At 46.7% G+C, this 137,000-nt stretch overlaps 1 protein-coding gene across 4 annotated transcripts; it reads right to left on the bottom strand.

The window, feature by feature from the left end:
* Positions 1-22,024: 22,024 nt before the first annotated feature.
* TJP2 (tight junction protein 2) lies at positions 22,025-101,723 on the bottom strand. 4 transcript variants are annotated; one of them, XM_004600119.2, is made up of 23 exons: positions 101,525-101,723; positions 60,364-60,417; positions 58,851-58,975; positions 55,916-56,018; positions 53,767-54,361; positions 51,929-52,032; positions 50,851-51,004; positions 49,518-49,626; positions 49,280-49,413; positions 47,493-47,559; positions 45,878-46,028; positions 40,236-40,344; positions 39,319-39,529; positions 37,679-37,866; positions 36,505-36,600; positions 35,846-35,925; positions 34,372-34,582; positions 32,272-32,372; positions 30,799-31,011; positions 29,431-29,541; positions 27,841-28,170; positions 25,962-26,047; positions 22,025-22,533 (listed from the first exon to the last, which is right to left on the bottom strand). In XM_004600119.2, the coding sequence occupies exons 1-23, from the start codon at positions 101,582-101,584 to the stop codon at positions 22,368-22,370; spliced, it is 3,558 nt and encodes a 1,185-aa protein (XP_004600176.2). In that variant the 5' UTR covers positions 101,585-101,723; the 3' UTR covers positions 22,025-22,367. The 4 variants fall into 4 exon arrangements, with proteins under 4 accessions (XP_004600176.2, XP_055002336.1, XP_055002353.1 ...); XM_055146361.1 differs by lacking the exon at positions 101,525-101,723 and adding an exon at positions 70,013-70,118; XM_055146378.1 differs by lacking the exon at positions 29,431-29,541 and having other exon boundaries at positions 101,525-101,722.
* Between the last annotated feature and the right edge of the window lie 35,277 nt (positions 101,724-137,000).

Here is a 137,000-nt window from a genome sequence, read left to right as displayed (position 1 = left end):
TGTTCAGGACCCCCAGGGACACAACACCACAGTCAGGTGTAGACAGACACTGCAGCTGAAGTGGGTGACACCCCCTGCCCCCAGCCCGGAAAGCCTGACAACTGTAATGAGCAGGAACACCACAGCTGAGAGGACACACATTCCCACCCCTTCCAATTCCACTTCCCATACCCAGGGTAGCAAAAACAGCCAAAAGGGGTGGATGGAGGGAAGGGGTTAAAACACAAAATGCTGAAACTGCCCCAGGCTGCAGAGAGAGATGGAGGTACCTCTTCCACTCCACAAAGCACCTAGTGTCCCAAGAAGGCCAAGAGTTCCAATGGTTTCTCTCAGAAGGCTCTCTCAGAAACGGCACACGTATCCTTTGACCTCGACTCCAAATGCCTAAGAAAAGAATCCCCCAAAGAACAATGGCGCATTGTCCTGGAGCCTCAGACCTCCGGGAGGCCTGGCTCTGAAAAGCCGCATGCATTCTCCAGGGGGCCACTGAACCGGCTCTCCTCGGTACAGATCATTTGTGCAGTTATGCAGCCAACCAGCTCTCACATTAACAGAAGGAACAGGCCAGCCTCGGCGCCAAGAGCAAAACTATGGTTGCGGTCTTGTGGAAATGCCCTCACAGAGTGTGCTCCTCTGGTCCCGCTGCTGTCGTCTTCCTTCATCAGTCAGAGACCTATTCTTAGTTTGAGGTATCTCAGTTGTCACCGTACAGAGCGCTCAACCGGCTGAATAATTGCAGAGGCTCAGAATAGCACTTGGGGTGGGGGCTGGGGGCCCAGTTGGCAGGCACTGCTAAATTAAGTGAAACTGGGAGTGCAGGAAGGAGACTCTGTGAATACCAAGGATCGGGAGAGCCTGCCTGTAACTGGGCCTTTTTTTTTTTTTTTTAATTTAGGGAAAAGGTCAGAATAGCAGGTTTTGTTACAAGAATAATGCTGCTGAGGAGAGAAGAAGCAATTCAAAGAAAAAAGCTATTACGCACAGGGCTAAAAAAAAAAGTCTATTCATTTCTTTCTTTCTATTCATTTCACCAGATTTAAAAAATAGAAAGTGGTTGTAGTTTAAAATTAATATGTTTTCTCTATTTTAAAAAAGTCAGGGGCTGGAGTGATAGCACAGCGGGTAGGGCATTTGCCTTGCACGCGGCCGACCCGGGTTCGATCCCCGGCATCCCATATGGTACCCCAAGCACCGCCAGGAGTAATTCCTCAGTGCAAAGCCAGGAGTAACTCCTGAGCATTGCTGGGTGTGACCCAAAAAGAAAAAAAAAAGTCAGACAGGGGCTGGAGTGATAGCACAGCGGGTAGGGCATTTGCCTTGCACGTGGCCAACCTGGGTTCGGTTCCCAGCATCCCATATGGTCCCCCAGCATCGCCAGGAGTAATTCCTGAGTGTAGAGCCAGGAGTAACCCCTGTGCATCGATGGGTGTAACCCAAAAAGAAAAAAAAAAATGAGACATACACAAAAGAAAATGAAAGTCACCAGTTACTCCATTATCCAAAGCTCAAAGATACAAAGACTGTTTACTCTGTGGTGTTTTTTCTATGCTCAGTAATACCTGCCACCCAGAACTGTCTTTGAAAGATTCTGCCTAATTTCCTTTAGGGCAGATTCTCTCCCCCTGTTATTCAGCCAGTAGTTGAGGGACTGTCTCACTCTGCTCCACTGTTGCTATTTGACTTCCCCAACCACAGAGAGCCCAGAGTTTAAGGAATTTGGTCTAGGACAAGGCATGTGACCAGAGCCACCAATCAGAGTAAAGTTGGAGACCTTTTCTGGGAAATTTATGAAATCAAGTTGCTGTGTACTTCTTACCTGACTTGAAGGAGGAAGTGAGAAGCCCTGGGGACTATTGGCTGTCTTGCGGAATTGTGAAAACAATGCAACTCCATCCTCTGCAGAAGAAGGGGCAGAGAGGAATCAGGCCCCCTGGGGTGTTATTAAGTCCCAAGAAACTGCCTTTTCTGTCACAGGAATCAATAAATTTTCTAGCGATTCAGATTTGAGTCAGATGTTCATTTACTAACAGCTGGGACAATATTCTAATTAAGAACAGAGATTTCAAGCTTCTTTCTAATATATTCTCCCTGTTCCTCTGCACCTATGATTTTATGAACAAATAAGTTTCGTAATATCTGTTCATGTCAAAACGTACAGCCCTAGGGCCAGGGTGTTAGTAGAGCAGGTAGGACATTTTGCCTTGCACACAGCCGGCCCAGGTTTGGTCCTCGGTGTCCTAGGTCCCCAGGCACCATCAGGCGTGACCCCTGAGCCAAAGCCAGGAGTAAACCCTAAGTACAGTCTATTTTATAAACGTCTATGTAATAAGCATTTATATTATAATAAGTTTTATGTTCATCTTGACATTTAAGTCTCAACTCAAATATCAGCTTCTTTGCTAGATTTTCCTGATATATAGTAATATGTATTAATATATTAGTATATATTAATATATTTTTACAGTTGAATCACTGTTAGATACAGTTACAAGGTTGTTCATGATTAGGTTTCAGTCATACAATATCCCAATACCCATCCCTTCCCCACTGTACATTTCCCACCACCAATGTCCCCAGCTGCCCTCCAGTCCTCTTCCCTATCTTTCCCCTCCACCCCCACCCCCACCCCCACTCCCCAGCCCCAGACCCTCTCTACGGCAGGCACTTTTCTTATTTTTCTCTCACTCTCTTTCCTGCTGGGCATTATGGTTTGCAATGGTCCCCTGGGTACTGCTGGATATAGACACTGAGAGATTATCATGTATCTCTTTACCTCCTTCCAGCACTCAGTGCTTGTCCAGAGTGATCATTTCCAACTATCGTTGTCTTACTGATCCCTTATCTATCATATCTGCCCTTCCTGTTTGCCACTTGTAGCAAGCTTCCATCTGTGGACCAGTCTTCCAGTCCTTGTTTTTACTGTCTGTAGGATTTAGTCTCATATTATGCTTTTTTATATTCTACAAGTAGGTGCAATCATTCTGTCTATTTCTCTCCTTTTGGTTCATTTCACTCAACATGATGCCCTCCACATCAATTCATTTATAAGCAAATTTCATGACTTCATTTTTCCTGGTGGACACACAGTATTCCATTGTGTAGATGTGATGTCGGTGGGCCTCACGGGTGACTTATGTGAAGTGGAGAGGAGAAAGACAGTCACTTTCTCCCTATCCACCTCTGCCACCCGGGACCCAAGGTTACTGTGTTATTGTCTCACCTCACAGAAAAGAATTTCAGGAGTAGACAAACAGTGAAGTAAACAGATTTTATTTGGAGGTTTTGAAGGAGAGATAGAAGAGGAAGTGAGAGAGAATGGAGAGTATCTTGCTCGAGAGAGAACCCAGGCTTCTTCAAGGGTGGAGAGAGCCCCTATACACACCCCAGCATGAAAGCATGAAAGTACACAACTCAAGAGGAGAGATGCGGGCAACACATGTGCTCAGGTACTGCATATGCTTGCCTGCATGGGTGCAAGCAGCACATGGGCTCGGGCAGCATATGCGCCCCTTCCTTGCTTTGTTCAAGATGGCCTTTGTAGGGTTCTTCCAACCTGCCCCCAAGTGGAGTTTCTACATAGGTCAAACTCTGTTGCTTAGGAGGTTACCAAGGGAGTAGGAAGTGGTAATGGTCTTCTCTGAAATTCCTTTTCTGGCCTTTTGTTTCTGCTGGAGCTTCTTTGGGTCTGTTGCTAGAGATAGGTGAGGGTCTTATCAGGCCTTAGTTCCTGTTTTCTGCAAGGTTAGGCTTCTCAACTTCAAAGCTCTTACTTCCCAGGAAATTTACTACCATTGCCTTGGGAGGAAGCCTTCCCTATCTGTCTGCCGGCCTATATAAAATGTACCATAGTTTCTTAATTCATGTCTATTCTTGGGCACTCATGTTGTATCCAGATTCTGGCTGTTGCAAATAGTGCTCAATAAACATAGAAGTGTAGCTGTGCTTTTGGGTACCCAAGATATATTCCCAGAAGTGGTACTGTTGGGTCATATGGAAGCTCAATTTCTAGTTTTTGAGAAATGCCCATATTGTTTTCCAAAAAGGATGGACCAATCAGCATTCCCACCAACAATGAATGAGAGTCACTTTCTACCCATATCCGCGCCAGCACTGGTTGTTCTTGTTCTTTTTGATGTGTGCCAGTCTCTGTTGTGTGAGATGATATCTCATTGTTGTTTTGATCTGCACCTCCCTGATGATTAACAAGTGATGAAGAATACCTTTTCATGTCCCTTTTGGCCATTTGTACTTCTGCTCATTTCTTCTCCCCATTTTTGATGGAGTTGCAATTTTTTTGTGACATTCTACCAGTGCCTTGTATATCTTTGATATTAGCCACTTATCAAATGAATATTGGGTAAATAATTTTTCCCATTTCGTGGACTCTCTTTGCATCTTAGTCACCATTTCTTTTGAAGTGCAGAAGCTTCTTAGTTTAACATAGTTCCAATGGTTTATATTTGCCTCCACCTGCTATCAAACACCTAATGGTGTTTCATAGGAAATAATATATATATGCATATATATATAAAATATGTGTGTGAAGATGTCTTTAGCATCAATGTCATGGAGGGTTCTGCCTATGCTTTCCTCTATGTTCCTTATGATTTCTTTCCTGATGTATTTTATCTTTAGTTACCACGGACCTCTAGTCACTCTTTGTTTTTTTAGGGAGGGGAGCATGGAGGAGGGTGACAGAGGAAGGGGCATACCAGCAAATGCTCAAAACTTATTCCTTACCTATATAAAGCACTGGTTGAACTCTACAAGAAGAAAACATCCAACCCCATCAAAAAATGGGGCGAAGAAATGAACAGAAACTTTACCAAAGAAGAAATACGAATGGCCAAAAGGCACATGAAAAAGTGCTCTACATCACTAATCATCAGAGAGATGCAGATCAAAACAACCACAAGATAACACCTCACACCACAGAGACTAGCGCACATCCAAAAGAACAAAAGCAACCGCTGTTGGAGAGGATGTGGCGAGAAAGGGACCCTTCTACACTGCTGGTGGGAATGCCGACTGGTTCAGCCCTTCTGGAAAACAATATGGATGATTCTCAAAAAATTAGAAATTGAGCTCCCATTTGACCCAGCAATATCACTGCTGGGAATATATCCCAGAGAGGCAAAAAAGTATAATCGAAATGGCATATGCACATGTATGTTCATCACAGCACTGTTTACAATAGCCAGAATCTGGAAAAAACCCGAATGCCCTAGAACGGATGACTGGTTGAGGAAACTTTGGTACATCTATACAATGGAATACTATGCAGCTGTTAGAAAAAAGGAGGTCACAAATTTTTTATTTAAGTGGATCGGCATGAAAAGTTTCATGCTAAGTGAAATGAGTCAGAAAGAGAGAGACAGACATAGAAAGATTGCACTCATCTATGACATATAGAATAACAGAGTGGGAGACTAACACCCAAGAATTGTAGAAACAACTACCAGGAGGTTGACTCCATGGCTAGGAGGCTGGCCTCACATTCTGGGGAAAGGGCAACTCAGAGAAGGGATCACCAACTATAATGTAGTCGAAGGCCATGCGGGGCCTGAATGAAGGCTTGAGACTGAGCACAGTGGCCACTCAACACCTTTATTGCAAACCACAATAGCTAATTAGAGGGAGAGAACAGAAGGGAATGCCCTGCCACAGTGACAGGGTGGGGTGGGGGGAGATGGGATTGGGGAGGATGGGAGGGATGCTGGGTTTACTGGTGGTGGAGTATGGGCACTGGTGAAGGGATGGGTTCCCGAACTTTGTATGGGGGAAGCATAAGCACAGATGTGTATAAATCCGTAACTGTACCCTCATGGTGATTCATTAATTAAAAACAAATAAATTTATTAAAAAAAAAAAAACTTATTCCTTACCCTATTCTCTGTGATCACATTGACAGTGCTTGAGGAAAAATGCAAGTACCAGGAGCAAATCAGCATTGACTGAGTGCAAAGTCAGCTTGCTGTGCATTTCTCTAGCCTTCTAGTCACTATCATTCTGCCCTTTTCATTTTCATTACAGCATTACATGACCCAGCTTTTATATATCACTGTCACTGTCACTGTCATCCCCTTGCTCATCAATTTACTCAAGTGGGCACCAGTAACATCTCCATTGTGATACTTGTTACTGTTTTGGCATATTGGATATGCGACAGGTAGCTTGCCAGGCTCTGTCATGTAGGCGGTATACTCTTGATAGCTTGCCGGGCTCTCCGAGAGGGACGGAGGAATCGAACCTGGGTTGGCCGAGTGGAAGGCAAATGCCCTACCCATGTGCTATCGCTCCAGTACACACACACACATATATATGATGTGTGTACTTATATATAAATACACACACATTTTTTTTCTTATGTCACTAATATCTAACTGATAAACTCCCTTTTCAAAAAAGAGAAAAAGAAAGAGGGGCTGGAAAAATAGTACAATGTGTATCAATCTGCTTTGATCCTCGATATCCCATTCCCAAGCACCAACAGAAGTCCTGAATGTTGAGACAGGAACAAGCCATGAGTCTCATGGGGTGTGGCCTCAAAACAAATAATAAGAAAATAAAACAAGTAAAAAAAGAGTGAGTCCCTATCGGCTCCAAATCCCTCTGCCGTTTCCTCAGCTCCTGAACATCTCCTGAACCTTGATTGCTTTTCTGACCCTATAAGGTAAGTTTAAGCATTCAACTGACATCCCAGGGCCTTTTTTCAATCCAGAAGTGGACTATAACATCCCATAATAAGCCATGAATATCAGAGTCATATACCAAACTACAGGGACTTTATATTTGGAATTGGGATATTTGTTGTTTTATATATGTAGTTTGTATGTTAAGCTTTGTAGCTCCTTCAGGATATGTTATTATCTAATAAAATTTCCTCAGCACTATCTTCAGATCAAAAAAAAGAAGTGGACTATAACATCCCCTATAGTCCCCAAGCACCTCCAGAACCAATTCTTAAGTGTAGTACCAGGAGTAACTCTGAACATGATTGGGTGTAGCCCCCAAAACAAAAATAAGTGAGCAAAAATAAAAAACCTGAAGAATGCAAAGGTGAATTTAATGAAGAATCAATAGCTAAGGAAATAATAGTCAAGAATTTTCCAGACTTGAGGAGTGCACGCATCAAGAAAGATCCCAGTGAAAATAGACTCAAATAGAAAATAATCCTAGACACACTATAATCAGATAATCAGAATGATAAAAGCCAAAGAATACTGAAAATCTACAGATCTTTCGAAATGGACCCCTACTGGCCTTTCTCTCAAAGTAAGTAGACAGGTGGGGAATTCCCATGACAATAAGTTTCAGGAATAAAACCAAATTGTGATCTAAAAAGGAATCAGTGTCCAGGGCTGGAGGATAGTATGCGGGTAGGGCGTTTGCCTTGAATGTGCCGGGTTTGATTCCCAGCATCCCATATGGTCCCACAAGCACTGTCAGGAGTAATTCCTGAGTGCAGATCCAGGAGTCAGCCCTGAGCATCGCGGAGTGTGACCCAAAAAGCCAAAAATAAATAAAATTAATAAAAAAATTTAAAAAAAATAAAAAGGAATCAGTGTGTATCAGCATCAAAGCATAAGACAGGACCTCTCAGATAAGGAGATGCTGGAGTGGGAGGGGGGTGAATGACTGAGATAAAAGGAAAAAGCACCCCTCAAAGTTCAGTTTCTTTCTCTTGCCAAGGCCCTAGCAAGAGACTCTTTTCTGCACAGATAACCCCACGCTCGGCAGTTTGGAAAAGGCCTATGGGGCCAAAGAAATAGTATAGCATGTAAGAAACTTGCCTTCCACATGACCGACCAAGTTCAATCTTTGCATCACATATGGTCCCCCAAGCCCAACCAGAGTGATCCCTGAGCACACAGCCAGTAGTAAGGCCTGAGTACTGCTATGTGACCCAAACACCCGCCTTCCAAAACAAAAATACAAAAGAAAAAACAAAACTGGAAGAGGCCTATATAAAACAATCTTCGTAAATGAAAGAGGTGTTCTAGACTCACTCAAAACCCTACATGGGGGTTACATTCCTTTCTGTTATTTTATGGGACTCTCTCCTCTTGCTGGAGAAGCCTACAGTCTCTCCTTCACACACACACACACACACACACACACACACACACACACACACACACACACACACACACACCTTTTAATCTCCCAAACACCAGGGGTGGGGACAGGGATGGCCCCCGTTCCCAGGCTATGAAGTTCAAGTGAGCCTCATTGGGACTGGGCCAAAGATCAATATCAGACCAGGACAACTGTCTTTGCCCAGAGTTTGTTCTCAGTTTTCCCTTTCTTCAAGTAATGGTAAAGGATACCAACTAAAGGCAATTAAAGGATAAAGACATTTGCCTCAGGGGCTGGAGCGATAGCACAGCGAGTAGGGCGTTTGCCTTACACTCGACCAACCTGGGTTTGATTCCCAGCATCCCATATGGTCCCCTGAGCACCGCCAGGGGTAATTCCTGAGTGCAGAGCCAGGAGTAACTCCTGTGCATCGCCAGGTGTGACACCCTCCTCCCGAAAAAAAGACATTTACCTCAGTCTGCCAATTCCCCCTGACTTTGTTTTGGTTTGTAGATAAAATAGCTGGAGTCTCCTTACCACATAACCCTGTACCAGGTAATGTGCCCAGGAAGGGACCCTCCTGATAACGTCCCTCCCTGTTCTCTTGCTTGCTAAAACACCCTTTTTGTGCCCAAGCAGACAAAGTCCATCCTGGTTTGAGCTGCCAGTGTGCTGTCCATAAAGCGCTTTGTCGACCCGTATCTGTGTGTGTTTCTCTGGCTTTCAAGAGCCAGTGGAAGGTTCTGCCAACTCTCCTTACTAGCTTCCTCCCTCGAAGGGGCTCTGGGCTTTCATTCCTGGTTTTTCTCCTCCTCCAGGCCTGCCAGGAGGCTTCTTGACCCTTCTGTGCCTGTTACTGCACCAAGAACCTACCTGAGAGCCAGTTGCGTGGACACAGTTCTTCAAATTGTTGGTATTTGCTCCCAGCAAACAAAAGCTTGTGGGTAAGAAATGACCGGGCCCTGACCCTCGCTCAGCCTTCCTACCTCAAGGCAGGTACACCAGGGCCTTTCCTGGGGCCACTATGGGGCTACAGCGACCCGAGTCTCCTGCTTACCCCCAAATCTAGCTCCTAATCATGCAGAGAAGGGACCTTCAGTGGCAATGGAAGAGCGTTTAGACCATTGACTTGGTTTAGATTCCGAAAAAAGAATTCTCATAATTCTGGAATGTTAACCAGACAACCCCAGAGAGGAGTGATAAATAAAATAACAGCTTTGGGGGCTAGAGAGATAGCAGAGGGGTTAAAGTACTCACTTGCCTTGTACTTTGCAGATCCCGGTTCAAATTCTCAGCATAAAATTTTGCCTTAGCACTACATTTGATCTCCTTACACCACCTGAGCACAGAACAGGAAGAGCCCCTTAGCTCTGCTGTAGTCCAGACCCTCCAATAGCTTTTTGGGGGGACCTCAGCTGGGGACATCACACACAGTGCTTGGGGACTGCTTCCAGCTATCTGTTCTGGAGTATTTCCAGAGATGCTCAGGGGACCATATGGTGCCATGAATGGAACCTGGGCTTTACACACACAAAGCATGCATTCAGCCCACGTAGCTGACTTTCCAGCCCAAAACAATGGCTTCTTGAAAATTAGATGTCAAGTGAATGGTGGCCAGTTAACTAATGTCGTTTGTGTAAAATATCTAGAAAAGGAAAATCTATAGAACCAGAAAGCAGACTAGTGGCTTCCAGGGCCCGGAGGAGGAGTAGTTACCTGATGGCTCTAGGGTTTCTGTGGGGTGATAAAAAAAAAAAAAGCCTTGGAACTAGACAACATTGTAAACACATTAACTGCCATGAAATTGTACACTTAAAGGGTTACTTTAGTTATGTATATTTTTATTTATTTATTTTTGTTTAGGAGCCATATCCAGTTAAGCTCAGTGCTTACTCCAGGTTCTATGCTCAGGGATTACTTCTAGTAGGACTCAGGGAATACTATGCAGTGCTGAAGATTAAACCCTGGTCTGTTGCATGCAAGGCCAGAGCCTTACCCCTGTATTATCTTTCTGGCCCCATACTTCTATTTTTATGCTACTTTGTTTTGGGATATTTTGTAGGGGGAGTGGCATGGGGGGAGTGAAATTTGGGTGGCAGTACTCAGGGCTTCTTCTGGTGATATGCTCGGGAATTACCCCTAGCAGGGCTCAGGAGACCATATGGAGTGCCAGGGATTAAACCCAACTTGGAAGCATGCAAGGCAAGTGCCGTACCATACCTGTTGTACTATCTCATTGACCTCTACAACACTATTTTAAAAAGAGCATTGACATATACGGTTGTTTTCTCCCACCCACATCCAGCTGTGTTCAGGGATTACTTCTGGCTCTACATTCAGGGCTCACTCCTGGCGGGGATCCAACCAGGGGCAGCCATGTGCAAGGCAAGTGTCCTGCTCGTGTACTGGCCCCAGGCACATCTAGTTTTTTTTAAGAGGCTTACTTTTTTTTATTTTTTGAATGCCTACTCTGTGCCAGGCCTGTTTTCAGTGCTTACATAGCCCTATCAATGTGTGTAATTTAGTTTTCTGCTTTGTGGATGGATCTGGACAGTATCATGTTAAGTAAAGTTAGTCAGAAGGAGAGGGAACACAGAATGATCTCTCTCATATGTGGGATATATATATGTATCCCATATATATATATATATATATATATATATATATATATATATATATTAGGGGTATAGCATATGCCCAAAGACAACAGAAACTGAGAACTGGTCTTTAGTAGGACACTTACCACAAAGGGATGAGGGGTGGGGCTGCAGCACTGGACAGGGGTGGAGGGAAGCAGACTGTCTGGTGGGATGATTTATGCATGAACCCCACCATTAACAGTTTCATAAACCACATGATGCAAACAAACAAACAAATAAAAACCATGGAGTCCTCACTATCAACCTCTAAGATAAGTGCTGTATCACTGTATCACTGTCATCCCGTTGTTCATCAATTTACTCAAGCGGCCAATTATACTCAGCCCTGAGATTTTAGCAGCCTTTCCTTACTCGTCTTTCCCAAAGATTGGAGGCTCTTACAAGGTCAGGGGAATGAGACCTATTGTTACTGGTTTATTTTTGGTTGTTTTTTTTTTTTTGCTTTTTGGGTTACTGTTTTTGGCATATCAAATACACCACTAGGCTCTGCCAGTGCAATCTATTTTATTTCTTTATCTACTTTTTAGTTTTGGGGTCAGACACAGCGGTGCTCAAGGTTCAATCCTGGTGGTGCTAAAGGATGAAATGGCAGGCCAGGGATCGAGCCAGGGTCAGATGTGAACAAAGCAACACCTTATCTGTTGTCCGAATAGTTGCAATTTTTATACTTTTCTTACAGCTGAGGACACAGAATCTAATGATATTATATAGCTGGCCCCAAAACATTCTTTTCTGATAAAAGACAAGCATTGTATTTCTCCATTCACTCATTCCATTTTCCCAACAAACATTTTTGGAATATGTGCAGGGGCACATAAGATAATACAAAGATGGAGTAACATTCATTCACCAGTACCTTTCAGAGGGAACTCAAACACTGGTGGTTTGCTCAGGGCCCACATTCCTTAACCTTCTTTGAGGAGTTCTATTCCCTAAGCTTTGTTCAAGAAAGCAAGACTATGTATGTCCATTGGTGTTTGGGATGGGCTAGAGTTTCTTATAGCACATACACAGGTCAGATACTAGATTTTTATGGATTGCTCATTTTCTTCCCACACTGCACTTCGCAGAAGGAACTACAGCTATTGACATTTTTCAGATAAGTGTCTGAGGTTCTGGAAGGTCAGGCTCCTTACTCCAGGTCACAGAGCAGAGAGTGATCACAGGCCAAGCAGCTGAGATGCTGGTGCGGACTCTAAGACAAAGGATGGAGGAGAATGGCCCTGTCGCCACTAACTCCCAACACTCTTTCCTCCCTCAGCTCAGGTCTCTACAGCAGGACAAAGAAGGTCTTGATCAGGGAGCAGGGTGAGGACAGGCTGCATGCTGGAAGGCTGAAGGAACTGTTCCATTCAGGCACTGTGTGGTCCCCAAATGAGCATAGAGCAGAGAGTAGCCCCTGAGCACCAGTAGGTATGGCCAAAGGTTCCCCCCTCACAAATTAAAATTTAAATCCTTGCTGCATTCATTTTATATTTCATTTAGATTATTTTACTCTTTTGAAACTTTGAGGTTGGCTCTTTTTCTTAGCCAAACTCAGTTCCTAGACAAACTGCTTGTCTTAACTTCTCTCACAACTTGTTCTTCAGCTTCTGTCAATGGTATCTGTGTTGAAGTTTAAACTAGGCACAATATCAGAAAATCATTACATCACTGACATTCTTTTCTGATAAAAGACAAGCATTGTATTTCTCCACTCATTCATTCCATTTTCCCAGCAAACATTTTTGGAATATGTGCAGAGGCATGTACGATAATACAAAGATGAGTAACATTCATTCACAGACACACCCACACCCACAATCCCCAGGTCCATACACTAAGGCTCTAGTTGCTTATTTAAAGAGTTAGTGATAAGTTGGGGGAATTCTTCTTTACCAGAAGGCTAGAAAGGGGCTGGAGAGGTAGTACAGTGGGTATGGCATTTACCTTGCATGCAGCTGACCTGGGCTTAATCCCTGGCATCCCATATAGTCCCTGAGCACTTCCAAAAGTAATTCCTGAGTGCAGAGCCAGGATTTACCCCTGAGCATTGCTAGGAGTGACCCCAACTACCCCCCCCCGAAAAAAAAAATTTTTAAGGCCAAAGAACCTCCCCCACACCCCACTATTTGTGGGACATCTAAGGATGAATAGGTTTTTCAAAGATGAGGAAGAAAAAGGGTGAGAGAGAAAATAGAGAAAAATAAGGCACTTGCCTTGTGCATGGTCAACCCACGTTCAATCTCTGGCATTCCTTGAGTCTGGCAAGGACTGATCCCTGAGTATAGTAAGCTCCAAGTATAGCCGGGTATGGCCCAAACCCAATCCCCACGAAAAAAGATGATGAAGAAAAAGGAAAGGTATTTCACAAAGGAAACAGCAAATTTTAAAGAAGGAATTAGGGCTTGGGGTGGGTTGGGGTGGGTGGGGAGATCTCTGAAAGGACTGGATGGTTGCCTGACACAAAAGGCCTGGAGTTTGATGCATGACTCCACAGGTCCTCCCCAGCAGCCCTGAGGTCCCTAACATCCCAAGAATGGTCCCTGGCCCTGGAGCACTGCTGGGGACATAAAAATGTACAAAGGACAACACCTTCCGTGAAATTAGAATATAGACGGGTATGGCAAGAGAAAGTGACTTGAAAAAAGAAGTTTAGGATCTACTGTTTAGCAAACTATCCCCAAACCAAATAGTCAAAAGCACTTATTATTTCTCATACATCCCAGGACCCGCTGATTTAGGGAGAGCTCAGTTAGGGTGTTTGGTCCCCATGTCCCTCTCCTGCTTCAGAAACAGCAGATGGTCTGAGGAGTTTCCTCTCACGGGATGGCTGGGGCAAAAGAGCAAGTCACATGTCAGTCTAAAGCCAAGTGGTGAGGAAATAGATTCTGACCTTTCAGCTTGAGGTACTGTAAAGCCATACAGCAAGGGACATTGTACAGAGCAGGACAAAGACTGGAACCAAGGTGCAATAGACAGACAGTAGAAAATCTTGAAAGCCATGATAGAATAAAACTTGGTCTCTAGGAAACAAGGTCTAATTTGTCTTAAAAGGAAATTATAAGATGTGGTAGATCTATTAGCTAGTTTCAAGCTGGTAATCATTTTGCAACTTACAAATGTATGAAATCAACAGGTCATATACCTTAAAGTTACACAGTGTTATGTGTCTATTATGCCTCAATAGAAAAAGAAAAAGAAATGTTCCCAGTAAAGGGAACTTGTCACAGATTTTAAAGTAGAAACCAGACTTTCTCAGATCTATGTTAGAAAGATGATTCAGCCTGCTGCCTGGCTGGACAATTAGTGTGCTTACAACCAAGCTAGAATAGTGGTTGTGGGGAAAGGGAGAGGGACATGTTAAAAATAGATGTTAAGTAGAATAAAGTAGGTCAACATTTGAAAGAAGAGTAAGAACATCAGCGACACCACTCAGGTTTCTAAATGGGCATGGTGAAATCATTGACAGTGATAATAATACCAGCTCCTTTGATTCAGCTGTTAATTTGCACCAGCCGTTATTGTAAAAATCGTATGCCTATCATGCTAGTTCCACTGGGAAAAAAAATCAAGAGCTGGTTCCCTTGTTATCACTTTTCTGATAAGACAACACAAAGAGATGGTGGAATCAGATTCTGGAATCAAAATGATATACATCCAAACCTAAGTCTGTTTAGAACTTTTTAGAACTTCAGGAAAGTGACAACTGCTTTAAGTATTCCTACTCTCCTCCCTCCTCCCTCCTGCCCTCTCCCTCCCCCCACCACTCATAAAATAGGGTTAAAACAGTAACCTAAGACTGCCCTTGATTTTTCATGGCATGTTAATAGCCGCAAGGTTTCAGCTATATCCTCAATCCGGCAGGATCTCCTTTTCAGATCATATCTTGGTTTTATGGCTTCTCAAAAACTATTGCCCAGTCCTCTTGCTGGTCCCCTCCCTGCTTCCCTCCCCTCCCCCTCCGTGACCTGCCTGCTTGCCTCAAAACCCTTCTGAGGAGCTGGAGAGAGCATAGAGGTTAAGGCACTTATCTTGCATATGTCTGACCCTGGTTTGATTAATGGTGCCACATCTGGTCCCACAAGCACTATCAGGGTGATCCCTCAGCATGGAGCGGGGTTATGCCCTGAGCACTGCTAGGTAAGGCCCCAACCTTCCCCAACCCATGTCAAAAAACCCTTCTCAAGGTACCTTGCTAATGCATTCCTATTTCCTGCTTGCCATTTAGTTTTTGGGTCAAAGCAATGCTCAGGGCTTATTCCTCGCTCTGTGCTCAGAATCACTCCTAGCAAGGTTCAGAGTGATGGTGATTGAATGTGGATCGGCTACATGCAAGGCAAGTGCCCTGCTATCTGTACTATCTCTATGGCCCCAACTGCTATTTCCTGGACAGCTAACAAAGTACGGTTAATTCATCATTCGTTTCCTACAGGTCCTTTGAACCCTTCAGTACTTCCTGTTGTTCCTAATGAAGCAGATTTAGAATGGCAGATGGTGAAGAAAAGAGAGCTCCTGGCTCAGGATGGGGAGGTAGGGGGATTTGGCCTCAGTCCTGGGTTTCCCCACAGCTGCTGGAGAATGAGGATCTCTCCGATTACAAATAAGGGAAGTAGGCCCTCCAATGGCATCTTTTGTTGAACACAGTTCAGGACTTTTTCTCCTTCTTTTCTTCTTTTGTAACTGATGTATCACGGTTTAAAATAGTAGTATTTTAAAGATTATTTTATTTAGGCCCCATGATTTACAAAGTTACTCACAGTTGGGTTTCACTTTTTCAACATCTATCCCACCACCAGCATCAACTTCCCCCCACTAATGTTCCCATCTGCCCTCCCAACCCCCAGCCTCCCTCTTTGCCAGGCACATTTTTAAGCTTAGTTATTGTCGTTTTGATCTCCTGCTTTCAGTTTTGTTGGTTCTATGGTTCAGATAGTTAAATATAAGAATAGTACTAACTACAGTGGTACCATACCAGCACCAGTGTCAACATCCTTCCATCCCTGTCCTCAAACTCCTCACCCACCTCTCAACCCAGCCAATGCCAGCTCTGAGTGTGTGTGTGTGTGTGTGTGTGTGTGTGTGCGCGCGCGCACGTGCGTGTGCACGCATATGGGTGTGGGTGTGGGTGTGGGTGTGGATGTGTCAGTGCTCAGGGCTTAGTCCTGGCTCTGTGCTCAGGGATCACTCCTGGTGGGTTTGGGGGACCATATGGGGTGCTGAGGATCGAAATTGGGTCAGCAGCATGCAAGGCAAATGCCCTATCTCTAGCCATTGTATTAGGTCCTCAGTTCTCAGTTCTGCTGGCAAGACCTCAGGATGTATTTCCACCGGGCATTGTCTGTTCCCTTGCTTTGTTTCTTTATACTCCACACACAAGTCAGAACATTTATTTCTCGCTCTTCTGCCTCATTTCACTTTGCATGCCACTCTCCAGATCCATCCAAATTGAAGTGAAATGCAAGATTTGACCTTTCCTCATAGATGATCAGTATTCCATTGTGTTGACATACTCCAGTTTCTTTTTGCACTCATTTGTGGTTGGGCACTTGGGTTGTCTCCAAGATCTTGGCGACTGTAAATAAAGCTGCAGTAAAAATAGGCATAGACAAGTCCTTTCAGGTGAATGTATTTGTGTTCTTGGGATACATGCCCAAGAGTGGGATCACTCAGTCATAAGAAAATTCTATATTAATTTTTTGGAGAAGTCTCCATACCATTTTCCATAGAGACTAAACTAGGCGACAGTCCTTTTGACAGTGAATGAGTTTCCTCTCCCACCGCAGCTCTGCCAGCACTGGTTGTGCCCCTGAATTTGCCATTCTCAAAGTGGTAAAGTGATAGCTCAGCATCATTTTGATTTGCATTTCCCAGAAAACCTGTGACAATGAGGACTTTTTCATATGCCTGTGGATCACAGGATTTTTCTATTCAAATTATAACAAAATTATCCTAGGACCTGCTATGTTTTTCTGTAAGAATATATCTACAGGCCCGGAATGACAGTAAAGGCATTTGCCTTGCATGCAGCCAAGCCAGATTCGATTCCTGCCACCACATACAGTCCCCGGAGCCTGCCAGAGGTGAGCTCTGAACACCACTGTGTCCCCCAAATATCTGCTCGCCCCCCCTGCCCCCGCCAAGAGCAAACAAAATAAGCACACATACCAAATCTGGAGAGATAGTTTAAGGACTAGGGCACTTATCATGAACATGGCCAACCCTGATTCTATCCTTGGCACCACATGGTCCCCAAGCATTACTGAGGACAGTCCCAGAGGCCCGAGCACCACCAGGGCTGGGAGGTGCGGGTGAGGAATTCTTAGAACCGCATCTCAGAACTTGAACTTGAACACCTCAGCCTTGAACTACTGATCAGATAGGTCAAGAATCGTTGAGAGTACTGCTTGGGAGATTCCCCCCAACCTACATACTTTCAATTGCCATTCTGCTTTCTATGTAAAATCTTATTTAATTGACTTTATTAACAGTTTATTTTGCATGCATTGGTCTTCAATTCTATTACTTGAAACACCTTGACTTTCAACTTAGTAAAGTTAAATTCATTCTATTTAAGACAAATACATGTAATATATACATGTTAAGTATACAAATATATAAAATCTAGTCATATGTGTAAGTATACATGATTGTCTCTTTTTCTGGTTTACTCAGAGAACAAAGCTGAGGTTTGTTCTTTCTGGCCCCTGTACTTGAAACACATGAGCAGGTAGAGGGTGTGGTTCAGTGTGTAGAGCACTTGCCTTGCATATGTGAGGCCCTGGGTTCTATTTCTGCAAAGAAAAAAACAAAAACAAAACACATGAGCAAAATGTCATCCTATAGTTAACCTGACTCGCGCCCTCTCCCTCTCTCCACAAAGTGCCTCTTATTTATGGACTATGCAGGTTTGAGTTAGCATCTGAAGGAATTTCAGGGTGGTACATAAAATTATTTATGAATTACAGCACCCAAGTTGTAGAGGCCCAAGGGCATAATATAATTGGGGTTAGGGAGGGAAGTGCCAGAGAGACAGTATAGTGGTTAAGGCACTTGTCTTGCATGTGGATGACCTGAATTCAATTCTCATCACCACATATGTCCCCTGAGCCCACCAGGTATAAAATCCCTGATTGCAGAGCCTGGAGTAATTCCTGAGCACTGCTGGGTATGAGACCCAAAAACCAAACAAAAAAAACATATGATTGTGTACATATATGTATATATGTACACAGTCATATGTTTTATATATATATGTAGTATTCAGGTAGTTGGAGACATAACACTGAGGGTAGGGTACTTACCCTGCACACAGCTGAGCCAGGTTCAATCCTAGGCACTACATATGGTTCTTCAATCATTGCCAGAAGTAATCCCTGAATAGTCAGGAGTATGCCTGGAACACCATTGGCTGTAGCCCCAAAACCAACTAATCATATAAATAAATAAATTCAATTATGGGTAAGTTGAACTTAACTAAAACACAAGAAACTTAATACCTTTCTATTAATGCTCACCAAAAAAGAACCATAAATAGTTCCAAGACTCTTTTTTTCTTTTCTATTTCTAAATTAATGTCCTTTTAATTCCTACAAGCCTAAATATCTCAAGTGTCTAGTTTAATTCGTTTAATTGTTATTATTATTTTGCTTTAGTTTTAGAACCCTCCCCCTTTTTTTTTTTGCTTTTTTGGGTCACACCCAGCATTGCTCAGGGGTTACTCCTGGCTCTGCACTCAGGAATTACTCCTGGCAGTGCTTGGGGGACTATATGGGATGCTGGGGATTGAACCTAGGTCGGCCACATGCAAGGCAAACGCCCTAACCATTGTGCTATCATCCCAGCCCCTATTTTTAGCCTTTAAAGAATGTGTTTAAGGGCTGGAGTTGGTAGAGTGCTTGCTTTGCACATAAACCACGCAGATTAGATCCCCAACACCGCATATGGTTCCTGAGCCCCACCAAGAATGATCCTTGAGAGCAGAGCCAGGAGTAAGCCTTGAGCACTGCTGGTTATAGCCAAATAAACAGTGAACGGTGAATCAATGCAACTTTTCTTGACAGTAATTTGGCAGTTAAAAATCACAAGCCCCTCCGCCCATTCCTCCTGGAGGCTCAGTGGCCACCATCTTCCAGAGACCAACAGACAGTCAGGTATGGGTCAGCAGTGACAGACCTCATGGTATGGGGATGGAACCGACCCTTTCCTCCCCCCCCCCCCATGAGACCTCTAGTCACCGCCCACGAATAGCCACTCTGTCTACTGATCAAGCTGCTTAACGGCCATGATCCCAGAGACTCAGAAACAAATCTCGGAACCCAGCGGCTTTTGGCAGAAATCCCTCCAGATTTAATTATTAAAATTTCAAAATTCCCAAATCATGACATCATGTGCTATTCATAATCAGCAATAGAAAACAAATAGTCTAATGTTGCCTTTTCAGCAGATCTGAGTGTTGGGGTAAAATCTCAAATAATAACGGTGGGTCTGGTGTCAAAATATTAAATGTAATCAAAGTAGAGAGAAAGTAATGTGGAAATCATCTGCCACACAGGTAGGGGGAGGGTGTGGGATGGAGTTTGGGAGACAGAAAATGTGCACTGGTGAAGGGACTGGTGTTTCATTATTGTATGACCAAGACTTAAACCCAAAAGCTTTGTAACTGTTCTCACGATGATTCAATAAATAAATTTACTTTAAAAAAAAATCACAAGCCCTTAAATTCCATGTTTCTTAACTCAGTGATTTAACATCTGATAACTTGCCTGCAGAAAAGAACGGAAAAGCTGATCACTGATAATTTAAAAAACAGATAATATACAAAACCTCCTGCTGGCACCAGATAATCTCCTCATCGGCCACCCTCCAGAACTCACAGCTGCTTCTCCCGGAAGGGAGAATAAAAATGAGGCTCCCATAACCATGCCACTGGACTCCACACTAGGCTGTCTACACTCGGGGTGCCCGAGAGGGGGATGGGTGAGAGCCCTCCCAGCCCCAAGGGACCCAGCCCGGAAAGCCAAGCTCTACTACCCAATTGCTGCCATGCTCCAGGCTGCATGCTCAGGCCGAGCCTCACTCATGAGTGAACATATTCCTGGACCGCTTTGTGGCCGTGCTGCTCATCATAAGACACTCCCTACCCAGTTTCCATAAAATCATAGAGGGAAATTATACATATATATGTTTCCCTCTATAAGTTTATATATATATATATATATATATATATATATCTCGGAGAGCCCGGCAAGCTACCTAGAATATCCCACCCGTACGGCAGAGCCTGGCAAGCTCCCCATGGCGTATTCGATGTCAAAAACAGTAACAATAACAGGTCTCATTCCCCTGACCCTGAAAGAGCCTCCAAGGGTTGGGAAGACGAGTAAGGAGAGGCTGCTAAAATCTCAGGGTTGGGACGAATAGAGACATTACTGGCTCCTGATCGAATAAATCAATGAACAATGGGATGACTATGATACAGTGATACAAAATAAGGTATAAGTCAAAAAGTGAAAACTATCCAAGTAGATAACAGCAGAATTGTATCTTAGGAAGCAGTAACAGAATTTATTATCCTGCAGTTATGAGCAATTGTGAGCATGCGTGCTTTACTTAAGAGAAATGCTCATTAATAGTTCATTAATACAAAATGTAAAAAATAGAGATGGGGCCAGGAAATGGTTCAGAGGAATAGAGAACAATCCTTGTATTTAAGAGGCCTGTGGGGCTGGAGCAATAGCACAGCGGGTAGGGCGTTTGCCTTGCACTCGACCAACCTGGGTTTGATTCCCAGCATCCCATATGGTCCCCTGAGCACCGCCAGGGGTAATTCCTGAGTACAGAGCCAGGAGTAACCCCTTTGCATCGCCGGGTGTGACCCAAAAAAAAAAAAAATAAAAGATGCCTGGGTTTAATCACCTCTTCCCCAGGAATGACCCCTCGTGTTGAGAATCACCCCTTGTGCTTGATCGTTGCGTGATTGTAACCCAAACATTAAAGTTTGTAACTATCTCACAGTGATTCAAAAAAAAAAGAATCACCCCTCAAAACTGTTGGGTGTGGTCCCAAAGTAAAAAGATTTTTAAAGTGGGAGACAGAACCGTGAATACAACACATAGCTCCCTAAGTAGTACACATAACTGGAAATATACAACTGGAGGAAATACACCAAAATCATCCACTAGGTGGTATCATGGGAACTCATCTTTTATTGCTTTTCAATGATGTCTTCATGTTTAATATTCAGCAGAAAGCATTTTCCAACTTTCATAATCTGTAATTGAAATAAAAGTTCCATTTAAAAATAGGGAATGCAGACTTTTAACAACATGTTAGAAATCTCTTATACAAGAGCTTACTTGCTCCAGGGTGAAATACAACAATCTTCACACAGTTTCCTCTAAAGGAAAATTTGGGGGTCATTTTTAGTAGTTTATTTATGACAAACAATATGAAATAGGTCCTGCTTTATGGGCAGGGTTTGGGGGTCGAAGTGGAAATATTCGAAAGATGGAGGTGGGTAGGTGTAATGGTGGTGGGATTGGTGTTGGAATAGTAAATGTAACAAATTATTGTCAACAACTTTATAGAAATAAAATTTAAAAGAAAAAAGGGAATGTAGGTCAGAGTTATAGTCCAGTGGGAAGGGCATTTGTCTTGTACATGGCCGACCTGAGCTCGATCCCCAGCATCACACATGGTCCCCAGCACCACCTAAGTGCAGAGCTAAGAGTAACACTGAGCACTACTGGTATGTCCTCAACACCAAGAAGAAAAACAAAGGTAGTACACAAATGAACAAAACAAACTGTTGATTGTAATATCCTCTTTATTAAATTACAAAACAGTGATCAATAACATACACTTTAGGAAATAAAATGTGTGGTTTCTTTTTTCCCCCCGAGTATTTGTTTTTATGAAATACATGGTTTTAAACAAATAAATTTCAATATCAACTTCTTGATCTTCAAGCTATTTAGCACTGGTAGCCAAGTTACCAGATATAACTATATAAAACTATATATATATACACACTCATATATATATAGTCATATATATAGTTAGAATTTATGGAAAAATATTACAAAGAGAAATATCTTGAAGAGTTGACACAGTGCAAAGGAAACCATAGCTATTAAACTGGTATCAAAATTTAGTCCAAATGGTTTTAGTCCATTATGGCTCTGCATAAAGCTTTGAAGGGAAAAAAACTGAAGACACTTCTTGTGAAAGGCACTTAGAACTGTAATAAAATACTTCCTGGAATTTAGTTGAGTCTGACAGTTATTTTTATCCCTTTTTTCACATTGTGCTTGAAGGCAGCTATTAATGAGGGGAAAAATAGTTATCACTTCTCGATAGACAAGTTAAAAATTCACAAACAGAATAAACACAGATTTTGGTCCACTGAAGCAGGTAACAGTTATCAGGCCACGGAGCGTCTCTCCGTTCTCAGCACAGAACCATCCCCTCCCGCACCCAGGACCCCCACCGCTCAGTCCTTCATAAGCACGGGCTGGCCCTGAACCCCGCGGGACCAGGCAGGAGATCCGGGCCCTCTGCAGTGCCCGGAAGAACCAGCCCAGGGCTCAGCAGCAGCGCGGTTCCGAGGTGGCCACAGCAGGACACCAGAAGTCACTCCCGAGACAGCTATAACTCAGTGTCCCGGTAGCGGGCCGCCTGGCCGTAGTAGCCGCGCTTGGAGTGCTCCGACAGCTGCTGGCGGTACTCCTCCTCCTCCGCGTCACTGCCGTAACTGCCCCGGGGCTCCTGGTACAGTCGGGAAGGAACTTTCTGTGGCTCTGGAGCTCTGGAACTAACAAAGTGAGAGCAGTAAGGGCCACTGCAAGGCACATCCTGGCCGCTGACCACCAGGAAGTGAGCTGTCCAAGTCAGACTACACCCCACTAGGCACCTCTAAGCCGGGCCACGCCTCTATGGGCACCTCAGAAAAAGGCCATGCCCCTATGGGTATCTTGAAGCCACACCAAGCCCTCTGGGTACCTCTAAGCCAGACCACACCCCTCTGGATGGCTTTGAACCAGACAACCCCATTCTGGACACATCTAAGCCAGACCACCCCACTTCTCGACATCTCTAAGCCAGATCAGAGTCTCTCTGGGCACCTTTATGCCAGACCATGCTCCTCTGGGCACCTCAAAGTCAGACCATGCTCCACTTAGCATCTCTAAGCCAGAGATGGATGGCTCAGAGGTACTAAGCCAGCTGTCTTTGGGCACTCGCTGCTCCTTTGGGCACTCAAAGTTTGACCATGCCCCTATGGGTATCTTGAAGCCACACCATGCCCTTCTGGGTACCTCTAATCCAGACCGTACACCTCTAAACCAGACCACCCCATTCTGGGCTCCTCTAAGCTAGACCACCTTACTTTGGACATCTAAGCCAGACCACCCCACTTCTGGACACCTCTAAGTCAGATCAGATTCCCTCTGGGCACCTTTAACCCAGACCACCGCACTCTGGGCACCTTTAAGCCAGCCCAGAGCCCCTTTGAGCTACACCATGTGCCGCCCAGCTCCAGGCTCCACTCCAGGTTCTGAGTCCCAAAGTGGAGACATGAGTAATATCTGCCACTTGGACAGAGAGGGAGAAAGCGCACCCAGTACTCCATGAACTAAGGATTTCCCAGCCGGGATGGAGAGAGCTCCAAGTGCTGAGAGCAGGCTTTGCATGCGGGAGGCCCTGGTCCTATCTCTAACTCCTGAGCACAGAGAAGAGGGACTCATTCAGATTTACCAGCAGGTGCGGGCCCCAAACAAACACAAATAAAATCTTCCTGCTCCAGTAACAATTAAAACAGCATGGTACTGGAACAAAGGCGGAGCAGTAGACCAATGGAACAGGGTGGAATATCCCTACACACAACCCCAAATGTATGATCATCTAATCTTTGATAAGGGAGCAAGAGATGTGAAGTGGAGCAAGGAAAGCCTCTTTAACAAATGGTGCTGGCACAACTGGACAACCACATGCAAAAAAATGGGCGTAGACCTAGACCTGACACCATGCACAAAAGTCAGATCAAAATGGATTAAAGACCTCAACATTAGACCACAAACCATAAGGTACATTGAAGACAAGGTCGGCAAAACCCTCCACGATATTGAAGATAAAGGTATCTTCAAAGGTGACACAGAACTAAGCAATCTAGTAAAAACAGAGATCAACAAATGGGACTACATTAAATTAAAAAGCTTCTGCACCGCAAAAGATACAGTGACCAGAATCCAAAGACTATCCACAGAATGGGAAAGGATATTTACACAATACCCATCAGATAAGGGGTTAATATCAATGGTATATAAAGCACTGGTTGAACTCTACAAGAAGAAAACATCCAACCCCATCAAAAAATGGGGCGAAGAAATGAACAGAAACTTTACCAAAGAAGAAATACGAATGGCCAAAAGGCACATGAAAAAGTGCTCTACATCACTAATCATCAGAGAGATGCAGATCAAAACAACCACAAGATACCACCTCACACCACAGAGACTAGCGCACATCCAAAAGAACAAAAGCAACCGCTGTTGGAGAGGATGTGGGGAGAAAGGGACCCTTCTACACTGCTGGTGGGAATGCCGACTGGTTCAGCCCTTCTGGAAAACAATATGGACGATTCTCAAAAAATTAGAAATTGAACTCCCATTTGACCCAGCAATACCACTGCTGGGAATATATCCCAGAGAGGCAAAAAAGTATAATCGAAATGGCATATGCACATGTATGTTCATCGCAGCACTGTTTACAATAGCCAGAATCTGGAAAAAACCCGAATGCCCTAGAACGAATGACTGGTTGAGGAAACTTTGGTACATCTATACAATGGAATACTAAGCAGCTGTTAGAAAAAAGGAGGTCACAAATTTTTTATTTAAGTGGATCGGCATGAAAAGTTTCATGCTAAGTGAAATGAGTCAGAAAGAGAGAGACAGACATAGAAAGATTGCACTCATCTATGACATATAGAATAACAGAGTGGGAGACTAACACCCAAGAACTGTAGAAACAACTACCAGGAGGTTGACTCCATGGCTAGGAGGCTGGCCTCACATTCTGGGGAAAGGGCAACTCAGAGAAGGGATCACCAACTATAATGTAGTCGAAGGCCATGTGGGAGAAGGGAGTTTCGGGCTGAATGAGGGCTAGAGACTGAGCACAGTGGCCACTCAACACCTTTATTGCAAACCACAATAGCTAATTAGAGGGAGAGAACAGAAGGGAATGCCCTGCCACAGTGACAGGGTGGGGTGGGGGGAGATGGGATTGGGGAGGATGGGAGGGATGCTGGGTTTACTGGTGGTGGAGTATGGGCACTGGTGAAGGGATGGATTCCCGAACTTTGTATGGGGGAAGCATAAGCACAGATGTGTATAAATCCGTAACTGTACCCTCATGGTGATTCATTAATTTAAAATAAATAAATTTATTTAAAAAAAAAATCTTCCTGCTCCAGCTAAGTCAGGGACTGCCTTCCCTAACACCCACCCCAAAGCTTCCCAGTCATGGCCTTACCCGGGAGGGAGTTTGCTGTCAGTTTTGATCAATTACACCAAAGCTTCCTTGTTACCAAGGATGACTTAGCTGATTGTGCCACCATTCAACTGGCAAAGCAAACATTTGCCTTTAATTTTCCATGGCAATAGAACTAACTAAACTCGAGCTTCCAGTCATAATGGCTGTCACAGAAGCTGAGTGTGTGTGAGTATGTGTGGTAAATGTGTGGGGGGTATATATGTGTATCCTCCAAAGCAGGAAGTATTCCTGTATAAAAACCTCGACAATAAGACACTGTGGTTGTGTAGCATTTTAAATACAGGCCATCTTCCCCACACTGATCAACTGTGATAGTGACTCTCCTTCAGACCACAGTTCGGTCCCTGTGGCCTGATCTGGCTATACGGTATAAAGTAATTAGCAGTTTGGCTAAAAGCCATAAAATGTTATCAACAAGGTCCCAGGGATACAACATGGGTTCTGTCCACACACACACTAACCTAACAATTCTCCAATATATCTAAGAGGCAGACTTGAAATATCACTGATCACACTTGTTTCTGCTTGCAAAAGGGCCCTGTAATTTTTACTATGAGATTTAAATGAATGAGGACAGTAAATTGCTGTGTAAAGGAGAAAATCTTGTTAGTTTGAAATGTAGGGATCCTCCCTTATCGTCCGAATCCCAGACAAATCCTCTTTTAACACTCATGTCAAAGCTCTTACCTTGTGTACTGCGGAGAGCCAGGGTCTGGTTTGTGGGTTTTGATTGGAACTGCATAGATATCAGGATGCTTCTGAGCAATTTCCAACTGTGGTGATTAAGCACACATGTGTGCACACACACAGAGAAGAAGAAGAAGAAGGAAAGAATAAATTAGAATACAACAGTTGATTCCAGGCTTTGGCTGGCCCCATCTTTCCCATTCCAGAGTCAATGAGGCTGGAGAGAGGGCCCAGGGCTGGTGCCCATGCTCATGATGCAGGAGGCTTATTCAACAAACTTGACTTTTTAAAATTTCTCAGTGCACATGGCACAATAATTCAAACAGACTGGGGCCAGAGGAATAGCATAGTGGGTAGAGGCTTGCTTTGCTCACAGCTGACCTGGGTTCAATCCCTGGCATCCCGAATAATTCCTTGAGCCCTCCAAGAGTGACCCCTAGCACAGAGCCAGGACTAAGCTCTGAGCACCACCAGATGTGGTCCAAAACAAACAAACAAACAAAAATTTTAAATAAATGAAATAAAGAATCAAGTACAATTCATGGATTTTTCCATTTTAAAATCCACATTTTGGTTGGTTTTTGTGACAGATCTGGAAGAAATTTTAAACCATGTTACCAAACATTTCAAATAAAATAGAATTCATTAGGCTGGAAAGATCGTACAGAGGGTAGGGTGTTTGCCTGGCACATGGCCAACCAATGTTCGATACCCAGTATTACACATGGTCCCTCCAGGAGTGATCCCTGAGCACAGAGCCAAGGGTAAGCCCTGAGCATAGGGGGGTGTATCCCCAAAGCCCCACCTCCAATAAAGCTAAAAATAATTAAATAAATCGTGGACAATACTAATTCTCTTGTCACACTTGCCACTTCAGCCCCTGAGTCAAAGCCCTAAAATATGGAGAGTAGAATTTTTCCCCTATACTGTTCCGCTTTCTTGACCAGAAGAAAAAGGGAGCAGAGAGCTGATGACCAAGAAGAAATGACACTCAGCATGCCTTTGGTGTCATGTGTGAGAATATCCTGCCTATTATGTAGCAGCAGGAGAAAAAAAAAAACTGTGAGTCATTATACTGAAGTAAAAATCACTTAAATTTGTATTACTGAGAGCAGGAAATGTGGGTCAATTGTAAGACAACAGGCCTCACTTGGGTGAGACCAAGTTCAACTTCTGGCACACACACATACACAAATAAATAAAATTAACTGAAATAAAGTTCTTATTGTTGACACAATACAGCCTAGGGCCAGAGTTATAGTACCATGGGCTGGGCATTTGCCTTACATAGGACAAGCCAAGGTTTGAGCCCTGGTATCCCATATGGTTCCCAGAGCCTGCCAGGAATGATTCACACAGAGCCAGGAGTAAGTCCTGAGCACCACCAGGTGTAAAGACAAAACAAAACAACACATTAAACAGAGTAGTGGTTTAAAAACAATTACCCTGGGGGCTGGAGTGATAGCACAGCAGATAGGGCTTTTGCCTTGCATGTGGCCGACCCAGGTTCAATTCCTCCGCCCCTCTCTGAAAGCCTGGCAAGCTACCAAGAGTCCCTTGCCCGCACGGCAGAGCCTGGCAAGCTCCCCGTGGCATATTCGATATGCCAAAAACAGTAACAAGTCTCACAATGGAGATGTTACTGGTGCCTGCTTGAGCAAATTGATGAGCAAAGGGAAAACAGTGACACTGACAGTACCCTGGGGGCTAGAGAGATAGCACGGGGGACTAAGGCCCTTGTTAATTCAGGTTCAAATTCTCCAGGCACTGCAGATGGTCCCTCAAACACCACCAGGAGTCACCCCTGAGCACAGAGCCAGGAATAAAAAGCCCCTCCAGCAGTTGTGGAAGCGGCTCCCAAACCAAATCAACACGTTACCCTTGCATTCTGGGCTTCCTGGAGCTCCTGCATCCTCTGCAAGCGCGCCTTGTGATCCATCTTCTCAAAGATTTTCACTTTGCCCAGGACAGATTTGGGGGTGTTGTCTTGCTCCTCACTGCCCTCTCCCCCCTCCTCACTCTCCGGGGGAGGGACGGGAGTGGACGGCTTCAGAATAGACCGTCCTAAGACAGGCTTCGCTGCCACGGGAGGAGGCTGCCCTTTGGTGGAGGCCCCAGGAATGTCATGCCCAGCAGCAGCGGAGGGCGCCAACTTGTACTCGTGGGGTCTGGAGAGATCAAAGGCGTCTTCTTTGGCTTGCGTTTTGGCCTGCAGGACAAGCACATATTCTTTTTAGCCTGGTCTTGCAGCTTCTTTTCATGTCTGTTAGTGATTTAATACACACAATTTCCTGATCAGTTTCCAAAGGTGCTCGACAAACGCCATGTGGACAAAGAACTGAGATGGACCACCTGCCACGTGGGGGCACCCGGATCCCGACTCTGGCTTCCTACCCGAGGGGAGGCAAGAGCTCCAGGAAACACAGCAGGTGCTGGGCCAGTGCACAGAGGCTGGGGGTGTGGGAAGAAGTCCAGCCCCCGTTTCCTACTACGGAGCCTGAACCTTGAAGAAGATGCCAGGATAAGGCAGATTTCAGGACAATGAAGTAGGATACTGGGTTTCGCCCACACAGAGTGGGCAGCCCCTGGCCTGAGGGTGAGGCCTATGCCCAGCCAGAGGTGGTAGGGGCTAGGGGAAGGTAGGCCACTAGTACAGTCTGACACGCGCCTACTGAATACTTCCTCATACGTGGACTCAATGTGCACTGCCATGTTTCTCATGTCGGCTTGTGACATTTATACAAACTCCTTGTTACTTTCTTCTCAGGAAATACTGAATTAGAGAAATGGGGTGGGGCGAGGAACGACTTCTAAGGAAGTCTGTAGCTTAAGCTTTGATTTAGAGGGTGAAAGAGTCATAACAGCTGAGTCAGGTGTCAGTGTCATGATTTGATTCTGAGTAATACTTTAGCTTGGAAACCTCACAGTGAGAGCACGAATATGGTGATTTCTTCTCCTTCTTTTCTTTTTTACTTTATTGAATCACCAGTAAGGATTTTTCTGGTGTATTTAAATCAGGCAGAAAAGATTCACTGGACAGAAAAGGAAAAAACAGATTCTAAGACTGGTGATTTGGCCATGCAGTATTTGTTCAACATTAATCCTTTTTTAGCCCCCTCTCTCTCAAAAAAGGCCAATTAATAAACACTACCAGTCCTGAAATCTTATATTTTCCTAAAACTGCCTCCTGTTTATGTCTTTTCATCCCTTTCTTACTTCAAATTCAACCAATAAGCCAAAATAGAGGCACGAGTATGGTGCATACAACTCAAATACATAATCCAAAAAGAAAAAGTCAAGAAATAAACAAGCAAAAAAAGAAAAAAGAAAATAAAAAGACCCTGAAAACAAAACAAACAAACAAAAAACCCAACATATAATTCAACATAGTTGTCTCCTCTGGCCTGTAGGGAACTCCAGAAGCTTCTGTGTCCTTTGCCTTCCCATCCTGGTCTCCCCAGCCACGTACCTTCGGTGGATCTGGCTTGAATGCGGGGGGCGGGCTAGTGTCCCTAAGTTGGTCTCTGCTAGCAGCCCTCCTCATCTGAGCTCGTGGCTCTGGGCTGGATTTCTTTATGCTCTACAAGACATAAAGGTTCATTCACAAGAAGAATAGGCCAGCAGAGAAGAGAATCCTCATCTGCTTTGCTGGAGTTCTACCAACTTGAGTACATTCCAGAGCTGAAGTTCTGACCCAGTGCTTCTTTACTGAACAGGCAAATGCCAGGAGGATTCCCATTGAACAGAAATGCTTAAGAGGCGTTGGGGGGAAAGCCCCAAACCGGAAGAAAAAAAAACAAAAACAAACGTGGCTGCATCCACTCCTTAAAATATAACAAAATAAAAAGAACCTCCTGAAATTTCATCTCTCTCTCCATTCTGTTTACAAGAACGTTTTCACCATGAGCTCACCTCTATCTATAGACATTCTGGAATGAGTTAATTTATTCTTTATAACATGTCTGGCAGTGTGTACTAATTTTTTGGAGGGGGTCATGGTGACATTTTCTTGGTACTTATTAGCTTGTTTTCTTGATCCTTCTATTTAAAAAAAGAATATTATCAGTTACTAAGATGAGCGAAATTGCTAAGGGCAATCTACAGAAGTGGACAGTCTTGCCTATGCAGATCACGACCCCAGTGTTCTCCAAGGTGCAACTTTAATTGCTCTGACGCCAGTTTTGTGGCTATTGATGAGACTTCTAGTGGATCCGAGATTTCCATCTATTTTTGCAGTGCTGGGGCTAGATCTAATGCACACCAGCTAAGGGTGCGCCTGCTGAGCTACACCTCTCCCCCAGCCTTCCGTGAGATTTCTGGGATCGAAAACTGTTTCCTGTGGGGTACACGTGATTGGACGCAAAACTAATCACAGTAATTTAATCCAATTAAAAAATGTTTGAAATACAAGAGAGAAGGAAACTGATGGGGAAACACTCGGGAGCTTCAGCAAGATTAGACAGGTTAGAGGTAGAAAAGAACAAGCGAGGAGACTGAGAATCCAGAGACCTAATCAAAGGTTACAAGTGAATCCAGCAGAACTGCATCCAACAGGGACGCCGCACTTGGAATTTGGACAGCTGGCACACACAGCCATCTAGAAGCACGTGTATGGGCCTGGGGTAGGGGGTAGGGGGAGGCACCAGTGCTTCTCCGTCTCCCCCAGCGCTTCATCCATCCCTGACCCACTCCCCCAGGGACAGCAGCTGCCATCGTCGGCACTGACTTGGACGAGAGACTGCCTAGAAGTCATGGGCTCCAACCCGACAACAGCCATCTGGAGGAATTCCAGCAAAGACGGAACCTCCTTTTCCTGCAGGGCCTCGCCTTGCCTCACCTCCTCATGCTGCACCGGCTCCGAGGAACGGGTGATGGAAGACACCATGGGCTCCTCAGCTGGCTCATCCAGCTCATTGTCGGTGTAGGCACCTCCTTCACCATCGGTGTCCTCAAAGTCACTGATGAGGCGGCTGTCGCAACTCAGATAGTCCGCACCCATGGCGGTTAAGTAGGACATTCGGTCTTCAGGGTCATCATCCATCCCTTCCATCTAGAGGAATTTGTTTGGAGGGTCAGTTGAGTTGGCCAGGACCCCAGGGAATGGGGACTGGAGAACTCTCCCAAGGGCACAGCCAAGGTCCCAAGGGACCTTGCTGTGTTCTAGAAAGGGGGTGCACTTTTATTTTCCTGGGAGCGTTTGGCTTTAAATGACTGTTCCTTGGTGTGCAGGGAGCAGTCCTGAAGATCCCCTGTGCCCTGGCAATCCACCTAGGTGCCACCTGGAGCCACACCCGCTCGTAACGTTGCACTTTTATCCAGAATTTAGCTTCTCTCCACCTTTTTCCTCCTCCTCCTAGGAGTAAATGCACATTTATCCCCTGGGATGCTAACTTGCCACAGGATTCCTTAGTCCTTGCAGCAAGGTAGAAACTCTAGTCCTGTTCAACTTGTTCCCCCTTGGAGGCGGGCAAAGTCTGAGACCCTTTGTCTCCTGGGATGCTAACTCGCCACAGGATTCCTCAGTCCTTGCAGCAAGGCAGAAACTACAGTCCTGTTCAGTTTGTTCTCCCTCGGAGGTGGGCAAAGTCTGAGACCCTCAGATGGGAGATGCCCTCATCACTGCTCTACAGAGGAAAAACTAGGATGGAACTGTGAGACTGGCAACTGCATCCCTTCCACAGCAAGATCAGAGGGCTGGTGACTCGCAAGCCATCTCAGTTTCCGTGGGACCAGAGGAGACGAGCAGCAAAGGCTGCAGGAATCACAGGCAATGTTTACTCGCTGCTCTAGAGGGAGGAAGTGCAGCGGAGCTGAGTGTATGTGGCCGGTGGAGACGGGGCCACTGTAGAAGCCCACGTGAGTTTCCCAGTGCTCTCTGGTCACTGAGTCAAATGCCTACAACCGTTCTCTGCAACCGTCTTCCGGTTTGGCTTTTCTTCTATTCCTGTTGACCCCTGCTTCCCATGCTCTTCCAACTGGCCTCGCCCCTCCACTCTGAGTTGGCCACATCTTAGTAGGCTGTGGAGCTCAGCATGAGATCTTGTAAGCTCTGATTAGTGTGGTTGGAGTAAACACTAATTGCTACATCAAGAGGAAAAGGGGGAGTGAATGTAGAGGTGCGCATGGCACACTGCTTTTCTTTCAGTACAGTAGACCCATAAATGGCCAGTGAATTGATCAAATTTCACATTCCATGTGCACATATGTTGGAATCATGTCCAATGGGCCTGGGTTTACTACATTCACTACCCTCTTGAGAGAAGATTCAAAGCACGGACTCTCACCTCTAATAGAGTAACACTCCACATACCTTTCCTTCAGAGACCCATACTGCTTCTCCTTGCTGTTGGTGGATTGTGTCCTTCAAGCTACCAAACCAGCCATCATTGGATGAATTTAGGTTGATTGTAGCTGTGGCAAATAAAAAAGATCTACATTAATCACTTGAGCAAATGCTTGTGTGAAACGCTACTGGGCATCATTTAACTAACTGCTGGCAGAGCTAAAGGAAAACAAGCAAATGTGAGACAAAGTTTGCACACTATTTGAACACTAAAGACCTTTAGTGGAGAACAGTAAAAGCTAGCTGCTGGAGTCCACAAATGAGTGTTTTGGTGCTAAGAAATGACTACATCTGGCTTTCTGCATCCACGGTTCTGTGTTCTTGGATTCAACCACAGCAGAAAGGCACATGCCTGTGATGAGGGGTGAACTGAACATTACAGACTGGATTTTCTTTGTCACTTCTCCCGATACTGGAAGTATAACAGCTATATATAGCATTAGCACTGTATTAGGTATTAAATGTAATCTAGTGTTAAATTAAACAGGAGAACACACATGAGACATTGGTGGTGGAAAAATTACTCTGTTGGAGAGATGGGTGTTCAATCATTGTATGACTGAAATTCAAATATGAAAGCTCTGTAACTGTATCTCACGGTGATTCAATAAAAATTTTAAGAAGAAAGAGAATAAGAATATATATGAATTTCCTATAACCACTAAGACATTTTACAGAATAATCTTGAACATCATTGAATTTTGATAGGTGAGGGACGGTCTTGTAATAAATCCCCTACCTCCACACAAAGTACAACTGTCATTTCTATTGAGAATATATTTTTTCAGAAAAATTACCTTTAAAGATATGTTTTTTACAGGAGGATTGCCCCATAGCTGGAAGACTGCTTCATGAGCAGAGGAGAGAAGGCAGATGGAATAGAGAAAGGATCACTAAGAAAATGATGGCTGGAGGAATCAGTCGGGATGGGAGATGCATGGCAAAAGTAGATAATGGACCCAACATGATGACCTCTCAGTGTCTGTGCTGCAAGCCATAATTCCCAAAAGTAGAGAGAGAGTATGGGGAATGTTGTCTGCCATGGAGGCGGGGGAGGGTGGGAAATGGGGTGTTTACCAAGATACTGGTAGTGGGGTATGTGCATTGGTGGAAGGATGGGTGTTTGATCATTGTGTGATTGTAACCCAAACATGAAAGCTTGTAACTTTGTAACTATCTCACAGTGATTCAATAAATTTTTTTTTTAAATCTGTTTTTTTAAAAAGTGTGCTTTTATGCTAGAGGCTAATGAATAAATAAACGAAAAGCATATTTTTAAAACATAATAAGAAACATAGTATAATATATCCTCAAGATAATCTAATATCCAAAGTAACAAGTATAAATAAATAAATAAATCAACAAACAAACAAATAAAGGGCTCGTGTGCAGTGGGGTTTGGAAAAAAAACCCAACAAAGTGACAAGCACCTAACTTGGACATTCAAATGACAAAACCACTGGAAGTTAGTGCAGGAATCTTCAACATGTTTATGCTTGCAGACTGTGGTTAAAAAACTAGAGTGAGTATATGTGCAAATTCCAGTAAGTAGAGAAGAATAACTCAATTCATACATAGATGTGGGTGCTGGTGGTAGGTAAGGCTTTCCAGTACCATTCCCCCACCCCTCTCTCTCTCTCTCTCTCTCTCTCTTACACACACACACACACACACACACACACACACACACACACACACACACACACCTGACCCTCATCGAAAGGACCAATGTCACAGACATTAACGGTCTTTTCAAACAGTTAAAATAGACACTAAATGGGGCCAGAATGATAGTACAGCATTTGTCTTACACATGGCTAACCCAGGTTCATTCCTGGCATCCCATATGGTTCCCCGAGCACGGTCAGGAGCAGTTCCTTAGTGAGGAGCCAGGTGTAAGCTCCATGTCACCCAACATTCCCACCATTTTTACAGGATTAACTACTTTTCAGAAAGTCATGACTAGGATTTCAGGTTACTATTCTCCGTTCAGATCACCTTTTCATTCCTCCCATTCTCCACTGCTCAAGTTTTGAGAAAAGAGACTACACTTTAAATTTCACTTGCCTGTGAAAAGATGTGCACAAGTTTTCTTAAGCTTATTCGCTTGGTCATATAGCTTTCGAGAGCTTTTGTTGGATGTTGGGTTCAACCTCTGGCGCATGGTCTTGACACCCTGCCTCGAGTCAGGGTTGAAAAAAATCACAATTGGGAACCACTGAGTATAATTCAACAGGTCCACAGCTTTAGGAGTCACATCCAGTAATGCGTGCTTATCCTGCAGAGACAGGGGAAAGGGACATTAGTGCGTGCCCGAAGTCATACAACATAGAAGAATGTTGCCTTGGTTTTGGTTTTGATTCTGGAACCACATGGAATCCCCTAATCTCTAGGAGTGATCTGGGAGCACAGAGCCACGAGTAAGCTCTGAGCACTGCCCCACCACAATTAAATGAGTTAAATGATTCCCATCTTGGGTTTCAATTCCTTTCACCACTGAGCTCCCCCCCCACCCCCCAGCACCAATCAGTGTGGCCCTGAAGCACCCAGACCACAGGGCCTGAGCACCCTAATGTCTCATCCTCATATTGAACCACTGGCCACAACGGCCAAGAATCACTGTAGGGACTCTCCCCTCTCCCCTCAGGCCTCCTAAGCATCACCTAAAAACCCTCCCCAGATTAAATAGGTAAAAATTGAATGGGTGTGAGGGAGTAATGGGAGATTTTGGGGAAAAGTCAGATAAAACTTGTCAATTTAAGTTGGAAACCACAGCAACAAAATGGGTTGAGCAGGATGCTGGGGTGTGATTCCCAGTATCATACTGTTCCCTAAGCATTGCTGGGAGCAATTCCCAAGCACCATCAGGTATGGCCCCAAACCAAAAAGATAAATAGAAAAACAAAACAAAACAGAACACATTTCTCTCCACATCCCATCTACTTTATTATAATCAACCTGTTAGAAATTCTGGAAAATTATTTAACAAGTTTTTGTTTTTGTTTTTGGGGGGGTGTATAATGCTAAGAACCAGTAGCAAATCAATGCATTTATATTTACTTTTCTCATGAACATTTAGTGCCTATTAAAATAAAGATTTTATTCTGAAAGAGATGTCAGCAAATTCTGCTCCAATGCTTCTGATGTGGTCTTGTGGTAAATTTTCTCACATGAGATTGGACAGCTAGCTCAAGGCTGAGCACATGCCTTGTATGTGGAAAACCCAGATTCATTCCCTGGCACCACCACATGGTCTCTGAGCACTGCCTGGAGTGACCTCTATGACACAGAGGCAGAAATGGCTTTCAAGCACTACCAACAGTGGCCCAAACACTCCAACAAAATTTTTTTTTTCTTTTTGGGTCGCACCGGGCAATGCACAGGGGTTACTCCTGGCTCTGCACTCAGGAATTACCCTTGGCAGTGCTCAGGGGACCATATGGGATGCTGGGATTCAAACCCGGGTTGGCCGCGTGCAAGGCAAACGCCCTACCTGCTGTACTATTACTCCAGCCCCTCCAACACAATTTTTTATCCTCACCTGCTCAATAATTTGTCTCACAGTATTTAACCGCACCACGCCACTGGATTTCTCTGATCCTGCATCTTTTGGCTCTGTTTCTGGAAAAGTGAAAGTACATACAAGAGCTAATTAATATTTTGAAAATCAGAGACAACCAAATACTCAGCATGGCATTATTAGCAATGATGGGGCACCTGCCACCAGAGGCTTCCATTGAGAAGCAATGAGGAGAAGCCACACTTCCTGTCGAACCAAAATGTCATCCGGAAGCAATAGGTCAAAACACATCAGTCCAATGGGGAACATGCATGGGACTCCTGTCTTATACTTTACAAAAGGAATGTCGTGGGGCCAGAGAGATAGTTCAAACGGCTGAGCACATGCTTTGTATGCAAGAGCCCAGGAATTAATCCCCAACACCACATGGTCCCCTGAGTACTACCAGGAGTGACACCAGAGCACAGAAACAGGAACAGTCTTAGAGCACCACCAGCGTGTGGACCCAACAACCCCCTAAAAGAGTAAAATATGTATGGATACAGGGGGATGGTAAATATAGCAAAATAATAACAATGATGACAATCGGGTAAAGTTTATGTGACTGTTCATTATTTTTTCAATTCTTCTGTATGAGTCATCTTCCAAAATAAAAATTGGGGAAGGAAAATATTACATACTAGCAGTTTGGAACAGGTCAGGTAACTCGTTTGCCAACTTTTCCAGTGCAATATCTGCGATGGGGCCAAATAAGACCACAGGCCTCTTGAAACCAGCTGAAATGAAAGGAGAAAGGCCATGAAAACAATGTCTACTTCCTGAGCTGGAAACAAACAAAAGCATCTTACAGGTTATTGATCACAAGACCAAATGAAAGAAACCATGTGCTCTGTCATCCCCAACTCTACGGCGTCACTTCCTTGTTCATCACAAATGCCAAATGTCATGACAGATCATGTAGAAGACACTTTGAATAACTACTAAAAAGATAAGAGATGGAGCCATGGTGATAGTGCAGCGGGGAGGGTGCTAGCCTTGCAAGTGGCAGACCCAGGTTTGATCCCCGGCATCCCATGTGCCCCATGCACATCCAGGAGTAATTCCTGAGTGCAGAGTCAGGAGTAACTCCTGAGCACAGCCAGGTGTGGCCCCAAAAGAAAACAAACAAAACAACAACAAAGAAAGAAACAAAGAAAAGGTAAGTGATGGAGCTGAAGCAATAGTAGATAGGTAGGGTGCTTGCCTACTCTCAGATAGCCCGTATGGCCAACAAAGCCCCGCCAGGAGTGATCCCCAAGTACAAGAGCCTGGAATAAGCCCCGTGCATGACTGGGTGTGGCCCCAAAAACAAAACAAACAAAAAGAGTGTGATGGGAGGAAAAAAATCACACGTGCATTGAGAAGTACACATAGCTCACTATGTTCAAATCTCATGATTGGTTACAATTCCCCCCTCTTATACCTGGCTTTGCTCCAGGCAACACTCTCACTCTCACTCACTCTCTCTCTCTCTCTCTCTCTCTCTCTCTCTCTCTCTCTCTCTCTCTCTCTCTCACACACACACACACACACACACACACACACACACACACACACACACGCATTTAACCATTCAGAGCCTGAACCTGGGGAAAAAAAAAAAGATACAGAGCCCTGCCAGATATCTGCTATGGGGCTAAATAAGACCACCGGCCTCTTGAAATCAGCTGAAATGAAAGGAAAGGGCCATGAAAACAATGTCTACTTCCTGAGCTGGAAAAAGACAAGAGAATCTTACAGGTTATTGATCACAAGACTAAAGGAAAGAAACCGTGTGCTCCTCCTACGCGTGCCGCCCACCCAGGGCTTCCTCACCTTCGCGTAGCAAGACCCTCTCATAGGCGGGGAACTTGGTGCTGACCGACACCACAGCAGTGAGATCTTCCCGACTCTTCCGCAAGTTCTTCTTCATGCCTGACCTCTGGCCACGCATTCTCCAGAAGTCCGCCCTGTCCCCAGCGTTGTCCCTCTGAGCGTTCTGAACACTGGCCATCTGCTCGGCTCTGGGAGAAGCAAGCAAGGGAAGCTCTGACCCTCCGGGGTGAGGGAGGGGACACGGGGCCTGTCCTTCCCCATATCACGCCCCTCTGCTGCCGAGCTAGGGCTGGAGAAGTCACAGCTCAGCCCACAAATAGCGTGGAGAACGTGGGGGGCTCTCTTCTCGAGGGTGGCAGAGAAGGGCAGGGGGCACAAAGTCTCCCCAAAGGAGCTCAAAACCTCTAAGCTCAGAGGTTCCAAATAACCTTTCAGCACAAGCTGAGAAGCAGGGCCAATGTACCCCTGCCTTCATCACCTTTCTTAGAGAGACAGTAGCGGAGGTAGGGCATTTGCCTTGCATACAGCAGATCTCGGATCAACCCCCAGTATCCCACACGGTTCCCCACAAACACCCTCAGGAATGAATCATGGCACTGAAACCCTAAAAACAGGAGTAAACCCAAAGAACAGCAGGTGTTCCCCCAGCAAAAATTTTTTTAAAAAGTCACTTTTCTTCCAAAAAGTATAGTCGAAGTGACATATGCACTTATATGTTCACCGCAGCACTGTTTACAATAGCCAGAATCTGGAAAAAACCCGAGTGCCCTAGAACAGATGACTGGTTGAAGAAACTCTGGTACATATATACAATGGAATACTATGCAGCTGTTAGAAAAAATGAGGTCATGACGTTTGCATATAAGTGGATCTACATGGAAAGTATCATGCTAAGTGAAATGAGTCAGAAAGAGAGAGACAGACATAGAAAGATTGCACTCATCTGTGGAATATAGAATAATAGACTATAAGACTAACGCCCAAGAATAGTAGAAATAAGTACCAGGAGGTTGTCACCATGGCTTGGAGGCTGTTCTCTCACTCTGGGCAACTCAGAGAAGGGAACAGCAAGTAAAATGTGGTTGTTGGTCATGTGGGGGAAAGATGATGCGGGCCAAATATAGACTAGAGACTGAACGCAATGGCCACTCAACACCTTTATTGCAAACCACAACACCTAACCAGAGAGAGAGAACAAAAGGGAATTCCCTGCCATAGTGGCAGGGTGGGGTGGGGGGAGACGGGACTGGGAAGGGGGGGTGGGATGTTGGGTTTACTGGTGGTGGAGAATGGGCACTGGTGAAGGGATGGGTTATCAAACTCTGTAAGGGAGAAACATGAGCACAAAAATGTATAAATCTGTAACTGTACCCTCACGTTGACTCACTAATTAAAAATAAACTATAAAAAAAAAAAAAAAGTCACTTTTCTTCCGTAGCCCCATAGTGGGCCAGGGGGGTGGTACATAAGCCTCCCCCCAAAACAAGGGTGGACACTGGCTAGGTTCCTTGTCAACACCCGGGAGAGGAGGAAGGAGGAGGGGGGGATGTGGTGAGTGGGGTGGGGTGCGTGGCTTGGTCTGTGTGTGGGGAGAATGCCGGGGGACAGCGGGGGAGGGGTGCGAACAGCATCTCCGATACCTGCTTTTGTTGGGGATTAAGCCCTTTTCCAGCTCGTTTCCGATCCTCACGGCCAGCCAGTGGCCCAGCTTGCCATCGTACAGTGTGTCCACCACTCGGAAGACCTCCCCTCGCGTGAAGGACAGGCTCTGCGGGGTCTCCTTCTCACATTCAAAGTGGCTCCTGATGAAGAACGAGTCCCCCCGGCCGCAGGCCAGGATGTCTCTGTACACTGGAAGGCAAGGCAGCGTTGGCGCATCAGCTCCGGGCGCCAGCCAGGGGGCGGAGGCACTGCCAGCCTCCTCTCCCTGCTCACCCCCTGCCCTTTGCTCCTGCTGGGAACCACAGCTCACACAGGCCCAAGTGCCTACACTTCTGAGATGGCTTCATTTTTGTTATCAACTTGACTGGGGCTGGGACACCTAGATATTAGGTCCAACATAATCCAAAATGTTTCAGGGAGTGGATTTTGGGTATTTATTTTGTTCCTTTCCTCTGCAGAATTCTAAACCAGTTCACAAAGCAACCCTCTGGGGCACACAGGGGAAGGACTCTCGAGCCCCAGATTTGAAAGAGGCAGGAAAGGTGAGGGGACTTGTCGGTGTCACGGGTCGGGCTGTGGGCTCAGCCCTCTGATCTGTCACTCGGACAGTCCCACTCAGGCAGAGGGATCACTGTTTATGGAAGCAGTTCTACATGCAAACGTAGAAAGAACTGGTATTCTATGAGTGCGCAGAAAACATTTCTCTAGAAAGTTCAATGGAAGCCCAAACATCACCACATACCAGTGAGCCAGACATGAGGGTTCCAGATTCACTTCAACTCTGTAATGCTCAGACGTGCCTCTTCTGGCCCGCAAGCCCTCTCTCGGCTCCCCCTCTTGGCCCGCCTCCCTTCTCCCATCTCTCCCCATACAAATAAGGACCAAACCCACTCACCGTCAGCTCGGCTCTGAGCCAAAATGGTGACAGTTTCACCCTTGGGAATCTCTAGCAGGTAGAGAACAGCATCCTCCCGAACCAGCCCTCGGAAATCCTGCGTGTTCACCTGGAGGAGGGCAAATGGGGTACAGGTGGTTATTCAGACAGAGCCCCCCTGAGCTTCTCTGGGTTGGTTTTTGCGCCACAGCTGGCTGTGCTCAGGGCTTACACCTGGCTGTGCTCAGGACTCACTCCTAGAGGTGCTCAGGGGACCATAAGTGATGCCGGGGATCAAACTGGAGTCAGCTGTGTGCAAGGCAAGTGCCTTCCTTCTGTGCTGACACTCGGGCCGCTTTTCTGTTTTCATCTGGGTTTGCCAGAGCAGCATGCAGACACCTAGAGCACTGGTGTTCCTGAGTGTCCTGGCTTACCTGCCTCCCCACCTTATCGGCCTCCCCTGGGGGCCAGACATAATTCAAGGCTCTGTCACTGGAACAAACTAGACCTTCTTATGCTGATATTGCCCTCTCCTTTGAGTTTCCCACAGAAGTGGCCAGAGAGGCAAAGGACAACTCTGAAGCGAGGCTGTGGGAGGAATGGGAGGAACTATGACACGAATATGCCAGCCCAGCTTCACATACACTGATGCCTTTAATATCCATCCCTCACCAACTGAGTGAAGGACACCGTTGCTTCCAGAAGATGATGGAGAATGCAAATATCAAAATATGGCACCAAGAAAAACTTTGAAGTCTTCTGTACCCTTAAAACCATGGGGACAGGGGCAGAGTGATGGTACAGGAGGGAAGCCACTTGCTTTGAACGTGGCTGCAGCTACAACCCTGGTTCAAATTCCTGGCACCACATACAATCCCCTGAGTTCTAGGGATCATTCCTGAGCAAAAAAACCAGGAAAAGTCCCTGAGCACCACCAGGAGTGGCCCCAAATCTCCTAAGCCCCCAATCTCCTCCCCACACCAACAAATAAAACAAACAAAAAAACCAAAATGATATGCCTGGTATAACAGAACACTTACAAATAAGTTAAAAGTAAGGGGGAAAAAAATCCCCTAAATTTTAGTAATTACAGAAAAAGACAAAGAATTACTGTGAAATATTTTTTTCAAACAAGGAACAAAACACTTTCTCAAATATTAACTGTTGACTGCCACAGCTTTTGCTGATAAAGACTCATCTCTAAGGGTCAGGGAGATTACTAACAGGGGTTAATGCACTTGCCTTGCATATCATCAACCCTGGTTAGATCCCCTGTACCACACAGTCCGCTGGGCTCCACTAGAAGCAACCCTAAGTACAGAGCCAAGGATGGGGGACGAGGAAGGGGAGGAGGGTCTCGAGCACCATCTGGTTGTGGCCCCCAAATCTCAAACTAAATAAGAAATTCCAAAAAGGAAATAAAGGACCTAACTATACTCTTCATCGATTTGCTTAAGCAGGCACCAGTAACATCTCCATTGTGAGACTTGTTACTGTTTTTGGCATATCGAATACGCCATGGGTAGCTTGCCAGGCTCTGCCATGCAGACGGATACTCTCAGTAGCTTGCCAGGCTCTCCAAGAGGGATGGAGGAATCGATCCTGGGTTGGCCGCATGCAAGCAAACGCCCTACCCGCTGTGCTATCACTCCAGCCTGCTATACTCTTATGTCTTATACAAAGTCTCCTCAGTGAATTCATTAGTTTTCTTCATGAATATGCCAAAAAGAAACATTTTTCCTCCCCCATGACAAAGACAAAAACACAAAACCTTTCTATCCTTGAGCCTCCAAAGACACAAAACTATTTCTCTTTGAGTCTCCAAGGGCAAAGATGTCCACATTTCTAGCAGGTGACCCAGAGCCCCACACCGTGGGAGGAAGTATCCTCTTGGCATCAGCCCAGGAGTAAGCTGGTAGGGGATGTTCTCAGCAGCTGCCCAGGCGGTTCCAGGAGTCTCACTCGGGTACACCGAGGCTTCCAGGATCCCGCGCAGAGCCAAAGAGGATCTAGAATGTCACTGGAAAGCTTCAGCAAGGCTCATGAGCAAGCACTGCCCTTCATCTACTCCAGAAATGAAATGCGAGCAGCCGCCACAGAGCGAAGGAGACACGGCCCTAGGAGAAGTGGACAGGTCTCTCTGCACCTGTCTCCAGCATTCGGCCACTTTTCTCTCTCCCCTGTTCTGCACTCAGTGCTCTGACCAGAACCCACACAGATGCAACGGTTCACTCCATATGGATTTTCTACTCTAGCTGAAGCTAGAAAAGAAAAGAAAGGGAGACTACCGTCACTAGTTTACAGCACAGAAGTCCTGCCAGGACAGTTCCCAAGCATTCTGATTTCACAGTCAACACAGTGCTGAGAGGGGCAGAGCACTAACACGGGGGGGACGGGGGGGTGGGGGGGCGGGCAGGGTATTTGCCTTTCACTCAGCAGACTCGAGTTCAATCCCTGGCATCTGATATGGTCCCCCAAACACCGCCAGGAGTAACCCCTGAATATTGCCAGGGATGACCAAAAAAGAAAAAGAAAAAGAAAAAAAAAAAAACAGTGCCAACATTCCCAGCACCACTTCTGAATCAATGCAAAGAATATCGGCTGTATCTCATGTGATAACTGAGCTGGGAGTATTTATTGATCTCTGAAACTAATAGTTGATTTTAAAAAGACATATGGGACTGGAGAGTGAGTTTGGTGTGGTGAGGGCACTTGCCTTGACAAGGTCGACTCCTGTTCAAATACCAAGTGCTGCTCAAGGCTCCCTGAGCAGAGCCAGAAGTGAGCCTTGAGCACTGCTGGGTGTCACCCAAAAGACCTCCCCCCCCCAATAAATTTTAATTTTTTTAAATGTTATAATTTTCAAGTTATACTGTAATCTTTAAATTTTATTTATAAAACTTTTATTTTGGCTTATTGAACCACTCCTGGCTCTGCTATGGGATCACTCCTGACAGTGCTCAGGGAACCACGTGGGATGGCGTGGATCACGCCCCGGTCAGCCACATGCAATGCAAGCGCCTTGCCCTCCGTACTATCGCTCTGGTCACCACTCATGGAATGCTTCTAAAACTAACAGTCAACATTAATAAATAAATTACTTAATAATAAAATTTTTAAATTCTGGGCTGGAGCAATAGCACAGCACGGGGCATTTTGCCTTGCACTCAGCTGACTCGGATTCGATTCCCAGGATCCCATATGGTCCCTCGAGCACCGCCAGGAGTAATTCCTGAGTGCATGACCCAAAAAGCAAAAAAAGAAAAAAGAAAGAACCCCCCCAAAAAAAAACAAACAAACAAACAAAAATAATTCTGTCATTTTAAACATAAAAAAATAAATTTTGAGGGGCCTGAGTGATAGTACAGAGGGTAAGGCCTTTCATGCCGTCAACCCAGGTTCAATACGCAGCACCACTTATGATCCCCTGAGTCTGCCAAGAGTGATCCCGGAGTGCAGAACTGAGTAAGCCCTGAGCACTGCCAGGTGTGGCCCCCAAACCAAAAACAGAAAAAAAAGAAAGAGAAAAATAGAAGGGAGGAAGGGAGAGAGAAAGGGAGAAGGAAGAAAGGAAGGAAGGAAGGAAGGAAGGAAGGAAGGAAGGAAGGAAGGAAGGAAGGAAGGAAGGAAGGAAGGAAGGAAGGAAGGAAGGAAGGAAGGAGGGAGGGAGGGAGGGAGGGAGGGAGGGAGGGAGGGAGGGAGGGAGGGAGGGCTTTGCATACTCTAGGCCCAAGGTTTGGTCGCCAACACTGCCTAGCCCCCATGCACTAACAGGTCTGGCCTGGAAGGTTCAGGTGAGTATCTGAAGTATCTAGGACCCAAGCATCACTGCACCCTCAACCACAGCACTGCACCCTCAGGACCACACACCTCAGTCAAATATTTAGGCCCCTAAGCCCTCCTTGGAGGAGGCATGCACACACAACACACACACACACACACACACACACACACACACACACGGATTAAGAGTACTGATATTTGATTAACCAGGAATTCTCTCCATTGTGGAAAGTTTTAGGTGTAAACAACAATAGAGAGCTGCAACCTGGTCCTACAATGTGGAAAGCAGCGCCTCTGTGGACGAAACAGTGCCTGCTTCGTGCCAGATATTTTGCTGGGTGCCTGGTGAGCGTGATCCGTTCTAATCTTCCCAAGGCGGGTACTATTACCCCCCCACTGAACCGACACAGAAACCTGAGTCCAAGATGAAGCCAGACTCACAGATCCGCTCAAAGGCTGCGAGAGGACTCGGAGCAACCCGATGCCTCGGCCTCCTTTGCTCAGTCACAAGCACTGCCTGGGGCCAGGCCGTCGGAGGCGCTACAAAGACCCGCCCAGTGAGAGCAAGGCCGTTAGTCTGAGCCTCGGTGCCTCCCACATGTGCCAAGGACCATCGCACTGACTCTGCTGTCTGGGCCCCCCAAGACAGGGCAAAGGGGCTCCAACGCACAGCCACATCAGTGCGAGTGCCCCCCTACATAAGTGGACCCCCCCCTGCAAACACCACACCTAAAACACTGTGAGCACTGTGGTAGAACAGAGCCATGCCCCGATGTGAGCACAGCTAAAGGAGCACAAGCAAGCACCTCACTCAAGTGCAGTGCCATGCTGCAGAGTACTGAGGCCACATGTGCGAGCATCACCAATAGGAGCATGATCCTTGGCAAGTACCCCAACTAAACCCAGGTGACTCCAGATCATCATAACAAAGGAAATGGGTGGAGAATGAATAAAAAACCAAGTATTAGCAGGACATTTAAAAGATACTCCTGGGGGCTGGAGCGATAGCACAGCGGGTAGGGCGTTTGCCTTGCATGCGGCGGACCCGGGTTCGATCCCCGGCATCCCATATGGTCCCCCAAGCACTGCCAGGAGTAATTCCTGAATGCAGAGCCAGGAGTAACCCCTGAGCATCGCCGGGTGTGACCCAAAAAGCAAAATAAATAAATAAATAAATAAATAAATAAACGATACTCCTTCTAGGCCTTTAGTTAGGGTTCCATTGATTTTTTTATTTTGGGTTTTCTGGGCCACACCCAGAGGTGCTCAGGAGTTACTCCTGGTTCTGCACTCAGGAATCACTTCTGGTAGCCTCAAGGGACCATATGGGATGTGAAGGATCAAACCTGGGTCAGCCTAGTGAAAGGCAAGCACCTAATCCGCGTACCATCCCTCAAGCCACAGGATTCCATTGTTTTTGTTTGTTTGGCTTTTGGGGTCACACCCAGCGATGCTCAGGGGTTACTCCTGGCTCTGCATTCAGGAATTATACTCCTGGCGGTGCCTGGGGGACCATATGGGGTGCCAGCGATCGAATCTGGGTTGGCCACATGCAAGGCAAACGCCCTACCCGCTGTACTATCACTCCGGCCCGGGTTCCATTGCTTTTTGTTAAGTGAATTTACAGGATTCTTTGCCCAGGTCTTACGTACCACACATTCCCACAGACACTGGGATGGGTTTGAGGTATGTGAGGTACTTCTGTAGGGCAGCTTCGCAGAACTAAGCAATTTCCAGAGATCTCACTACTGGGCATCAATAAATCGGTGGCTAGTCAATTTTCACAAGCTAAACCCCGACCCTCAGCCCTTTTGTAAGAAAATCTAGCAAGCCCCACTCTTTCCCAGCAACTGCTAAGAACAGGGCTGGGCGTCTGTTACCTTCAGAATCTGGTCCCCTTCTTGAAGGCCTTCTTGTTCCGCCGAGGTGCCCTCCTGGATGCCAGCCACAAATATCCCCACATCATTGCCACCGGCCAGCCGGAGGCCCACGCTATCGCCTTTCTTGAACCTCACCATTTTGGTATTGGGGCTGCAATGGGTTCCGTTCCAGAAAAGAAAGAACACAGATTGTTTTGTTTAACAGTAAGGGGAGAACCAAAATGAGCCATTAAAGATCAATTTTCTTCTCTCTAGAGTTTTGTCCTTTACCTTTCTTCTTTTCTTTTCTGCGATGTAAGAACTAGCACTAATTGGCTTTAATTAATCTAAGTTTTGATAACTCTATTCACCTTAGTGTTGTAACAAACACAAGAAGTTAAGTTTTGTGCCCGCTAAGGGGGCAGGCTGGGTGGTGGTAGAAAAAAGGGCACAATGATGGTGGGATTGATGTTAAAACATTTAACACCTGAAACAACTGTACTATGAACAACTCAGTGAATCACGGTGTTATAATAAAAAAAAATATATCTTAAAGAACACCAATCCCATTCATGAGCATTCCACTTTTATTACCCAATAAACTCACAAAGTAGAGTATGGGGGAATAGAACTTAATATAAAGAAATCACTTCATAACATGTTACATGTTAGGATTTGCTAACTTATAAATTATGTAAAGATGAGCAATTAGACCACAATGTCCTAAAGAATGTATGTATGTCTAAAAACAAAGAAGCAGGGACTTACACTCAAAATCAGGGCAATTCATGTTAAAAATAGAATTTTTTAAAATTGAAACGTCTTGAGATACAGTTACAAGGTTTTTCATGATTGGATTTCAGTCATACAATGTTCAAACACCCAACCCTTCACCAGTGTACATTTCCTACCTTCAATGTCCCTAGTTTCCTTCCAGCCACCCCCAACTCTACCCCCCAGCCTAAGATCAATCTTCTTCTCTCTAAAATGATTAGTACTCTAAGAACCTCTTTTGTTTTTCTCAATCTAGATATTTTTATCTTTCTGGAAGCTGGGGCATGAGTGGGAGTTGGTCAACTGTACTGACAAAGGGGAAAAAAACAAAGTATTTCCTCATATAAGGTCACTTGGGATCAGAAAGCAAAGCACAGGGTTAGGTCTCGAATGAAGGCTGCTCCAAGGGAAAAGTGGACCCTGAGCCAGGGGCTGAGGCCCCCAAGGCAGGATCCTGTCATGTGCAAGGCACTATGGCATGCCCCACACTACCTATTGGGGTGCTCACATCACTGCAGTCCTCCAGGCCACAGAGTTAAACGATACTTCACTGATTCCTGAGCTACAGATGCAGCAAGCATTTCAGAGCAAGATTTCAGAGCAAATATGCTAGAACAGCATTCTGGACAAGCAGCAGAGGAGACAAGCAGATGCAGATACAAAGTGCACCCACGCCTACACTCCAAGTTTTCCTACTCATGATTTATTTTTCTCATACACACTAACAACAGGAGCTGGTTAAAAGGTGGCCAACTCTGCATAATTACCCAGGGTAGTTAACAAAAAACACTCTTTAGATTTCAGGAAGGAAAGAGAGCCCTTATGGACGAAGGATGAGTGGGAAAGAGACTTAAATACACACCCATATATGGCTTCATCTTCAGGACTAGGACGAAGAAAACTTCTCGGGGGTGCTTTTGGTTGAGGAGCTAAGGATTCCAGAAAAGAAAAAAAAAATCACAACCATTGGAGTTTATGTCTGAATACTAAGACCAAAATATCAAAATTCCACAGAAAACTCAAATCTTTACCTTACACCACATGTGTCACCAAAGATCAAAAATGAGCCGTTTTAAGAACCTAAAAAAACCTTCCCATCATGCTGGTTTTTCCCAGAAGCAAAAATGCACCTGAAAGTCTGATCAGCACTGGGGGTAATGGACAGAGTTAAGAGGAAGAGGTGGGGTGACAACTGCACCTCAGGGTTCCTGGCACCGGGCCCCTAAATTCTATAAGATTTCAAGAATCCTGCATGGAGGAAGATGGCAGAGGGATGCTGAGGAAGCTTCAGGATGCTATGGGAGGGGATCAGGCTGCCTGAGAACCCGAGCAAAATCAGACAGCTGGAACTGTCAGCCCCACCCAATTCTGGGGGGCAAGGACCGAGTTCAACCTCCAGTGAGCAATGCCTTAATCAAACGTGCCTGCACACTGAAGTTGCCATTAAGCCCCCTTAATTGACAGCTTCTGGGACGTCGAATATATCGGGGTGCTGTTGCACCTTGAGAAGAAAGGCAAGCCCTTTCCTTTCTTTTGGTTGTTTTTAAATTAGGCCCTCTTAAAAAAAAAAAAAGGCAAAGTAAGCAAAGCTCCTTCTTCTCTTACTACTGAGTTCTCCCTCTACCAGCTGTCCCAGTGCTGTCAGACCTGAGCTGGAGGTCAGCGACACTCCTAACCTGAGGCTGGTCCCGAGGGAACTGAGGAGACACTTAGGGCTTATGGCTGCTCCCTGAAGTGGGGGCCCTGAACCCACGGGGTCTCCAGGTCACCAGTGTCAGATCTGAAGTGAAGCACAGAATACCAAGCTAGTCTTTGGACAACCTGAGAAGAGGTTCAAGGGCAGAGGGAAAGGAAAGCCACAGACATCTGTAACAACTGTCGTGAGTGGGAACAGTCCAGGCTAGGTCAAGGGAAGGAACAAAAGGACAAAAGGTCCACAACTGGTCAGAAAGCAGTAAGACGGGGGCCAGAGCGATAGTATAAAGGGTAGCGTGTTTGGCTTGCACAAAATCAACCCGGGTTCAATTTCCAGCACCTGATACTGTCCCGAGTGCAAGGAGTGACCCTAGTGCACAGCCAGGAGTCAGCCCTGAGCACTGAGCATGCTAGGTGTGGCCCCCAAACAAAACAAAACAAAACAAAACAAAAATAACAAGATGGAATCAACCTGGTATGTTCAGAAATGTTTAGAAATTACCGGGGGTCGGGGGTGGGGGATGTCGTGTTTGTTTTGTTAGTTTTTTAAGGAGGAGGAGCCATATCCAGTGGTGCTAATGGGCTATTCCTGGCTCTATGCTCTGGACTGACGCCAACGGTGCTTGGGGGATCATATATGGGGCCAGGACTAAACCAGGATCAGCTGCGAGCAAGGCAAGCGCCCTGCCACCTGTACTATCTCTTGGCCCCTGTTCTTTGGTATGCATTTTTTCAATGTTAGAGAAAAAGAGAGAACTGGGATGGAGCTCCCTGGCAGAGCACATACTTCCCATGGGTGTGTCCCAGGGCTCAATCTCAGGGACTGGGACTGACTCGAGGACACAAACACATGGTGGAGAAGAGGTAAGACTCCCGCTTCTCTTTCTGAGAACGGTTTAAAAACCATTCCTCCCTTTCCTCCGCAGCCAGCCTCAGGAGCCAGCCACACCTCACCTGCGCCTTCCTCATGGTGTCGGGGCTCCCGGCTGCTCTCAGGCCCCACTGCAGCAGCAAGATCTCCAGAGGATTTGAACGGAGTGGGGGTGGCGCCCATCCGGGACCATCTGCTTGGTGTGCCCTCTCTTGAACTTAAACACACACAGTGCATTAATGTCCCAGCAGGTCCCAGATGCACAAACGTGGGCACGTGTGCACACAGCGGGGTGTACAAAGGGGAAGAATACCATCTTACTTTGGTCTTTCCTTCAGCTTCTCATTGGAAGAATGGTGATCATAATCGGAATACTGCTGCCGTCTCTCTTCTGGAGAAAATGATCGGACGGACTCTATTTCGGAGATATCTGGGGGGAAACGTAAGAAAAGACTGCTCTATAAAATATTGAAGGCCGGTGCCTGAGAGGATGCTCTTCTCTGAGGAGGGAAGGTGGGAGATGGAAGAGAGGCAGTCGGGTAATGGACTATCTGTCTGACTGTCTTCCCATGGGGGGTGGGGGGTGGGAGGGAGCGAAGTCAGAGTCTGAAGGGAAAGCATGAATTAATAAAGAGGAAGCCAACTTCAGAATTGGATGTCCCTCTTTTATTACACTTTCCATCAAAACTGCTACGACAGAGTCAAGATGAGCTACCAGATCCTCTATGTACACGCTCACTTTCATCCCCCTGCCCAGCGCCCACTGTTCCTCATACTGGGTGGTGCTTATGAACTGCCTGCAGTTAGAATTTTGATGTGCTGGACAAGGACGAAGATTCTGCAAGTCTACCACGTTTCCAGGCACCATCAGTGTGGAAGAGTACCCCTTGAAAAGCAAGAATATTAACTATGGGCCTGAGAGATAGTACAGCAGGTCGGGCGCTTGCCCTGCATGCAGCCAACCCAGGTTCAATCCTCAGTACCACATATGGGCGCCCTGAGTTCTGCCCGGGGTGATCCCTGAGCACAGAGCTAGGACTAAGTCCCAAGCACCACCAGCTGTGATCCCAATATAAACAAAAACTAAAATGAAAGTTGAAACCGGAGCAAGAGTACAGTAGGTATGGTGCTTGCCTTACAATGTGGCTGACTTGGGTTTGATCCCCAGCACCATACATACTCCCCTGAATACCACCAGGAACGATCCTTGAACATACCCAGGTGTGGCCCCCAAACCCCCCAAAAAAAGAAAAATAGAGTTTAGAGGGCGCTCACAACTGCACCAAAATTTCATGTTGGAAAAACTGCCTTTTGAAATGGCATCTAGATACTTCCCTATTGTTTTTTTTTTTTTCTTTTTGGGTCACATCTGGCGATGCTCAGGGGTTACTCCTGGCTCTGCAGTCAGGAATTACTCCTGGTGGTGCTCAGGGGACCATATGGGATGCTGGGAATCGAACCCGGGTCGGCCACGTGCAAAGCAAACGCCCTACCCACTGTGCTATCACTCCAGCCCCTGATACTTCCCTATTGGAATTCGAGTGTAAGAGAGCAGCTTTTGATGGAAACAACTTCAAGCTATGCTCAACAGAGGGGACAGAGAGTGATGGCCTTCATCACTTCGGCTGAGCCTGCCGCTCCTCTCTCTCCTTACCTTCTATTTCAGAGTCACTGTCATTTAGAGACGGAATGTTGATGAGGGTCTGCCTGCTGTCTCTCAACACCACCAGCTGAAGTTTCCCTCTGGACTTCTCTATCAGTTTCCGAGCATCCGTTAGAGACATGTTCTCAGTTACAGTTCCATTGATCTGTGTTATGGAAAGCAGCAACAGTATTTGTTATAATGTGATTCTATCTTTGAAAACAAGTTTATTCCTCTCCTAAAGCTGAAAGTTTAGCTCCACTATTCAAACAGATAAAGACTCTAGGAATGAATAAAAATGAATTATCCTTTAAATTAAATATAACTTTGGATCCCAAACACCGATGTAAAAGAGCTACGGAGTCTTAAGTTACTCTGATAATTTATTTAAATTCCAAGCTCAAGATGATGCTTTTATTTAATTAAATTAGCTAAACTTTAGATTTGATCTCAAGCCACCAAAAATTAGAGACAGTGAAAAGGGATGTAGGGAGCTGGCCACAGAGCCCCCCAAAAATATGGCATGTGTGTGGGAGATGTTCACTTATTTCTCTCACCAGAGAGGTTTACAAAAATTACTATTAAATAGCATTCATGTGTCACCAACATCACCTTCTACTTTTCCTTAGCCTATAAACTTTAAATAAGCAAGAATGAAAAGAAACACTCATTGAAATTTCTCTTTTAAATAATAAAATTGGGCAGGAGTGATAGTGCAGCAGGTAGGGAGCTTGCCCTGTACATGGCTGACCAGGGTTCAATCCCCCATATTCCATCTGGTCCCTTGAGCACAGCCATAGCCCCCAAGCACTGCTGGTGTGGCCCAAAAGCCAAAAAAATTAATTGAAATTATTAAAAATTTCCAAGTCTAGCTTTTCTCTAAAATTTTCTCACTCAAATTTTTTCTTAGTTTCTGGCTTATGATTAGCAACAAATTTCACTCTGTTGGTATCGGAAGAAGGAAATGCTGACTACAAGACCAACATGTTTTTCTGTTTTGTTTCTTCCTTCTTTCTGTCCACTCTTCGAAGCCCTATAAAGCTCAGCATGAGCTCACAGGCTGGTCGCTGTCCTCTGCCAGGCCTCCTACCTTGAGGATGATGTCTCCTTCGTGCAGGTTGCCATCTTTAGTTGCAAGACCTGTTCTCGTCATTTCTTTGATGAAGATCTGGCTCCCGAGCCGGAGACCATACTCTAGTGAACAAACACATAAACCAACAAATGACCTAAAAGCATGTGGGCTGGTTTTTGTCATTTGAAAAATACATATGAAAAATTAATTTTGCATGTAGGATACTCTGTGACATTTGCATGTAGGATGTTCTGATATGGGCTCACCAAAAATATCAAATCAACAACTTTGTCCTATCCTAAGTTCCTCCCCAGCTACAGAAGATTTTTCTTCTCCTTTTACTTTCCAATAAACATTTCTATTAAAAAAAAAAAATCAAGAGCGGCTGGAGCGATAGCACAGTGGGTAGGGCGTTTGCCTTGCACGAGGTCGACCTGGGTTCGATTCCCAACATCCCATATGGTCCCCTGAGCACCGCCAGGGGTGATTCCTGAGTGCAGAGCCAGGAGTAACCCCTGTGCATCTCCAGTTATGACCCAAAAAGATAAAAAAAAAAATCAAGAATTTGTAGGAGACAGGGCAGCCTGGGCTGGCACCCACTTCATCCAATCCTATCCAAAACCTCACTGCAACTCAGCATCCCACCTGTAAACCAAGAGCCACATTTCCTGTCTCTGGGGTTCCTGGTGAGGACTAAGTAAGAGGAATTTATTCCGTGCAGTCCTGGCAGAGAGCAAGACCTCAATCAAGATTTAGGGTAGCCAGAGCAATAGTACAGCAAGAGGGTAGGGAGCTTGCCTTATACACACCTGACCCATCTTCAATCTTGGTACCCCGTATGGTCCCCCAAGCCCTGCCAGGAGTCATCCCTAAGCACAGAGCCAAGAGTAAGCCCTAAGCCCCACTGGGTATGACCCCCAAAAAACAAAACAAGCAAACAAACCCACGCAAAATGAGCTGCTCTGAGACTACAGATGTAAAGTGGGGACAGAGGGTTAGTATAGGAGGTAGGGAGGTAAATCTTGCACCAGATCAACCCAGTTAGAACCTCTAGCACCATTCATGTGCTCTCCAATCGGAACAACACCAGGAGTGATCCCTGAGCACAGACCAGGGATGATCCCTGAGCACCACTAGGGATGGTCCAACCCTCCCAACGCCTCCCCCCACTTCCACCCCGACAACACACACACACACACACACACACACACACACACACACACACACACACACACACAAAATGTGCTAAAGCTGGCACAGGGGTGAAGGCAGTTGCCTTATATGCATGCAGCCATTCTATTTCTCGCAGCATATATGGTCCCCAGCATCACCAGCAGTGATCCCTGAGTGCAGAGGTAGGAGTAAGCCCTGAGCATTACTGGGAGTGGCCCACCAATCAGAAGGAAAAGGAAAAGAACAAACCACAGGGGGTAGTATCCATTACAGATTCAGTCTCTGGCACTACAAAATGGAACACACTGTAATTACTTGGTGTTTTGTCAAATGCTGGTTATCTTGCAATAAAAGATCTGGGTTCTGTGAGGAGCTTCTGTACTCACAAACATATACAAGTGTATATAACACATGAGTGCAAATATGCATGTATCCATGTATGCTGATGATGTATGTATCATACCACCTCCATAAATAAATAGGTGCCCGCGAGAGCGCAGTGGCGGAGCACCTGCCTGCTGGGTCGTTTTGTCCCCAGCAGCCAGTCACGGCAATCGAGGCTGGACTGCCAGCGCCACTCCCACGAGTGCACGCTCTGGCACACGCACCACAACGGCCCCGGAGGGAAGGGTAGGTAAGAGTAGGCGACAGTCATCGCGGCGCGTTTCAGCAAGCCTCACTACCTTCATTCGCTTTGCTTTTCGTCAGAAGGACCCCAATGGGCCTGTCGGGATCCTGCTGGCCAGCGTGGCCGGGCCGCCCCCTCCGCTCTGCGCTGGGGCTGCGGGAGCGCAGGTGCTCGCGGCTGCGGCTGCGGGACGCCTCATAGCGTGCCTGGGGCTTGGCGCGGCGGCCGTAGTCCCCGTCGGGGCTGTAGGGGCGCTCCCAGGGCTCGTCCAGGCTGCGGCCGCGGCTGCTGTCCCGGGCTCGTCCGTAGCGGTCATCGTGGTCCAAGCCGCGCTCCAGGCTGCGGCCGCGGCTGCTGTCGCGGGCTCGCCCGTAGTGGTCGTCCTGGTCCAGGCCGCGCTCCAGGCTGCGGCCGCGGCTGCGATCCCGCTCCCGGCTGCGTGCGCGGCTGTGGGGCCGACCCCGCTCGGGGCTGTCCTCCCAGCTGTGGCTGCGCCCCCCGCGGCTGCTGCGTGGGCTCTGCTCGCTGTAGCCGCTGCGCACGCTCCGCCCGTCGAACTCCTCCATCACCTCGAAGGTGCGGTCGTCATCGTTTCCCAGAGGGCTGCCCTGCCGGGGGGCCACCTGCACTTTCCGGGGCCGCTTGACCACCTGTCAGCAAACACAAGTCACCAGAAGTGGGACGAGCAATATGGTTCAGCGGGTAGGGTGTTTGCTTTCCACGCGGCAGACCCGTGTTTGATCTCCCCACCACCACCCTGCAGCAACCTCCCCCACTCCGTGTACTGCCAGGAGTGATTTCTGTGCTCAGGAGCACAGAGCGAGGAGTAAATCCTGAGCACCACCAGGTGGGGTGCAGAAAATCCAAAGTGGGGGCAGGGAAGGGCTGTCATCAATGCCCTTGGCCAGCAATCAGTACTGGAATCACACACAAGCATTAAAGAGCAGCTGGGCCTGCATCAGGCCTTCCAGCTCTCAGTGCAATGGGCATGGGTGTGTCTCTGCACAGAGACCAAAGTGGCAGAACAGTAACAGCGCAGACCACGGCGGGGAGTGTATTGCACTTGTACTCGAACTTGATGAAAATGTTCATAATAGAAAGCTGGAAAATAAATACCACACAGCTGGTGCACAGCCCACCCCACCCACCCCAGCACTGCCCTTCACTATCCTGTACTGCAACTTCTGCTTTGTGTGTCCTCTCACATTCCACCCCAGGGCACACTCCTTGCAGCTCTCACTGGCTCTTGGGATAAACAGCGTCTGGCACATCTTCGATTCTCAACCAAGATCTGATGAGTGATGAAGTAAGTCCAAGAAAACTAGACCATCACTGTCTCCTAGGAAAATTTACTACAATGGAGACCTTTACAAAAAGAAAAGGTTTGGGGGTTGGAGGGGGCTCTTGGAGAGATAGTACATCAGGTCTGGCGCTTGCACTGCATGGGGTCAACCCTTCTACCCCAGATATCCCCAATCCCTCTCCCACCCCTCACTCCAAGCACTGCCAGGCATGATTCCTGAGCACAGAGCCAAAAGTAACCCCTGAGTACTGCCTAGTATGGCTCAAAAAAAAAAAAAAAAAACCCTTAAAAAAATAAATAAATAATAGAGAGAATCACTGCCTTACACAGTTCAAAGGGACCCAGGGATGGGTCAGTGGCCAAAGCATCCGCTATGCCAGCATGAGTCTGAGAGCTCCACACCTGGTATCACCCACACACCCTAGGTTTGGTTCTGACACCTCCACTGTCTGGGGGCCCAGGAACCGAGTTTAAAAACTTCCCAGGATGCCTCAGCGAATACATGCTGAAGTAGCACCATGGAAGTGCACTACCCCAAGGGCAGCACAGTGGAGTGTGGAAGTCCTGAAACCCCATGTGGGACCTGGGTGAGAACTAATACAAATGGATGTTCCCCTCTCCCCACCTCAACTCCCATCACAACAGCAACAAAGATGGGAAAGGGGAGGGCAATCAGTAGGACCAGAAAGGCACTGGGACGGGGGTGTTAGTTCCTCGCAGGCATCTTGACGTCCTGTCAAGACACCTCCAATAACACTGGGAGGGAGAAGTAGCCTCTCGACTGTGTCAGTCAAGACAGGACAGGACGGTATCACATGCTCATCAAAGCATGTTATGGCTTTCATCCGGGCATAGAAGCACGTGGTGCCAGAAGATAGAAGCTGAGCCGTCAAGCACTTACGATGGCAGCGATCTTCCCACTGTTTCTCAGCTGCTGGACGGCGAACGAATGCAGCACATCCTCCATGGGGGTGCCGTTAACCATGACCACCCTGTCATTTTCCCTGCAAACAATGAAAGGAGGGAGACATGAGGCACTGCCATCTCCTTGCTGGAAACTGTGTCTTGGGGAAGAAAAAGAAGAAGCAAAATGAACTGAGACATTTGATATTGGAAGCCTCTAAGGCTTAATCAGCTGAGCTGACCTGAACTCTGCCAAGGAAGGAGTATGGGAGCCCTGGGTGGACCTATGACTGTTACAGGTGGACTTTTGACAGCTTACAGGAAACTACCAGGGGAAACCGCCAGAGTACAGGGGTCCCCAGGTGGCCTGCCACAGCCAAGGACTAGGCACCAGAGCAACTTCCATCCTCTTCACACAAGGCATGTGGCAGGAAGCACACAAATACCCACCGCATGCCTGGATATTTGTACGTTTACAGGAGAAGCAATCACATGTTTGCCTCAGGTTCTCAATGCACTTTGTTTTGTGTTGTTTTATATTATTTGTGCTGCCAAGGATTGAACCCAAGAAAAGTACAGAGCAAAAAGCTACATATCTGGCCTTCATCTAAGATTCTGAAAGAAATCTGAACGCAGAAGAGAAGAGTCACAGAACCTAACTCTTACTTTATCTGATTGCAAAATTAGATTATTATTTGGGTTTCTGTTTTGTGTTGTTTTTGGGCCACACCCAGCAGTGCTCAAGGCTTACTCCTGGCTCTGCAATCAGGACTCATTCCTGGTGGACTCAGGGGACCATATGGGGTGCTGAAGATTGACTAGCCAGGTTCAAGGCAAACACAAAAAGATTATGTTAAGGGGCTAGAGAGATAGAAGAGTGGGAGGGTACTTGACTTGCATGCAGCCAACCTGGGCGATCCCTGCCATTCATTATGGTCCCCAAGCACTGCCAGAAGTGATTCCTGAGTACAGAGCCAGGAGTAAGCCCTGAGCATTGCTGGGTGTGCCCCCCTCCCCAAGAAATCAATCAAAAAATCATTTTGTAATTCTATATTGCTTTCCTCTGTCGAAAAGATCAGTGACTTTCACAAAAGAGCAGAGAGGACCCAAACCCTGACCAAGGCAACTCATAATAATTAACATTAGATTCTGCTCTGAGAAAGTAAGTTGAAAGGAGGCAGACATGGATCTTTTCAAGGGTAGGGGGGCAAAACCCAGCATGCTCAGGACTTACTCCTGGCTCTGTGCTCAGGGATTGTTCCTGGCAGTGCTCAGGGAACCACATACAATGCTGGGGGTTGAACCTGGTGGCCTTCGAACAAGGCAAGTGCCCAACCCACTGTACTATCTCCCCAGGGGGTATCTTTAAAAATGTTAGTATCTCCAAGCCAAAGCTCTGCACAATAGCTCAGGTGCAAATATTGCATGTGGGAAGCCCTGGTGTGACCCCCTAGCACCACATGGTCCCTTGGCACAGAGCTTGGCATGGCTTTCAAACCAAAAACAAACCTCCCAAAATAATTTAAAGAAATAAAATGGGATGCTCTCTTCAAACCGGGAGGCCAGCAACTAAAAAACCTGGGTTCCTATGAAGTACATTTCTCTAAACTTTCACAACCCTCCAATGAATCAGATAATTGTTAAGCTAGGAAGGTAGTGGTGGGGGGGGGGTCAAACTTTATTTGACTGACTGCTTGTTTTCAGACAAAAATATCTGCATCTCGTGGGAAATAGACCTTCTTTAAGTGAATGACCCATCCTACTGCACCCAAGGTCATTACTACCCCACAGAATGTTCCAGCACCCTTGCAGGAGGTGGAGTGGTACTGTCCACTTCGGAAAACACTGACGCACAGTATCCACATGAAACTCTTAGATCTAAGAGTTCACTGTATCACTGATACAGTGATCTAAGAGTTTCATGTGGATACTGTACCATAAATTAAAATGAATGTTAATGGTGCAGGGTCTACTGAACTAGCACCTGCCTTGCAACCATACAGGCAGACAGATAGGAGTTCAACTTTCTGTTGTCATACAGGTGATGGGCACAACCCTGGCACTTCCACTCCCTTTATTTTTTATTTTCTTTTTACGAGGGGTGGGTGGGTTGGGACACACCAAGCAGGGCTCAGGGGGTCTACTCCCTGCTTTGTGCTCTGAGACTCACTCCTGGCACGGCTTGAAAGCCCACGTAGAGCCAGGACCAAACGCTGGCCTCCTGCATGTACTTGCTCCCTGAGCTAGCTTTCCGGCCCCGCTTCTGCTGTTCTAAAGACTGATTTGGGGTCAGGGGGCTGGAGTGATAGCACAGTGGGTAGGGCATTTGCCTTGCATGTGGTCAACCCGGGTTCGATTCCCAACATCCCATATGGTCCCCTGAGCACCAACAGAGGTAATTCCTGAGTGCAGAGCCAGGATTAACCCCTGAGCATCACTGGGTGTGACCCAAAGGCAAAAGAGAGAGAGAGAGAGAGAGAGAGAGAGAGAGAGAGAGAGAGATTGGTTTGCGGACAGGGAGAGGGATCAAAGGTCTGGAGCATGTGCAAAGCATGTGAGAACCCTGAGTTGGATCCCCAGCACCGCTAAGTCCAAGCACTTCCAGAAGTGGCCCCCAACACCCCTGGGTGTGTTGGCCACCCATCTTCCTAAACGAGAATCTGTATCCCTTACAAGCATGAGGCCTGGGTTCAATCCTCAGAACCAAGCACACATTACTAAAATCCCCTGCATCCCATATGGTGCCCTGAGTATCACCGGCAGTGATCCTGACTGCAGAAGCAGGTATAACCCTGAGCATCATTCGGTGTTCCCCCTGCCCCAAAATAAAATAAAATAAAAAGTGCACACCACCCAAAGTAGCCTGTCCTGGGCCAAACAAGGGTATTGGCGAGAGGGAGGGAGCTGGGGTTGGGAGGGGGAAGAACACTCACTGCAGAAGCCCAGCGGCAGGCCCACCCGGGAGCACGTCAGAAATGACGATGGACGTCTCCCCATTTTCAAAGTGGGGGTTGTCTCTGCCTCCAGACACTGCAATTCCAAATCCTTTCTTGGAATCCTGTTCATGGGAGGGAGGAGAAAAAAATGTAAGTGCCTTTCAGGATTTATTACAAGTATTTGATAAAGGTCGAAGAACTCACCAGAGACATCACAGGAGCAGAGGCTTCCAGAGACAAATGAGAAACAAAAACAAACACTCGCATAGCTGACAGGGCTATAAAGGGAAATGCCTTATCTCAAGCCTGTGTGAGCTGAGTAAGACAGAAAGCAGAGAGTGAAGTTTACACGGGTGTGGGAAATAGGCCTTCTGCACTCATTCCCATCACCAGTCAAACTCTTCTCATACTGTTTTAGAGAACAGACAGACAGACAGACAGACAGACACACACACACACACACACACACAAATCTGTGCTAAAAATCTATTTTTAAGGTATACCTATAACTTCAAGTAATCTGAGGGTGACTTGAGGATGGGTCTGTTTTAATACAATACAAAAAAACTTAAAAGTTGATTTTGAATATTAAAGCCAAATCTGGACATAAACTTAATTCTAAGATCTCCTGACAAAACAAAGCATTAAACTCTTTTCTACCTGCAAATCAGAAAGGAAATAGAGAGGCTGGAGAGATAGTACAGTGGGCAAAGTGTATGAATTAGATAAATCCTACAAATACACAATTTAGCAAGAATGAGGAGGGAGGAATATTTTAAAAATTAAAGGAGAATTTGAATAGGCCTATAAAACTGTATTTATCCTATAAAGTTGGTTTTAGTGTAGAAAATATGGGGCCAGAGCAATAGTATAGCAGGTAAGGCGCTTGCCCTGCATGCGGCCAACTCAGGTCTGATCTCCGGCACCTGATATGGGCCCCAGAGTACTGCTAAGAGTGATTTCTGAGCACAGAGCCAGGAGCACAGAGCCTCAACAGAGCAAGATGTGCCCCCCCCCCAAAAAAAAAGATAAAACTTGGAGATGCTGCCTCAACATCCTAAAACAGTACAGAATATTTTCATTTCTCTCCATCTTTATTCTTTTTTTCCATAACCTGCTTTATCTAGACAGGTAAGCCAGTATAGAACCTCCAAAATTGCCAATCGTATGCAGAGGTGAACTAGAAAAACACCATAGCAGACAAATTTTTGTTGCCACTTTAATAATTGCCAGTTATTATTAACATTGTCCATGGGGGGGGAGAATAAAGAAATCCTACACAATGGGAGGCACCGTGAGTACAGAGGATAGGGCATTTGCCTTGCATGCGGCTGCCCCAGTTCAACCCCTAGCACTGCCAGGAGTGATTCCTGAGTGCAGGACCAGGAGACGGCCCTGAGTATCACCAGGAATGCAACCTCCCCTCAAAAAAAAAAGAAAAGAAATCACACGCTGTAGCTCTGTAAGTTCCAGGACACTAGTGCAGCCCCCACAGACAGGAAGCGCTCACCTTCTGCAGGGTGACAGTGTACTGCTCCCAGATCAGCTCTTCCATGCCGGGGGTCTGTTGAAAACAAGCAAAACCAGTTTAGACAAAGTCACAAGCAGTTCAAGTCTAGCACAATGGAAATTGCCATGATATAAAGTCCAACTCACATATCCCACATAACCAAAAAAAGTTGACTTTTTTTTTTTTTTTTTTTTTTTTTTTTTGCTTTTTGGGTCACACTCAGCAGCGCACAGGGGTTACTCCTGGCTCTGCACTCAGGAATTACTCCTGGCAGTGCTGGGGGACCATATAGGATGCTGGGAATCGAACCCGGGTCGGGTCGGCCGCGTGCAAGGCAAACGCCCTACCCGCTGTGCTATCTCGCCAGCCCCAAAAGTTGACATTTTTGCTAGGAATTTTATGCTAGCAATTTTCAAACATTTTCACTTTTCAATAAATGGCATTTTTAATACTGTAACAAACAAGAAAGTACAAAATCAAGAACTATTGGAAATATGTAAGATTCGTCTCCCCCACTTAAATGTGCAATGTACACTGTTTATCACAAGAAATTAAGATGAAAAAGTACAAGAACATAAAAATAGACCAAACCAATCTAACAAAAAGAAAATTAAATTTTTAGAGATGAAGAAATAATGGCTTTTCATTCAAAACTATATACGCATACCTAGGTTGAGGCACTTAGTATAATAGCCAGGATATGGAAACAACCCAAATGTACAATACAGACGAGTAAAGATTTAAAATAAAGAAGCTGTGATATGCATACATGATGGGGAATTAAACGACTGTAAGAAAAGATGAAATCACGCAGTTTGTGACAGTATGGGTGGAATTGGAGGGTATCATATTAAATAAGTAGAGGGAGAACAAATACTAGGTGATTTCACTCAACTATGGTATATATACAGAGACAAAACAAGAAAACAGACAGTATCAGTGACAACCCCTGGACCTTGAATTATAAAACTCAGCTTATCAAACAGTGCGGCGGGGGAGCGGGGAAAAACAAGGGTGCCATGACAGGTGATGTGCAGGGACAAGGGGTGGATGAGGGGGAGTTACGGAGGGGGCAGAGGATAAGATGAACCAGGTCAGTGGTGTAGAGGGGGTACAATTACCTGGTATACCTAAACATTAACACTATTATAACCCTGTTACCTAAAATATAATGACATAATTTTTTTTTTCTTAAAGGCTTTAACTGGGCAATGGAGAGAAAGTACAGGGAGGTAAGGTACTTGCCTTGCATGCAGCTAGCCCAAGTTCTATCCCTGGCACACAATTTGGTCCCCTGAGCCTGCCAAGAGTGATTTCTGAATATAGAGCCAGGAGTTACCCTGAGCACCTCTGGGAGGGATCCAACCACCCCCACCCCCAAAAAAGGTTTTAACTAAATACTACATACAAATGAAGATAATATCTAGTAATCTGGAAAAAAGGATGTGAAGAAGGAATTACCAAGAATGTAGCATACAGCATTTCTTTAAATGGGAAATATGAAAGAGAAGTTAAGAGTAAATCTTAAAATGTCTACTTAGAGTTCCTGAGGGAAATTTAAAATAAAAAAAAAAAAGGTGAGGTGGAGAAATGCAATACCCAAGGAGATAATGACACCTTCAGAACAGAAAGATTTCCAAGAAGGATGATATAATCAGGAGAAAAATAAAAGTCTGTGGAATTTTATCACTGCAGAAAAAGAAACATTGAGAACAGAGAGAGAGATAGATTAATTACAAAAAAACAACATGTAGGATGACAACCAGTGCGGCTGGAGCCATATAGCACAGTGGGTACAGCGCTTGCCTTGCACACAGCCAACCCAGGTTGATTCCCAGCATCCCATATAGACAAACCCCCCGCCCCCAATACTGCCAGGAGTAATTCCTGAGTGCATGAGCCAGGAGTAACCCCTGTGCATTACTGGGTGTGACCCAAGAAGGGGAAAAAAAAAGAAAGAAAGAAAGTAAAATGACAACCAGCTTCCCCACAACAACTGAACTCCAAAGTCAGCTGAATAAAATCTTTCACGCACATTTTACCTGCTTACTTAGAAGGCAGAAAAGATGTATAATAGAAATTGGCACCAGCAATAAGAAACTGACCAGCAATAGAGAACTTCTAAAGATAAATGGAAGGAAAATGATCCCCAAAAGAAGACCTAAGAGGTAAGAGGGAATGTAAGCCTGAACACAAAACTGGCTCCCTGCAGCTATGATAATAAAGAATAGTTTGTGAGGATTCATAAGATAAAAGAGGCCCAGAGAGAGAACATATGTTCTCCAGAGAGTTGCAGGGAATAGCCAATGAGCACAAAGCCAGGACATGTCCGAGTACTGTCAGGTGTGGCCCCCAAACCTAAATAAAGAAATAAATAAACAGAAATGAAAGTGGATTAGTCCCATTGAGAATTTCTGTTTCATGTTCTAGAGCAGTTTCTCAACTTTTAATCCGACCATGACCTCCTTCTGACCTCCTTCCTGTGACCCCCTTCCCTATCATAAGCCTCCTTGTTTCATGCCGGGATCTCTTGCATTTATGAGGTCTGTCACCTGTGGCACCCTTTGGAATATCTGGGGGTCCACAAGGGTCCATTTGGCCCCAAGTTGAGAAACTCTTGTCTGGAACCCAGAGTGTGGCACGAAATGAAGGTTATCTTTTCAATATGCCAAGAGAAAAATGTACTATTGGTTCATCACTCAAAGAATGTTATCAAGGCATTGCTTTCACCACGGATACGTTCCCTTAAAAGAAATTACTGGTACTTGCATGGTTCCTTGAATAGCACACTGGGGTGGTTAGGCAGGAAACTCTGTACCTGTGGTCTGATACTCTAGGTGTGTTCTATGTCCTCCCTGGCATTTTGCAGTCTCTATATAAAATAGCATTTTCCAACATATGACAGCAGGATACAAGGATTTTTTTTTTAAAGAGTCCAAAAGCTTCCTATTAAAAATCCAAAGTTTTTTTTCCCCCCAAACACACATACCCAGTTGAATATTCTTAGGAACCAAACTTGATTACTCTGGTTCATTCCTATGAAATACCTCCTGATTTTTCACACTCTTTCTTTCTTTCTTTCTTTCTTTCTTTCTTTCTTTCTTTCTTTCTTTCTTTCTTTCTTTCTTTCTTTCTTTCTTTCTTTCTCTCTTTCTCTCTTTCTCTCTTTCTTTCTTTCTTTCTCTCTTTCTTTCTTTCTCTTTTTTATTTTTGCTTCTTGGGTCATACCCAACAATGCACAGGGGTTATTCCTGGCTCTGCACTCAGGAATTACTCCTGGCGGTGCTCAGGGGACCTTATGGGATGCTGGGAATTGAACCCGGGTCAGCCGTGTGCAAGGCAAACGCCCTACCCGCTGTGCTATCGCTCCAACCCACACTTTCTTTTCAATGTGGCCTTAGAGAAATAAATATATGTCCTCCTACCACACACACACAGACACACACACCTAGAAATGATATTACTAGCATACATGCCTTCCAAGTTCAACCTCCTAATTATCTTACTATACCATGAACCTAGCATTTTTTTTCCTTCTTTGGGTTGTTTTCTTTTTTGTTCGGATTTGTGTTAGGTCATGATAGGCATGTTTGGGGGCTACTCCTGACTCAGTGCTCGGGGATCATGCTCAGAGTAGGTGCCAAGGATAAAATCCCAAGGTCTGTGTGTGCAAAGCATGCACTCAGCCTGCTGAACTGCCTCTTTGGTCAATATCTGGCATCTTTCAACAGTGAATTAATCTGGAAGCTATTAAGAGTTGCCAACTCTTTGAATAAAGCTATAGCATGCCCACATGCTAAAGAACATTACACAGAACTCTCCAACCAGAATTATCTTTTAAAATAATCTTAAAATTATCTTTTAAAATAATCAAGAAGGAAAGGCTGGAGCAATAGCACAACAGGTAGGGTGTTTGCCCTGCACGAGGCCAACCCGGGTTCGATTCCCAGCATCGCCCATAGGACTGGGCATTGTTAAAAATTGGAAGGGAATAGAAATGTTCAAAATGGAGTGACAGCTAGGGTAAATGAATCAACACAATAAAATATGCAGGTATCAAAAGTAATTGTTAATGTTCTATCAATTTCATTTATCTTTTTTTTAATCACAATATTTTTGACTAGAGAGAGAGAACAGGTCTTCTACTGGTGAAAGTAGGAATAAAAGTTAGTACAAGCCTCCAGGTGATCAATCAGCAGGTAATATGCCAGGGTATAAAGTTACATGCCCCGGGATCAATCAATTTTACATCTAGGAATTGATTAATTTCTATTAGCAAAGCAGTATAAAGATGCACACATATGTTTACATATGCACAAATATGTTTATAGCTGCTTCTAATTGTTCAAATGGCTGTAAGAAATAGCCTGGCAAGCTCTTTGTGGCATATTCAATATGCCAAAAACAGTAACAATGATGGTTCTCACTCCCCTGACCCTGAAAGAGCCTCCAATGTGGCACCATTGGGAAGGACAAGAAAAAAGAGGCTGCTAAAATCTCAGGGCTAGGACAAATGGAAACGCTACTGGCACCTGCCTGAGAAACTCGATGAACAACCAGATGACAGTGATACAGTGAAGAGATTACCCACATACATACAGTACTATTTGGGGGGTAAAATGAAACAACAAAGCATCACGGCTCTCATAGAGGGAGAGAAGGTGAGAGAGGGAGGGAAGGTGGGAAGAATAAATATGAAACAATGTTAAATCTTCCCAGAGCAGGGTCAGGAGCGAGGACAGTGATTAGAGTACATGTCAGCAGGCCCCTTGACCCAAGGTTTTACTCTCAGTGCCACATGGTCACCGAGCACTGCTGGGTGCAGCCCTGGAGGTCCCCAGAACTTGCAGAGTGGCCCAAGTATCCCCAGTACTGAAGGCCGAGCCACACTGCATCCTCAGTACCCCAAACCAGCACTGCATCCTCAGCGTGCAAAACCCGCACTGCATCCTCAGAGCCCCCAACCCGCACTGCATCCTCAGAGTCCCCAACCCGCACTGCATCCTCAGCAGGCCAAACCCGCACTGCGTCCTCAGCGCGCCAGCACTGCTGGGTGTCATATCCACCCCCCACCGCAAAAAAAAAAAATTACTAAAAAATAAATAAATAAAGAGGGTTATGGGCTAAAGTATATGCCTTGTATGTCTGAGGCCTGGGGCATATCCCCAAAATAAATAAATAACTAGATTAAAAACAGGGCAGGAGAGATTGTATAGCAGCAAAAGCACTTGTCTTGCAGGTGCTGACCTAAATTCAACCCCCAGCATCCCATATGGTCCCTGAACACCATCAGGAGAATTTCCTGGATGCAGAGCCAGGAGTAACCCCTGAGCATTGATGTGGCCCCCAAACAAAACAAACAAACAAAAAACAACCACAAAATAAAAACAGCAATATAAATAAAAAGAGTAAAATAAATAAAAAACTTCTTTTAGAAATTTACCAAATAGCCACATAAAGGAGTTGCTACAAAGTTTTATTAAGAGGTGTTAAGCAGAATGAACCTAGTTTATAAAATTCATTTTTCTTTCAAAATGCAATTATGTGGTCTTTAAGTACCTCTGGGATGCCAATAGGAATAATTTAAACTAGATTTGTAAGAGCGGATTAATCCCCTAATCCTCTGGCTACCAGGACAATAGGACTGAATCACATTTTCAATCAATGGACCTTGCCGTAAGTCTAAAGATGACCCTGACTGAGATGAAAACCATCAGAATATAAGCAGCTTCTTCTAACCCCCGCTTAATCAGCTGTGGCATAAACTTTTAACTATATTATCATAGTATGAAAAGAACAAATGTTCTGCTAAAACAAACAATAAATTAAAAATCTTGGGGCTGGAGCAATACTACAGCGGGTAGGACGTTTGCCTTGCACGCAGTCAACCCAGGTTCGATTCCCAGCATCCCATAGGGTCCTCTGAGCATCGCCAGGAGTGATTCCTGAGTGCAGAGCCAGGAGTAAGCCCTGTGCAGTGCCAGGTGTGACCCCCCCCCAAAAAAAAAATCTTGATTTAGGCGGAAGAGAAAGCTACACAGTCAAGCACATGTCTCACACATGTGAGGCCCTGGGTTTGATTCCCAAACCCTAGCAGCATGCGCGTGCGCGCGCGCGCGCGCGCACACACACACACACATACACACATACACACATACACACACACACACACACACACACACACCATCCTTATAGTCAGAGCGATAATACAGTGGGTAGGGCTTTAGCCTTACATGTGGCAGACCCGAGTTTAATCCCTGGCATCCCAAAAGGTTCCCCAGCACTGCCAGGAGTGAGTCCTGAATCAGAGCCAGGACTAACGCCTGAGCACTGCCAGGTGTGCCCCCCACCAAAAACAAAAAAGAGAAACTGTGTTAAAAGTAAGTTTTTATAACACCTTTGAGAGTTATTTATATACACCATGAATTGTATTTTGCCCACAAAGCTGATACACTTCGCAGAGGTCTCAAACAACCTCATATCCATTTACTCGCTCACTCATTCAACAGTATTTCCTGAAGGGGCCAGAGAAATAGCAAGGGTTAATAAAGGTACTTGCGGGGGCTGGAGTGATAGCACAGCGGGTAGGGTGTTTGCCTTGCACGCGGTCCACCCGGGTTTGATTCCCAGCATCCCATATGGTCCCCTGAGCACCGCCAGGAGTGATTCCTGAGTGCAGAACCAGGATTAACCCCTGTGCATCGCCAGGTGTGACCCAAAAAGCAAAAAAATAAAATAAAATGAAAGTACTTGCTTTGCACACAGCTGACCCTGGGGTGATCCCCAGCACTGCTGGAGGATTGAGCACAGAGCCAGGCTTGTGGGCCTTGAGTACTGCTAGGTGTTGCCCCCAAACCAAAAATAATTTTAAAATGTTTTCTGAGTACCCACAAAGTGTTAACTGTTGTGTAACACACTTGAGGTGTGCTAGTGAATAAAAGAGCCAAAGTCCTGTTTCCCAGCCACAAGTGTGTCCCAGAAGCAAACTGCTGACCATCCTCCCTGATGATCTCAGTATTTTCTCAGAAACACAGAACTCCACATAATCACATTCCTGAGAATATCAGCTCCAGGACAAGCCGAGGGCATGAGCACCTGCCTTTCCAACTGGGCCACCACACTCGGCCCCAGTGGGTTAGATTGGGCCGGGCTGGGTTGGGCCAGGCTGAACACCCAGCAGAAAGCTGCTATCAATCTCTCTGCAGCTGCAGAAAGACTCTACCTAAGTCAGAGCTCAAGATATGCATGCCCCATGCTGCAGCAAATCACATGGGGCAGAGGCCCTGGAGAAACATGAATGTGTGCACAGGGTCACACCAGAATTCATAGTAGCAGTGTCTTTATTAGTCTGACCTGAAAGCCACCCAGTATCTACCTGGAGAAGAATGGACTTGCAGATCAGGAAATATTCTTCTTCTTCTTGTTTTGTTTGTTTCTGCCACACCTGGTGATGCCCAGGGCTTACTTCTGGCTGAGCTCAGGGGACCATACGGAATGCGGGGATCTAACCCGAGTCAGCTACATGCAAGCAAAGTGCCCTACCCACTGTACGATGACTCTGGGCCCAGCGTGAAATATTGACTATCAGATCACTGTTACAGAGTGGGAGAGATAGCAGAGCAGCTAAGGGACTTTCTTACACACCTGGACATGTGCACCACTGCACATAATACAGCCAGCCTCACAAGGCATGATCCCTTGGCACAGAGTGAGGTACTGCGCCCCCCATAAAAATACAATACACCCCCCTCCATAAAGACACACCACAATGAAAGCAAACCATGTTCACAGGTTCCAACAGACAGATGCATGTCAAACATAATGTTGAATGGAAAACATACTAGTAGGACAAGTTAGTATAAAGGCTTACCTCACACACCCGACCTAGTTTGATCTTCTTGGAGGTACCTCATATGGGCCCCAAACCCCACCTAAGGTGAACCCTGAGCCAAAGCCAGGAGTAAGTCCTAAACTACTGACTGGTATGGTCCAAAAACAACAATAAAAGTTAAAATTACAAATTTTTATGTTCTAACATAAAATACTAACTACAGAATTAGTATTTTACTTAGAAGTCTAAATATCGTCTCAATGTATATGTGTGTATAAACGGCAAAACTCTAAAGGGCCAGGAACATGGCTGGTGGTAAAAGGAGTGCCTTGCATCATGAGACCTGGTTCCATCCCCAGCAGTTTTTGACAAGAAGGATGCGGAAAAGACAAAAACAATTATTTTATCTTTTTCCAAAGTATTTCTTGTTTAAAAAAAAAGTTCCTTCTTTTGAGAGAGCTTAGACAGATGGGTAAAACCCAGTACTTTACATAAAAAACTATGAAAGCATGTTAAAACCAACTAGCCTTTGTTGTTTTGGGGTCGCACCAGTGGTGCTCAAGGCCTCCTCCTAACTCAGCACTCAGGAATTACTCCTGGCCGTGCTCAGGGGACCGTACGGGGTGCCAGGGATCAGGCCCAGGTTGGTCGCATGCAAGCAACTGAACCAAGTTCCTGCAAGGCCACACGCAAAGCAACCCACTAAACTATCTCTCCAACCACCCCCTCCCCCGACTAGTTTTTAAGCCCCTCTTCGTGATCCTCTCTCCCCTAACAGGCAGCTTTTTAGGTCCACAAACTGCCGCTTTTCCTCAATGAGGAAGGCCAGTCCGTGTTAAAGCTCAAGTTTAATCAGAATCTGTCCATGAGGGACATGCTTGATAAAGATCCCAAGTCAGACTCTTCCTCCAAGCCTATGTTTCTTTTTGAACATGAATTTTTCTCTCCACTTGCTTTTTCCCATCTGAGGAAGTTCATGTTCTCTCTTAAACACCTCTCTCTGTCTTTGTCTCTCTGTCTCTTTGTCTCTCCACCCCCCTCGCCCCGCCCCCCACATCTCTTCAATTTCTTTCAATTAAAAAAAAGGAAAAAAGAACGCTGGGGACTGGGAGATTGTACAGCAGGAAGGCAGCTTGCCGTGCATGTGGCTGGCCTGAGTTCGATCCCTGATACCTACACGGTCTCCCAAGCACCGTCAGGAGTGATGTCTGGGCACAGAGTCAGGAGTCCAGGAAGGGGCACTGAGTACCTCTAGGTGTGCCCCCCCAAAAAAATAAAACTTAAAACAAGCACTTGTCCATGTCACAGTGTTACATGTTACATACGTCCAAGCTACAAGGAGGAGGGGGACGGGGGAGGGGGGGTGGAGGCAGGGAGGAGGAGAAAAAAAATGTGCGGGGAAAGTTCTATAAGTTAGAAGCCCCGCACATAGGACCAAGAAGAGAGATTTCTGCATGGTCAAGAAGCCCAAATTGTTGCCACACACAACTCCCCTCCCCCCTTGCAGACAGCTTACTACACTGGAACTTATGGCGCTTACAGGTTGCCGGTACCTGGAACATGGCAGCCTCCAAGTCACCAATTCTCCCAGAGATGGCCTGTTCCCCAAGTCTGCTAAAAATAAGGCGCATATTTAAAAAAAAATTTAAAAAAAAACCCATTCCCTTTCATCTGTCCCCCAGAGTCGTGAGTATGGAAAGCTGCCAGGAGCAAATGCAATCTGAGGAGAAAGGAGCCCTGTACGAGGGCTTGGGCTCCCTCCGCCCACCCTGCAGAGAGGCTGGGAAAGAAGAGGGGAGAGCTAGCAGGGGCACTCACATGGTCTCTGAATCTCCCCAACTTCCTGACCGCCTGCATCCACAGCCTCTGCAAGGCCTGAGCAGTCTTCATGGCCTCTGGAGATCAGCTGCCGGGCCACTGCCCACACCCTGCCGCTCACCCACGGCCATCGGTCCACGTGGTTACATAAGGCGGATACAATAGTGGCCCACATTCCCGGCAACCCTGTTGTCATCTAGGCAGTGACACATCCTTGCTGTGAGCACGCTGAGTCCTGTGAAAAGCTGGGAAAGCACTCCGGGGGAGCACCAGCACACAGAGGCAGCTCTGCCCGCCTCCCAGGGCAGAGGAAGAGAACGAGAGAATGTTCCCCTACAGCGACTCTGTGGGCATGGACGAGGAGGGACAGTTCAGGAGCTAAGTTCGAGAGGCTTAGTAAGGCGTTCCAGAGCAGGACTGTGGGGAAGAGCCATTGGAGCAGGGAGATTTATAAAGACTATCACACACACAGAGAGAGATGAATATGCATGAGCACACACATATACAGGCATATATAACACCTCTATGTACATATACATAAACACACACGTATAAGCCAACTGGAAACAAACTGATAGTGCTTTGGGTGAAGGGAATTGCTGTTACACACACAAAAAAATGTAAAAGAGCAGGAGGATAAAGAAGATCTTGCAGCCCGGGAGATAAGGAGTTCGCAACAGTGGACAGAGAGTGACCTGGGCAGGACTGGCTTCTCTAACCTCTTTGTAAGCTCGGCAGATAAAAGAACAATAAGCCCTCTGTCCACTCCGGTCTTGACTTTTTACCCCTGCAGGGCTGGGGAGGGGGGTCTGAGAAGCAAGTTTCTGAGAAATCTAGAAAGAAATGTTATAGGGGTCAGCGAATATGGGAGTTAAGGTGCTTGCCTTGCATGCTGGAGGGCATGGGCACATGTGTGAGGTGGCGGGGGGGGGGGGGGCAGAGTGGCACCCAGGAGGCAGAGAGCATTCGCTCATTCCCATCACACAGCACCATGGCACCGCGGAGGAGAGTGGGCACGCTGCAGGCTTCGGCGAGTGAATGTGGAGACTGTGCCAACCATCACAGAGCAGACACCACATGGTTTTTGTCTTAAATTGGGGGACAAAGAGCATGTTGGAGGCAATACCAGGCTGCTCCCGGCCCTGTGCCCTGCGGTGGCTCTCGGCAATGCTGGGGAACCGACAAGTGGGGTCAGGGCTCGAACCTGGGTCTCCTGCGCACTGCAGGCACTTGGCCCACAGAGCTTTCTCTGGACAGACAGTGAGACGGAATGCAAGAAGACGGAGTTCTCTGCCTCTGTGCAGTTCAGCTCTTCCCTCATGAAGCAGGACGAGCAGCACAGCAGCTCCGAAGGCCAATGTCAACCCCCACAGGAGGCGACTTGGCCAAAGTGTGCGAGCAGAACAGACACCAGAGAACGTTCGTGTTCTTCCCTTGGATGCGACAGTGCTAAAGTCTTCCTGCCTGTCCTAATAGGAAACCTGGGTGGGAAATGAATGAGCCTCTTCTCCAATCTGACACTGGTGAGGCCAGAGCACACGCAGAAGCCATGATGTGGGAGCCCAACCGTGGAGAGGTGCTCAGGACTCAAGTCTGGCAAAGGAGATGCACCAAGCTGGTCTCATCAGAGCCTGGGGGTCTTAGAACACCCATCCACCCCAGGAACAGAACAGGAATGCTTCAGGTTCTCACGCTGAGCCCAGGAACCTCAGTGCTACCTCCTAACCCAAGGAAGCCCAGCCCAGAACCTGAGCTGAGACAGAGCTGAATGTACTGAGCCGCTGTCCGTGCCTTGCATGCAGGGCGTCCGAATTCTATGCCTGACACTACATGGTTCCCTGAGTACCATTAGGTTTCCCGAGCACAGAGCCAGGAGCAGCCCTGGAGCACTGGCCGGCTGTGGCCCACAAGCCAAAAAGGAACCCCCTATGAGCTCCGGTCCTCTGGTGCTCATGGTCCCCTAAGCACCAGGCATCGGCGAGCCACAGCCCCTGAACACCAACAAACAAAAACAAGAAGCCAGAGTAAGCATATCACCTTCAGACACAATTCCAGCTCCTTCCCTCCCTTCAAGGTTAGGGCGCTGAGTGCTCACAATGGGCATGAATACTAGTGAGGCAGCTAGAGGAATAGTGTAGGGATTAAGGCACTGGCATTGCACCACCCAGCACCCCCCCTCACTTGCAGCAGGGACCACAGTGTAAGCCCTGAACATCAGCTCCAGGTGTGGTCCCCAAACCAAAATAAATAAAAACAGGTAAAACTGAGCACTGCCAGAAGCAATACCCACCCAGCTCAGAGCTGGGAGTAGGCCCTGAACATGGCCAGGTGTGACGCCAGAGCAAAAAGAGAATGAGCCATTTGTGCCCACAGACAGATGGGTGACAGAATAGAAGAGACATTTGGATGCTCCCAGAGGGATTTCTGAGACAGTCCGGATGATCCAACCCCAGGCCCTGGGGTCCCAGAGTTTCAAGTCTCCCAGCTGCTATTTACCCATGACCCTTCACTGACACACACACACTGTCAGCGTGCCCTTAAAGAGAGAATCAGGAAAGGAATTGGTGCTAAATATTGTATGCCTGAAATTCAGTCATGAAAACCTTTAACTTTGTAACTCATAGTGACTGATAAATTAAAAAATAGATAAACAAAAAGTGCAATGGAAGAAGAGGGAGGGAGGAAGGGAGGGAGGGAGGGAGGGAGGGAGGGAGGGAGGGAGGGACAGATGGAGAGAAGGGAGGGAGGGAGGGAGGGAGGGAGGGAGAGAGGGAGGGAGGGAGGGAGGAAGGAAGGAAGGAAGGAAGGAAGGAAGGAAGGAAGGAAGGAAGGAAGGAAGGAAGGAAGGGAGGGAGGGAGGGAGGGAGGGAGGGAGGGAGGAAGGGAGGGAGGAAGGGAGGAAGGGAGAAAGGGAGGGAGGAAGGGAAGAAGGAAGAAAGGAAGGAAACCAAGAAATGGGAGCGGAGCAGCCTGCCCAGGGGCACAATCTGTGGTTCTGAAATAGCTGTGCTGAAATACAAAAGCAGTGGCACTCCAAGAACAGCCTTCTTGCCAAGACTCTGCCCTCTCTGCTCTGCCTGACCTTGGGCACCCACTCAATTCCAGCGCTAGATGAAAACAAGGAGACTGGGGCTGCTTTACAAGCTACATGGGGCAAATGCCCCTGAGAACAGCCTGCAGAATCCTGGCCCAGAAACCTGTGTGTGTGTGTGTGTGTGTGTGTGTGTGTGTCTGTCTGTCTGTCTGTGTGTCTTTGTGTGTCTGTTGTGCTGGGGTTGGGGAGGATTGAAATCTGAAATGCCCAAAGCTCCACAGGCCATTGCTCACACGGGGGTCAAGCACAGCTCTCTAGACATTTCTGAACACTCTATGCCCTTGAGCCTTGACGACCCTCTTCTGCGAACAGGGTGGCACAATCCTGGCCCTGGGATCACTGCTGAGAGTCGACTGCTGCCAAGTTAATCAGGATTCCACTCCGTGCGACCTTTGTGCTTCCTCCTAAGAGAACACCAGTCATCACTGCCAGTGCATTGTGGGGTCCAACAGAACTGAACCCAGCATGGCCATCCACAGCCATGAACATCAGTGTGCAGACTGAATGACAGGCATCGCACCGAGAGCCACTTAGAGACAGGGAAGACATTCTGAGAATAGCACCCTCAGGCTCTGCTAAGTCTCCTTTAGTGAAGACGGTCATTATTTTATTTATATCATTTCAATATTTTATTTATATATTCATTTATATTATTTTGAGTTTCCATTATTTATTTATTTATTTATTTTGGTTTGGGGGTCCACATCCAGTGATGCTAGGGACTTACTCCAGGCTCTGTGCTCAGGAATCTCTTTCTTTTCTTTTTTTGCTTTGCTTTTTTTGGGTCACTCCCTGCAATGCTCAGGAGTTACTCCTGGCTCTGCACTCAGAAATTACTCCTGGTGGTGCCGGGGAAACCATATGGGATGCCTGGCTTCGAACCCAGGTCGGCCGCGTGCAAGGCAAACACCCTACCCTGTGTACTATTGCTCTGGCGCCTCAGGAATCTCTCTTGATGGTGCTTGGGGGAACATGTGGGATGGGAAGGTTTGAACGCAGGTCAGCCGCATGCAAGGCAAACACCCTACCCTGTGTACTATCGCTCTGGCCCCTCAGGAATCTCTCTTGATGGTGCTTGGGGGAACATGTGGGATGGGAAGGTTTGAACGCAGGTCAGCCGCATGCAAGGCAAGCACCCTACTCACTGCATTATAGCACACAACTGCCAGGTGTACACAAACTCTACCATGAGGCAATGTGGTTCTGTCCTCAAGGGAGTGACTTGTGGACTCCCCAGGACAATTATTGTCATACTGGTCTCTTCTCTGTCTTACCTACCCTGCACCCCACACACACTGATCAGTCCTTCTAGCCCTTGTTTTCCCTGGCCTTGGATAACAGTCTTCTACTTTATACTTTTATATACCACAAATGAAGGGCGGTGACAGGAGGGAACCTGGGGACACAGGTGCTGGGAAATATACACTGGCTGAAGGATGAGTGCTGGAACACTGTATGACTGGAACCTAATCATGAACAGCTTTGTAAGGGCCTATCTCACAGTGATTCAATTAAAAAAAAAGGTTTTTTTAATTAAAAATAATAATAGTTAAAAAAAAAAAAAAACTCCCAGCACTGCAAAACCAAATCTAAACAGTACCACCACCAGGGACTGTGATCTGAGAAGCACGGCAGCTGGAAGCCGGGCGAGTCTGTGAGTCTCAGCCAGCACCACGGCTGGACATGCCAGCACAGGTCCCTGAACATGCCACGACAAAATCTGCCACTAGCCAGCCAGGTGCATGCATGTGTGACCCGGGTCATCACAAGTACGCTGTCCACCAGAAAGGGCAATGGCAGGGGAGACAGCACAGGGTTAAGGCACTCGCCTTGCACACAGAGAACTCGGGTTCAGTCCCTGGCACCACTTCCAAGCCCCACTAAGAGTGGTCACCGAGCACAGGAGTAAGCCCGAGCACCAAGTCTCCCCATGACCATGCCCAGCCTTCACACAAACAGCAAGGTGGCTGGTGCTTGAATCCAGACCAGCAAGGGATCTGATCACGCTGACAGCTCAGGACTACTTGTTAAGCAAGGGCACTTCTGTGGGGTTGGGTTCAGCCAACCAAATCGGAAATCTTGTCTAATGAGAAGAGGGTGCATGCAGCAAGGGAATCTGGTTGCATTTTACTTCTGGCTCTTCCAGAACCAGTTAGGCAGAGGCTCCCTAATAACTGTGTCTGTGTGAACACACTAGGGAAGGAAGGCCTACAACGCGTCCCAACTCAGGGCAGAAAGAAATCAGGGCACTTGCCTGGATGTGGCTGCTAGGAGCAGACCCCGGTTGGATCCCCAGTACCAACCACCAGGAGGAGTCACTGCTGAGCAGGTCAGGAATAGCGCCCCCTCCCCTTCGTGCACTGGTGGGGGTACCTCCCCACCTCCTCCCCCGAAAAAGAAAAATATATTTGCTGGAGAGCGGTTACATTACAGGGGGTAATGGTACTTGTCTTGCATCCCATGGCCCCTGTAGTTTGTGGTTCAAATCCTGACCAAAAGGGGTCACCGCTGAGCATAAAGCCAGGAATAGCTCCTGAGGACCCCCAGATATAGCCCACCCTCCCTATAACAAATAAATCACATCACCACTGATAACTGTTAAAATTGTCATAAATGCTTCGGAGTCTGGCAAGCTACCCGTGGCGTATTCAATATGCCAAAAACAGTAACAAGTCTCACAATGGAGATGTTACTGGTGCCTGCTCAAGCAAATCGATGAACAACGGGACAATAGTGCTACAGTGCTACATAAACGCCTTTCCCAAACCTTACATGATTCCTTCCCTTGTTTGTTTTTGGGCCATACCCGGCAGTGCTCATGCTTAGGAACTGCTTCTGGCAGTGCTCAGGGGAGCATACTGGGTGCCGGATATTGAACCCTGGTCAGCCGCATACAAAATAGGCACCCTACCCACTGTACTATCTCTCCGGCCCAATATATTCCCTTTTTTACACCATGAAAATACAAGCCATGCAATCTTGACAAACCAAATAAGACTAGGCACTGTCACTGTCATCCGTTGCACATCAATTTGCTCAAGTGGGCACTAGTAATGCCTCCATTGTGAGACTTGTTACTGTTTGATAGCCCAGCGGGTAGGGAGTTCGTCTTGCACAGGGCTGAGTGGGGTTAGATTCTTCCGCCCCTCTCTGAGAGCCCGGCAAGCTACCAAGAGTATCTCCCCTGCACAGCAGAGCCTGGCAAGCTACCCATGGCATATTCGACATGTCAAAATAAGACTAGTAAAATTTTTAATTCTGCTCTGTAAGCAACAATAGCAAGAGAATGAGAGGAGGGGCCAGAGAGATAGTGCAATGGGTAGGGCATTTGCCTTGTACAGGGCCCACCTGGGTTCAATCCCTGGCATCCCATATGGTCCCCCTAGGACCACCAGAACTAATTCCTGAGTGCAGGGCCAGAAGTAACCTCTGAGCATCATTGGGTGTGACCAGAAAAAAGAGAGAGAGAAGAAGGGATGGAGGAAGAGAGGGAGGGGAGAAACCACAGACTGGTAGAAAACAGTTGTGAAGAATACAGTAGATAAAGGATTAATCCAAAATAACAGAGAATGCTATTAGAAGAAAGAGGAGGAGGAGGAAGAAGAAGAAAAAAGAAGAAGAAGAAGGAGGAGGAGGAGGAGGAGGAGGAGGAGGAGGAGGAGGAGGAAGAAAAAAGAAGAAGAAGAAGGAGGAGGAGGAGGAGGAAGAAGAAAAAAGGAGGAGGAGGAGGAGGAGGAGGAGGAGGAGGAAGAAGAAGAAGAAGAAGAAGAAGAAGAAGAACAACAACAACAACAACAACAACAACAACTCAGTTTCAAAAATAACAAAAAAACAGGGGCTGGAACGATAGCACAGCAGGTAGGGCATTTGCCTTGCACGAAACCAACCTGGGTTCGATTCCCAGCATCCCATATGGTTCCCTGAGCACCGCCAGGAGTAATTCCTGAGTGCATGACCCAAAAAAATTTTTAAAATCTAAAAAAAAAAAAAAAACCCTTATTAGACTTCTTTTCTGAGAAGGCCTAAGCAGGGCTAGGGGGAGACAGCTCGAGTGGTACAGCAAACACCAAGCACAGTCGAGTTCAGAGTTTGCTCCCCAATAATGCATGCCGCCCACTTTCTACCCACCCTGGGTGTGGCCCCGTTAAGAGCAGGAGACAGTTCTGCGGTGAGCTGGAATATGCCTGGCCCTCGGCTCAAGTCGCAGCAACACGGTCCCGGAGCATCGCTAGGCACAGTCCGGCTGGCTGAGAATCACAGCTGTGGCTCCCAACTTCCTGAGCTCTGCTTGGGAGCACCCCCCAATAATGATAATAATGTGATTTGGGGACAGGCATAAAGGGCCAGGGGAGGCTCCACTGGCTAAGCCCAGGCTCTGCAGATGAGATCCCGGTTCCACCCAAATGGAGCTGGTCGTATCCCCATGGCACGCCAGCACCCTCGGGCCCCACCATCAATCTGCATTCCCACCAGCTTTGGGCTGGCCAAAAACCTTGCCCCACGTACAAAAGATGCTCCACTTCGATTTGGTGTTTGTATTTTTTGTGTGTTGGGGTCACACCTGTCAGTGCTCAGGGCATCAAGACGTCTGTTTTGCAGTCAATCCATGCAGTCAACTGTATATGGTCCCTCAAAAAACCCTGAGTACCACCAGGTGTGGCCCAAACTACCCCCCAAATACATATATGCCCTGATACAGGACTGACCTTTACACAGAGACCACAGCTCATCACAGCCTGAATCTGAATCACCATATGTCTATTTTCATAAGATATGAAGCAAAAAAAAAAAAATAGTGATAATTATATTTAAGACCTCTATGTTTACAGTTCAGGTGTGCTTTATACCATAAAGTATAATTATCATTTAAAGCAGGTCATTCTTATTTGCAATTACAAAGGCACCATTAATAAGCCGAAAAGGAAGGTGCTAATTTGGCCACCCAGACACCTCCCTCCTGTCTGTGATTTTAAAGTGGCCAAGCCCACAGAACATTAAAAACAGAGCTTCACTTTGAAAACACAAACATGCAAATAAGCCACTGTCCCATGATGGGTCCCAAGATAAAGAAAATAATAAGCTGCTTTGTCAAAAAGCAAGGTGGGAAACCAATTATTAGAGCTGCTGGGCTAACTGCTGGCAGCAGGATTCGTCTTAGCAGGGTGAGACACAGAGGGTGGAACTGTCCCACCCAGACCCGTGGGCACCATCACAGGATGCTTCACACTGGACGTGGCCCTATTATTCCAGGTGCCTGGTTCAGCCCCAGAACACCAGGAGTCCCTGAGCCCCAAAGATGTACCTTCCGATCAGAGCCACGGGACAGATGCAACAGCAGAAAGCACCTCGCCCTGGGCTACTGTGCTGCCAGTACCCATTCTCCTGAGAACGGCTGAATGCCAGCCTCTTCCTGCGACCCACTGGTAGACTCTGGAGCCCAAGTGCCCTGTGATTTCACCAGGAAGCTGAGATTTCCAAAGGGGAAGCAGGGGGCCTGGCTAGTAAAGCCCCCCTCCCCCGCCTCGGGGTGGGGCTGTGTCGGGCTATGCTGCGTACATGAAATGAGACATGAAGATACTGAAAGTGCAGGGGCCAGAGGAAGAGTACAGGGGCTTTGTCGGGCACAAGGCCAACCCAGGGTCAGTCCCGAGCACCCCACAGGGTCCCCAGGTTCCCACCTGGAGTCATCCCTGGGCTCTTGCTTGGGAGGTCATTTGGTGCTAGGGATTAAACCCCGGTCAGCCACATGCAGAGTAAGAACTTGAACCCCTGAGCTTTCTCTCTGGCCTCACCACAATGCTTAAAGAAAAAGTCCAGGTGCTTGGAGCAGTCTTGTTTCTGAATTGAGAAGTTCTCATTCTTTGATCAGGTATCCTGCGTGTCATTATTAAATAAACTGAGTTAAACTGACTGACTGTCCAGAGAGGTGTGTCAGGCAGCCCGCCCCTCCCCCACTTCTTGCACTGTGCTCCCTTCTCAGGCGACTTGGGAAATTTCAGGTATGGTTCAACACGTGAGATTGTTTTTTTTTTTAATTCTGAATTCAACAATGTTGAAACATCTCTCTCAAAAAAATTTTTTTAACCGAGTTTAACCTAATAGAACGACGTCAGAACTTGTATGCCATCTCCAACCTGGCACCCACCAGTTCCACCCAGTGGAACTCCTGCTTCTCAGGAATCAGCCAAGTGCACCGCAGTGACTGACAGCATCCGCTAGGTGGCGGGAGGAAGCAGAAATGGAAAACGCTGGTTTCCTTCCAATTTGAGAAACTTCACAAAGTGTAAAGTGGAGGAAATCAGAAAAGGGCCTGAACAATGACAACAAAACCATGACTTTATAGCTTTTGTAAGAAGCAAGGTGTTGTTTCAAACAGCATAAAGCACGTGGAGAGACCCTCGTTCAGTGGCAGAAGGAAAACCACAACATGGTACAATCACTGAACACCGGAGAAGGTCATCAAGCCCTGCTCTGGGCACTGTGGGACTTTCAAAAGAATTGAGAAGTACCTGGAAACCGGAAGGCACAGCTATTGAAAGCAGAATCGTGGGGGCACTGGCCCTCAGCGCAAGGCAGAGCAACGCTTTAAGAAGCCAAAGCTCCAGGGGTCAAGATTCCACACAGCAGGTGGAATCTGGCATTGGTTCATTCAATAAATATTTATGAAGCACCTCTGGGGTGCCAGGCTCTATACTGAGCGTGGCAGATTAAGTCTTGCACATAATAAATAATGGTCACTGCCTCCACAGAACACAAAGCCATAAATGAAGGAGGCAGCCTGCAAGTGCAGAACCGAGAGCCTGCTGTGAAGGGAACGCGGAGAGGTGAGAGCAGAAAGGCTGGTCTCCTTGGAGAGAGTGGGGAGAGTTTCCCTCTCAGAGACCCGTGGGAACCGGAAATGCAGTGCACTGGGGAGGAACGGACCAGTTGGCACAAAGGGGGCTGTTTTTGTAAGAAGCAAGATACAGTCACACTTTATCTTGAAGGGAGGAGGAGGGGGCGGGGTTCTTCTCGGGCAGGCTCCTTGGTCTCTGCAGTGAGTAAAAGCAAGAAAAGTGTGTTGCAAGAGGTTGGAAAAGAGAGAACAGCAGGTGAGGCTGACCCGGGCTCACTGGCCCAGCATCCCATATGGTCCCCGGAGCACCTCCAGGAATAATTCCCAAGTGGTACAGAGTCAGGAGTGGCCACTGAGCATTGCCGGGTGTAGCCCAAGAATGAGAGAAAGAAAGAGAGAGAAAGAGAGAAAGAAAGAGAGAAAGAAAGAGAGAAAGAAAGAGAGAAAGAAAGAAAGAAAGAAAGAAAGAAAGAAAGAAAGAAAGAAAGAAAGAAAGAAAGAAAGAAAGAAAGAAAGAAAGAAAGAAAGAAAGAAAAAGAAAGAAAGAAGAGGGGGGGAGGGAGGGAGGGAGGGAGGGAGGGAGGGAGGGAGGGAGGGAGGGAAGGAGGAGGGAAGGCAGGGAGGAGGGAAGGCAGGAAGGCAGAAAGAAAGAAAGAAAGAAAGAAAGAAAGAAAGAAAGAAAGAAAGAAAGAAAGAAAGAAAGAAAGAAAGAAAGAAAGAAAGAAAGAAAGAAAGAAAGAAAGAAAGAAAGAAAGAAGGAAGTAGAAAGCAAGCCAGTAGAACAAGGGGTTCTCTATTATTACTATTACTACTACTACTACTACTACTACTACTACTACTACTACTACTACTACTGTATCATAGTTTATAATATCACTGAACTCACTGTTTTACAGTTGCAGACTTATGACACCAATCATCATTAACCCCTGGACTTCCCTTCCCCTGGCCCTGCTCAGTTCCTAGATCTGTGGATCACATCACAGGGATTGCTGGCTTTGGAGATTCTCTAATCCCTTCCTTTGAGCCATTTCTATTCCACAGCATTTACCTCTTTCTGGACTCACTTTACTTAACAGAACACCCTCCAACTCCATCCCATTGCAATCCTTCATCTTTTCTCCATCCCATCGTGTCTAGTTGTAACCATTTCTTGACTCATTCATCTCGTGGGCATCTGGCTTGGTTCCAGAGTGCTGGAATGAACAGGTGTGCAAATGTCCTTGCGGATAATCATGTTCTTGGGGGTAGATATCTGCCCAGGAGCAGAATGACTGGGTCAGATGCCAGTTTTATTTGTAATGTTTTTAAAAAGTCTCCACATTATTTTCCAAAGCAGCTAAACCATACAGCAGTCCCACCAGCAGTGAATGTAGTTCCTTTACACCACATCTCTGCCAGCACTCATTGTTCCCCTTCCTTTACATATAAAGCATTCTCACTGGTGTAAGGTGTTGATATCTTGTGTAATGATGCACATTTTTTCATGTGCCTGTTGGCCATCTCCCTGTCTACTTTAATCTCTAAAGCTAAAGAATCAGAGACAGGCTCTCAGAACGATGGAACAGGGTTGAGGGCCCAGAGATAAAACCTTCAAATGAGGGGGCTGGAATGATAGCACAGTGGGTAGGGCGTTTGCCTTGCACGCGGCCTACCCGGGTTCGATTCCCAGCATCCCATATGGTCCCCTGAGCACCGCCAGGTGTGATTCCTGAGTGCAGAGCCCGGAGTAACCCCTGTGCAGAGCCAGGTGTGACCCAAAAAGCAAAAAAAAAAAAAAAAAAAACTTCAAATGCATGGACTTATGATGAAACGGTTAGCAAACAGTGCTGGGGGACCAGAAAGATAGCACAGTGGGTATGGTGCTTCCTTTGCACGGTTCAATCACCAGTACCCCATATGGTCCCTTGAGCACCACCACTAGTGCAGAGCCAGGAATAAGCTCTGAGCACCACCAAGTATGGCGCCCAAAATAAACTTATTAATTTTGGGGGGGAAACAGTGCTGGGAAAACTGGTCACAAGCCAAAAAACAAAACCAAAAAAAAACCCCACAGCATACACAAAGGTCAATTCAAATTGGGTTGAAGACCTTGATTTCAAATTTCTCTGTAAAACATACAGAGAAAAACTCTCCAGGACCTTGACATCAGGAATCTTCCATGAAATGAACCCCCTGACAAAGAAAACAAAAGCAGAAAAAAACAAACAAGACTATATCAAACTAAAACACTGCACGGAAAAGGAATAAATTCAAAAAGACACCCACAGATTGGGAGAAAATATTTGTACATCATACACTAAAGCGTTAATACCCAAGATACCTAAAGAATTCTCGACCCTCAACAGCAGCAACAAACTACCATCAAGAAACAGGAAGAAAAAAAAAGAAACAGGAAGAACAAAAGGAGAGAGAGAGAGACAGAGAGAAAGAGGGAAACAGAGAAAGAAAGAGAAAGAGAGACAGAGAGAAGCAGAGGGGTGGGTCAGGGGAGGGAATCTAGGTGGTGGGAAATGTACACTGGTGGAAGGATGTATGTATGACAAAACCTGACCATGAACAGTTTTGTAACTGTCTATCTCTTGGTGATTTTTTTAAATTCAAATCATTTAAACATTTGAATATATTAACCAGTACAAGAAAAATTACATATGGGGCTTAAAAGATATTTTAGGATATAAGGTGCAGCCAGGTTTGCCCCCAAAAGTGAAAAAAAAAAAAAAAAGGGAAGATGAGGCCAGAACAATCATACAGCTGGTAGGGCATCTGCCTTGTATATGGCTAACCTGGGTCGAACCCTGGTATCCCGTACAGTCCCTGAAGCACCACCAGGAATGATTCCTGAGTACCGAGCCAGTAATAAACCTTGAGCATTTCCAGGTGTGATGCAAACTGCCGCCCCAAAGAAAGAAAACAATGGAGAGAAGAAATGAGCAGGTATTTCCTCAAACATAAAGGAGTTCCCTCCTTTCATAGAGCACTGTAGCACTGTAGCACTGCCGTCCCGTTGTTCATCGATTTGCTCGAGCGGGCACTCCTTTGATATATGAGTCGAAATCCCTCACTTTCCTAAGAAGTGGGGAGAAATGCGGGCAAGCTCCACATTGGACACACGCTGGGAAGAAGGAAGAGGGGACTCCTGGCACTGGGTCCCACCTTTTTTCACAGGGGGCGTGGCTGAGAGACATCCGAGCGTGCTCAGGGCTGACTCCTGGCTCAGTGCTCAGGGATCACTCCCGGTGGTGCTCAGGGATCCTCTGTGGGAGAGCCAGGGTCAATAGCACACATGGCAAGTGCCTCACCCCCTGTGCTAGCTCGCTAGCCGAGGCACTGCCCTTATAGGGGGGCTTTCTCAAGGGCCCCCCTGGCAGGGCAGGTTCCATTCCTGGTGGCCCATTCCTGGGGAGCAGATAAGTTACCCATCTGGGCCTCCTGGGCACCTTGCCTGTGGCATGTTTACCAAACATTCTAGAAAGACAGGGTGAGTCACAGAGCTGAGGGCTGTCCTACCGGGCTCATCTGAGAGTAACAACCACCAGCTTGTGCACTGAAGGAAGAAGCAGGAAGGACTTGCCTTGCCTGTGCCAGGATGACTCAGCCCCCAGCTCCCCCGAGGGGCTGGGACGGAGCCAGGCAAGAACCCCACACGCCAAGCCCTCCCCACCCATTCTGGCCCTGACCTGTGCTCCCACACGTACATCCTCTAAACATCTCCGAAGTTTCTGGTGATGATCAAGTAAGCCTGTGTTCACTAAGGAATTTCTAAACTCTGAAGTGCTGCGCAGAGCACGGGGACTCCCTTTACTAAATCAGCCCCACAAAAACAAAGCGGCGGGGGGTGGCGGAGGAGGACAAATAAGACCAGGTTATTTGCCTTGCACTTGGCCAAGCCCAGTTTGAATCCTGGCACTGCATAAGGTCCTCCGAGTTCCACTAGGAGAGATTTCTTGAGCACAGAGACCAGAGTCAGCCCTGAGTACCACCAGCTGCAGTCCTCAAATAAAACAAATAAAAAAGATGCTAAGAATAAATAAATAAAATGTTAAAACCATGGAGCTCGAGTAACAGTGCAGAGGGTGGGGTGTTTGCCTCACAAGCGGCTGACCCAGGTTCCATCCCTGGCATCACATATGGTCCCCTGAGTACTGCCAGGAGTAATTCCTGAGTGGTGAGCCAGGAACAACCCCTGAGACTTGCCTGGTGCGCCCCTCACTCCCCACCAAAAAAAAAAAAAATTCCAGCAATCAGGTTGCATTTGGTCTGCATTTATGTACCTGCTGCCAGACTTAAGATGAAGACTAATGGACACAGGACAGTTCCCACCCTGAAAGGGCCCTTGTATTTAGGATAGGGAAGTCTGGAATGGTCCAGGAACAAAAGCAGTTAATGTGCATGAGCTGGGGGAGCAGTCACCCCAGTGTCTTACATCAGCCCAAAGCCTTGAGCCAAAGGAACATCAGCGGGGGGCCAGGAAGCTGGCATGTGCCTCACAGGTGGGGGCCCCAGATTCAGCCCTGCAACCATCTGTCCCCTGAGCACTGCCAGGAGTGGCCCCTCTCCACAGAGTGCACCCCAGAGGTAAACAAAACAAAGACACATCATAAATTTCTCTGCTCCATGTCTCCAAAGACTGAAACCATGACTGTGGATTATATGGGAAATCTAGAATTTTTTTCGACTTTTACCGCGAAGTAAGTAAAACACCAGTTGTTTGGAACTAAACTAGAAATGTATCCATGGGGGGAGAGATGGGGGGGAAGAGAAGGAGAGAGAGAGAGACAGGGAAGAGAGAGAAACAAAACAGAGAGAGGAAGGAAGGGAGGGAGAGGAGGAGAGAGGGAAGGAAAGGGAGAGAGAGAGCAGGGAGAGAGGGAGAGAGCACGATGGTGTTGGGGGCTGAGGTAGAGCAGGCAGGGCATTTTCCTCGCATATACAGTTAGGCTTGCTGATGAACATTATATAGAGACTTTTATAATCAGTTAAGATTTTGTTTTGCTCTGTGGCCACACCCAGTGGTGCACGGGACTTACTCCTGGCTCTGTGCTTAGGGATCACTCCAGGAGGTGCTCAAGGGACCATATGTGGTGCAGGGGATCAAACCTGGGTCAGCTGTGTGCAAGTGAAGTATTTTAACCCCTGTACTAATGGTCTAATAAAACTATTATTAGACCAAAACTTAACCCCTGTATTAATATGGTCTAATTAAAGCTATTTTTAAAGGTAAGGACAATTTTAGCCAGTAGACATTAAAAGAAAACGCTACCATCGCAATACCAAACAGGCATTAATTCATCAGCTGTATCTGCTTAAAGCAGAAAAATCAGGAGCAGGAACTCTGAATGACCCATTCCAGGAGCTGGGCAAAGATGAATAGGTCATAAATCACCAATTTACGACCATCAGAGGGAGGCAAGTTTGATCAAGTTGCTTGATCAGGAACAAGGTCACAGAAACAACTAATAAATGCATGCTTGTATGGAATTAAAACAGATTGTACCAATTACTGTATATGTTAGCAACCATAACAGATGCTAAATGATGCTTTTTTAAAAGAAGTTATAAAAGTTCTGAATGAACTGTATTGGGGGTGTTAGTGTTAGTCAGGTCAAGTCCACATGCAAAAATAAACTGGGGGGGGGGGGGGGGTCCTTCCTGCCTGCTATCTCTGCAAGTGCCCCAACCTGTTTCTTGATCCTGTAACCTACCAACCCCTGATGCAAACTTCTGTGAAAGCAGCAGTGGCTGACTTCTGTTCAGTGATCTGCGAGAGATAATGCTACTCTCTATGTCTGTTGTCTTTATCTTAATCATCAAGATTCAAGTTCATGGTATGTTTTCCCAGCAGGTCAATTCAAAGTGGACGGCATTTAGTTTGGGTCACACAGGGCCCCTCTGATTACAGCTGACCAAACTGAAGCCTGAATGTTCAGAGCCCACTCCCTCACGGCCTGGGCTCACAGCCTGCTTCAGAGGATCCCAAAGCCCATCTTTAACCACATGTGAATCGTATCACCACTCGCACTGCAAAGAAAGGGACTGGGAAGCTACATCAAAGCTATGATTTCTAGGGGCTAGGGTGGTAGTACAGCAGGTTGGGCATTTTCCTTGCATGCGGCTGACCTGGGTTCGATCCCCAACACCCCATAGGGTCTCCTGAGTTCTGTCAGGATGATCCCTAAGCACTGAGCATCAGCATGTGTTGCCCCTAAACAAAAAAATAATTGTTCTCTGATCTCCCCAATCTCTCTTTGTGTGTGTGTGTGTGTGTGTGTGGGGGGGGGGGGGGGGTAACAGAGTAATAGTACAGTGGGTAGAGCATTTGCCTCATACATAGCTAGCCTGGGTTTGATCCCTGACACCCTCATGGTTCCCCAAGCAGCCAGGGAGTAATCCCTGAGTGCAGAGTCAGAAGTAAGCCCTGGACACTGCTGGGTGTGGCCCTAAGAAACAAAAACACAGGAAAAAATGTTTGGGTGTGGTGGAAGGAGGCAGGATCTGAAAGGCTAACACGGCACGTGTGACCAGAGGCTGTGGATGCTCCAACAAACTCACAAGACATGATTTTAGTATTTCTGAAGCCAGGCATAAAATCTCTTCCCCCACAGGACCATGCTGAGCCACAGCAGATGAGAGAGTCTCACTCACTGATAAAGGCACATCGTATGTCACTGAGACTCAAAAGCCCTCCCCCCTCTTGTTTGGGTCCTTACACCCCACCCATCTGTTCTCAGGGGTCACCCCTGGCTCAGTGCTTGGAGGTTACTCCCAGGAGCACCCCAATTCCTGCAGGGAGCTACCCCCAGGCTCATGCTGGCAATAGTTCAAGAGCACTGCACCTCTGGCTGTGGCCCCAAACCCAGCAAACCAAAACTCAGGTTTAAAACCCACCTCTGACACACCCGATGTCCCCAGTATAGACCAAACCTCACAAATAAAGCGAATAGATGCAAGCTGGAACAGACCAGAGACAGATTAGGAATGATAGCACTCGTCTCCAGGCACCTCACTGCATAAATCATTATCCCAGAGAGCCAAAGAACACGGCAGTGAGAGGCTCCTGCTGTTTCTACAGGACAGCCCACTGTTGGGATTCATCCAGCCAGGACAGCATTTATATTTAATCATCCAGCCCCGGCTCTAATACAACGCAGAACAACACCAACACTTCCTTGGAGCGAGCGAAGAGCCCGTGTGAGTTCTATCTTCATGATGACAAGAGACAAATGTTGCTCCCCTATGCTCCCATCTTCCACACAGGCAGCAGAGGGGGCAATGCAAATATTCCCTTGGGGGTAATAATAAAGTACAAACGCATTACTAGGACAAAGCCAATCACAAACACTATACTGAGAAATTCAGTAATAAAATGCCTATAACCACCTATAGTCTGGACTCAGTTTGACCTCCCCACAGTTTATAGAAGACCAGAGAGAAAGTTGAAACTTTTTCTAAGTTCCTTCACTGCTCTCATCACTATTACTGTGATCACTGGGGACCACACAAATGCTCACCCGGGGTCACACTTACAGGTGAGACCCAGAAGTCATAGAGTTCTGGAGCAACAGCATAGCGTGCAGCCAACCATGGTTCAACCCCCTCGCACCACATATGGTTCCTAGGCCCTGCCAGGAGTGATCTCTGAGCACAGAGCCTAGAGTAAACCCTGAGCACTGCTGGATGTCCCCCACCCAAAAACAGTCATGGCTGCGACACTCAGCAGGACTCAATGTTGTGTTCTCATACTTTCTTGGCCATGATGCTTGCCATCTTTTTAGCTGTAGTGCTCACTGCGGGTTGTACCCCCTTTTTATGGTGCTCACATAATCTTCAGTGTGGCCAGAATTCACTTGTGGCATGAGTTGTCAGGATTGCTCTTGGTACATGTGGGACACCAGGGGTTTGAACTTGAGGCCACACGCTTGCAAATCAGGTACCCTGGCACCATCAAGCCATTCAACTGGGTTTTTCATATTTACAAAAGGGAATTCCTGACCAATTCCTGCTGGCAAGGGGGTCTCAGAAAGGGGGCAAAGGGGACAACACAATTTCAGCCGCCTTTCTTAATTTTATAACTACCGTAGACAGTTCATGCTGGAATGTGGCTCCTATTTTCCCTCCTTTCATTTCAAATGACACTATCAAATAAAGAGTATATTTTTAAAAATATACAAAATGGCTCCACATGTCAACTATTCAAGCTGTGCCATTACAAACTGGGCTATTTATAGGCATGTCCAACAGAAACACAGAGATGTGTATACCAATCACTTTGCCAAAACTATGAATTAGGGCAATGCCCTTTGGAAGCTCTCATTTAGCTCTATTTTCTACTCTCCACACAGAGAAGGCCTTTGTCCATTGTATTAGCCACTGTAAACTGTTTGGACACCCATTGTTAGTCCCTGCCGACTGGAGAAGTCTGGGGGAGAAAAAAAAAGGATAAAGAAGGGGAGTCTGTCAATATATTTCTAGCGCATTCTAATTTAAGCAGGCTTCACAGAGAACCAGCTCATTCTAGCTGCTAAACCAGGGGCCAAAATTAAGTTACTGGTCACACTTATCTCTACACTCACCCACTTGCTTTCTTTAATGCTTCAAATTTCTCTCTGTAAAAAAGGACTTTCAGAAGTGGCACAAAAGATACAACCTAAAATGAAATGTGAATCAACAAATTGCTTGTTTGAGGGTATTTTATTTCTTTTTTTCTTTTCTTTTCTTTTTTTTTGGTTTGGGGGCCACACCCAGCAAGGTTCAGCAGTTGTTCCTGCTTGGGGGATCAGATGGAATGCCAGGGATCAAACTTGGGTCAGCCAGATACAAGGCAAGTGCCTTACCCACTGTATTATTGCTCTAGCCCAACAAATCACTTGTTGAGACTCTTTTTAGATGCTTGCCTCCAAAGAATACTAACATCACTAGAAATAAAGTTGATCATGATTATTGGGACAATGATTTGTATGAGATGGAATCTTCTGGCATCTTAGAGTAAAACAGCTCCGTTCTTGCCACATCTACCCCCATTCTAGGGAGGCTTCTGGCAAATTCAATTCAAGGTTTTTAAATGTCTCAGGAATGATACATTATAGGCTATATTTCATGACAGAATCAAGAAATAAAAGCACGGCTGCCAAATAACAGGATGAGATTTACAGAATAACAGTGAAAGAAAAAAAAATCTAATCTCTTTTCAATATATATGCCAAACTACAAATAAGGGAGCCAGAGAGGTAAATAGTACAGTGGGGAGGGTACTTTCCTTGCATGTGGCTGATGCTGGTTTGATTCCTAGCACCCAGTACGGTCCCTGAGCACTGCCAGGAGTGATCCATGAGAGCCGAGCCAGGAGTAAGCCCTGAGCCCTGAGTGTGGCCCCCAACCCCCACCACTCACTACCAAAATAAATAAATAAAAGATTATAAAGTTAAAGATTGGGGAAAGAGAGCACCTTCTTTTTTATTTTGAGATTGTTTAATTAAATCGCTGTGATGTAGACCATTACAAAGCTGTTCATGATTAGGTTTCAGTCACACAGTGTTCTAACCCGTCCCTCCACTAGTGTACATTTCCCAACACCAGTGTCCCCAGTTTCCCTCCCATCACCCCCCACCCACGCCAGCCTGACTATGGCAGACACTTTTCTTCTCTTTCTCTCTGTCTCCCTCTCTCTGTCTCTGTCCCTGTCTGTCTCTGTCTCTCTTTCTCTCCCCCGCCACTTCTGGACACTGTACTTTGCAATACAGAACTGAAAGGTCAGCAGGTATATCCCTTTACCTACTTTTCAAACTCAGTTCTTGTCCAGCGTGATCATTCCCAGCTATTATTGTCATATTGGTCTTCTCTATCTAACTTATCTTCTGTCCCACACACACCTGTGGTTGATTCCAACTGCTGACCGGTCAGGAGAGCATCTTCTTTGACCCTTTGGTACATTTTTTATACATAACTTAGACCTATGTATTTGTTTCACTCTATTAAAAACCAATAAATCAGGTTGACCTCAAAAAAGAAAACACTCCCCCCCCCCCTGTTTCATGGAGTCGCACATCAAAGCAGCAGTTCCTAGAATGAAGATCCCTTTCAGCCTGGACATTAACTCACGGGCGTGTAGGAATGTTCCTCAAGCTCACTCCGATGGAAAAGTACCCAGGATGGCAGAACAGGAGGTGGAAGAGTGAGACCCCTGGGGAAGTAGGGACAGGTACGTGCACGGGGAGCAGCAAGTGCGGTGTTCTTGCTTAAGGGCCACACCTGGCTGTGCTCAGGGGTGCGTACTAGCTCTGAACTTAGGAATCATTCTTTTTTTCTTTTTGGGTTGCACCCAGCGATGCACAGGGGTTACTCCTAACTCTGCACTCAGAAATGACTCCTGGCAGTGCTCGGGGGACCATATGGGATGCTGGGGATCAAACCCGGGTTGGCCACGTGCAAGGCAAACGCCCTGCCTGCTGTGCTATTGCTCCAGCCCCAAGAGTCATTCCTGGCTGTGTTCAGGGGACCATATGGGATGTCGGGGATCGAACCTAGGTCAGCCGCATGCCAGGAAAGTGCCCTCCCCTCTATACTATGGCTCAGGTCAGGACACTCTGCTCCCTTCTTTCAGATAACAAAAGCTCCCAGGTTCCCCTGCTTCCTGAAGGGGGCAGACAGAGGAAGACAGCAAATGCCATCTAATTTCCTTCCCCTCTACCAAAAGCTGCAAGTGACACTGGCCATCCCGGCACTCCAGGTCCCTGGCATTTCAGAGGCCACAGACCCGAGTAGAGGAAGTGGGTCTTGCGGATGTCTGAGAGCTCTGAGCTCCGGGCCAGCTTCCCAACTTCCTGTGGGTAGATGCACACAAGTAGGGGGACCAACGAAGGGCTTTCCTCTCCTGCCAGGGAGTCCGCATCAGCCACCTAATCCTTCCCATTAAAGCTTTCTCCCTGAAATATGTTTAGTTTGTTTCAGGCAGAAAATGCTTCATGGAAGGACGAAGAGAGAGTATTGGGACAGAGTACTTGCTTTACACAGGGCTGATCCTGAGCCCTGCTAGGAGTGATCCCTGAACTCCGAGCCAGGAGTCAGCCCTGCACACCACCGGGTGTGGCCCCTACCCCAAAATAAGGAAAAGCAGGAAAGGGACAAGTTTTACCTCCGTTCTCTTGTAAATTGAGTCTCCCTCCCTTGCTTCTTCCAGCCTTCTGAGAAAAGACACCTGCAAAGCATACGTTTGTGCATGGACACAAACTAAAAGTTCTCACAGACTTCTTGGTGCCCTGGGGACCTCATTCAGTGGTGCTCAGAGGTTATCCCAGCTTTGTGCTTGGGGATCAAACCTGGGTCCGCCCACACAAGGCAAGTGCCCTGCCACTGTACCATCTCTCCGGCCTCTCTCCTAAACCTCTGATTCAAACTGACACTTGGGTTCTGCTGGAAAGAGGGGCTACAGATCTTCACAATGAACTCAGAGCCTCTTCATTTCAATGTGTCACCACCACTTGTCTGTTTTTTCTGGACTCTTAGCAATAACACCAGAAGGAAAAGATCAAGTGTTCCCAGTTCCATATCTGGAAAACTTCAACGGGTGTCTGGGATGCCACAAATCTCGCTCAACCTCTTAAAACTCACCCAGACATGAAACAGAGGAGCCTGATGCAGGCAAAGTGCTCTCCTGACTGGAGGGAGGCTAACAAACTCAGATGTGCTTGAAGTGATGCTGAAACTCAGGGGGTCTGTGGGGCCTGGGAACTTGCTGGGCCAATGCCTTGCAGTGGTTACTCAGCAGCTCCTCAGCAGCCCCTTTGTGAAGAACCAAGCAGGAAGGGCCACCTTGCCTTCCAGACCCTACGATCCAGCACTCCACTCTCCAGGAGAGAAGCCCACGGGAATGAGGCTGCAAGATCCCACTCTGCAGCTTCGGCTGCAAAAGGCAAAGTAGAAGAGGAATAGTTCTCAAGCAGCTCTAGAAGCTGGCCGTGGCTGCTGGCTTGGCCCAGAGAGCCGGGCAGGGAACCCAGCGCTGGTGCATTATTTAGACTGCAACTGAATAATACATCTGTCCACCGCTTCATGAGTTAAACAACCATCAGTAACTTTAGGGCTCTGTTTGCCTTGCAGAGAACCCACTAGATCTCTTTTGAAAAGAGAGAAAGGGAGAGAAAGAGAAAGGAAGCACTCAAGTTGTTACGGAACCTCTAGCACACGACAAGATGCCAAGAGCCAGTAGAAATTGCTCAGAACGCTATCGAGGCATACCCACATTGGAACCCTCACATTTTAAATACTATCAGAGACTTCAGGGGTAGGTATTATTCATTTCCCTACAAAGACACAGAGAACAAGGACTGCATGGCTTAGCGAAAGCGCCTCATTCAGTAATGGCACAGCAAGAGGTCCATGTGGAAAGCCACAGTGCCCTTCCCTTACCCAAACACAATCATCCACTCTGCAAATATCAGTACCAGGAATCCACAGTTCTGAATTCTCAATGAGTCTTCCGCTCTTATGGGTTCACACAAGAAGTCTGGCCCCCACCTAGGAGTTGGGTGAGGGAAACACTAGTGGACGTGTGTGTGATGCCCGGCCAGCTCCCGGGGCTGGGAGCATGACTCAGGCCGGGAGGGGCGGTGACTGCCAGGAAGTGACTGGCATGGAGCAGACGTGATAAGGGCTCTAATAAATGCTGGCATGTGCACAGTGCCCAATCACAGGCAAGAGGGCTGATTCAGCCATAGTGAAGAAGGGTAAGGGAGGAACCAGGTTTCTAAAAATGAGCTCACCAGGAAGTTCCTTCTGAACGATTCATTTGTTATCTTTTTAAAAAGACAGCTACAGTTTGTTTTGCTCATGAATTCCCCCAATCCCCGCAAATAATTTCATTCTGCTTGGCCAGTTATATACAGTAAGTTTTCCAAGTGTTGAGAATGGGCAACTTGAATATCCACCATGAAAGGTAGACACCAGCCACCGAACCCACCCCTCTGCCCCCCGCCCCAGGTCTCTTTGTGATAGAAGCCAATGGAAATAAAAGCAGAACCCCCACAACCTCAAGCAGGCAGCACGTGGGCAGCCTGAGCACATGCTTTGTATGTGGGAGGCCCAGAGTCAGACCCCTACCTCCCTATAAAGCCCCCAGAGCACTGCCAGGGGCAGCTCCCAAGCTGAGTGGGGAGTAACTGTCCAACACCACCAAGAGGAAAGAAACAAAATCAAGAACTGTAGTAACCTAGACTTAGGCCATTTCCTTTAACACTTGCTAATAAATGGCCCTCAAAGGATGGAAACAAATAGCTACACTTGAGGCACATTTCCTCCTTCTCAGAACAAAGGCGCTGGAAGCTCTGGGACCGTTTATTCTCTACTCAGGCCCGCTCCGGTACTCTGAGAAAGCACTGTTTCCTCGGTTCACCTTCAACTCAAACAAACAGTCTAGAGCAAAGCATTCCATAAGCACACAGCTCTGCTTGCACACACTGGTAAAGCTTTACCTGGATTTTATTATTAAATACAAAGAACTGTTTCCTCCCAGAAAGAATAACTATCCCAGTAAACCTCTCTCATAATGGATTCTCCTCCCAACACCTCAGACTAAGCACTAACCAAAATGTCACTAACGAGAAATGGGGAGCTCTATATTTAAGCTTCAAGAGGGTATCAATCAGATGAGGCACACTATAATTTAAGGATTTGAAAGATGCCATCCCCCCCCTTAACTTGGTGCATTTATCTTACATAGCTGATCAAAGCTTGCAAAAGAAACAACAATCACCATGTGAGTTAATTTTTAAGCCCACATTTACACATACATATAGGTAAAATTTCAAGATGTGATGGAAGATCTTTGCTGTGACTGATGGTACAATTCGAAATGTTGAGGTCAGTCCAACTTCCTAAAACAAATATAGTTTTGCTTTTTCAAGAGTATGATCTCAAACTACAGCACTGTCATTCTGGTATTTCCCCAACACACACACACACACTCTCTCTCTCTCACACACTCACACACACAGAGAGCAATTGGGGAAGAGAAACACAAGTAAAAACTATAATCCACAAATATTCTAACCAGACCAAATACTGGTCTGAAAGTTCAAATTAACATTCCTATAAAAACTAAAAATATGTCTTACTACAATCTGTATAGTATACAGCAGTGGGTGATTTAAGAAAAGATACATTGTTCTTTTAAGGTGAAAACCCTGATTTAACTTTAACTATCTGGCACAGGCAGTAAACAAATATCTGTACTGACTTAAAAAGACTAAAGTACAAGTTACTAACCACAGGCTTAGAATTCCTCATGAACACTGGGAGCTCATAACACATGGCAATTTTGGTGACTGAAACAAAGTGTTCTCAATTTGAATTTTTATTTGCCTACCTTGAGCTTCAAGATGGCATCTTTCTAGACAAAGACAGGTGTACAATTTATTCTACCTCAAGACTTTCAATTTCAAGGCCAGAGCTTTTGCCTTGCACACAATAGACCCAGGTTCAATCCCTGGCATCCCATATGGTCTCCAGAGCCTGGCCAGGAGTGATCTCTAAGTGCAGAGCTAGGAAGAAGCCCTGAGCATTTGCTGGGTATAACCCCCAAAAACAGCAAACAAACAAATAAAAATTTAAACACAAAAGACTTCCAATTCCAGGGCCAGAGAGATACTACAGCAGTTAAGGTGCTTGCCTTGTATGCATCCAACCCCAGTTCGACCAATGGTGCCATATGTGGTCCCATAAGCACCGCGCGCACCCATGCACACACGCGTGCACACACATACACATGCACACACAAGCGTGTGCACACACACACACTCAGGAAGGAAGTAATCCCTGAGCACAGCTGGGTGTGGCTTCCTCCCTCACCCCACCAAAAGACTTTCATTTCCTAGGACAGTCCTAATTAATACCTGTTTTAGACCAACAAATGCTACATTTGAAAAAATCTCAGGTTGGCAAGAACTATTTATAGAACTTTTTGTTGTTTATGGTGTGGTGGGAGCTCAGGTCTTACCTAGCAGTGCCCTGGGGGCTATAAGGTGCCAGGGTAGTCTGCACAGTGAGGTAGTCTGAATGCAAGACAAATGACTTAACCCCCACACTATCTCTCCGGCTCCTGGCTATTTTATAAAAAGTGAAATTCAAGGGCTAGAAAGATAGTATGGGGGTTAAGGCACTTGCCCTGCAAACTGCTCACTCCAAATCTGAGTTTCTGACATGGCATATGGTTCCCCCAAGCACTACCAGCCCCTGAACACCTCCAGGTACAGCCTAGACGCCCAACACCACCACTGTCCCCTCCCCAAAAAGTAAAAGTGCATTGACCTGCCTTTGGGCTCTGTCCCTCCCTCAGCTCTTGTTATCATAAGGTGAGACACACCAGCAATGGTATCTCCCAAAGATATGCCAAAAGTTCTTTCCTTTCACTCTGTCCTGCCTGGGATGCCACACCAACAAGGCCTTCAAACTGCAGAATGGGGGCTAGAGGTATAGTGCAGCGGGTAGGGCGTTTGCCTCGCACGCGGTTGACCCAGGTTCGAATCCCAGCATCCCATATGGTCCCCTGAGCACCGCCAGGGGTGATTCCTGAGTGCAGAGCCAGAAGTAACCCCTGTGCATTGCCTGGTGTGACCACCCCCCAAAAAAAAAGCAAAACTGCAGAATGGTTCATAGGAAGAAGAGAAAAGAATGAGAAACTGGCAGGCCACGGTGAGCTTCCTAAATATACTACCTCCAATCATAGTTAGGAACATTACATCAGGATGGAGAGACAGTACAGCGGGTAGAGGACTTGCTTTGCATGTGGCTGACCCAGATTGGATCCCTGGGACCATATATACTCCCCTGAGCCTTCCCAGGAGTGATCCCTGTGCACAGAGCCAGAAAAAAGCCCTGACTACTACAGGATGTGGCCCCAAAACCAAAAATAAATTAACACACTGAATTCCTTTTCTCTTCAATCTTATCTTTCATTCATTCTGAGCAATCTATCCAAGAAGTACATGAGTTTGACAACTGGCTTTGCTGTTTTTTAATTCCAGACATATATTCATATTCAGTCATTAAAATATAGAATTATGTCGCTCCTAAGCCACCTGTCCCTTCTAAGCCTGCAAACACACTCTGGAAAATGCTTTTTGGTAGGAATCAGCAAAAGAGCAGAGAACATGCTTCATGGATGCACTAGTACTCTTAGTAGCCACCTATGGCGATTATTTTCAACCTGCGGGCTGTACATAGGTCCCATGAAACGGTCCTCAAACCCGCAGTTAATAACCCCTGTAGCGGACCAGCAGTTTCCAACCAATATTTAATTTAATGTTTTGTTTTGGGGCCACACCTGGCCATGCTCAGTGGCTTACTCCTGGTGGTTCTCAGGGACCTTATGGGGTATCAAGATTAAACCCAAGGGGCAAGGCAAGCACCACATCCCCATTCTATCTCTCTTGCCCAGTTTCCAACCTTCATATGCCTATGGCTGAGACTGGTCCAGCAAACTGGTGGCTGAAAACCACTGGTCTCCAGTCTCCTGAGCTCAGAGATCAAAGGCTGATGAAACGTTGAGTGTAATGCCATTCATTAGATGATGGCCCTGTTAGTCTTTTTAGGACCAGAATGAAACTGCAATGCCACAGAGGGCCCCTGCTGGCTCACTAGAGCTGCAGTAGGCAAGTGCTAAGGTCTACACACTATTTCCTAACCAAGCACTATCCAGCTCAAAACTCAGCCTCTCAGACAATATGCAGACAGCAGGCTGACTGGCCCTACAGCTTTCTTAGGTACATTCAAACCTAGGCCTCTCTTTGCCAGCACTAGAGGTTCTGACTTGAATGCCTAAATATATGTTGTTGTTGTTGTTGTTGTTGCTGTTGTTCTTTGCATGGCAATTAATTTGAAGGTTAGGGGAAGGGAAAAAAATTGTTATGGCAAAGACACCCCAGACTCTCCTAAATCTGCAAGTTCAAGGAGTTTTTACTCAGAAGGATCACCACAGAAATTCCTAGAAGGGTAGAATAGACTCCAAATAAATTTAGGAAAGTTTTCTTTTTGAAATTCGAAGAACGTTCATGTAAATACTTTTTTTTGGGGGGGGGGGCACACCCAACTCAGGGATACTCCTTGCTCTGCACTCAGGAATCAGTCCTGGAGGGGCTCAGGGTGAGATGCCTTGGATCAAAACTTAGGTGGGCTGCACGCAAGGCAAGCACTCTGCTATCTCTCCCACCCCTAAACACTGAAGTCCTTAACTCAGTAAATTGAGGTTAAACCTGACCTCTGAGTGGGTTTCTGACCCTGACTCATGGACCAAGATACTAACTCTGTAAAATACCCAAGATAATCATTCTGTGTGTGTGTACACACACACACACACACACACACACACACACAGAGTCACAACACATCATACCTGCAATTACACCCTCATATGTTTTCCCATCTTAAATCACCTTTGTGCTGGAAATGTATCTCTCAATACTAAGTCTGGCTGGATCAAGTCAGAGGTTGGGTCCCTAATGATTGTTCCCGTCTAATCAATGAGGGAGTCTGTTTACAAACTGAATAAATTAATCTGTAGCCACAACTCCTTAATGGGATTTGTTTTGGGGATTAGGCAAGGAATTCCCCAATGGCAGATATCCTGAGAGGAAGTATGTTGAAAGAGACTGAAAGTTTCAGCAGTGATTACTAACCCTTCCGAGCCATTCACCCCACCCCCGCCACTCCCACACTCGGGCACTCCTCCAGGCGCACGTGACTGTTTATAAACTACCAGCGACTCAAGGCGACTTACTAGTACACTGCAATGACCAAAGCGGCCCTGCCTAGCCCTGCCTCTCTTCGAGGATGTATCTGTCATTTATAAACATTTCTTAAGGACAACAAGCCGGGCTAAACCCAGAAGTAACTGCCAGGTTTCATCCTCTTCCTCACATTCCCAGACACTTATCTCCCAGCAGATAAAGGCTTGGCTGGGCCGACCTTTTGTGAAGGGACAAAGAACTAGATCAAAAGCTAAACAAATGGAGAGAGAAGTCCTTGCAAATAGGATCCCCTGGGGAGGGATGCAAAAATGCACTGGTCTAAAGTCTAAAAGTCTCAAAAAAACGGTAAAGTTTCCCTGGGTTAGGTTGGTGGGAGACAGAGTATTTGCTGGGAAACTGATTTTGGGATTGCTAATTCTCTTCTTTGAAGGAAAAATCAGGTCACTCTCGCCTTAGGAATTCCTCTAACTTTTTTGTCCCTCAAAGTTCTCTGACTTGGGTCCTAATAAGCTGACGAGGAGCTTCAATACTGGTTCCCACTTACTCCAGGTTCTTCGGAAGGCCACTAGCTACAGCAAAGAACACTAAAGAGAAGTGTCCTCAGCTGCTGCCCCCAACCCAGCCAATCACCTAACACACTGGGTATCCTCTGACCTCAATAGTTTCCATCTGAAGAAGGGGAGGGACTGAGGGAGCCCTACCTTATTATGAATCATCAATAAAAGTACTCAATAAAAGCACACCACCCCCAACTCTCTGAGTGGCATCCATGGCCATCCAAGAGCATGAATAACTCTTTCTCCTTCCCACAGTTCCTGCCACGACACCTTTGGAGGGTACTTGCAACCTCACTTCTAGATTCCATTGCATTTACCCACTTAGAAAACATCAGTTTACCATTCCAACAACTCTTCCCTCAACATGGTCCATAGAGGAGACTACAGCAATCGAACAGTGGGTGGGGCACTTGCTTTGCTGACCTGAGTTCAACCTCCAGAACCACATATGATCCCAAGAATCCCACCAGAAATGATCCCTGAGCACAGAGCTAGGAGTAAACCCTGAACATCACGGGGTGAGGCCCAAAAAAGCAAACAAGCAAAAACCATGGGCCACAGGGTTTTGGAAATTTTGGAAACTGCAACTTCCAGTGAAATGACATCTACCAAAGCCAGGTTCTCAAATGTTTCTCTCCCTTTTGGGACAGGATGTTATTCAAAGGACCTGCAGTACCAGCTCCCACTTAATAGTTCACCGCATGCCAGACATCTGCCATCATCTCACTCAGTCTTCACTCAACTGAGTTGCTGGGCATGCCATTCGCCTCATTTTCTATGCTGCCTTACATGGTGAGCTCCCTGTGCCTCCCCTTCCGGCACAGATAAGAATCCCCAGAAGGGAATATCTCTGGGGCAATCCCACCCTAAACACCTGTGTCTTATATACCTCTGCCTCTACCCCAAGAATCTCCAGTGAGTTTGCAAATCCAAGACAGGCTCAAAGTACCCAGTTCACAACACCCAGAGCAGGTATAGTCCGTTGCCAGTTTTCTGACACTGAAACGGCAGCAGCTGCATTTCAGGCCATGGGGGAGGTAATCTTCCTTCATCAACCATCTCAGACAGCAGCTCTGAAAAATCTCAAGAAACAGGCTGTAGATAGAGACAGTCCAGAGAGGCAGGGTGCTGGCCATCCATGTGGTAAGCCTTCATTCGAGTCCCAGCACCTGCCTATGGTCCCCCAAGCTCACCAGGAGTAAACTCTTGGAATAAGTCCTAAACACAGCCGGGTGTGGCCCCAAGACAAAGCAAAGATCTCAAGAAACTGCTTAAAAGCTGCTTTTCGGGGCAAAGGAGATGTTGCAAAGGGCTGGAGCGCATGCTCTGCATTCAGAATACCTGAGCTTGAAGTTTCTGTCCACACCACCAGGAATAGCCCCCAAGCATGAATAAGTGTGCCCCCTAAAATAATCCACAAAATGATTTCCTTAATAAAAGTAAAAGCTCCTCGATTTTCTTCTTCCAGGAGAGGGAAAGCTCTATCTTGTCTACATTGTTAACTGGAGAGTAACAGATTAATTATCTGCAAAATTCCTCAAGAAGCCGGGGCTGGAGCGATAGTACAGCGGGTAGGGCTTTTACCTTGCATACAGCCGACCTGGGTTCAATCCCTGGCATTCCATATGGTCCCCCAAGCACTGCCAGGAGTAATTCCTGAGCCAGGAGTAACCCCTGAGCATTACTGGGTGTGACCCAAAATGTGGGAAAAAAAAGTTTATGTGATGGAAGTATTTTTTTTTAACTCTTCCGTTTTTTCACCCAACAAATACAAGACGAATGGACAAGCACTACCAGAAACACCTCAGATTAATCACATGGTTGATTTTGAATTAAATTTTAGTCACTGCTTTGTCCAGAAAACTTTTACTTTGCCAAGTTTTTCGCAACCGCCACATTCAGTTACGCAGTTTAAGAAGCTAGGTGGTGGTGTTCGTTCTAACCCAGTTGTATGGTCCACAATAAAATGCAGCAGATCCTGAAAATGTAATGAATGTTTCCACTTCGTTCTCTTTACAAGATACTACAACGGTACTTCACAGCAAATACAATTTCTCAAACTTAACTCTTGGCTTAAAAGCTCTTTTCCATGCCAGAGACTGTACAGGAGTTAAGGTCCTTGCCTTGCATAGGGCTGGCCACTAGTGGGTCCCCAACACCCGAGTCCCCAGAGCACCACAAAGTATGGCATCCCCACTCCCCAAAATACAAAAATCTCCTTCCTTAATCTGCAGGGTAGCTCTCATCACCCACTGTCATACTCCAAAGTGTTCCCCATAAACAAACAAACAAAAAAAAACTTGTTCTCAAACTTGTTCTCCCAAAGTGAAGTCCCTATGCCCAGCAAGACCACCTAAGAGCTTAGGAGAGATTCTCTCCCGGGCTAGGGCTCCCGTGGCGGGGAGTGTGACTCAGAGCGCAGTTTCTATGACGGGGTGACTCTGTCCTGAGAACTCGGGGAAACCACAGCCATTACTCAGGCCAGACAGCTGCCAGCGAAGCTGCTCTGCCTAAGAAGTGAGGCGAAAATAGAGGTGTGGGAGGAGGTATTCCATTACTAAGCCCTGGAGTATTCCTCCCCAACATCGTCCACACTTGAAGAATGTTAAAAACCCTTAAGTCAAACCCCAGATTATTTATAACTTCAACTACTGTGTGAAAGTGGAAAGTCAACACAAGGAGACCTAAAAGAAGAATCTGGCAACAGGTAAAGATACAAACCCGAGCAGAAAGCATTCATCACTCCCCTTTCCTTGTAGCTTCTTCCAAAAAAGAAATAAATAAACGCGCTCTCTGATCCCCAGTGAAATTCACTTCTTTTACGGATACTGCAGAAGCAACTGATTCAAGGGAGCAATGAGGATTCTGCCCCACCCCACCCCCACTCCCAGAACTGTCAGCCCGTCTCCTGAGCACATGCCTGTAACTTTGCAAGGAGCAGAGAGAGAGAGAGAGCGCGCGCGCGGCTGGTGGGAAAGGGAAGGGAGACACAAAGGCGCGAGCGAGCGGCAAACCCGGCATGGGAGTGCGTCTCCCGTAGCAGGCGAAGAGCCCGCGGAGTTTATTGAGACAGTTTCCCCGGCTGGCAACTTAGTTTCAAATCAAGGTGATTGCGGAGCTTGGCGGAAAGGACCCCCGCGCTCGGGAGGAGGCCACGAGACACCTCCTACATCGGGCGAAATCTGCCCTCCAACTCTTAGCCCAGCTCAGAGGACCGGCAGCTCCCCTCGGGGCGCTGCAGCGCAGCCCCCTGTGCGCCCCCCGAACCCCACTCCCGAGCGCACTTACGCGGAGCCAGCCTGACAGTTCCCGCCGCGGGGCGAAGCCGCGGTCTCCACGCACCGGCATCTCGGCCGCGGGCCCCGCGCTCCTGCGATCGGTCCGTCTCGGACCTGCGGCCGCCGGCGTCGGGGTGCAGGTCCCGGAGACCCACCCCTTTGTCCCTCCTCCCGCGGCGGCGTCGACCCGCCCCCAGCCCCGGCAGCGCAGCACAGCGCCTCGGAGCCAGCGGCGCGGCCCGGGAAACTCGCACTCGGGCCGCTACCACCCCCGCGCGTCCCCGGGTGTGGCCGGCGCTCTCGTCGCCGCGGGGATACGGGGATGCGGGGGGTTCCTTCCTCGGGACCGCCTGCACCAGGCAGGACTCCGAAACTCGGGGCGGAAGGGACCGGTGGCGTCCCCGGGAGCCCGACACCCCAGCGCCTCGCCGCCCGCCGCCCGCACGCCACCCCCGCGCGGTCGGCCGGATGGTTCGCTCCGCCGCGCGCTCCGGGCTGGCAGGTCAGGCTTGGGGAAAGAGTGGCGAGGTGGGAAGCGTTTGGGTTGGGGGGAGAGGACCTGGGTCCGAGGGTGGTCCCCCGCGGTGGCGCGAGCATCTGCTTGGGAGAGGTTCGCCGAGCGTGCCACAGAGCGGCGCTCACCTTTCTCTTGTCCCGGGAAGAGCCGGGGACGCCCCTCAACTTTCCTATCCCGTTTGGGAGGCCTGTCCGGCCAGCCAGCGCGTACAGGGCGCACTGTCCCCCACCCCGTTTCTCGGCTTTACGATGAATTCCCTGCATCCCGAGGGTTTGAGACATAGATGATCATAATAAGTGATGATATTGGGAAGTCAGATGCTCCAGATTGTCTTTTTGCATATTTCCAACTGCTCCAATAAAGAGCCTATAGCTCCTTTACTACCTACATTATTGGGGGGAGTCACCCCAGCAATGCTGGGTGGGGGGACGACAGGTGAGAGGGTTGTTCCTGGCTCTGTCTCAGGAATCAGCCCAGGCGATGCTTGGGAGATCAGAAATTGAACCCGGGTCGACAGCCTACAAGGCAAAAGCCCTATCCGCTGTACTATCACTCCGACCCCTGTAGGTCCTAACCTCCAGCGCAATGAATCGGCCTTGGGAGCCCTCTCTGCACAAAGGATTGTTCAGGAAAAACGTCATTTTCCTCAGTGGGGCCGCGTGGTAAGTCGAGAGACTGGAGAAACAAGACGTGGACACTGATTGCCAACAATTGGGGGAGCCATGTTGTGTTGTAAGAGCGAAGACTGTGGCCCGCCCTCTCTTCTCTCCAACTGACAATCCCAGGGGCCTGGGCGCAAGGACCAGGTAAAAGGTGAAAGGCCTGCTCTGGCCCGCTGATGGGACGCAGATGAGGAAAGTTGCTTCACTTCCTGCCAAAGCAAAGCAACTTGGGCAGTTAACATGAAAATTCCCGTCTGCAGTCAGTGGGGAAGACCCTGGCCTTGTGCACAGCTAACTGGGATTCCATCCTGTGTGTTATCCCCCAAGCACCGCCAGGAGTGATCCCTGAGCACAAAGCCAGTGGGAAGGACCAGGCACAACTGGGTGTGGCCTTTAAAAAAAAAAAAGTATTTCTCACTTCCCTTCATGTTTGCAGACTGCGGTGTTTGGTTGTACTTCTGAGGAAAGGTGTTACTCTTCAAATCTAAGCACTGGTTTTTCAAAAATGCCTCGTGAATGAGGTGGTGCTGACTCAGAATGACAGTATCTGTGAACTGGATCGTACCTTAGTGCTATGAGCTTAAAGCACAAGCCACAGAAAAAGAAGACAGGTACCTAGGATGTAGCCTGGTTGTCTTTTTCTCTTTTCAGTTGTGCTGTCTTTCCATTACCACTGTCACTTGTGAGTATTTAATGTCAAGGGCTGTCACTGATAAATTAAAAGCCTCGTTATATCTGCAGAAAGATACTGTTAGTGTCTGATTGTATATGATACAAATCTTTGACATTTCTTTCAGCCAAAATATCTGACTTTTTTGGGGGGAGGGGTCACACCTGGTGATGCTCAGGGGTTACTCCTGGCTCTGCACGCAGGAATTACTCCTGGTGGTGGTTGGGGGACCATATGGGATGCCAGATCTCAAACACTGGTTGGCCGCGTGCTAGGCAACAATGCCCTCCCTACTATACTATCACTCTGGCCAGATATCTGACATTTTTTAACCAAACTTTCAATTATATACTGTGATTTTTATTTGTTGTACTACATTAGAATTTCAAGGGTACTTTGGGGCTCAAAAGCTAGGACTTCTAAGTCTGTATGTACATTTCACATAATAAAGCTGTTAATGATGACCAAAATATTATATACTAACTTGATCTTTTCCACATCTGTATATGTATTTTGTGGTATTGAAACTATAGAGTTCGGTGTCAAACATAAATTTAATGTGTATTTTTAAACATTTATGGCAATTAAAATATTTGAAGACAAGGGTGTCACAAAAAATACATAATTTTTTTTTTTTTTTTTTTTTGCTTTTTGGGTCACACTTGGCAATGTGCAGGAGTCATTCCTGGCTCATGCACTCAGAAATTATCCCTGGCGGTGCTCAAGGGACCATATGGGATGCTGGGATTCAAACCCTGGTCGGCCGCGTGCAAGGCAAACGCCCTACCCGCTGTGCTATCACTCCAGTCCGGTGATCCAATAAAACTTGTTTAATTAAAAACAAAAAAACAAGGACAGTGGTCCAGGAAAAAGTGGGTTAAGATGGGCATTTAGAAATGCTCACTGTGAGATAATGGACCAAACATGATGACCTCTCAGTGTCTGTGTTGCAAGCGATAATGCCCAAAAGTAGAGAGAGAGTATGGAGAATATTGTCTGCCTTAGAGGCAGCGGGAGGGTGGGAAAGAGGGGAATACCAGGGATATTGGTGGTGGGGAATGTGCACTGGTGGAAGGATGGGTGTTTGATCAATGTGAGATTGTAACCCAAACATGAAAGCTTGTAACTATCACACGGTGATTCAATAAAATTTTAAAGATTAAAAAATAAAAAAGCTCACTGTGGACTTCTGGGCTTGACAGCAGGGGTTAGGTGAAGGACTGCCAGTAAAAACAGTAAGGCAGGGGGAGGATTTGCATTTCTTTTGTGGGAATGCAGGTGAGGATAGGTGAAGTTCAGCAACATTAGACAAAAGGGAGCCAGCTCAAGTGAAATTACAGGGAAGTGGCATCCACAGGCTGGGCGCTGGGCGCCTGCCTGATGAGATAAGAGGTGAGGAAGAGGGAAGTGAGTCTAAAGTGAGTCTCTGGCTTCCTTAACTAAAGATGATGACAGTGTCTTGACCAGAATGGAGAACCCATGAGAGGGAGCAGATTTGGGGAGGGGCTTTTGGAGGGATGATGAATTCAGTTAAGGATTAAGTCTGTTCCAAGGGCTATGGGTTCTCCTGGTGGAGGTGATGGAGTGTCTAATGTGCGGGGTCTAGATGCATATTTAGTAGAGAGATTTAGGGTGGAGAAAGAGACCAGCGTTTATTACAGGATCAAGAGATGAAGTCACAGGGCGCGAGCAATTGTACAGCAGGTAGGGCATTTGTCTTGCATGCACCCTACCAAGATTCAATCTCCACCATCATATTTGTCCCCTGAGTACCACTAGGAGTCAGGAATGATTCCTGAGTGAAGAGCCAGGACAAACCCCTGAGTGTCACCAGGTGCAACCCAGAAACCAAAAATAAAGAGCTAGTCATGTAGATTGAGGATTAAGGCTAGAATCCATCCCTGAGTCAGAGACATGTAAGGTGCTTGCCTTGCACGAAGCCAACCTTCACACTACACAGGGTCCCCTGAGGGCCACAAGCAGTAGACCCTGAGCTCAGACAGAAATAAACGCTAAGCTCAGGGAGATATGGCCCCAAAGCCCAAAACAAACAATAACAAAAGTGATGAGTATTGGATCACTGCCATGGTACAAGCAGAGCACTTCCTTTGCATGCCACTGAGAGGAGTTCAATCCTTGAGCCCCTCCAGGAGTGAACCTTGAGCACAGAGCCAGGAGTAAAACCTAAGCACTGCCAGGTGTGTGCCCCCCCCTAACCCCCCGCAAAAAAAAAAAGAAAAATCTTTTGGGACTGGAGCTATGGTATAGTGGGTGGAGCGTTTGCCTTGGGAGTGAGTCCTGAGTACAGAGCCAGGAATAAACCCCGAGCATCGCTGGGTGTGGCCCCAAACCAAACCAAAAAAAAAATCTATCCCTGGGAATGCCAATATTTAGCAGACAAGCTCAGTTCCCAGAACTGAGACAAAAGAAGAATTAACAAAGGGAAGGGAAATCTCTCAGGAGCAGAATACAGAGAGTCCAGGGAATGAGAGAAGAATGAAGGGAGGCAAGAGTAGCTACATAATGTGAACCTTTCCAGGTCAATTAAGGTAAGAATAGGAGGTGTTCACTGAGTAAAGACAGGCTGCTTTAATGGGAAGATTAGCTGCTAATGAAGGTGGCTAAGGGGAGAGGAGATTTAACCACAACCCTTCACTAAACACCTACTGAGAATAAAGCAAGTTGGATACCATCAGTGACCAGTGGGGAAGACTATGAAATCCCAGCAAAAAAAAAAAAAAACTGGCAAGGCGAACCATCATTCAAGAATATAAGGAAGTTTATAAAAAAGAGAATAACGCTACCATAAACAGAACAGAAATCTTAGGTATGGCAATAAAGAACTTAATTTTTTTGGTTATTTTAAAATTTTTTTAATCTTTTTTATAATTTATTGAGTTTTTAATTAGTGAGTCACAGTGAAGGTACAGTTACAGATTCACACATTTTCGTGCTTGTGTGATGCATGCAATGTTCGAGAGCCCATCCCTCCACCAGTGTCCATTCTCCACCACTTATGAACCCAGTATCCCTCCCACCCCCCTATCCCATCCCCCACCCCACTCCGCCTCTGTGGCAGAGCATTCCAATTTGTTCTCTCTCTCTCCTTTTGGGTGTCATGGTTTGCAATAGGGGTATTGAATGGCTATCATGTACAGTCTGTAGTCTACTTTCAGCGTGTATCTCCCTCCCCGCTCGGGATTTCCAATCACATTTTACTTAGTGAAGAACTTAATTTTAATGTATAAGAGAATTAAAAAATATATGGAGGGGCCAGAGCGATAGCATAGCGGGTAGGACGTTTGCCTTGCACACGGCCGACCCAGGTTCAATCCCCGGCATCCCATATGGTCCCTCAAGCACCGCCAGGAGTAATTCCTAAGTGCAAAAGCCAGGAATAACCCCTGAGCATCGCTGGGTGTGACCCAAAAAGCAAAATATATATATACATATATATATTATATGTAATATATATACATATATATGGAAACATAAAACATGATTTATGAAAGGCAAGGATTATGTATATTTTACTTTTTTTTTTTTTTTTGCTTTTGGGGTCACACTGGCAATGCACAGGGGTTACTCCTGGCTCTACACTCAGGAATTACTCCTGACAGTGCTCAGGGGACCATATGGGATGCTGGGATTCGAAACCAGGTCAGCCACGTGCAAGGCAAATGCCCTACCCACTGTGCTATTGCTTCAGCCCCAATATATTTTACTTTTTAAATCATACGAGCTGTTGCTAATGGCACAATGGACAGTTTGTCAAGACTTTTCAGTTTGTATAAGGTCGCTGCAACAAATTGGTCAGACTGGAGCTGGAGCGATAGCACGGCAGGTAGGGCGTTTGGCTTGCACACAGCCAACCCGGGTTCAATTCCCAGCATCCCATATGATCCCCTGAGCACCGCCAGGGGTAATTCCTGAGTACAGAGCCTGGAGTAACTCCTGAGCATTGCCGGGTGTGATCCAAAAAGAAAAAAAAAAAAGGTCAGACTATTGTAAATGAGATAAAGTCTTGCTCAGGGGGCTGGAGTGATAGCACAGCGGGTACGGCATTTGCCCTGCACGTGGCCAACCCAGGTTCAATCCCCAGCATCCTTTATGGTCCCTTGAGCACTGCCAGGAGTAATTCCTGAGTGAATGAGCCAGGAATAACCCCTGTGTGTCGCCAGGTGTGACCCCCCCAAAAAAATAAATGTCTTGCTCAGATTAACCCTAGAATGTTAGGATTTAGGGTATACATGAACATATAGGGATACATATACATACATGTATATTTGTGTATTTACACAAATATATACACAAAGTATGTGTGCATATGTTTGTGCCTGTGGTAGTAATAAAGTACCATCTCCTAGAAAGGGGGAGCAGCGAAAGGGCAGGAGCCCATGTTCTGAACACATAGCCCCTGAGCACCACTGGGACAGCTCCTAAGCAAAGCTGAGCCTGACAAAAAAAAAAGTAATTTTTGTTTCTTTGTTTTGGGGCCACACCTAGTAGTGCTCAGGGGTTACTCCTGGCCCTGCAGAGGCCCAGTGCTCAGGGAACCTTCTGCCAAGAATTGAACCTTGGGCAGCCTCATGCAATGCAAGCGCCCTACCTACTGTACTATTGCTCCGGCCCCAGTGGGAGCAAAGAAAGCTGGCATTGAAACTTGTCTAGGTTCACAGAGACTGAGTTGGTGTGTACACTGAATGACCAACTAGAAATAGCGAAAAGCTCCTGTGGCATTTCTTGTGTACTTACCAAGGACTTTATGGAGACAGTAAAGATTTCTCTTCCATTGCTCACAGAGTGATGAGAGAAAGATAAATGACCAGACCAAGGACTGCTCAAGAAAATGTCTGAGTGAAGAGCTGTGTCAGTCAGTGAAACTCTGCCCTGGGGGCAAGACACATCTCAGGAGAAAAGACCCCCAAAACCCCCTTTTCCCAGTAGCTGCTCCTTCTCCCCGGAGAAGGACCCTCCCACCTTCTCAGTCCAAACTGTCTTACCCAAAACTGTGCTTTCCAAAAGCCAGAATTCCACACCAACAGTGAGAAAAAACGCATGACTGCTGCAGAGGACAGGGTCACTTTAACAAAGACGAGATCTTGCTGCTTCTTCCAGAAGCAACCCAATGGCCTGAAGGTCCTATCCGGAAAAGGGCCATGGGAAGTTCTGCTCTGGGTCAAAGAGCTCAGCAAGTGCTCTGCATGCAGGCGGCCAGCCGTGATCACCAACACCAGTGATCAGGGGTCGCTGAGCACTGACAGGGACCAGCACTGAGCTGGGTAAAGCCCCTTACCACCCCTGGGTGTGGCTGAAACTCCACCCCTCAAGAAAAAGAGCTTGACAGAGAGTTCAAAGGGTTGAGCATGGGAAGGCTGGCACCAGATGATTCCTTCACATATGATCCCTTCACATCTTGTGAAGTGACCCTCAAGCTCTGTTGTGTGTAGCCCCCCCACCCCACCCCACCAGAACAAAATAAAACAAAAACTTATTCTTTGCTCCGAGTGTGGTTTCTTCTTTCGGGGTGGGGAAGTGCTAACTAGCTACCAAGCTATCCTACTACAGTAATCCTTTATGATAAAATAAGAAATTTAAGTCTTCATGACAGTGATAGCAAAAGAGAAATTGGAATGAAGCAAAATCAGATCATTAATGAAAGGTAAATAATTCTTGCGTTTGAGAGATCCATACGCAATAGTGCTAAGTAATCAGTCCCGGATGTGGAGAGACTGTGCGGTCTGGAGACTGAATCCAGGCCCCCCACACAAAGTGTATGTGCCAGCTCCGGAGGAGAGAAAATCATCGTCAACAAGAAATCAGTCACCTGAAGGTCAACTTCAGAAAAGAATTAGTTTCTCCACAGAAAAGTCTTCAATGGGAAGTTTTAAAGGATACTTCTAGTGGGAGTGATAACACAGCAGGAGGGGCACTTGCCTAGCACGTGGCCAATTCGGGTTCGATCCCTGGCATCCCATACGGTACCCCGAGCCCACCAAAAGTGATCCCTGAGCACAAAGTCAGGAGTCAGCCTGAGCACTGCCAAATGTGGCCCTAAAAAACAAAAACAGGGGCTAGAGCAATAGAACAGCAGGTAGGGCATTTGCCTTGCACATGGTCAACTCAGGTTCGATTCCCAGAATTCCATATGGTCCCCGAGCACCACCAGGAGTAATTCCTGAGTGCAGAGCCAGGAGTAACCCCCATACATTGTCAGGTGTGACCCAAAAAGAAAAAAAAATACTTCTAGGGCTAGGGAGACAGCACAGCAGGTCAGCAAGTAAGGCATTTGCCTTGCACACTACAACTTAGGTTTGATCCCAGCCCCTCATAGGGTCCCCCAAGCCCTACCAGGAGTGATCCCTGGCCACAGAGCCTCATGTGACCAAGCCCAAAGCACCACCAGGGGTGGCTCAATGCCCTCTACCCCAAATAGAAAGGGCTACTCTTCTCTTCAATTGATATATTTTTCAAAAGTATATAATTTAGCACTAAAAACTCTCTCTTCTCCCCAGCACTCTACTCTCTTTGCTGTCTCCCAATCTGGCCTTGCTTTGGCCTCTTTCCCCTCTCATTCTTCCAAGCAGGAGAGACCTTTTCAACAAAACAACTCTGATCTTGTCACACCTGTGTGTTTTTGTTTTGCTTTGTTTTTTTGCTTTTTTTAGGTCACACCTGGCGATGCACAGGGGTTACTTCTGGCTCATGCACTCAGGAATTACTCCTGGCGGTGCTCAGGGGACCATATGAGATGCTGGGAATTGAACCCGGGTCGGCCATGTGCAAAGCAACCGCCCTACCTGCTGAGCTATTGCTCCAGCCCCACACCTGTGTTTTAAAATGGTCACCAGTCCATAGTCACAGTCTCCCTGTGGTCTCAATGTCTGTCTCCTCTGTGGGTTCAAGGCCTGTGTATTCTCAAGGCCTCTGGGGGTGGAAGTCCTAATCTCCCAGTGGTATTTGGAGGAAGAACATCAGGAGGTGACTTGGATTATGCCATGAGGGCGGGGTCTGGGCAGTCTCAGAGGGAAGGGGGAGGGGGAGGGAAGGGGAGATGGGAAGGGAGGCAGGCAGAGGGAGAAATCTTTATTTTTCCCGGGTCTGCTCCTGGGAAAGGCCACAGCAAAGCGACCTGCTGGCACACCCCTCTCTGGCTAACCTTATTATCACTGTTTGGGCCACAATGAAATGTAGAGAGGACAGTGGCTCTTCCACAATAAGATAAGAAGGGGTGGACAAGAAGGCCACTGTCTCCAGGGACGCGGACCTCACTCAGCAAGAACCAAGCCTGTCAGTACCTTCACATTGGGCCCTTTCGTCTCCAGAAGTATGAGGAAGAATTGCATGGTATTTAGGCCACAGGCCAAGCCCATTTGACTCAGCCCCCAGTCCCACAAGCGCTAAACCTGCTGCCTTCTCTGCCCACCACTCCTCTCCCCGGTCCCCCCACTACCCCACCCCTGCCAGTAGTTTATCAGCCAGCACCACCTGCACAGGCCTCCAGTGTGGTTCCTGTCCTGGAGACCCGGCCGGGTTCACACAGGGCCCAGAGTCTTTTCTGACCCCTGCCTAGTTCTAATCTAGGCCAGTTCCTGCTTAGATTCCTCTTCTCGCCCTGTGGGCACGGGTTGGAGAGGGTGTATAGTGGGTTAAGGCACTTAGCTTGCATGTAGCCGACCACAGTTCAACCACCCCTCCATGGCACAGGGTTCTCTGAAAACTGCTGGGAGTGATCCCCAAGCTGAGAGCCAGGAATAGGCTCTGAGCACCCCTGGGTGTGGCCCAAACACCACAAAAAACTAAAAATAAAACAAAGGCAAAAGTATCCACTGGGTGTGGCTCCTAGAAAAACCAAACTTAGGAGCTGGAGCTGAGCTGAGAGTTTCACAGGCCAGGAAAGAAACCCAAAGGCCGAAGAGATAAGACAGTGGGTAAGGCGCGTGGTTTGCATGTGCCCTGGCATCGCACAAGATCTCTGGAGCACCACCGGGAGTAATTCCTGAGGGCAGGGTCAGGAGTTACTCCTGAGCATTGCTGAGTGTGGTACAAAAGCAAAGAAATAGAAGGAAAGTAGAAGGAAGGAAGGAAGGAAGGAAGGAAGGAAGGAAGGAAGGAAGGAAGGAAGGAAGGAAGGAAGGAAGGAAGGAAGGAAGGAAGGAAGGAAGGAAGGAAGGAAGGAAGGAAGGAAGGAAGGAAGGAAGGAAGGAAGGAAGGAAGAAGGGAAAGAAGCCCAGCTTGCCTTTCATGGGGTCAAATCAACCTGGGTTCAATCCCCAGCATCCCATAAGGTCCCCCAAGCACCGCCAGGAGTAATTCCTGAGTGCAGAGCCAGGACTAACCTCATCATCACCAAGTGTGACAGAGAGAGAGAGAGAGAGAGAGAGAGAGAGAGAGAGAGAGAGAGAGAGAGAGAAGGGGGAATGCTGTGGCTAGGGTCTGAAAAACCTCAAGATGAATGAACAATAGCAGGAAGGAAGAGCCCTGAGCGGCAAAGTGACCTACCGGCACACCCCTCTCTAGTTAACCTTATTATCACTGTTCAGGCCATGGTGAAATGTAGATAGGACAGTGGCTCTTCACAATGAAAAAGTGCCAGAGGGACCAGAGTGGAGAGCAGAACGGGCACTGGCCCTGCATGTGGCCAACTCCCAAAAATTTGGAATGCAGCACTAAGCCAGGAAGAAGCCCTGAGTACTGCCAGGTGTCGCCCAAAACCATACAAAGGAAAAGAAGAAAAAAGATGTTGCAGAGGCAGAGATTCTTCAAGGCTGAGTTATTCCAGGCACCCCAGAGGGGGGCAAGTGAGCCCGTGCCGGCCCAAACAGAGCCCCAGCAGCCGAAACCTTTACACTCCACAATAGTTGCCATGCTCCCGGCCAGACTCCACCACTCTGATGAGCCTCATCCAGAAATTCATCTGTTGAAAAACTCAGGTTTGTGGATTTTGTGACTGAAATCTCTAGGCTTCCATGGAGTTGGGGATGGGCTACCTCCCTGTACTTCAACAAGTCCTGGTGGTCGCTCACACACCCCAAAGCTACCACCCAATTAAAAATTGAACTCCAGCTTCATCACCTCACTAAAAATGTTGGACTTCCTGGATTCTACACACTGATAAACCAGGGGCAGCACACCAGGTTGGAGGGATGTAATGTAGAAGGGCTTTGTTTCCTTCCACACTTGTCCATGATCCCTGCAGTGACCTTGCTGCCAGCCTGAGCCCACCCAGATTGGCCCCTGAAAGTCTCCAAGGGAGCCCACAGCCACCTCCCTTCATCCCTGAACTCTTCCCCAGTAACTGTTCAGGGCCCCGCTCCCCAGTCCACAGGCAGAGTTGCACAGTAAATTCATCTGTCAATATCTTGCCTAGCTATGCCTGGGAGCATATCTAGGTTGATTAACAAAATATAAACACAGAAGGCTTAACCTGTAACATCTTAGTAGTCTCTTTTACAAAGGCTTGATGGCTCCATGTTGAGATACAACAATCTTCACTAACCTTCTAAAAAATATTTTTGATCATTTTTTTCAGGAAATGATTTATAGTAAGCAATATAAAATAAATTATTAACAGCCTGCCATGGGGGCAAGCTTAAGGGGTGGTTGGGAAATTGGAAAGAATGGTGGTGAGAAGGTGCAATGCTAGTGAGATTGGAGTTAGAACATTGAATATCTGTAACAAATCATCATGATCAATTCTGTAAACCACAGTGCTTATGAAAAGTGTAAGAGGAAAATGAAATTTAAATTAAAAAAAGATATTGCCCAAAAAAATTAAAAAGGGGGGACTGGAGCAATAGCACAGCAGGTAGGGCATTTGCCTTGCACGCGGCCAACCCAGATTCGATTCCCAGCATCCCAGATGGCCCTTCAAGCACCGCCAGGAGTAATTCCTGAGTGCAGAGCCAAGAGTAACCCCTGAGCATCGCCGGGTTTGACCCAAAAAGCAAAAAAAAAAAAAAAATAGATGTTGCAACAAGGACAAAAGTTGGGCATAGGGAGAGGAAGCTGCCAGTCAGCGTGGGAGGCTGTGATGCCCCTCTCTGCCCCTTTCCCTCCCCCCTATTCCTTGGAAGCTGCAGCTGTGGGAATAGGCATGTTTGGGGGCTCCCAGGCATAGCTAGGCAATAAATTGACAGATGAATTTTCTGTGCAACTCTGCCTGTGGACTGGGGAGCGGGGCCCTGAACAGTTACTGGGGAAGAGTTCAGGGATGAAGGGAGGTGGCTGTGGGCTCCCAGGAGACTTCCAGGGGCAGGTCTGGGTGGGCTCAGGCTGGCAGCAAGGTCACTGCAGGGATCATGGTCAAGTGTGGAAGGAAACAAAGCCCAGGCCAGCTGGAGCTCAGCAGAATCTTCAGGACAAGCCCTGCAGGGACAGGGCTCTGCTCAGGGGCACCCGCCCATCCTTCCTGGCGGGGCCCAAGGTCTGCAGAGGCCCTGCACCCGCTTATGACAGCTTTGATTATTTTACGACTGTTTACAGTACAGGGCATATGAAACCCTCTCCCTCCCTCTCTCTCTGTCTCTCTGTATCTCTCCTCTCTCTCTCTCAAACTAATTCTTTCTAACTCTCTCTCTTTCTCTGTCTCTCTGTCTCAGTCTCTCTGTCTCTCTCCTGTCTGTCTGTCTGTTTCTTCTGTCTGTCTGTCTGTCTGTCTCTCTCTCTCTCTCTCACCCCTCAGGAACAGAGGCCATGAGTGAGCTCTCCCTTTAAGCTAAAAAACCAAAAACAAGGAGGCTCTGACATTAAAGACTGAGGAGAGATGGTGAGGGCCCAACTCCTTTCCAACTCTATTGAAATGCATTTATGTCAATCCTGGGGGGAGTGGCATGAGCCTGGCAGTGTTTGTTCTGGGGGTGGGGGAACACCCACAGTGCTGGGGTATGGGGGTGGGGGGACACATACACTTGTGATGGAGCCCAGGGCCTCCCCTCCCCCTCCCCCTCCCCCAAAGCATGTTCTTTAACATTTGAATTGCCCCACCAGCCTTGTTGATGGCAATCCTCAAGGCACCCTTGTAGGCTGCAGCAGTTCTTCCTCTGCAGCCTCTCCCACCCCAGCCAAATAAAACATCAGAGAAAGAGAAAGGCAGGGAAGCATGAGCCCACAGAATTAAAGCCAAGAGAGCAGAGGCCAGGAAGAGAGCTCAAAGGGCTGGGGCACACGCTTTGGGTATGGGTGCCCTGGCTTCAATTCCTGGCACTGCCTGGTCCTGAGTACAACTTGAAGGAGCCTTTGGCATGCCCTGGAGCAGCTCCTGACACTGGCTGGGTGCCCTTTCTCCTCCAAAGAAGTAAAATCTAAGAGAGAGGACGAGGACAAGCTAACATGGAAGAAACTCCAAGTTCATTTCACAAAGATACTGAGGAAGTTACAAAACGCAGGCAGAAATCATCAGATGTCTTAAGTGCACATATTAAGTTAGTAATCTATAAAGTGTGCTCAAGGTGGGGTCTGAGCAACTGTACAGCAGGCAGGGTGCCTCCCTTGAATGCAACCAATCCAGGTTCCGTTACTGGCACTGCATATGATCCCCGGGCCCCTGCCTGGAATGATCCCTGAACACAGAGCCAGGGGTAAGTTTTAAGCACCACTAGGTATGGCCAGCCATGGGGTAAAAAAAAGTGTGTTCAAGATAAACAGAATAAATAAAGTGCTCATCTAAGTATTGTTGCTTATTTGCTTGCTTGCTTGTGTGTGTGTGTGTGTGTGTGTGTGTGTGTATACCACACAAAGAGGTGGTCAGCGCTTTCTCCTGGCTCTGTGGTCAGGGGTCACACCTGGCAGCACTCAGGAGACCGATGTGGGGTGGAAATCAAAACTAAGTTGGCCACGTGGAAGGCAAACACCCTACCCACTGTACTATCTCTCTGGCCCCTAAGGGTTTGTTTTGTTTTGTTTTGTTTTTTGCTTTATGGGTCACACCTGGCAATGCACAGGGGTTACTCCTGGTTCTGTACTCAGGAATCACGAATCACCCCTGGCGGTGCTCAGAGCACCATATGGAATACTGGGAATCGAATCCATGTCGGCCACGTGCAAGACAAATGCCCTACCCACTGTACTATTGCTCCAGCCCCTCTGGACCCTAAATTTTTACACAAATGTCAGACAGATTATTTGTTGTTGAGGGACAACACCTGGTGGTGTTAGGAGGAGGGAAGGTGCATTTGGCCAAGGGGACTGGACCCAAGTCACACATATGCAAAACATATGCTCTACTACTTGAGTGGCTTATTTACTTACTTCCTCTGGTGGAGTTCTGCCTTCGCTGGAACTATCCAGATGCTAAAGTAATTTGGTTCTTATTCTGAGACTCAGGAAAGATGCCCTTTTTTTTTTTTTTTTAACCTCAGTTGTTCTACTAAGGTAAAGCCATCAGAAGACACAAATGTACACAGCATTCATGAAGCCCCTTTAAGAGTGTTGGCAGTTAATTTTTTTTGCAACATTTAAGATCTGAAGGAAAGGATGGAGAGTTTTGTTTTCTTTTGTTTTGCTTTTCTGTGGTCACACCCAGTGATGCTCAGGGGTTACTCCTGGCTCTGCACTCAGGAATTACTCCTGGCAGTGCTTGGGGGACCGCATGGGATGCCAGGGTTGGCCACGTGCAAGGCAAATGCCCTACACTCTGTACTATCACTCCAGCCTGGGATGGAGAGTTAGAACAAGGGGTAAGGCTTGTATGTGGCTGAACTAAGTTCAATCCCTGGCACCGCATATGGTCCCCCAAGCAGTGCCAGGAGTTAATGACCCCTGAGCACAGAGTCAAGTGTGATCTCTGAGCCATAGCTAGGAATAAGCCCTGTGCCCATCTAGGTGTGGCTCATACCAAAATGAAAATAAACAAACAAAAATTCCTTGGAAGGAATTTGGCTGTGAAAAGAGATATGTTTATAGATTTGTAAGTCTCTATCCAGGTTCTGGATTCTTTTCAATATGTAGGAGTATAAATAGATGTATGTTTCAGAGCCTCACTGGAGTATTATCATTCACCAATGTGCTATATACTTAAGTGCTCAAACATCTCAAACTTCCAGAGATAGCCCAGATGACCATTACTTTGTCTTGTGATTTTTATGTGTAACCATGCACTATAATTTTTGTTAGGAAAACACATAAAAATATAATTAAAGCAACTGAAAGCAAGGGAAAGGAATCCTCTTATTTTGTTTTATTTTATCTTTCACTTAAATAATTCACCAGTAACTCCAATGAAAGTTTGCTTGAATGGCTAAAACTTTTTGTAGAAAATATTTGGAGCTCTGCTTTTTCATTGCTAAAGTATTTGGGAAAATATGAAATCATTATGTGGCTACAGATAAAACCACTTGTGAAAAATTCCAATGGTCTCCTGCACTGCTGGTGGGAATGCCGACTGGTCCAGCCCCTTTGGAAAACAATATGGACGCTTCTCAAAAAATTAGAAATTGAGCTTCCATTTGAGCTTCCAATTGAGTTCACCTGCGATGAACATATAAGTGCATTTTTTTTCTGGCTGTTTACAATAGCCAGAACCTGGAAAAAAACCCAGTGCCCAAGAACAGATGACTGGTTAAAGAAACTCTGGTACATCTATACAATGGAATACTATGCAGCTGTTAGAAAAGATGAAGTCATGAAATTTGCATATAAGTGGATCAACATGGAAAGTATCATGCTAAGTGAAATGAGCCAGAAAGAGAGGGACAGACATAGAAAGATGGCACTCATTTGTGGAATATAAAATAACAGAGTAGGAGACTAATACCCAAGAATAGTAGTATATAATACCAGGAGGTTGACTCCTTAGCTTGGAACTTGGCCTCACACACTGGGGGAAAGTCATGCCAAATGGAGAAGGGAACACCAAATAAAATGTGATCGGAGATCCCTCGTGGTAAGGGAAATGCGTGCTGAAAGTGGACTAGTGACAGAACGTGATGGCCACTCAATGCCCCTATTGCGGACCACAACACCCAAAAGGAGAGAGAGAGAACAAATTGGAATGCCCTGCCGCAGAGGCGGGGTGGGGTTGGGGGGATGGGACTGGAGGGTGGGAGGGATATTGGGTTCATTGGTGGTGGAGAGTGGACACTGGTGGAGGGATGGGCTCCCGAACACTGCGTGAGGGAAAAACAAGGGCAAAATGCATGAATCTGTAAATGTACCCTCACTGTGACTCACTAAATAAAAATAACAATAATAAAAAAAAGAAAAATTCCAATGGTTAGACAATTAAGTTGATTGAATTATTGAATATTAAAATAATTTCATGTAAGTCCTTACACGTACAAGGATTAACAGGTTGGTTTTATTTTTATTTATATATACTTTTTGCTTTTTGGGTCACACCTGGCAATGCACAGGGGTTACTCATGACTCTGCACACAGGAATTACCCCTGGCAGTGCTCAGGGGACCATATGGGATGCTGGAAATCGAACCTGGGTTGGCCGCATGAAAGGCAAACACCCTACCTGCTGTGCTATTGCTTCAGCCCCAACAGGTTGTTTTTAAACATTGAGGTCAGTTTGAAAGAAATTAAGAATGGGATATCAATAATCAGATGACATGTGTATTCATAATTAAACAACATGAACGCAAAATGACCACATATGTTGGATATCACTGTATCACTGTCATCCTGTTGTTCGATTTGCTCGAGTGGGCACCAGTAACATCTCCATTCATCCAAGCCCTGAGATTTTAGCAGCCTCTCCTTACTTGTCTTTCCCAAGCCTCTCCTTACTTGTCTTTCCCAACAACTGGAGGATATAGCCTCTCCTTTTTGAATCTTATTTTATTTAGTTTGGGGCAGTTGGGTTGGTGGACACACCCAGCAGTACTCAGGGCTTACTCCTAACTCTGCTCATAGATTCTGGTGCTATTCGGGGGACCGTGTGATGCTATGGACAGAGTCACGATTGCCCGCACACCGCCCGGCCTCCGGTGCTCCCTCTCCCCCCATATATATAGAGAGAGTGCTCAGGAATCATTCCTGGTCAGGGATCAGGAAACCATATAAAGAGTCAGAGATCAAACCAGAATCAGTTGCAAGACAAACGTCTTACACTTGTACTATCCCTCTGGCCCAGAACTTGCTTTATATGATCTCGCCTAACCTCATATTAATACCGTGTTCTGAAAGTTAGAGGCAACTGAGGCTCAGGAACAGGAAGGTTTCTACTTAGGATCACACCTCTGGGAGGCAGGAGCTTTGGGAACGAGTGGCCTGTGCTATTCACACTCCACTCCAGCTCCGGCATTTACTGGAATCTGCCCGGGCAGGGGCTTTGAGCTTAAACAGACAGGAGTTATGAAACAAGTGCATGAAAAAAATTCCAACCCCATTCCAGCCAGCCAGCGACCAGCCTATAATCAGGGGTTAAAGAGTAACTAAGAATAAATACATCCCAGCATCTGTCAAAATAAAATTTAATGCCTTGTAAATCTCACTTAATTCGTACTTAAAATTGAATCAGTAAATAGATAATACTCACTCTTAGCTCTTTCACTAAAAGCTTATACATAATTAATCTTTAGAAACCAGTGTGACTGATGTCTTTTATATTCTCAGTGAAGTGCTTACCCTCTTTCATAATACTACCACCACAAAGATAATGAAAATCATGCCCTACAAGAATGTCCTATAACCCCAGACACTAACATGTAAGTGGGCGTTTATTCTGAACCGCAAGCATTGCGATCATGCACAATAACCAAGGCTGCAGAGAGCAGTCATCCAACCAGAGCAAAGTTAGGTCTATCAGTTCAAACCATAAGCACAGGAAAGAGGTTTCTTTCCTGCGGTTAATAGAGCATGAAAATAAATTTCTTTACAGGTAACATTGAAAACGGTGGCTCTGATCACCCTCTGGTATATGAAACCACTTCCACTGAAGTCTGGGTAGGGGACAGACAGTAACTGGGCTGACAGACAGAACAGCAGTACCTGGTGAGGCAGGCGGGTGGCCGGCTCACGTTTGCGTCTAGGACCGAACTTGTGGCAGGAGGTACAGTGCGGATGGTGGTCCCACTCACAGGGAGAGGATAACCAGGTGGCACTCTGCGCCCTGAAAAAGACAGCGTGGTTAGAAATCTAGCAGGGTTGGGGTCAGAGAGAGAGTACAGCAGGTAGGCGCTTGCTATGCACATGGCGGACCAAGGTTCAAACCTTGGCATCCCACATGGTCCCTCAAACCCTGCCAGGAATTACTCCTACATCTGAGCCACATCCCTGGCCTGAAAAACCTGTACTTTACATATATCTAAAAAAAGAAATTTGGGGGCCAAGAGATAGTACAGCGGGTAAGGTGCTTGCACACAGCCCAAGGTGAGTTCAGTCCCCCAAATCCCATAGTATCCTGAACACCACCAGGAGTGATTCCTGAGTACAGAGTCAGTATTTATCCCTGAGCACTACTCAGTGTGGCCCCAAAACTAAAATAATAATAATAATAATAAATAACAATGGGCTGGAGCGATAGTGCAGCAGGTAGGGCGTTCATCTTGCACACGGCCAAAGGGGGTTCAATTCCTTCCCCCCTTTCGGAGAGTCCAGCAAGCTACTGAAGAGTATCTCACCCGCATGGGAGAGCCTGGCAAGCTACCCGTGGTGTATTCAATATGCCAAAAATAGTAACAAGTCTCACATGGAGATGTTACTGGTGCCCACTCAAGCAAATCGATGAGCAACAGGATGACAGTGACAGTGACAATAAATAATAATATATGGAGGACTGGAGCGATACCACAGCAGGTAGGGCTTTTGCCTTGTATGTGGCCGACCCAGGTTCAATTCCTCCGCCCCTTTCAGAGAGCCCAGCAAGCTACTGAGAGTATCCTGCCTGCACTGCAGAGCCTGGCAAGCTACCCGTGGCATATTTGTATGCCAGAAACAGTAACATCAAATCTCACAATGGAGACATTACTGGTGCCCGCTCAAGAAAAATCAATGACTAGCGGGACGACCGTGCTACAGTGCTACAATAATATAAGGAAGAAAGAAAAAAATTGCAGTGTGGAGACCCCATGGTACACATAAGGAAAGTGTTCTTCCATTGAGCCATATCCCCAGTCCTAAGAAAAACTTTTTAAACTATAAAAAAATGTTTTTTTATCACATATTTATCATATTAGCCCATTCTTTAATATATATTGGTATGTGTGTGGAGGGGGGGGGGTTAATTAGAAAAGGTAGCAAACATTTTTTCTTTTTGCCCCTCATTCCAAGAAAATCTACGTGATGTTCCGTTTGTACATTTTTAGGGGGAAGCCTGCATGCACCTTTCAAGCAGCACAAAGGAGGTGGCTGCCTCGCCCACTCCTCAGGGCAGGAAGAACTCGGCTTCTTGCCAGTTCTGGGCATTCGTTTCTGTTTGTAAGATAAAATAATACTGTGGCCTCGGTGAAAAACACACCCTTCCCAATGAGATGCAAATCAAAGGCACTGTCTGCTTTATTTGTACAGGCTGGGCCCACATTTCCCTTCCCCAGAAATCAGCAGGAAATGTCAGCCCAGGCTCGCCAAGGCCATCTGGACACCCTACAAAGCAAGCAATGGCGTTAGAGCCGGCCTACACGGTTTCTCTTATTACTTCCACAGAAACACAACTGCCCCAGGTCAAGATGGGCTGTTTATGATTTGGGCCCATACCCAGCAGTGCTCAGGGCTTACTCCTGGCTCTGTGCTCTGGGATCACTCCTGGCAGAGCTCAGGGCAACCTGTGTGGTGCGAGGGATAGAATCTAGTTTGGCAGTGTGTAAGGCAAGAGCCCTGCCCACGGTGCTCTCTCCAGCACCATGGTGAAAATTTTTATAGGTACCAGCTCCAAAGAGAGCTCTGTTTTTTATTCTTTTTTTTTTATTATTGAAATGACTTGTGTTTTTTCATTAAATCCATTTTCTGTATTTCTGGAGGTTGGGTTCCTAAGCAGGGCTCAGTGGGTCTCGAGGCTGCACCAGCAGTTCTTGGCTCAGTGCAAGAGCCAAAGATACAATGCTGCTCGAGCCCTGTGACACTGGGAATACCCAGGTCACCCCGGCCCACGGGCAGTGCTGGGGATCAAACGGGTTGGCTGTGTGCTAGGCAAGCACTTCAGCATTGTACTATCTCTCTGGCCCTAAATAAATACTTTATTTATTTATCTCCAGTCCCAGCAGAGGGGCTGAAAAAATGACAGCGGGTAGGGCACTTGCCTTGCATGTGCCTAACCTGGTTCAATTCCTGTCATCCCACATGGTCCCCCAAGTGATTCTTTTTTTGGGGAGGTCACACCCGGAGATGCACAGGGGTCACTCCTGGCTCTGCACTCAGGAATTACTCCTGATGGTGCTCAGGCGACCATATGGGATGCTGGGAGTCAAACTTGGGTCAGCAGCATGCAAGGCAAATGCCCTACCCGCTGTGCTTTGGCTCCATCCCCCAGGCGTTAATTCTTGAGTAGAGAGCCATGAGTAACCCCTGAACATCACTGGATGTGACCCAAAACCAAATAAATAAAACTCAGCAGAAATAACTAAATTAATTGTATTTTTGTTCTTCTACAGTAACGACAGATTGTAAAATTATTGAGAAGTAACAGAAATCAGAGCTGGAAAACTCTATTTTCATTTATTTAGTTTGGCTGTGTTTAGGAACCGTACCCAATGGTGCTCAGGGGCTATTTCAGGGGCTACACGCTCAGGACTAATATCTGGTACTCAGGGGACTAGGTGGTGCCGGGGATCAAACCTGAGGCCCCAGCATGCAAAGTATGCAGCCCTTTACGCATGTCACCTGAGCTCCCTGTTGCTGATCACAGACACCCAGTTCTCTGCCAGCAACTCAGGACCACAGCAGACTGTGCATCCTCATGGAGGCTGAAGGAAGGTGTGCACACACTGAGGCCAGGTCTAAGACCGCTGGTGAGCACTACGGGGCGGAGCATGCACCACGCCCCGGCTCAAACAGTGAGTCTCAGAAAGCACGCATGTGTCGCCACCCCTCTCATGGCAACATTTATCTAAAATGAAAAATAAATGCAAAGGGGCTGGAGAGAGCACAGAGTGGGGATGGCGTGTCTCACATGCAGCTGACCGGGTCGGTCACTCCATATGGTCCTCCCGAGCATCACTGCTGGGAGTGATCCCGAAGCACAGAGCCAGGGGTAAGCCCGGAGTGCAGTTGGCTGTAGCCCACAAACATAATGACAGCAACAAAATAAAAATTACAAAGTGATACAGTGCTACGTGTCCAATGTAGCAATCCAAGTACTTAAGAAGAATGGAAGCGGTGACTCCAGGGAGGAAACACTAGCCTCCAGACTTAGTGAAGCAGCCAGAGGAAGCCGAGGCTAGAGTTCCCTCCGGAACTCCAATCATCTCACCAACCTTTCATCACTGACATCTCTAGGTTTTTGTGCCTTATGTGAGTTTTCATGTACTGGTGCCCCATACAAGTGAACAGGTGATCCACCATCCCCAGCCCCTTACTGAGACAACCCAGGGCAGGAAGGGTGGGGACTGGATTAAAAGCCATAGGAAGGTCAAACAAGTTCAAAATTAAGAGACAGGAGTTGCTGGAGAGATAGTACAGCAGGGAAGGCATTTTGCCTTGCTCACAGCCCAGCCTGCTTCTATCTCCAGCACCACATAGTGTCCCCAAAGCACTGCCAGAAGTGGTCCCTGAGCATGCAGCCAGGAGAGCGGTCCAAATCCCCCTCTTTTTTGAGGGGGGGAAGAGTCTCACCCAGCGATGCACAGGTCACTCTTGGCTCTGCACTCAGAAATTACTCTTGGTGGTGGTCGGGGGACCATGCGGGAGGCTGGGAATCGAACCCGGGTCAGCCCCATGCAAGGCAAACGCCCTACCCACTGTGTACCCCATGTCCCCTCTCATGCCCCCTCCCAAATGAGAGAACAAGAAAAGGCTAGAAAGAGCTCAGTGGGCTAAGTGCCTACTTGGCACGCAGGAGACCCAGTCAATCCCCAGCAGTGCTGGTGTCCCAAAAACTACTGAAATGCCCCCCATCACATGCCCCAAGCACAGAACCAGGAATAGCCAAAAGGCACTGGTTGTGGTCGTGGGGGCATCTTCCAGAAATCTACAGGGCACAGCCCAGCTGATAGCATCATCTGGAAATTTATTGAAAGATGTTCAGATCAGCTGGAGATATAGCACAGCGGGTAGGGCATTTGCCTTGCATGTGACCGACCCAGGTTCGATTCCCAGCATCCCATATAGTGCCCTGAGCACCGCCAGGACTAATTCCGGGGTGCAAAGCTGCATTTAACAGTCATTAACATGTACATGAAAGGGTGAGAAGGGGCCTCCAAAAGTTTTCCATGGGTTAATAAGATTAATAAGTCGGAGGCAACCTCTCCAGGAGTAGAGCAGCTTCCTCCACTCGGTGAGGGATGGGCCTGTGTCCAGTGGACGGAGGGATAACAGGAAGTCAGCAAACAAAAGAAGGAAGGTCAGCAAAGCTACATTTCAGTCTGGGTGTATTCAGAAAACCCAAAGTACTACAGATATAAGTGAGATATTATTTTCTTATGGTGCAGTGATATTTCTCCAAACCTCAAAGAATTTTTTTTTTTTTAAGAAAATCAATTTCCCTTATTCAGGATCACTCTGGAGGAAAGTACCTAACTTCCATTTGGCTTGACTTGGGGAAATGAGGAGAAGCAGAGAGTTCTCTTTCTTTTTTTTTTTTTCAACTTTTTTGGGGGGTCATACCCAGTGATGCTCAGGGGTTTCTCCTGACTCTTCACTCAGGAATTAACTCCTGTCAGTGCAGGGATGGACCATATGCAATGCCGGGCGTTGCAAGGCAATCGCCCTACCCACTGTGCTATATCACTCCGGCCCTGAGAGTTCTTTTTAGGGTGCTAACTCATCCCAGTTGCTGTGGGTACAAGGTGATCTCCGGAAAAAACTGAATAATTTGGCCAACAGGTCACAATTTTGTGCATTTGCTGAGGGTAAATCCCTTATTGCGTGATCTTGAGCCAGAAACTTGGAATCTCCACTGCTGTGTTAGCCATGATGGCAAAGCTAAATTCCACACTTGTAAAATCTAAAGATAAAACTAGAGTGAAGGGATGCGCAACCTAGCCTGCCTGTTGCAGGCTCCTGACTCTCTTTCCATATGTCCAGAACACACCCCCTTTCGTTAATCACAACTTCCTTACTGCAGAATGCAACCCAGAAGAATAACATTGTGGGGTTGGGGAATCTTCCTTTACTAAATACTCTGAGCTGCCCACCCATCACCTGGCTGGGGCAAGCCCGCTGGACACCAGCTTGCTCTGACTGACCAAAGGTCCTTCCAGTTCAAACGCACTTAAGACAGTTGGAGACACAGCACTGGGGCTAAGATACAAACTGTGCATACAGCCCATCCAGTTTCATGCCCGGTACCACATGGTCCTCTGGGCACTGCCAGATGTGGACCCCAACTTGTCCTTCCTGCAAAAATCTCAAAGTCTTGTAGGACAAATGTCCAGCAACACAGTATGTCCAAACTCTAGAGACTACTAGAAGAATTACCCTTTGGTCATTACAACATGTTGTCCACACATGAAGAAGCATTAATTCACATGCATATTCCTATATGCATACTCCATACATATAAGTCTTCCTTTTTATTTGTAATAGAACAAAAAGATGTTAATAATGATAATGATGATGGTGATGATTCCATTCTACAGCATACCTAAAATTTCCCAAAGAAGCATCTAACTTTTTTTATGGTTTACTTTTTGGGAAACAACCAGTGATGCTCAGGAATTATTCCTAGCTCTGTGCTCAGAGTCACTCCTGGCAGACTTGGGGGACCATACAGGGTGCCAGTGAAGATCAAACCCAGGTCTTCTGAGTGCAAGGCAAGCACCTTACCTGTTATACTATCTCCCCAGCTTCAACATCTAACAAACTTCTAATATAAGCTAGCTCTTATAGATGGAAGGAAAATCTATCCAGCTCACACACAGGGTCAGGAGAACAGATTAAGGGCTGCATCCCAAGCCTTGCATGGAGAAGCCCAGGCTTGGTCCTTGGCACTGCAGAGTCCTTCTGAGCCCAACCATGACAGGCAGTAACCTCTGAGCACTGGCCCATCAAGAACCGCTGAACACTGGGGCTGTGGCAAAATAAAAGGAAAAGACAAACAAAGGCAGCAAAGCTGTTTTGACCTTTGGGGCTGGATCACCCTTTTCTGTGGGGCTGCCTCTCCATTAGAGGGCTAGGCAGCCTCCCTGGCCTCTGCCCACCAATCTCGGTCACACCCACTGGATTCTAAAATCCAAGCATGCCCACACACGGCCAAATGTCCACTGGGGCAGAAAGCACCTCTCCCCATTGGAGAGCGCTGACCTAAATAAGTAATAATAATCATTCCCCCAGAGACCGGGCTGTGAATGATTCCCCGCCTGCGTTTTGTTCTGTTTTTTTTTTTTTTTTGGGGGGGGGTCACCCTCAGCAATGCTCAGGGGTTACTCCTGGCTCTGCACTCAGGAATTACTCCTGGCAGGGCTCAAGAGACCATATGGGATGCCAGAGATTGAACCTGGGGCAGCCGCATGCAAGGCAAACACCCTACCTGAGCAGTACTATCACTCCAGCACCAGCCCCACCTTATTGTTCTGTATCTTCTGTCAGGAAGGTAGAGCATACACATGAAAAACACCAGGGGGTATGTTTCTGCTCCTTTTGTTTGTTCTTCTTTTGTTTGGGGGTGAGGGCACACCCAGCAAAGCTCTCAGGAGTTACTCTTGGCTCTGCACTCAGAAATCACTTCTGGCAGTTCTCAGGGGACCTTGTGGGATACTGAGCATCAAACCGAGGTCAGCCACAAGCAAAGCAAATGCCCTGTTTCTGCTCTTTTAGTGGGAGGGAATCACAGTGCTGCTTAGAGAATCATTGAAGCAGGGATCAAACCTCAACATCCGACATGTAGAGCTTGCACTCCTCCCCTCTGCAGGCCGGCCCCTCAAACACCTCAACTTTCTACTTAATTTTGTGGGAGGCCACATCTAACTGTGCTCAGGGATTACTCCAGGCTCTATGCTTACTTCTGAGAGTGCTCAGGGGACCATAGGCAGTGCTGGGGATCAAACTGGGTCAGCCATGTGCAAGGCAAGTACCCTATCCCTGTACTATCTTCTGAGACCATCCCCCACCCATACAGTTTTCTGCTTTTAAAAGAGAAATCGCAGTTGCTACAGAGATACCTCATGAGGGTCCTTGAGGGAATAAAGAATGTGTGTCTTATTAAATTTAAACATGAAACCAGTCCCCAAAAGTACTCTATTTACACATTTGCCTCACATGAAAGCTCGCTGCATCAGAGAGCATGACAGGTTGAGCACAGGGTTTGCATGCAGGACGTGGGGTTCCATCCCCAGCAACACATGCTCCCCTGAGCACTGCTGGGGTGACCCCTGAGCACTGCCCACTGTGGCCCCCAAACAAACAAAGCCAAATTAAACCTCTCCTCCATGTAGAAAAGACACAAAGACTTCAAGAAAAAGTCAGTTTCGACATGCAGAAAAGAATATTTCATATATTTGGGGGCCACAGGGGGCATGTTGGGTGTTGATGCTCAGCTACTCCCAGCTCAGTTATCGGGAACTGTGCAGGGACCCAGTCCTCCTGCACAAAAAACCTGCACACTAGTACTCTTACCCATCTACCAAACCCCTGAAAGGTGCCTTTAACCTTTCATCAACATTTTATATCAGTGGGACGTCAGCCCCAAGAGATAATACAGGGATTAAGCCTTGGTCTTGCATAAGTCATACCCCAGTTCCATCTCTGGTACTTTGTGGCTCCCCCAACACTGTCAGGAGTAACCCTCCAGCACAGAGCAACAGCTGAGCACAACTGGGCATGGTCCCAACCCCACCTTACCCTCCCCCTCAAAAAAAAAATCAATAGGACTTTTAAAAAGGAAAGAAAAACTTTTCAAGTGGAATGACTGAGCTAAAGAGTAAGTTCAAAGTTAAGTGCAATGCTTTGCCTGCAGAAGACCCTTGTTCTGCCAGGTGTGGCCCAAACTAGCTCCCACCCACCGCCAGCAACCCCCAACCTCAAAAGAAGCACTAAACTAAAACATTTCCTATACATCTTCATGAGAAAAATACACTGTAGATCTAGAGAGGTAGTATAATAGTATAGAGGTAAAGTTGCTTCCTGACCAGGCAGCCAACCCCCAAACTCAATCCCCAGCACTCTCCACGGTCCCCTGAGCACCACTAAGAGTGATTCCTAAGCAGAGACCCAGGAGTAAGACAAACCCCCCATCCCAAATACCAACATCAAAGCACAGGAAAGATATATTTCCTTCTTGTGAAGAGCTGCTATTTTAGACTCATTAAAAAAAGATTTCAAGGAATTGAAGTGATAGTACAGTGGGTAAGGCATTTGCCTTGCACGAAGCCAACCCGGGTTTGAGTCCCAGCATCCCATATGGTCCCCTGAGCACCACCAGGAGTTATTCCTGAGTACAAAGCCAGAAGTAATCTCTGAGCATCACCGGGTGTGACCCCCCGCTCCCCCCCAAAAAAAAGCAAAAAAAAAAAAAAAGATTTCAGAATCAGGTCGGACCCAGAAATCACCAGTAGAGCACTTCTTTGTATGTGTGAAGTCCTGGGTTCAACCCAGGTTCTCACACACACACACACACACACACACACACACACACACACACACACACACACACACACAATGATATAAATATCTGGGTTAAAATAGGCTGTAGGGGCCAAAGAGATAGTAAAGTGGGTGAGGTGCCTACCTGACACACACCTGGCACAGGGTCCATTCCTGGCACCACATATGGTCCCTCAAACCCACCAGGAGTGATCCCTAAGTACAAAGCCAGGAGTAAGCCCTGAGCACCCCAAAATCAAAAAACTAAAAAAAATTATAAAAATAGGCTTTAGGGGTCAAAGAGACAGAGCATGAGGTCAGGTAAGGCACTTGCCTTGCATTTGGTACAGACCCGGGTTCAATCCCTATATGGCCCCCACACACCACCAGGAGTATTCCCTGAGTGCAGAGCCAGGAGTACACCCTCAGCCACACAGAGTGTGGCCCAAGAACAAACAAAAAAGGCTCCAGACACACTCAGTATTGTTCATCATCTTGGTTTTCAGACCGAAATTTTTTCTTAGAGTTTTATTACTACAATTGTTGGGCATGGGGGAGCAGCAGGATTGGGTCAGACTCTGCTCAGGAATCACTCCTGGTGGGGCTCAAGGGACCATATGCAGTGCCAGGAACAGAGCCTGGGTTAGCCACATGCAAGGTAAGACCTAAACTCCTTGTCCTATCTCCCTCCTATTACTTTCATGCATTTTTTAGTTCGTGGGACACAGGTGGCTCCTAACTCCTAACTATACATTCAGGGATCACTCCTGACAGTGCTCTGGGGAACAAACTGGATGTCAGGGATTGAACCAAGTCAGCTGTGTGCAAGGCAAGCACCCAACCTGCAGTACTATCGTCCCGGTCCCTATTTCCATGAATTTTAAACCCATCTGGATAGACCATCTCCATCAGGAAGACACAAAGGCTCAAGGAAGCACTCGCCCCGGCTGATCACCGCAATGACAGAGAGAGCCTTTCCTGCCTGAAGTCCCCAGACCCCATAAATCAGGAGTGACCTCCTCTGCTTGCTTACCCAGGGCGCCGCCAAAGATTCACATGCCTTCTGCTCTCCGGGAGGAGCTCCCTTTTGTTAAGTGGGGTGATGCCAATTGCAGCTTCCAGAAGAGCCGTGTATTTCTTATACCTCATATCTCTCTCAGGTCAAGGTCAAATTTCACACTTGAGCGGATGACACTGGCGTCGTCTTTGCAACGGCACAAACCGCTGGGCCTTTTAGAGGCTCTGAGTCCCTCTGGCCGGTGCCATTCCGCTCAGCTGTGACGGGTGAAGGGTAAGGGGAGGCCAAACCAGGAACTGCAAAATGGCCTCATTCGGATTTCCCTGCCCCGTCAGTATTCTATATAGTTAGAGTTCTGAATCAAGCTCTCAGGAGAGTAATCTGCAGCACAGCCGTGGCTCCAAACACAGCTCTGGACCGCACACGCCCCAATTAATCCTGCACATAAATCTTTGAGGCCGATAATCCTTCAAGTACGAATGTCACCCAAGGTGATTTATCTCAACGTCTGGCAAAAATTGGTCCAAAAAGCCTGGATGCCTCTGGGTGCAATCAAATCAGAAGCAGACTTGCTCCTTTTACAAATAACCTCTTGCAGAAAAGCCTCGACATAGACAAGGGGAAAAGGCATTGCAGGTGTCGCTTTGACACTGATGCCTGCCTCTGTGTGACATATTTTGCTTCTGGGTCAGCGGCAAAGCAAAGGTCCTCGGCCAGAGATAGAATTCTGGATCTGTTCATTGAAAATATAAGTTCTAATTCCTTTGGAAGTAAATAAGGATGAGCTCTGTGGTTTGGAGAGGCTTGTTGGGGAAGGACCTACCCTGAGAGGTTCCCAAGAGCTCTGTGGACCATCCCGGTCTCTTTCCCTGTGGACTCTGCCGCAGAGGGTCCCACTTCGACCAGGCTTTCCAGGGAAACAAAGGTGGCGTTAAAGCAGCCCTTGGGGTGATAGGCCATCAGGATTGCTGGCTTGCACATATTCCTCCCACGGACAAAGCTTGCCTCGAGAAGCTGAGGAATAGTCCCACAGAAATTGGCATCATCCGAGTTCCTGGCATTGGCTATGCTTCACTCAAGAAGCTTCCAGCCCTGCTTTTCTTTTCTTTTCTTTTCTTTTCTTCTTCTTCTTTTTTTTTTTTTTTTTTTCGCTTTTTGGGTCACACCCAGCAATGCTCAGGGGTTACTCCTGGCTCTGTGCTCAAGAATCACGAATCACTCCTGGCAGTGCTTGGGGGACCATATGGGACGCCAGGGATTGAACCCAGGTCGGCCACGTACAGGGCAAATGCCCTACCCATTATACTATCACTCCGGCCCTAGTCCTGCTTTTCTTAGAGATAAAAGTGAATCTTCTGTGGCATATGTACACAATGGAATACTATGCAGCAGCAAGGAACAATGAAATCATGCAATTTACTGCAACCTGGTTGAACTGGAAGACATCATGTTGAATGAAGCCAGAAGAAGACAAACACAGGATGATCTCACTGATCTGTGGTTTATAGAATGATTGAATGAGGAAACGTACTGTACTAAAAGGGAAGTTGTCACTGGTAGTGGGATTGGTTTTGAAATATTACATGCCTAAAATTCAACTATCAATAACTTTGTAAATCACAATTCTTTCATTTAAAAAATGAGGAAAACCAAGAACCTTTATGGAATTTGGTTCTATTGGACTTTCTGTTAGCCTAGATGTTTAGTTTTGTTGGTTTTTGCTTAACCCCAGGGCCTCAGACATGTGAGGCAAGTGTTCTACCTCTGAATTACATTCCCAGCCTAGGAGAGTTCTGACATATCCCACATGCCAAAGTATTCAAAGAATTTTTTTCCCTTTGAGGGAAGGGGGGTGTGGCTCATACTTGGCAGTGCTCAGGAGTTATTCCTCGCTCAGTGCTCACGATCACTTCTGGCAGTGCTCGGAATTAATTAATTTTAAGTTAAATTCAAATATATAATTTAGAAGTTAAGGAAATAGTGCAGCTCTCTGCGGAGATGAGATGTGATCCCGGGGGCCGCATGTGTGCAGCCTCACCGAAGCTGCACAAGCATGATTCCAGAGGCCAGCTAAACTACTTTTGATACCGACAGCTCCTTGCAAAATGTCTCCAGAGTGAGAACTAAGCCGAAGCCCCATGCCTGCCCAAGAGGGGAAAGGTTTTTCTCTCTCGACTTTTCCTTGCCGGGGCGGGGGGGGGAGGGGGATGGCGACCGCCATATTATGAGGACCACAGATGAGAGTTACGAGCTTGCAATGATCCAATTTCTGGAAGAAATTTCCCTGGACTTAGTTGCTAAAATACAGAAATCCAAAACCGAGCAGTCGCTATTGTGGCCACGAGACCTCATTTCTCGTCACAGCAAGTCTGACTCTAGTGAGGAACTCCTAACAATAATAGTGAGTTTTTTGTTGAAATATTGAATGTAACCAAAGTAAAGGGGCTGGAGCGATAGCACAGCCGTTGGGCGTTCCCCTTTCATGGGGCCGAGCAGTGTTCGATTCCTCCGCCCCTCTCGGAGAGCCCAGCAAGCTACCCAGAGTATCGAGCCCACGCGGCAGAGCCTGGCAAGCTACCCATACGTATTGGATATGCCAAAAACAGTAACAGTAAGTGTCTCAATGAGAGACGTTACTGGTGCCTGCTCGAACAAATCGATGAGCAATGGGATGACAGTGACAGTGACAGTGAACCAAAGTAAAGAGAAAGTAAAGTGAAATTTATCAGTTACACGGGGGGGGGGGGGGGAGGGGGAGGGAAAGAGGGGGGATGGGACGTATACTGGGGGGTTTTTTTGGTGGTGGAATATATGCACTGAAGAAATGGTTGTTTTCAGCATTGTATAACTGAGACTTAAGCCTGAAAGCATTGTTATTTTCCACATGGTGATTCAATAAAGAAATAAAAATAAAGAAATAGTGTAGTGGGCAGGGTGCTTGCCTGCACCCAGTCAGGTTCAATCCCCAGCAGCCCATATGTTCCCCTAGGAGTGATCCCTGGGCACAGAACAAAGCGTAAGCACTGTGCACCTCCAGGTGTGGCCCAGACCCCCCCATATATATATAAAAAGTATACATATATCATTCCATCTGTGATAGCACAGTGGTAGGGCATTTGCTTTGCACATGGCTGACCCAGGTTCGATTCCTCTGTCCGTCTCGGAGAGCCCAGCAAGCTACAGAGATTATCCTGCCCGCATGGCAGAGCCTGGTAAGCTGCCATGGCATATTTGATATGCCAAAAACAGTAACAAGTTTCACAATGGAGATATTACTGGTGCCCACTCGAGCAAATAGATGAGCAACGGGATGACAGTGACACTGTGATAACGTGAGACATACAATATATATAATTTATATATGATTGAGAGAGAGCACATTTAAAACCTAACAGGGGTGTCTGAGTGTTTGAAGGCCAGTGGCCTCAATAACCTTACAATTGCTCGATATGCCTCAGCTTCCCCCTTTATAGATGAGAGGCCTGAACAGATGAATACTATCATCCTTAACTACAACAATAAAAGAGTAAGACCTACTTTATTTGGTCTGATAATATAAATAATATAATCTGGCCACCATCAAGTGGTGAAAACAAGGAATAAACCATTTGCCCTTGAAATATTTCATTTCCAAGTATTCGTGAATATTACTCTCACTGGTTGTTCTACAAACAATTAGTACCAGTTAGTCACAGGAATGCTTTTATAGGCTAAACTTGGTTGGCTACAGCTGCCATCGCAGAAAAGAGCTCCAGTACAGCTCTCATCTAATCATACAGGAAGATGCAATTACACTTACACAACAGTCTTTGTTCTAACTAATTGTATCTCAAGTGACGCGTGATAAAAACAACTACACAGCCCTCTCAAATCAGAAATGAAGGCTGCGCAACAAGAATCAAGTTTAACTTGTTATCCATGCTATATCCATGCAGGTTTCAAAGTTCCCCTTTTCCAAAGGAATTTTAAATGCATTTTTTCTCTACAATTCTTACAAAGTGATTCTTATCCATGATGAGTTCATACAGATTTCAGTTGAGTCTTTTGGGGCCAGAGATATAGTAAAGCAGGTAGAGTACTTGCCTTACACATGGTTTGATCCCTGGCATCCCATCTGGTTCCTTGAGCACCACTAGGGGTAATTTTTTTTTTTCTTTTTGGGTCACACCCGGCGATACACAGGGGTTACTCCTGGCTCTTGCACTCAGGAATTACTCCTGGCAGTGCTCAGGGGACCATATGGGATGCTGGGATTCGAACCCGGGTCGGTGCGTGCAAGGCGAACACCCAACCCGCTGTGCTATCACTCCAGCCCTACTAGGTGTAATTTCTTAATGCAGAGTCAGGAGTAACACCTGAGCATCACTGAGTATGGCCCAGGCCCCCCCCCCTAAATATTGGGTCTTGTGTTAGAAATAAATTTTTTGTTTGTTTTATTTTATTTTGTTTTGTTAATGTTTTATGGGACACACCTAGCTATGCTCAGGGCTTCCTTCCGCACTGCACTCACGGATCATTTATAGCACTGCATGGGAACTATATGGGATGCCAGAGAAGGAAAATAATTCTGTAGGAGAGACTAGTTAGAAAGAATTCGCAGTGGCAGGGATGTAGTTTTATTCAGGGTATGTGCTTGACATACATCAGGCCCCGCGCTTGATGCCTAGCCTCACGAACCCTCCAAATAAATAGCACTGTGCTTTTCTCCTAGAGTGACTGTTCAGTTTTCTAAGTTATATATTTATTATTTTAAAATAATTGCCATCGCGGGGCTGGAGCTATAGTATAGCAGGTAGGGCATTTGCCTTGCACGCAGCTGACCTGGGTTCGACTCCCAGCATACCATATGGTCCCCTGAGCACTGCCAGGAGTAATTCCAGAGTGCAGAGCCAGGAGTAACCCTATGCATCACCGCGTGTGACCCAAAAAGCAAAAATTTAAAAAAAATTTTAAATAATTGCCATCTTTCTGTGATCCCCTTTAGAATAGCACATAAGAACATTAATAGGAAAAAAATGAATCTAGTCAAAATATCTCACCTAGAAATGCCACGTTTACATTTTCTTTGTAATTCTAGGAAGTAATTAGAAATGTACATTACTGTGGGGGAAACAGAAGAGCAAGTAATAATGGGCACAAAAGGAAAAGGAGAGAGAACAAGAAGGGAAGTGCCCCCCATAGAGGTAGGCTGGGGTGGGGGTGGGGTGGGCTTTTGGAGGATCATGGTAGGGAAATAGGGGACATTGGTGGTGGGAAATGTATACTGGTGGAGGGATGGGTACTGGATCACTGTATGACTGAAACTCAATTATGAACAGCTTTGTAATGGTCTATCTCACGGATGTTCGGTTAAAAAAAATTTTTTTTAAGTAATGTGGAGTTCAAGCCCAATTCAGTCAGTTTAATCAATGGCTGAATAAATAGCTGTACTCCTACATTAATAATTTTTTTTTTTTTGCATTTTGGGTCACACCCAGCAATGCACAGGGGTTACTCCGGGCTCTGCACTCAGGAATTACCCCTGGTGGTGCTCAGGGGACCATATGGGATGCTGGGAATTGAACCCGGGTTGGCCACGTGCAAGGCAAACGCCTTACCCGCTGTGCTCTTGCTCCAGCACCTAAAGTTAAAAGTTAAAAAACTATTTTAAAAAATAGCAGGTAAGGCATTTGCCCTGCATGTGACTGACGTGGGTTCACTATCCAACATCCCAGATGATCCCCCAAACCCTGCCAGGAGTGATCCCTAAAGAATAGAACTAAGAGCAAGCACTGAGCATTTTTAGGTGTGGTCCAAAAACTAAAATGGGGGGAAATATACATATAAACACATATGTAGATAGATAGTTACATTGCTTAGTTACCTCAGAATTATTAAAAGTTTAGTTTTGGTTTGGGTACCACATCTGGAGGTGCTCAGAAGCTACGCCACAATGCTTGGGGGCAGGTGGGGATCAGCAGGGGCCTCCTGCATGCAAAGCATGTTTCTCAGTCTTTCAGCTCTCTGACTAAGAAGTCAGTTATCTAAAAAAACAGTTTTAAAGCATATGCAGGCCAAAAGAGCTTTTTAATCCAGATGATCAAGTTCTCTCTCTGAATGAATAGAGCTAAACAGAAAAACTCACAGATCAGATAGACATTCCCCTGACATGGAAGAGTTCTACTTCAGTTAGAGGAAACATGACTATCCATCCATCACCCCCAGGCATTCTGACGGTTCCTGGGTTTGGGGAGTATAAAAATGGAAATGAACTAATGCCCCAAACCGGCTGCTGTACAGGGTGTGGCTGCTTCTCAGGGAGTGGAAATGTCTTAACTAAAAGTAGAAAAGTCAGGGAAGCAGTTATTTTTCTTTTCTTCTATTTTTTTATTAGCTCTACTACAAATAAACCATCTGAATTTATGTGTCATTTTATCACCTCCTGTGACATTTTCCTGGTTCTCCACCCCCTACCCCCGCACCCCCACCACTACCACCACCATAATTCTTGTTTAGGTAACACAGCAAGAACTGTATAAGTGGGTTACATGATATTAAAAACATGATTGGGGTTGGAGTGATAGTACAGTGGGTAGTATGTTTGGCTTGTATGCGGCCGACCAGGGTTCGATCCCTGGCATTCCATAGGTCCTCTGAGTACCACCAGGAGTGATTCCCGACTGCGACTTCGGAGTCAGGAGTAACCCCAGAGCATTTGTTGGGTGTGGCCCCAAAACAAACAAACAAACAAAGAGCTGCACGCCATGATGCTGGGGGACAGGGGAAGGGAGATGGGGGGGATTGTATGGTGCCCCCGAAATCAACCCAGGAGAGGCTGTGTGCTATGCATGTATGGTAACCACTGTCCTAGCTCCAGCGATTTAAATTTTGAAAATACTTTTTAAATATAACAACAAAACCAGTTTGCCAAGAAATCTATCAAAATGATGTAAGTTTTGCTTTATTCTATTTTGGTTTTGGTTTTAGGGATCTGCATTCAGGGATCACTGCTAGCGGGCTCAGGGCACCAGATGGATGCCAGGATTAAACCCACATTAATACAGGCCCACTCTCAGTACTTCCACTAGACCCCCAAATTATCTAATTTTTATAAAGAGTTATTAGGACGATAGATCTCTTTATTCACATCAAAGGTGACCTATTTTTGGCTCTATTTTTCTGTTTATTTATCTAGTTAGATGTTGATAGATTCTTTTGTTCCTGCTTTTTTATCTGTTACTGTAATCTATATTAATGAAAATCTTGGTCTCTTTTACTCTGGAAATATATCCTTCATTTCCAGGCAATATTTCATTTTTTTTAATTTTTTATTAGTGAATCATGGTGAGATACAGTTACAGACTTACAAACTTTCTTGCTTGCATTTCAGTCATACAATGATTGAGTGCCCATCCCCCCACCAGTGTCTCGACAATATTTCTCCGGGCAATATTTCCTATAAAATTTCATGAAAGAGCTTATCTTTAAAAAAAATGAGATGGGTACATTGTGAAGGGTGTGGTGTTGGAATTACACGTGCATGGGAAACTATCAATAGCAACGTTGGAGGGGGCTGGAGTGATAGCACAGCAGGTAGGGCGTTTGCCTTGCACGCGGCCGACCCGGGTTCGATTCCCAGCATCCCATATGGTCTCCTGAGCACCGCCAAGGGTGATTCCTGAGTGTAAAGCCAGGAGTAACCCCTGTGCATCGCCGGGTGTGACCCAAAAAAAAGCAAAAAAAAAAAAATAGCAATGTTGGAAATCACAGAACCTTAATACAAATTTTTTTTTTTTTTTTTTTGCTTTTTGGGTCACACCCAGCGATACACAGGGGTTACTCCTGGCTTTGCACTCAGGAATTACTCCTGGCGGTGCTTGGGGGACCATATGGGATGCTGGGGATCAAACCCGGGTCAGCCGCGTGCAAGGCAAATGCCCTACCCACTGTGCTATCGCTCCGGCCCCTTAATACAAATTTTAAAAAGAAAATGAGCTGATTGGCTGCTGAGATGTGACCCCG

This window comes from Sorex araneus, chromosome 1, assembly GCF_027595985.1.
Source record: "Sorex araneus isolate mSorAra2 chromosome 1, mSorAra2.pri, whole genome shotgun sequence".
NCBI lineage: Eukaryota > Metazoa > Chordata > Mammalia > Eulipotyphla > Soricidae > Sorex > Sorex araneus.
The sequence above is the reverse complement of the archived record's forward strand: the minus strand, read 5'-3'. Positions and strand labels throughout refer to the sequence as shown.

Coding starts and splice junctions, on each gene's coding strand:
- TJP2 (XM_055146361.1), bottom strand. CDS start 70,084: ATGAAGACTGCTCAGGCCTTGCAGAGGCTGTGGATGCAGGCGGTCAGG. Junction 34,583..35,845: donor TGAGACAAATTATTGAGCAG/GTGAGGATAAAA, acceptor CTGTCTCTGCAG/GATAAGCACGCATTACTGGA. Junction 32,373..34,371: donor TTGTGCACATCTTTTCACAG/GCAAGTGAAATT, acceptor TATTTGCCACAG/CTACAATCAACCTAAATTCA.